Genomic DNA, 140,777 nt, shown 5'->3' on the forward strand with positions numbered 1-140,777 from the left:
CTCCCCCTGGAGCTGAACGACAGCCTTGGGGCACAGCCACTGCTCCCACTTGGCCTGACTGAAGGCAGGAGCATGGGGGGGGGGGGAGGCTGGGCAGTTGAAAGCCCCGTTTCCCACTGGCTGGCTCCACTTCCTCCACCTTTCATCTTCCCACACGCTCCGGCTCAAGCCTCGCCTTGCCCAGACACTTGCTTGTTAGCTCTGTGCGTCTAAGACGCAATGATGTGTTTACCTGTCTATTAGACTGTGAACCCCCCCGAGGGTAAGTACCACTGGTCCTACTCGGCTTTGAACTCCCAGCAAGTTCACGGCCCGTGGCACACAGAGGTGATGGATTAGACGGGCAGACGGGGGGCTAAATAGATACGCCGGCAGCGGGTTCTTGGCACCCCGTAGGTAGACAGACTTGCGCTAGTGGCAGGCGGGAGCCACGCCGGGCTGTTGAAGATTCCGTCTTGCTCCTGGTGCCCAGCATTAGGCATCTGCGAGACAGCTCGTTGGGAAGGGCAGGGGCTGGAGGTAGAGGGGACTGGTCCGATGGTCGGGAGAACAGGCCTGTAGGTCCCTAGCACTGGTCACACGCTCTAACCACCTATCCAATCCACAGAAGACGGTTTGGAAGAACTATCAATCCAGAAGGGAAGGGGCTAATTGATGCGAACTTTGGGATGAAAAAAAACAGAGGGGAAAGGGGTGAAGAAGGAAGGAAGTTCAGCCAGCTGTACTTAAAACCTCCTCTCGAGGAGGAGCTGAAAACGAGAGGGGGCCTTTGGGGGCAGGGCTGCAGCGGCACCGGGGCCCCTAGAGAGCGACGCGAGCGCAAGCGAGGCTGGCTTGAAAGGCTGGGGAGGGGTGGCGAGGCAGCGGCTCAGGAAGGAGGCTGGGCTCCCAGCTGGAGAGCCAAGGGGCTGGGGCTGCTGAACAGATGGAGTGAAAGTTGCAGCTGGTGGAAATGCACTTTCATGTGTAAAGTTCGGTCCGTGGAGGATTGCGATTTCCAGCTCTGAAGGCGGCCGTGGGCAGGTGGCTCTGCTCCATGCTCCGCCTCCTCCCCCCACTGCCACCCAGGAAACTTGACAGAGGCTCTGTGCCAGCACCCAGCCACCGTGCCTTCCGCCAGCATCCCTTTCAACAGGCAGAAGTTGGCATGGGGACACCTTGGCACGGCCACGATGGCACAGGACTGCAATGCTTTAGCAGCCGAAGGGAACAGGGGAATAGGATTAATCCAGCCTCCCCAGGAGGGGACCAGGTGGACCGAGAACAGACTCGGAGACGGAGGGAGGGAATCGACCTTCCCAAGCTGTTCGTGATACACACACTGGGTCTCCACTCTGGGCTTGCTTGAGCTCTGGCTCAAGAGGAGGCCGTGGGGAAGTGTGAAAACACAGCAGACTCTGAGGCTCTAGGCTCATCTCCCCCCCAACCTCAAGGGAGGTTTCCTGAGGGAAGACTAGATCTGGAGTTTTTAAGGAAATATTTGCCCACCAGAGTTTGAAAGATAACGTGACATTGACATTCTCTGGCTCGCACAGCCAGCCACCTGTCCCGGCAGATTCAGACCCTCACCTGTGGGAACAGAGGCCCAGAGCCCGACTGCAAATCCATTCAAGCTCCTCCCTACAGTGCTTGGGCTCTTGGGGGAATGAGCCGCCCAGCCGGGTTGCCTACACCAGACAGGGAGCTTGGGCAAAGGGCACGACGCTTTGCCTCTTCCTCTCCTTCTCTCTGTGCGTGAACTGCGCTCCAGGTCATCCAAAACAGAAACTGCCAACTCTGTCTTGTTAAAATCCAAGGGCTTTTTTTAGAATATGTGATTTTGCTTCCTTTTCTTAAAAAACAAAACAAAACAAAAAACCCCACAAAAACTAAGAACAGACTGGAACCCAGTCTTCTGTCCCTACTGTGTCCATTTGCCCAAGAGATGTCCGTATGTGAGATAATAACTTAAATATTCTCGAAGTGGAGGTAGTCTCTCTCTTCCTAGTGGGATGTCTTCTTGGCTCCTTTCCCAAACTTGGCATCGAGACCGAGACCTATGAAAAGGGAGAAGGTGGCTTTATGAGGAGAAATGAAACCTACCAATGATTTTGAGGGGGGGGGGAGGTCAGCCTTGGTTCTCCAAAATTCGGGCTTTAAATAAAACTAACTCCAAACACTGGTTTTGTAGAATTCCCTCAGAGAACAAGTATGACATCAAATGAGAAAAATCACCAAGCTACAGGTAATTACATATATATAATAAAATACAGTAGAACTGAAAGAAAACAATGTCAAAACCTCTTAGCTAGTTCTCTCAGCTCCTGCGCAGCAGCACAAATCGGCAGGGCAGCAGTATAACAATTCTATCCAGTTCGGTGTCTGAGGAAACCCAAGTCACTGAAGGGAAATCACTAAAATGAAATGCTCACTGGGAAGCGTGGATTAGAGGCAATGCTTCCTTTCCTTTTTTAAATACATCTCCTCTAAAACAACTAAATCACTTCCATAAATACATATTTCAGGGGAAAAAAAATCTAAAGCTCTGTCACGGGGCACCTGGGTGGCTCGGTCGGTTAAGCATCCGACTCTCGATTTCGGCTCAGGTCATGATCTCAGGCTCCTGAGATCGAACCCTGAGTTGGGCTCCATGCTGAGTGGGGAGGCTGCTTGGGATTCTTTCTCCCTCTGCTCCTCCCCACTCCCTCTCTCTCTCTAAAAAAAAAAAATTAGTTGATTAAAAGAAAAAAGCAAGCTCTGTGACTATTGCTCCCCGTGCCCAGAGACGCGTGCTCTGCAGGGAACTTACCCAAGAACACAAGTACAGTGCCCACCCACTGCAGGGGGCTGATAGGGTTGGCGAAGAGGATCACAGAGGCCAAAATGGTGAAGAACTTTCGAGTTGTGGTGATGATGGAGCAGGTCAGGGGGCCAAAATACACAACCGTCATGAAGATAAAGCTCTAGAGAGACCGAGAAAGTGGGGTCAGGCTGGCTCTTGGGGCTGTGCCCCGAGGTCGAAAGTCTGTGACAGGACATCAGGGCTAGTCTTGCTGCCCTCTTCTCCCAGCCAGGTCAGTCCTCTTGGGGGAAGTCAAGCTACCCGGTCTCGAGGCACTCACCTGCCCCAGGGCACTGGTCAGGCCAAAGAGAAGGATGTTATAGATGATGGCGGGGTACCTTTCGGCAAAGCTCAAGAACTCCCAGAGCTCCCCAGTGAACAGGATTCCTGCGGAGAAATGGCAAAGGAGGAACGGCACAGCTTGTGCGCCCGTGTCGGCGCGTGTGTCTGTACGCAGCCCGGCAAAGTACTCCACGGGCTATGGGAAAATGCAGGGACTGAGTTCACGCTGTCCCGTCAGGCACCCTGCTCCTAGTTTTCTGATTAGAGAAACTAACGAAAGACTCTTCCAAGAGAGGCCCGGGAGTCGATTAGCTACTTCTGCCAAAGTCACTGGCAGCAGAGATCCTCAGCTGTTGGGGAGACACTGACCCACACATTCCCCAGCTCAAGGCAGCCCCCAGCCCTGGCCACCTCCAGCCATCAGCAGCCTCCTCTGTTAACCCCACTGTGCTGTACAGAAACATACTTCCCACATGCGCCCAGATCTGAAAAAAGGTTAGGAAGCACGGATTTAAAAGCAAATGTGTTCATATCCGAACTACATTCAGTATACACCAAATACCAAAGCTCATCTCTCAGAAGAAGGCAAGTTCCCAAGGCATCCCTGTGACCTACGACTACGTGTCCTCGCACGGAAACTGGCACAGGTCTACCTATGATCGTGCCAGTCATGAGGAGCAAGCAGAGCCCGCTGGGGAAAGTTTTTCCAGTAAGGCTTGGACAGAAGGGCATCTTAGAGCCGAGACAGGCCTTTGGCCTGGGCAAAGTCAGCAATGGCATCTGTGCTAGGGACCAGTGGGGGAAGGCAGTCTGCCCTCTGGCGATACGTGGGAAGAACGGCAGCAGCCTCCTTACCAGCTCCCAGCAGCGACGTCGACCAAAGGTTGATATTCAACATCATGTGGTTGGAGCCTGTTTGGTAGTGAGCCCGCATGTGGTCCTGGGAAACGCCCGTCAGTCCATCCAGCGTCAGAGACAGTAACTGGAAAAGAGGGTGCACTCTGCAGTGAGAAGGCCACCAGGGCCCCTCCCTAACCCAGGACACAGGACTCTCACTTTTCTGAGACTCCTCACAAAGCCGCCGTCTTAAGATAGAGTCCTCAGAACAAAATGCTACCATTCGGTCCTGGGCGGAGAGTCAGGAGAGATCAAGCTCGCTGCCTCCTGCCCCGCCCAGGCACTAGAACGCTAGGCTATCTGAGCCACAGTAATGTAACCAGAGTGGGATGGGAAGCCGAGCACTTTCCAAGGCAGTGCCATGAAGCCTTGTGTGCAGGGGCCTGGAACACGCTGTCTGAGCCAGAGATTTTCCCATAATCGTAGAGAAAGGATATCCGGTACCGGCCTGTTAGGCTCCTGAACTGGAGTAGTGCTCCTGACTCGAGTCTCTGGTCACACTGCCCGGATCAGAAGCCTGGGCAAACTCAGCCGCTACCTCTGTCACTTAACGGCCGTTACCTCTGTCACTTAACGGCCGTTACCTCTGTCACTTAACAGCCGCGTGACCACGGCAAGTGACTTAACCTCTCTGTGTCTCAGTGTCTTCATATGGAAAATGGAGATAATACTATATACGTTATAAGGTTATTGTTGTAAAAATTAACCAACTTATTGGAAAACCACTGGGAACAACGCCTAATACACAGTAAGCAAGAGCTAGCATAGTATTAATTTTAAATTCTGGCTTCCGGGTTTCTCAGAAAGCCACAGTGAGAGCCATGCTATTCCTTCACTCTTTGCTCTCAGGCCTCTCTGGCCTCACACCAGCATTTAAACGCAGGCCTCAGAGTCACCCCTTCCCCAGGAGAGCTGAGCCATTGTTCAACATTTCAGGCTTCCCACTATGGCCTTAGCAGAGCCAGGGGCCACGCAGCAAGAGACAAAGACCAGAAATGGGGGGCAAGGAGCATCGCAATCTCTCTCTCGACACATAACCGGCCTTTCGCATAGCCGGGTGGGATGCTCCTTGGTTGTGATTACTGGAAAAGGCTGCCTTTCCCACCAGGATCACATACCAGAAGCAGCTCTCCGTAGCCAACTGTGTGTTCTTCCATCCCAACTACTTTCTTGGGTTTGTACATGAAAAGGGCCACTCCAGCCACAATTAGCAACACACACAGGTACTTGGCCATTGGGTACTTCTTCTTCAAGAGGGTAACTCCAAGGAGCATGACTACAGGGAAGAAACAGTGGAAAACTTGGGTACCCACAGGCATTGATGAACCCAACACTGTCCTCTTAGGAGACTCCTGGGAGAAAACAATGTCTGAGAAGGAAGGTCTACAGAAGCTAAGAGGAAGGCGCAAGTTGGCACCTGGGTAGAGGAGATTGAGCAATGGGGGGAACAAAGGGTAGAAGGCAGGGACAAGGCACAGAACAAAGGTGAAAGATCCAAGAAGGAACAGGGAAAGGGTGGGGACAGCGGATGAGTGACAGGTTGAGAAAAAGAAACTGACGATCAAAATGGGACTCAGGGTGTCTAATGACAACGTAAGCACACAGGACACCAGAATGACTGGCACGTGAAGCAGACTAGGTCAGCCTCTAGCTTCCGGCCCATGCACACCCAACACCAGTGGAAGTGATACAGAGGCCAGATGGCAGGGGGAAGAGATGGAGAGCCAGCTCTGGAGATAGCTGTGATGGGATGACAACCTGGGAGGGACACACAGCTCCAGCAGAGGAGAGAGCCTACTACAGGAAGAGTGAGGATGGTAGAGAGAGACCATCTGCTTCCGCTTACCTGGGATTGGCTTGCAGGATTTACCAAGGACCTGAAAGGAAATTCAGCAAACAGTACCTGAGCCTCTGGGATGTGCCAGGCACTGTGCTAGGTGCTGTGTTCAGATGAGTAAACTATGAGGCCTGCACCAGACACCGCAGCCTATCACGGCCAACCCACCACCACTAGCCCGCAGGTCTACGGCTCTTTGCCCTCTGAATTTCTCCAAAACATTCTCTTTTTATTTAAGTCACAGACCTGAGCGACGAATTCTTAGTTCTTTTCAAACAACTTCTGAACCAACCCTCATCACACCCTGAGATTTCACCTGAGTCGGATAGTTGACAAACTGTAGTGCCGAGTTGCTGGAGACCATGGCACCCAGATAGGAGACAGAACAGGCGGCATAGAGCCAGCTCCGAGTACGGTCCACCCTGGCGGTGTCAAAAAACTGGATCACTGGGAAGAGACAAAAAACGTATAAGAGAAACCTGCTGGGATGGGCAGGATGGGCCACTGAGCCACAGTTGAAGCCATATGAAAGGAATGTGTCAAATAAGACGAGAAACACAAGATATTTCTGTCCTCTTAGACTGGGAAATCTCTGCAAATTATTCAACACTCCAATCTCACCTACACCTAACACAAGACCACATGCAGAGCAGGAATGGGGGCTCATTCAGTTCAAGGGACTAGTTAGCTCTGCTGGAGCCCCCAGGGAACAGAGAGAGCAGCTCAAAACGTTTGAAGCGGACACATAAAGGAAAATCAAAGGGAAGACAGAAAAAAAAATTAAGTATTCTCGGTGGGGATCCGGCACACAGAAGACCCATCCTCTGCACAGTTCTGACTCAGAAGTTGGTCTAACTTAAGGAAATAGGGTTTCACCCCATTCCAAAGCCATTAGTTCTGCAGACTGAACAGAGAGGCTTTGAAAGCACTAAAGAGAGTGCGAGCATTGAGAGTTAAACCTTAAAGGTGGATAGGAGGGGGCACACAACAGATTACTAGATAGGTACTCACAGATCTTGGCAAACACAGCATTGATCACACATTGAATGAAGACCAAAGTTAAGGCAAAAGTGAACGTCTCCTGCTTGGCTCCCTCCCCATACTTTCCTCTTGTTCTAAGAATGAAATGATGAGGAGGAAAAAGGAGAAGAATTAGTGTATTTCGCTCAGTGTCACCTAGTATGTCTAGAGTCACTGAAAGCTTCAGAATGATCTTGCTTCTCTGGATGTAAGGGCAGTTTGGTAAGGATTTAATTGGCTCTAGAAGCCAGACATCCCAGCCTGCTGATCCCGTAGCCTGGGGAAAGAATATCCGTAAAGGACGGAGCTAGAGGAAACGTGGAAAATTAAGATGGTGAAACGAGGTACCCCAAGCAGCAGATGAAGGGATTTGGGCTACAGAAGCAAGGCCGAGGGCAGAAGAACCAGCTGCCTGCAAACATCTGGAAGTAACAAAGAGGAGCTGGCACAGGCAAGGAAACCTGTGTGGGGGCTACAATTCTCAGCCTGTAAAACCCAAGCCCTTAGAACCAACAAGGAGGAAAACAAGGGAAGAAAAATAACCAGGTCCCGAGAACCCGGAGACCAACTTTTGCGTTTAGGAAATCTGAGCAGGCTCAGCCGCGGCCGCAAAAGTGTCGGGATGCTGGGAAGGCGGGCAAGAGGGAACACCCGGGCCAGGGGCGGGAGGCCCGCGAACCGGGCCACAGGGGCGAGAGAGAGGGGCAGGTGTGCGCTCCGGCCCCGGGGATCCGCTCACATCTTTTCCTGCAGGATCCCATAGTAGAAATAGCAGACAAACACGCCGAGGAAGCAGAGCGGCAGGCGCAGCCGGTCGGGCACCAGGGAGCTGCTAGCGGCCATGAGACGCCCGGACGACCCAACCGGAGACCCGCTCACAGCCGGCAGCGGCAGCGGCGGCGGCGGCGACAACTCCAGCCGGACATCGCCGGCCGGCGACAGGGGCCTCATAGGAGCTGCATGCGACCGCCGCTTAGTAGGCCCCAGCAGCCACCGCCAGGGCTGCCAGCTCAGGGCCTCCTAGAGGGAAACGCTTCGGGACCCAGAAACCGTTCCAAAGGAAAGAAGACCCGCCTTGGGACCTTGGCTTCGTCCCTGATGGCCGAGGGAGCCACCCGCCCCGACATTAATGCCGTGCCCTCGAGCTCTTCCGATCAGGCAACTCCAAGGACAACTGCGACCCGGCTCTCGACGGGGTGGCCTAGGAGCTCCGCGGGCGGGGAGTGATGACGTATGAGGATGTGGAGGTTACCAATTGGCTGCGCTGTGCGAAGACCGACAGGTGAGCTGGAAGGAGGTGCGGATGGCCGGGCTAATCCCAGTCTCTTCCCCAGTCTGCGGTCAGGCTTCCGCTGGGTCCTAACGCCAGGAAGTCTCAGTGGAACCTCAGCGCCCCCTAGCTGCTGCCCCGCGTCAGCGCCTCAACTTCTGCAAGAAGAGCGTTCAGGGCCCGGGTTTGAGAGCTGTCCTCCTTCTAAGCTTCCAAAGGAGTAACCTGTGCGTGTCGCCTACATTCCGAGCGACAGTTTTCCCAGGTTTGAGGTTTGTGAAAGTGTTTTATAAACTGTAAAGTGTGCTCTGCAAGTTTAAGGTATTATTAGTCATTACACTTTCCCAACTCTGATCTTACTTCCTTACGTCCTGGAGGTGGAAATGGAAGCTTACTGAAGTGGATTTTCTCCGGGGTCTTACACCTCACCGACCATGGAACAAACCCTCCTGCTGCCCTCCAGGTTCTTTCCCATTCATGACCTCCTTTATGGACCCCTTCCTCATCCAAGTGTCGGGCCTCCACCTGCTGGCACCAAGAGCTACAGCGAGACCCCAGGACTTTCCACTACAACCCCCAAGCCCCACTTAGTCAATGGACTCTGGGCCGCTATCTGGGTAGAGGCTCCTTCTCTGCTTCTGACAGCCCACTTCTTTGGCACAGCCTCAGGCAAAGGAAGGAAACTCAGGGCAGCACCACACCCATCACTCCGGGCCTGACTCACTAAGGCTTTGGGGGTAGGCCAAACATCTTTCAGGGGGAGGGGTAAGCAATAGAAGACAGGGTCTGTCCTCAAACCCCTGTCTCCTTTACATCAGTGGGGATGGGGCCCCCACATTTGCTCTCTCGCCCAGTGGCTTATTCCGCTGAATCAGCCTGTGATTCCTGGGCACCGAACAGTAGCTGGGGTGAGAGACCTGGGTTCCTGTCCCAGCTCTGCCGCTTCACCAGCTGGGACTTCAAACAAATCTCTTGACCTCTGAGTCAAGTTTCCTCATCTGAAATTAATGGGAAAATAGTAACACGCGGGAGCGCACTGTGGTTAGAAGCATGGGCCCTAGATTCAAGTGATCTGCTTCCCCGTCTTAGCTCCCCCACTTCCTATCTGTGTCTTGGGGGTAAAGTTAAACAATCTTTCTGTCTTCTCATCAGTACAGTGGGATTTATCACATTTCTCTCACTGGGTTGTTGTGATATTTTGGTAACATTTTATGTCAGGGTATCTGATGCTTACCGAGCCAGTGAATGGTAGTTGGGATGGCCTGCCTTAGGAGTTTGTCTTGAGGTCTTCTAACATAGATAAAATTGTAGTTATTATGACTGCCCTTGGGGTCGTCAACTTCTCACCCACACAGTGGGGATAATAGGTCGTGAAAATGTTTGTAGGTCGTAAAGCACCAGGAGAATGTCGGGATATTATTCCCATTCTCCCCAAAGCCTCTAAGCTCTTACAGGTGCAGCACTATGAAGCTGAGAGGCCGCAAACCCCTCTGTGTTGTGGGTACTCACGAGATGGAAAGAATACTCCAAAAGAGCTAACGCTTCCCTAAAACTGTGCCGAGAGAGTCAACCCGATGACCATTCCCTGGTCCTGTCCCCTTGCCGGTGCAAGGGGCACCCGGAGCGTCAAACTTGGGTCACCCTCACTTCCTCTCTGAAGCCCACTCGCCCTTAGGGAGCTTTTCCAGACTCATCCAAGAATTAATGACTTCCCCCACTGACTCTTTCACCCCACCTCCACCACGCCCTTCATTCTGGACAGCCTTTCTGTGGACCTACTGCTTGGTGTCCATCTAAAGAATCCAAGCCTGGGGACCTGAAGACAGGGACTCTGTGCTCCCATGTACCACCCACATCCACGTCCTCGCGTGTTAAGTAAAGGCCCCTCCTGAAGACAAGGATGATGGGTATAACACACTCAATCTCCTACGCCCTTCCCCCCCAAAAATGTTTAACAGAACCTCAGGCTGCTGGGAATACTTATTTATTTGGTCTATTAACACCAAGATCTGCAAAAAACAACTTCTAAACACAGGATAAGAAAACTTGAACATTACCATTCTTCCATTTTGTGTAAGCTCTGCAGTACGGAAAATATACAAACTTCAAACAGCTGCAAAAATAGTGTCTTTGGGAGAAAATAGAGTTTCTACATCGATACAAGAAAAATAGGCATTTTTCTAATCCAACCCAGTCCTGGGGCAGGTGGAGGGTGTCGAGTCGCCACTTGCCACCTGGAGGAATGCCAGCCGTCCCCCTCTCCCCCACCACCCACCTGGGGCTGGGCAAGCTGGGCTGCTGCTTCAGACAATCTTAGGGTGAAAGCGAGATGAAAATGCCACTTGGGAAAACGCTTGGCTCCCCCCTCTGCCAGCAGCTGGATTGGTCAAGTGTTATGGCCCTTTAGGGCTGCTTTGGTCAACTCCTCCAATGAGAGGGAGGCATGGGGATGGGGGCTGAGAGGGTGGGCTATCTATCTTCAGGTCTCCTCTTCCACGTCTGTGGAGGAGAGGGAAGGAAATCCGTGGTGGACCCTCTCCTTCCATCATGGCCAGCTTGCTCCATGACAAGGTCAAGGGCCCCACAGACAGTCCTTTGGACTCACACCCAGGGGTGGGGGACCCAAGACCTTCGGGTGAGTTTTCCACCAAGTGAGAGAGGTGGCAAGAACACAGGTGTGACTTGTGAGCTGCCCAGCTGCTAGTGGAGAAGGCAGGTCCCCTCACGTTGGGAGGGGCCGGTGTCCCTCAGAGAGAGGACCCCGGGGCTTTGACACAATAAATGAAAGTGCTCGAAGGCCAAGAGGGAAGGGCTCCTTCATCCCCCACCTCAGGGGGGCTAGGGAGGGCCTGCCGCCAAGGCACTGGTCTCCATGGTGAAGTGGTGGGGTTGGGGCCCTCAGACCACCAGGGAACTCTGGAAAAGCACAGGCTCTTCTGATGGCGGGGTGCGCTGCCATGGCTCGAACGGCAGCGAGGCGGCTTTGGAGGCCTCCGGATCCTTCCGAGGTGGTGGCCTGGGGCTGGCGGGGGGAAGGGGGGACCCCGGGCTTGAGGGGCAGTTACGGAAAATGAAGCCCATGCTGGGGAAGAGGGGCTTCATCAAGCTGACGGGGCAGAAGGCCGAGCCAGTCGGGTTGAAATGGACTTTGTTCTTGTCAGGACAGGAAGTCAGGAAGGCCAGGTCAGGGCCTGGGGACCTGGAGAAGGGAGAGAGAAACACACACACACACACACACACACACACACACACACACACGGAGAAAAACAGCCAGTGAGAAGGGATCGGAGATGTCATGGCATCGGGGGAGCAGGGGAGCTGGGTCTCTTCAAATAGGACAGTAACTCAACCGAAACACTACAGGCTGCTGGGTAACAGCCAGTCTCCAGGCCCTCAGCAATCCATTCACTGGGACTATGGCTAACCAACAGAAAATCTACTCCAGCTAGAAACAGGAGGGATTGAAGCTAGACAGGAAGGAGAACTTCCTGACGAGGTGACTTTAGAAGAGGAGACCAACGGATATTTTAATTTAAGAGATTTCAGCAGTAAACAGTGTTCCGAGGACAGACCACTTGCCCAAGACTTCATGTAGCCTAAAGCAGGGTTTCTCAGCATCAGCACTATTGACATTTTTGAGATGGATAATTCTCGGTTGTGGGGAGCTGTCCTGTGCATTGTACGATACTAAAGAGCATCCCTGGCCCCTACCCACTAGATGCCAGGAGCACCTATACCCCCTTAAGTTGTGCCAACCAAAAAATGTTTCCTGACATTGCCAAATGTCCCCTGGGGTGCAGGCGGGGAGGATGTCCCCCACTGAAATCTACTGACCTAAAGAGTCTCATTCTTGAACACGTTTGAAGGGTGTGATTTTTCAAAGCCCTTGCTGAGAGGCAAGGGTAACAACCATGGCGAGAAGGCAAGCCGACCTTAACAGGAGGTCTGGGCTCTAACTCACCATGTGATCTTGACCCATCCGCCTCACCTTTAATGTGGAAAGAACCATCCCCACCCTTCTGATCATATGGAAGAAATGGAAGGATAAAAGGAGTGAGGTCAGGGAGCTCTAGAGTAAGGAATCCTTATGATAAAGGAGAGGAGTGCCTGGCCACGGTCTGAGGGGGAGGCAGCTAAGAAACCGCTGGTTGCCAGGGCTCCTGGGGAGAAGGCAAATGTGTGGTGCGATGGTGAGGCTCTGCTACCAGCAGGTCCCTCGACTGCCTTCCTCTCTACATAGGATATGGAGACAGAAAACTGCACTTGGCGTATAGCGTGGTAAACTGATGACCATTCTAACTGTAGAATTCTAATAATTCCAAACCCAGGAAGAAGAGCGAGACAGGAGGAGGGCAGGGCTGAGCCCAGAGCGAGAGGTGGAAGAAAGAGGGGAAGACCCATGTGCTGGGTGTATCTGGGAAGGTCTGGGGTCCCAGCGGAGTCCACAGCGGCAAGGTCTCTGAACAAGGAGGGTTTTACAAGAATCCCACCTTATGGACGGTGAGGAGGGGGCAGGAGAGGGGAATGCTCTCAGTGTGTGCTCGCCCACGTGGGGAAGGTGACCCAGGAGACCAAGCCCCACTCGAAGGACATGAGGGCAAACGGCATGACCCTAAATGGCTCGATTCCCCTCCTGGGAAATCCAGGCCAGCTTATAGGCTTAGCAGCTAGGAAAGGGGAAAATGTGACAGAAGAATTGCTAAACACAAGAACTTCCCAATGGGCAAGTTGATACAAGGAAGGAGGCCCCAGTGAGCTGAGAATGCTCTCTCAGGGCCTTTCTATGGAAAGCAATCTGTAGGTCACCACCTCTTTTTTTTTGAGATCATGACCTGAGCCGAAATCAAGAGTCGGATGCTTAACTGACTGAGCCACCCAGGGCCCCAAGGGTCACCATCTCTCTTCAAGGATTACCGCCGGGGCTGGAAGCCGGAGGAGATGGCTTGAAGACCCCTGCTGGCTTCATGAGTCTGTGGAAGAATCAGGACGGGGACCAGCCTCATCTCCACGAGCAATCCAGGCTGCGGCTCCTCAAGCATAACGTGGACGGAGGAAAGTCACAAGAGCCCGGTCCGCTTAAGCTGCAAGGTCTGGTCTTTTTCCTCCACACCACCCCTGCGGACCCAGCGTTCCTGGAGAGCTACCAGGCAACAGCGAAGCTGGGGACAAAACCCGCGGGGGCCGTGGCTTTCTCCCTCACCCCACTCTGCCCTCCAGCTGTACCCTCTGTCGCTACCACGGACTGTCCTCTCCCTGACCTGTGACACGAATGCAGCTCTCAAGGCTCAAACCCTGTCCTAGCTACATCTCAGCTCACACACCAGGACCAAATCTTCCTGGCTGAGAATCTGCCCCGCTATGAAGCTGGGGATGGGGGGGTGGGGATGAGCTCTTCGGATGCCTGCTATGGGGGACCGGGTGGGCATTTGGAAAGGTTCGGCCCTCGATCCTCTCTGCTCGGGGGAGGGAACTGTGGTAAAGAGGTCAAACAACATCAGAACGGCTTCTGAACTGTCCCACCTGGTTTGGGAATATTCCATAGTCCTTCCTTGTAAGGACTGGAAATTTCTTTTTTCTTTTTTTTTTAATAATTTTTTATTATGTTATGTTAGTTGGAAATTTCTGTCTGGGAGTTTATGACACTTGAACCACCTACAGCCACAGGGTGAAGACTTGACTCAGAAGCAGTGAGGAAGCTGTTCGGGTCCCCCCGCCACTCCACTGGGGACAAGACACTTCCCATCTCTGCCTGAAGAGAACTACTAATATGTTCTCTCTCTCTCCGATACCGTCTAGCAAACTCACACCTTCCCCAGGGATGGAAAAAAATAGAAAAAACAAAGGGTTCGGGTTTCAGATCTCTTTCCTTTCCAGCTCCTGCAGCACCTGTGGCTGGCATGTGGGCAGAGCACGTTTCCATAGAGATCATGATAAGCAAAGATTGAAGGGCTCCGAGTAGGTAATGTCAACAAGTTTGATCGTGGAAAAAGTTGCGATTCCGATCATCTGAAGTTGACAACGGCCCCCAGGCCGAGAGAGAAGACGGGCCTGTCAGAGAGGACAGCGCAGGGCTCACCCCCATCCCCGGCCCCGCCCCGTCCACGGTCCACGGGAGGTACTCACACGGCCTCTTCGAACACACGCACTCTCTCGCAGCCTTCCGGGGGCTCCCGTTTGAAGACATAGCTGTGATTGGGCCGAGGGGAGGCGGCAAAGGCAAGGACCGGAGATGGGCTGCTGTCTTCAAGGCAGGCTGGGCGGCCCGGAGAGGAGGCTGCAAACAGAGCGAGGCTGAGGCCCGTGGAGCTGAAGGAAAGGAGGCTCCCCGCTTTCCCGAGCTCAGGCTTCAGTATAAAGGGGCGAGACTGGGACACGTGGTGAGTGGGCTGGCGGTGCTGATGCTAATCCAGGTTGTTTGTCCATGCTTTACCTTAAAATAGCTTTGAGGCGGCTTACAAAAATCTATACCTCATTATACAGGATAAAAAAATACAGCTGAGGGGCGCCTGGGTGGCGCAGTGATTTCAGCTCAGGTCATGATCTCAGGGTTGTGAGACTGAGCCCCACGTTGGGCTCCCTGCTGAGCGGGAAGGCTGCTTGGGATTCTCTCTCTCCCTCTTTCTCTGCCCCTGTGCGCTCGCTCTCTCTCTCTCAAATCAATCGATCAATCTTTTTAAAAAAATATGGTTGAATTGATGGAAAAATCAGGTCTAATAGCAATTCTGTATTCCCAGGAGGTAGACTACAACTGGGATTCCAAGTTTGACTCAAAGGAATCCTAACTTCTGTCTCCCTGCTTCCTTCCCAGCCCGCACTGCCCCGTTGCCAACATACCACAGCATCGTGCTCTCCACCGTCTTGCAAGGCTAGCCCTTCTTCCAGGAAGAGCTCTTGTACTGACTCAGAGAAGCAGTCTTTACTCAACCCCACTTGTGGGATAAAATCCCTCTCCCTTTCCACACACAGCGAATGTACTTTGCCTAGGCTGCAAATATTGACTTTATCTGTATTTATCTCACATTTATTCCTTATTACTCTATGCTCTGTTTACCTCTGCGTACTGTGAGATCATGCCCTTGACCAGCCTACCTCACAGGGCGCTGTGAGAAGCCAGTTCGGGGCGGCAGGCCACAAAGCTCTAGAACAGGACGATCGTTATCGTGGGGAGGAAGGGCTCGGGTCTCATCCTCCCATAAAGGAGCCAAGGCACAGGACAAAGGAGAGACTTGGGAGTCGGAAAGCGTGGTTTTCAATCCGGGTCACAAAGCGTGACCCTGGGGCAAGAGCCCACATTTGCTTATTGTCTATCTTTCCCAACCACCGTGAGACCTGGGGCTGGTCATGCGTGCAGTGGGCCAGCTGGACAGACCCCCAGGCTTTCTACTCAGCATGCTGAGCCTTAGCCAAGACAGGAGGATGGGAGGCACTGCTTGCCTGGGTCCCAGTGAGAACAGACGTGCAGGTGCGGAGACTTTATATAAATTATAAATCAGAATCTGTGCGAAGGACCATTACCACAGCTAGTATCGCATATACAGTAAAGACGACCCATGAAGATATTCTAGTTGGTTAGTAAGGAGGACTCCCAGGCTTGAAATTGATTAGAGGGGGAAAGGGCATGGAGGCCTCCCTGTACCTCAGATGGGCCCTGCTGCCCTGGCCCCCCTCAGCTTACCTTTGTCATTGGGGATGGATGCCAGCTCCTCGACTGCACCCCGCTGCTCCTCGCGGCTGGCCCGGCCCGAAGGCTGGGGGGATGCCAGGGGCACGGAGGGAGAGCCGGCAAGGTTGCCAGGCTCCAGGAGGAGAAGGGGGTGGTCACAGCTGCCACTCTGGGGGGGAGCGGGGGCGCGGTGCCCATCAGGGATATCAAGGATCTGCCGGGGAAGAGGGTGGGGAAGGACTCTCAGGCCCCACTCTTCAGGCCAGCAGAGCGGCAGGGACCCTTAAGCTCCTCCCCTCACTGTTGCTCTGGCCTCTATCCCTAACACACGGTGACACCAGGATGTGGCTTTCTCAAGTCACTGATTTAGGGGAGAGCCCCGCCTCTCTCTCCCCTAGCCCTTGCGACCCAATCTAGAATCACATGTTTATTTGTATGGTTTCATCAAGGTGATGCCACCAGCAGGCTGTAAGCCTCGAGGGCAGGGACCTTCTCCGGGAACCCAAAGATGAAGAACATTTGGGAGGCACGACAGGGGGCGAACCACCAGGACACTAACCACGCAAGCCACGGCAGGACAGGCATGCACATCATCACGTATGAAATACCCCCTCCCTGCTTCTTAACCATCAGTGGTACTTGTACCCACAGCTCACCGAATTGTGCGCAGCTGTCTGGGTGGGAATCAAATCCTACACATACATGAATTAAAAATCAACTAGCAAGTAACTCATAAACGGAGGAGTGTGCCCATTCGAATTATATTAATACTGCCCAACTGGCATTCTCCGATCGTACTGTGTCAGCATAAACATGTGCCTGAGACGGCAGAAAAGGTAGCAAATATTTCTGCCTGGGAGTGGGGCGGGGGCGTGGGGAGGGGCAACTGGGCATGAAGGATGAAGGCAGGTGACCAGGTGGACATGGGGGAGAGCTGATGGACACAGGGATGGTGATGGGGATGAGGACGTAGGGAGCAGGGAGCCAGTGCTTTGGCAGAAGATCGGTGCCGAGGCCCTTCCTCCTGGCTGGGGAGTCTCCCCTCCACCGAGCCCGGCTCCCTCTCTTTCCACCCAGCACCACAAGCCTGTCCCGGATCCACCGCCCAGCTCTGCTGTCCTGGTGGCCAAGTCCATTTGAATCAAATGAACTCGATTTGTGTTCCTGGTGCAGGCTGGTGTTTGTACCCCGCTGCCGATGTGGCCACAGCCCAGGGCCCCGAGAGAGCCAGAGTGCCACCAGCCCGCACCCACAACTCAGCAAGCCGCTGGCTGTCACGCATCGAGGGTGCACCCCACTCACCCGCAGCAGCTCCTCTTCACCCTGTTCCTTCACAAACACCTCCTCCAGCTCTTGGTTCAGCCCTTCCAGGCTCCGGTGCAGGCAGGGGCTGAGCCGCAGGACAGGTGACCCTGAGGGGAAGCTGGGAGGGGATGCCTGAGGAGGAGGCAGATGGAGCGATCACGGAACCCCCCTAAGCCCCATAGAGTTACTAGTTCTGACCAGCGGGTAACGGCATGTCTACACAGCAGAACCAAGCGAATAAAGGAGGACCTGGGGACAGGGACTGATTGCAATAGGAACACACAGTGGGCTTTTCTCCAGAAGTTAGTGCTTTGAGAGAGGTCTAGAATGTGCCTTTAGAGTCTGCAGGCTCATCCTGCATCAGTTGTAGGGGGGCGGGGGTTGGGGGAGAGCCATCGGCAAGGGCAAGAAGCCCTTCCAGCCTCACTCAGTGAGCCCAAACCACCTAGGCAGCCGTGTGGCCATGGGACGGGCAGCCATGTGGCCACGGGGCATGGGGCATGGCAGGCTCTGTCGGAGGCGGGAGGACCTGCCCACACGGGGTGCCACAGGCGACGACCAGGGGAGCAGGCCCGGGGAGGGGGCGGGACACATACCCTCAGTGCTCCCCGCACTGCATGGTCCCCTTGCAGGGGGGAGCCCCGCTCCTTCTCTTTCCCGCTGCGGCTTAGCTTTGTCCTCTGCAGTTGTTGCTTCAACTTGGAAATCTGGCAGCCCAGAGATGGGAGGGGGGGAGAGGCAGGTGAAGCAAAGCTAAAGGGCACCGGGGGTCCCTCCTCCCCAGTATGGCTCCTGCCCGAGGCCCATGAAAATGCGTAAAAGGAAGATGGAAAACCTCCCAGGAAACCTCGGTGAGTTCAGAACTGATGATACGCTCACCGGGCAAGCTGGAGACCTTATTTTTTTCTTTTTAAGATTTTATTTATTTATTCGACAGAGATAGAGACAGCCAGCGAGAGAGGGAACACAAGCAGGGGGAGTGGGAGAGGAAGAAGCAGGCTCATAGCAGAAGAGCCTGATGTGGGGCTCGATCACAGGATCACGCCCTGAGCCGAAGGCAAACGCTTAACCGCTATGCCACCCAGGCGCCCCAAGCTGGAGACCTTATTAACTAGGTATTTGGTGTTGCTGACTTATCACGTATTCCGTGGATCAGTTGGAAAAATGAATCAGATGGATCTGTTTCCAAAAAGCTCAAAATATGCAATGCCGAAAACCATTTTTGTCTTTCACAAATTCCAAAGGCGTGGAATACTACTCTATTAATAGAAATGGGAAATGATGTTTTTGAATTCACTCTTCAAAGTACATTCACAGCTATCTCAAAGGCCCCGGGACCAGGAAGGATGGAAGGATTTCCCCTCATTTTAAAGGAGACTGCACCGAGCAAGGAGCAGACGCGCAAGAAGGAATATCAGATTTTGTCCTGACTTCCATATCTTGTAACAATTACGCCTTATTATCAATGGTTTTGACTATTATCCCTGTCACATTTGTAATTCTCCACCTACTCGCCCTCAACTGGCGAAGTTTCAGGAGATGCAGATCTATTTAAATATGGGCCCAAATTAACTAGGATTCATCAAGGAGATCTGCTGCCCGTAGCCACACGAGTTATGACCACTGCCAAGAAGGAAGTGGTTTTAGATCTGCTATCGGGCACCATTCACACCACGACTCCACACTTAGCGTAAATAAATTGCTTACTCCGATCGTTCGGAACTTTACATACTCTGTATTTCCCACTAGCTTTTAACTTGTAGAGCATTCCCTTCACATTTTCTCTCTGTTCTTGCCACAAGAGGGGCTCGAAGGGACTCCAAGGGAGTGGGCCCTCAGGGACTGCCAGCTGGTGGGGCAGGTGGAGCTGGTTTAGGACCCAGGAATCCCCGTCTGTGCTTTTCCCTACTCAACTTCCATGCCTGGAGTCCTGGGCGGGGCGGGGGGGCAGTGAAAAGTGGGAACACAGAACTCTTTTTCTCTTCTTTTAAAAATAAGGCTGGATGGGATGTCTGGGGGGTCTCTCAGTCGGTTAAGCATGTGCCTGCGCCTCGGGTCATGATCCCAGGGTACTGGGATCGAGTCCTGCATCGGGCTCCCGGCTCAGTGGGGAACCTGCTTCTCCCTCTGCCTGCGCTCCCCCTGCTTGGGTGCGCACATGTGTGCTCTTTCTCTCTGACAAATAAATAATATCTTAAAAAAAACAAAATAAGACTGGATGCATAGTTAAGTAGGAGGTGAGGTTGGGGGCTTCCAGTTCCCAGAAACTCAGTCCCTGTCTTTCTCTAGCTTCGGAATGGCTTATCTGGATACGACCTGAAAGCAGAGCGAGAACAGTGGTGGCTCCCACCCTGCGCTTGGCTGCTGGAGGGCGCCAGCGACAAAGCCCCTGAAGGCAGAGGTGTCTGGACTCCTAAGCCGGGCCACCAGGACGCTGAGAGGTGGCTTTGAAGGAGCCACCCCATTAGGAAAAGGCAAGTGAGACCGAAGATGGGAGGCCACTTTGGAGCAGACGCATCCCCGGCGCTGGGCGTGGACAGGAGGCAGCCACCGTGGCCAGGGAGTCAAAGGGGGCAGTTACCTCTTTTCGGTGGTCTGTGCTGCCCCAGGACGCCGAGCGCTTGTGCGTACAGGAGCTGGCCCGCTCTCCTTCCAGCTCTTGCCAGGACAGGGGGGTCTGTAGGGAGAGAAACCCGGTGAGACAGAACAGCTTCTCGGGCAGGCTCCGGGGAAGCAGCCACTTCCTGGACATTGGTGGTGGCTCTTCGAAGCCTTCTCTGTCATCTGGTCATCACCCTCCTCAACACTGACTGCCTCTTTTATTCTTTGAGGCTTCTCCACCTGCACCGCCTATCTCCCAGTCCACGTCCTCCAGGAAGCCTTCCCTGATGAGGCAATAAGGCCAGCCTGCTCTTCACTCTCTTGTGACTTTTACACATGGATTGGCCCCAGCTATTCCAGATGCTCCCCAAGGGACAAGTACTGCCCCTCCCTATCCCAACCAGCTCCAGAAGAACGCGGGCTCGGGGAACCACCAGCATCCTCGATTCTTGGACCCTTTATGGGTCCGGCACAGGTTCGGGCTCCTGGGAGCATAATGAAAACCAAGTGACTAGACGGGACTCCATTAAGCAATCATTACTTGGTAAAACAGGAAAAATGTCAGTAGAGGTCCCTCGTCCTCCATCTTCAACCGAAGCAGGAGACTTCCGTGTAGCGCAGTGTCTCAGGCTGGTTTCATGATTTTTCCCTGCACATGGAGTGAATGTTGGGGGCCCCAAGGTCCTCCTGAACAGGCACGGGAGGGGACATTCTCAGCAAGGAGGAAGCCAGAATTCTGAACTCAGCCCTGACCCTCACCCTTCCTGGCTTTACCACAGCTCCTTCTCCTGGGCCCTGTGCTGCCCTTTGTGAGAACAGACCTCTGAGTCGGCCCACATCCCCCCCTCCTCCCTGCTCCCCAGCGGCATAGAAGGCCAAGGGCCCAAGATTGAGGCAGGGGGAGTTGTAGACCCACTTCTTGGGCCCCAACCAGAGGGAGGACGCTATTGGCTTAAGCATGAGGCAGAGGAGGACTAGATCGCTTCCCACCACCAACACCCCTACTTCCATTCCAAGGGAGGGGCCCAAGGGGGAATGCTCTGGGGGAACCAGCTCTAACTTCTCTGCACGAGCTGCCAAACCATGAGGGCCTGGGAACCGTCTCCTCCAACAGATCTGCTGACCTCCCCCGAGAGGTTGTTGCAAACAGAAAAGGGGGAGGATATGGGGGGGGATAAAAACCCAACCACTCACCACCCAACAGCTGTGAAGAAGAGCCGGGGTGTGGGGGTGGGAGGCAGATTGCCCTGTGCGACAGCTGTATGGAGGGGCCACAGGGGGCTGGGTCTCCCTGGCTCTTCCTTCTCCCAGCTGCTGACCAGGACCTTTCCTGGGCCATGCGACCCAGCCAGGGTGAGACGGCTGCCCCACCCTCCTTCCCTCACAGCGGCACGAGGAAGACGGGCCAGAGCTCTAGTCTCCACAGCTCCCCCTCCTTCAGGAAGAGGGCAGGCAGCGCATCCTTCAGGCCGCAGCCCAAGCCCTCAAGGTACAGCTGGCTGCGACAGCGTCCTGCGAGCAAGCGGATCGCTGGTCGACTTCCAAAGGCCTGCGTCTCCCCAGACTGGGGTGCTGGCAGACAGAGCCTCAGGAAAGCTACTGCACCTACTGCAAAGTGAGGAGGGGGTCCCCCCTCCCAGAGCCCCCTCGGCCCAGCAGACACACAAACGGCGCCTCCCTTCCCGGGGCTCCAAAGCCAACCCCACAGATTGTCAGCTCTGCTCATCCAAGCTGAGCCCCACACAAGCCTGCTGTCCCTGGAAGGCGGCAGAGGCCACAGGGGAGGGATGGCGGAAGGCTAAGGTGGTGATGCCCTTTTCCCTTCCACCGGGAAGGTACCGCACTCACAGGAGCCCCATCCAGGCTGCCAGCAGCTCTATTAACATCTCTTCCAGACCCTTCAACTGCCTCCTCCTTTCTGAGACGCATGAGGGGGTGGAAGGAGAAATGTGGGCTGACAGTGGAGTCTAGAAAGGATGTGAAAATTCATGCCAAACTGGGATCATGCCTCTCAGTCCATCTTTTTTTTTTTTAAGGTTTTATTTATTTATTTGACAGAGAGAGACAATGAGAGAGGAAACACAAGCAGGGGAAGTGGGAGAGGGAGAAGCAGGCTTCCTGCTGAGCGGGGAGCCCGATACGGGGCTCGATCCCAGGACCCTGGGATCATGACCTGAGCCGAACGCAGATGCTTAACGACTGAGCCACCCAGGCACCCCGTCTCTCAATTCATCTTACCTCACCTCTCTCTGCTCAGCCACATCTTCCAGCAACCGCTGCTGCCTCTTTGTAAACTGTGCTACTAGGGCCATTGCTTTGCCTCGACACCCAGCTAACCCCTGGTCACAGATGTTACCAATTTACCTTCCATCCCATGGGCCCTCCATACTGGGCCCTCATTGCACCCAGGCAAACCTAGCTCTGCCTTTCTCCCCTTACCCTGGACCGCTAAGCCTGGCCTCTCCAGCTAAGAGGGCCTGCCCTGCCATCTCTTCCCAGCCTTCCCCTCGGGGAGCCCGTCTAACTGGTCTACCTCGTACTGCCTGCTCCTTTGCTCCACGTGTCCTCTGTACAGATGGGCTCAGAGTATACATCATCCACACTCAACATGTAGTTACTGAATGAGCACTGAGCGTCAGGTACCGTTCCGGAGCCGGCGACAGAGCAATGTACAGAACAACAAAGATCCTTGTCCCCTTTGAGTTTATGTTCTAGTTGGGGACATAGTTTAAACAGTGATAAGTACTAAGAGAAAAACACAGCAACAAAAGGAGATAGGAATGCTGGGTGGGGAACAATTGATTTTAAATGTCAGGGACATTCTCAATGAAAAAGTAACATCTGAAGGAAAACGTGAAGGGGAGGTGGGGAGTGAGCCATGTGGATATGTGAGGTAAGAGTGATCCAGATGGAGGGAACAGCAAGTGCAAAGGCCCTGAGGCAGGAGTGAGCCTGGTTTGTTTGAGAATGAGAAGGAGGCCAGGGTGGCTCAAGCAGAGGGAAGAAGGGGCAAAGCAGTAGAAGATGAGGTCAGTAGGTGTGAGAGCCTGAAAAACAGCCCTACAAAGATATCAGGTCCCGATCCCTGGAACCTATAAATGTTAGCTTATATGGCAGTTTTTGCAGATGTGGTTAAGTTATAGATCTTGAGATGGGAAGATTATCCTGGGTTATCCAAACAAATTGGGCCATTACAAGTATCCTCATAAGAGAGACATCAGAGGGCAATTAGACACACATACGGAGAAAGATAAGGTGATGTGACCACAAAGGCAGACACTGGAGTGATGTGGCCACAAGCCAAGGAATGCTGGCAGCCACAGAAGCTGGAAGACGCAAGGAATGATCTCCCAGCAAGCCTCCAGAGAGCACAAAGCCCCGCCAACACCTTGATCTCGGCCCAGCGAAACAGAATTCGACTTCTGGCCTCCTGATCTGTGAGAGAATAAGGTTTTGGTGTTTTAAGCCACGAAGTTTGAGGTCATTTGTCACAGCAACCCCAGGAACCTAATACATTAGGTCATCCTGTGTTTGAAGCCATGTACATGCTGGCTTTGAGCATCTGTAAGGCAAGCCCACGCACGAGTGTGGGCTTTGGCCCCTCCAACTGAACGGGCATGTCAAGAGTGGGGACCATGCCCTGCTCCTTTAGTTCCAGTGTATCTGGGTAGACAAGCCGCTTCGCCTCTGGGTCTCACCACAGAGGTCTGAGCCAAGGTCTCCCTGGGGCACAGAAAAGTCACAGCTCAGGAAGGCTATCCTTCGAAGAGTGCCCCTTTCTGGCACAACAAGGGTCCAGCCATGTGGCAGGACGGCAATGGAAGGAGTCACTCCAGCTGATCATCTGGAAGCACCGTGGACCTTGAGCTCAGCAGACCGAAACGTGTTTGTCAAGGGGATTCATGCACTGGAACCCATTTATTTTAACACGCTGGCCCAAGGGGAGCAGCTGAGAGAAGCAGGACCACGTACTAGCCATGACCGACATCAGCCAACTATGCAGACGATGCTCGCATTATGCAAAACTGGAGGTGGGTCAAACCAAGGAAGCCTTGCCTGGGCTTCTGAGCTCCCAGAGCCACATGTGGAAGGATAACTGGGCGTGGGGGTGGAAGACTGCTTTCCAAAGAACAGCCCGATAGAACAAGAAGGCAGGGGTGGGATGGGAGTCGGAAACCCTCCTAACTGGAACCTAGTTCTCTGACCCCAACCAGCTCAGTCTTTACACCTGGACTCCCAGGCAAGAGCCCCGGCTGTGCTGTGTCCAGGGACCTTGGCAGAGCCAGTTAGGCCCTGGGAACACTGTCCCGTATACCTATGCGGGGACGAAGAACAGTGTGGCACCTGGCCTGGTACAGATGCTCAGGAACTACGTGTCGAACATGACATTCGGCAGGGAATCAGCCCCTGGGGGACTCTGGCGAAACACAGGCAGGAAAAGACTCTCTGAGGGTGGTCTGCTGGCCGGCGCCAGGAACTCCGGCTGGAGGTGGCCAAGGCCACCGGCCCTGGCCCTCCAGTGACTACATAACCCTCAGATTTTCCATCGTGGACCCATTTTCAAATATTCTGTGCTGCTGTGAAACCATATGCTGACCAACTGGTCCTGCTCGCCAGTTTGGAAACCAGGCGCCATGCCCAGGCCCCCACACCCAGAAAGCAAGCCTGTGATGGGCAGACTGGATTGTGTGTCGTCACTGAACGCCGAGGCGCTGGCTTGGGAAAAAGAGTAACGAAAGGAAACAAAACACAGTAGGGAAAAGTCACAGAAAGGGAAGTCTTCCCAAAAAGAGTACGCCAGCTCTGCCTCTGGCCTCCAAGACACTCCCTGAGATCTGTCAAGGACTTAAGCTATTTTTTCCCTTGTAGGATAAATCAAGCCTCAAGTAAAGAGTCCATCCTCGAAGCTTCCACACCTCACCTGGAGCGCATACAGGAAGCAGGGCTGGGACGAGCAGCACAGAGGGCCGGGCAGAGCGGGAACCCAGAGTCCCGTCTGTCTGCAGGATGAGACCAGCGGGGGAACTGTGCTCAAACAGTCATTCCAGCTGTGGTGAGACCACTTCCTCCCTGCAGAAGAGCTCACGGAGACACAAGTGCTTTGCACAGCAGGAAGGGAGGTGGTGACGGCACCCCGCCCTGGCCCAGCCACTAGCAGGGCCAGCCCAGAGCACTTGGTGGCCAGCTCGGGTTTACCAGCTGACCTGGGGAGAGGGTGGTCCAGAGAGGGGAAAGCATATTCAGATTGGCCTGGAGAATCTTGACGAAGTCCTCCAAGACACAAAGAACCTCCTCCAGATGATGGTGACTCCATCCAGGAACCTTGCTAGTCCTCCCTGGCTGGCTACTCTGTGCCCAGCTCCCGCCGACCCAAGCTCTTCCTTGGGCTCACCAAGCTTGGCTCTGGGAGATCCAGTCAGCTCTCTCGCATTGCTCTTTCTGGCTCAGAACATGCAGAACTTCACAGAACACCCGATTCCCCAAATAAGACTTATCCACCTCTCTTCCTCCCCTGCCCCAAATAACTTGGGTAACCATCTTGCGAGGAAGACTCGAGAATGCAGCATGCTTGGCTATTTAAATGGCAGGTGCTCTGTGTCTGCCGCCCAGGTCAGAAACTTGCTTGGAACGGGCAGGGTTCTTGTTTCCTCTCGGAGGGTCAGCCTAACTAAGGCTGCTGCCCTCACTACAAGGCATGGCCCCGGGAATGCCAGGGCTGACGTGGTGTCCAAACACACACACTCCAGCTGCTGGCTCTAGGGTGGGAGGGCAAATAGGAGAGCAGAAGTGAAGGCCTGCCAGGCACAGCAGAAGTGGTACAATGGTGTACCTGAAGGGAAGGGGCAAAAGGCAGGGATAGGGCTCAGAGAAATGAGGGAAAAGTGCTGGCCTCAATCTATTTTTTTAACAACATAAAAGCCTTCAAGGACTTTGGTAAATCCTACCTCCCCACCTTCCCTCTACCCTTGTCCATGCTCCCTTGTATCTCCCCAATAAAAGCCCTCCCTCATCTCTAGCCCATTCTGGGGATATGCCCGTGCTCTGGAGAGAAGGAACACCAATCACTTAGGGAGAGGTCAGGAGAGCCTCAGGTCTTCCCGGTGGAACATGAGTGTTGAAGGAGGTAGCTTGTGCCAGGCCAGGGGGGTCTCTCGAGCAGGAATTTGACTGGAGCCCAAAATCTAGAAGCAAAACATTCCCAGAAGGCCGGGACGGAAAGATGGGCAGAGTGCATATTTTGGTTTGGATGCCTACGTTGATCAGAATTCTCCCACCTCTTGACTGCAGCCACAATATTGACAGGTTGCTAAGAGTTCCTCGAGGGCTGGAGCCCATCCCGGGAAAAGAGGAAAGCTGCACAGCTTGGCCTTGCCAGACCCACGGAGGCGCATCGCTGACCTCTGTCTTGCGGTGGCAAGAAGCCCAGAGCTGTTATATAAAAGATCTGGCCTGCAGCTGGAGCCCGAGCAAAAACACATAGCCTAGAGCCCAGGCCTCTAAATCCCGCCAGGGAACATCTGAGGCCAACCCTCCCTTGAGTTGACAAAGAGAACACTCTCCAAGGAGTGGAGTAGAGGCTTCCTAGAAGGTCAGTGGCCGGAAGTGACAGCGACAGGGAGAGGTGGGAAGCCCGCACCTGACAAAGGGGGATACACTCCTGAGCTCGCACACCAGAAGCAGCCTCAGGTCCTGTCCTCCTGGAAGCCCTACTTGACTAGATACATTCTTTGGATTAAACACTCCTCTCCAAAGAGAAGGGGGTGTGTACTCCAGGCCTGTGAGGGCAAAGCAGAAGCCATCTTGCTCAGCCTTTCCCAAGGACGCAGGGAACATCAGTGCCTGGGGCTCCAAGGAAGCAGCCCCTGCCGTCCCCCACTGGAGTGAGTCCTCCCCTCGCATTCTGTTTGCAGATCTAAAGAGGGCCACTGATCTCAGCTGCGGCAAATTCTTGTTGGTTCAAGGTGGGGCATTCCCATGAGAATTCCTCTCCTCTAAACTGTGCCAAACATTTGGCCCCATCTCATCCCTTGGCTGTCTGTTCACTGGCCTTCATGGAACTGGCATCCAGACTCACAGAGGCCAAATCTTGTTCTCATTTCCTTATCCTTCATTCCAACATGCCGAGAACAGTACTGCGCATTCAGACGTTCACTAGCAACATTTGAAAATGGATCTCACTAAAAAAAATAAATAAAAGAAAGGGCCCAACGTGACATGCACAAAAGAGGAGGTAGGGGGGATGTGAGCGCACGAAACACTTCTATGCTTGGCTGTCCCCCCACCTGCAAGCAAGCAGGGCGGGCACATGCTCCCAGCTTGCAAAGGAAGAGCCGACTTGCCCAGGACCCCCCGGGATGTGGGCCTGCTTTGGAGCCCCTATTCTTCCCACCCTGTTTCCTCTTTCCTGAGAACAACTCATTTGTTCTGAAGTTGAACAGGATCGGGTTTAAACTGTATCAAAAGGGAAAAGAGTAGACTCTGACCAACTGCTAAGAATGTTGAAGTCCTGAATCAGATTAAGAAGCATCTTTGTATGGGGGCGCCTGGCCGGCTCAGTCGGCTGAGCGTCCAACTCTTGATTTTGGCTCAGGTCGTGATCTCAGGGTCGTGAGATCCAGCCCCAAGTTGGGCTCCATGCTCAGCAGGGAGTCTGCTTGGAATTCTCTCTCTCCCTCTGTCCCTCCCCACCCCTGCGCAAAAGGTCTCTCCCCCCTCTCTAAAATAAGTAAATAAATCTAAAAAAAAAAAAAAAAGAATATCTTCGTATAATTTCACATAGGAGATGACTCCTTGCTCAGGTGAACACGATCTTATTCAAAAACCAACCAATGGGCTGGGTGGTCTGCAGAGATTCTTTCCAACTTTAGGATTCTTATTGAAAAGACTGCAGGGAAGAAAAATACTGACAGAGGGGACCTGGGCTCCAAAGGACTCGAACAGGCCCAGTGGACTCCCATGGGCTGCTGGCTAGGGCTCGAGTCTTCATTATCGGAGAGCTTTCCACTCCTACTGCTCCAGTGGGATCTATCTGGGCTCAATACACTTTTTGGCCCCCTCTCCCAGTTGTCTGGGGAGTGCAAACTCGGTTGAATGTTGGCCTGCTTAATTTTAGAAAGGTAAATCTCATTTTTGAAAACCTAGAAGAGATTCCAAAGTCAACTCTTGCTTACCCACACACGAATACTCAAAGACAGACTGGAAAACCCAGATTGACTTCTCTCTTCCACCAGCCAGGTGGAATGCAAACTTGTTTTCACGAAAGTTTACAGAGAAAACCAAGCTGGTAAATATCAGATGCTAAAAAGCCACATGGCGAAGATGTACAGCCAAAACCCAGGACAGATCATTTCAGTGACTGAGAGTTTGGAGAGTAGACCAAAGGTCTCTCAGCCATCTCCCTCCCCCCATCCTTATCCCCTTAGGAGAGCGCGTCATTACCTGGGTGGCCTTGTCATTGGTACAGCAGGTGAAGGCCCCATCGGCATCTCGTGGCCACTGGCCCAGAAGGTAGGAGCTGAGGATGGTGTCCAGGGAGAATGTACGCCGGACCTGGGGTGGCTGAGGCCTACACACTGACTTTTCTGGGGCCACGGAGCATGGGACGCTGGCTGGAAGAGAGCACAGCCCACACACCTTGACATCAGCATGGAGGAAGGAGACGAGGTAACCAACCTTCTGTCTCCTAGGAAAGCCTCACCTGATGGCCACATCTTCACTTGTATCCACCTCCCTCCTAAAAGATTCTTCGAAGCGGCCCATAAAAGCAAATATAGTCTGACCAGAGCTTTCCTGACTTGACCAGCTGGCCTTTATCACTGGAAACAATTTACATCATTTTACTTTAGACAAGGGGTTATTTTATACATGTCTTCTATCTTTTTCCTGTTCCTAATGGACTATGAGCTCTGAACTCCTAAGTCTCGGACTGAGTTCCCGATAGCAGGGCTGTTTCCCACCATTAACGAGGGAACTCTAAGGGGCCCCAAACCAATCTTTTATCCCCTGCCCTGCCTCTCTCCAGCACCTACTGCAGGGCTCCTACGCACTGCACAAATTCAACCCAATTAACTGAAGGACTCTTCATATTTCCTTCATGACTGGTTAGCTCAGGGAACCTAGGTGACTGAGACAAAGAGAACAATAGAACTCCTTTCAACCATCCAGGAGGGACAAATCCAGCTTAGGAAAATCAGTCTTTTGGTTCCCTCCTCTGTCTCTGACTTCTGGCTAAATGGGACAAAAACAAAGCAATTATATATCCATCCATTTAATTTTTACCTTGGTTAAAGCTTTTTGGGAGAAGGTAAAAATTGAGACTGTTGATACGATGTTAAGGTTCTGGAATCATCTGTAAGTTTCAATCATCTGGGTTGGCCCTGCTTTCCACAGCCACATTCAAAACATTCTACTATCTTAAGATCTGTAAAGGCTCTTTCCTTCAAACAGAGCAAAACGTTTTCACATCCGTAGTAATCCCTAGCTAATTCGTGTGTGCATTAAGCATAGCAAAAGGAACTGGGGATCGTAGGTATAAATAAACTTGAAGAGCTTTATATTAAAAAGACACCAACAGGCTGGCAGTTCCTCAAGAAGTTAAACATAAAATTACCATATGATCCAGCAACTGCGCTTCTAGGTAAATATACAAAAGAACCGAAAGCAGGGTCTCGCGCACTCATGTTCATAGCAGCGCTATTCACAACAGCCGAAAGGTAGAAGCAACCAAATGTCCAACGACAGATGAATGGATAAACCAAATGTGGCGTACACATGCGATGGGTCATTAGCCTCAAAGGGGGATGAAATTCCGATACATTCTACAACACCACAGAACTTCAAAACATTATACGAAGTGAAATAAAACAGACCCAAAAGGACAAATATTGTACGAGCCCACTTCTATGAGGCAAACTCATAGAGGCTACCAGGGACTTAGAAGGGAATGGGGAGTTATTATTTATGGGCACAGAGTTTCTGCCTGGCACGATGATAATGTTCCGGAGATGGATGGTGGGAATGGTCACACAATATCGTGAATGTACTTAATGCCACTGAATTATGAACTTCAAATGGTTAAATGGTAAAATCTATGTTCAGCATTTACCATGATAGAAAAGGAGACACTAACAACACTGTATATTCTCCAAATCCGTTTATGTATTTACACACATTTCGACATAGTTGTAATCAATGTGAAATATACATTACGTTCTGCTTTGTTCTACCCATTTCATATATCCATTTCCAAGTATCACCAATCTACGTATTTGTCACTTCCAATGACTGCATTATATCCCACCAGGTTGGTACACAGTTGTCTGCTTAGCCGTTCCCTATTATTGGGCATTCGAGGGGTTTCCCTGCCCATGATCTGTATATCACAGATGTTACTGCATGGATAACTTTCAGTCTGTTTTTATCTAATTCCTGGCATATTTCTGAGTCCTCTCCCTCAGCTACCATATGCACTCATTTAAAACAAAAGAAAACGACACACTGCAAAAATAGTAAGCGTGAATTGCAGAAAAGTCAGGAAATACATAAACAAAAAGAAAAACCTCGAATCTCAATATCCAGAGCTGATCACTGATAATACTATGAGAGATATACCCTTGTCAGCCTGACTGCTATACGTACGCTTTAAAATAAAAAATGGGATCATACTGTATATAACGTCTCGTAATATGTTTTCACTTTATGCCATAAACACTTTTCTAAATAATATATATTGACCTACAAAATATCCTTTTAAAAGATCTTAACATTTCTGTTAAAACCCATCAAAGGCTCATTTTTGAAGATGGTAGCCAAAGGCCTCATGTTCTGGTCGCACTTACCTTTCCTGTACATTTCACTCCTCTTCAAGGTCTCTATGTCCTGGACAAGCTGTACCGTGAACCATTTCCCACCCATGTCCTGTGCCTTCCCTCCTCTGAGGTTTTGCAAAGGTGTGCAGAGTTGAAATCTGCCCCATGCATCCGGGCCAGCCTGACCGCCTCCACCACCACAAAGCCTTCTGGATTCCCTGGAAGAATTTTCTGATTTCCCCCAGCACTTTGTACTCTTCTAGTACTTAGAATCCTCTCTCTTGGATTATGGGTATTTTAACTCCTAGATAATAAACAACCTGTGGCCAAGGACTGTCTCTAATTTGTCTTTGTACCCCACACAGTGCCGAGAACATAGGGCTGGTGATTGGCAGATGCCTAAGTATTTGCATAAAATAAAAAAATCGTTACTCCAAGGGAACACCTGCTCTAATTAGATCATGGATTCGAAGTTTGTCTGCCTTGCACATTCATGCTCAACCCCCTCCCCATGAGTAAAGCCCCCAGGGCTGCCTGGCTCTTCCTTTCTCTGGCTTAGGAAGGCCTGGCCTCTCTCTTCTCCTCCCTGTGCCTTGTCACCCAGTTAAGTCAGGGATAGGCACGCTGGGTTCAAGCCCCAACTTCGTCTCCCACACTAGCATGTCAACCACTCCTTCTCTTATTCTGGGTGTCAGATCAAAAGGTAGCAATCCAGATATTTTGGAGAGGTTTTGACGCATGCTGGCAGGCAGGTCAGACACAACACTGCTGCCCTGTGGGCCTCCGAAACCGTCTAGGAGAGGCCAGGGATGAGGCAGGCGGCAGCGCCAGAAAGCAAATTTACGGGATTACGTGACGGAGCGGCGGAGAGGCAGGTGGGAAGCAGATGAGCAAGAGGTTGGCATAAAGGCCAGAACACGGTGATCCTGACAGCTGCTTCATCACTGTGCGAAAGAGGGCCTCGACTCCTGGGCGGGGAAAGCAGCGAGGAGGAGGGATCACTGGGAACAACCTCGCCCAGCCCTTCAGCAGAAACTGCTGCAAAAGCGTCCTGGAGATTTCTCTTTTACTGAGACCATAAGGGCTCTCTGGTATTTATATAGAACTTTTCAGGTTCGCCCCATCTGCACAGTCCTTTCATGTGGGTCTTTACTTTCCTGTCAGGCCCAAAAGGGGCTCAGGGGGACTGTAAGGGAACTGAGGCCCATAAAGGGCCAGTCTCAGACTGGACTTGGTAGCCGACAAGGTCCGAGACGGTCCCACGCCTAAACCCAAGCATCTTTCCTCCTCAATCACCCCACGTGGGCTCACAGCCCTTTGGCATCAGGAGTACCTTCTGAGGTTGCAGGGGACACCTGCCTAGACACCTGCAGGAAGGACCATCATTTTAGCTCCTTTTCGGGGAAGGGAGTCTTTTGATGGCAGGCATTGCCCAGGTGTCTGTACTGACTTTCTGTTTTTCGGGTGGGTTGGGTTGGGGTTTATTTGAAGTCTTTGAAACCTTGGGATTCTACTATCTCCCAAGGACCATTTAAACCACACCCACTTGGTATCAGTTTGCATTACCCTTTAAACCCCACCCCACTCATGAACTACAGTAGGAATCCAATCTCAAGGGCAGCAAGCAGAGATGGGACCGACTCCCAGTACTCCTGGGCTGAGGGAGGCCCCAGAATCCTGGGATTTGGTGTGAGACTCCAACCACCCACTTTGGTCAACTCTACATGCTTTCTGGCTACCTTCGACCAAAGTGATTCACAAGGACTCTGGGGGTGTCATGGGTCCTGACTTGCTCTTCCATACACAAAACAAAAATAACACAATTTAAAAAAAAAGGGGGGGGGAACAAGACAGGGGCAGGAGGCAGGAGATAGGAATGGAGAGAAATTGAGCACCCCAATCCAGAACCAGTGGCCCCTGAGGCCCTCCTCTCTGCCACACCTGCAAGGATCTCACTGCATCGACGTCAAACTTGGAGGCCTTGCCTCAGTTTCTTTTCCTGCAAGGAGACAGCTGCGCCTCAGCCTTATTTCTAGAGTGACCACATCCTGCTGCTGGCACAGTTCCTACCAGTCACAAGGTGACAGAATCACCTTCTGTCTCAGAGACCTCAGCAAGTCCCCACTTCCCCTCCCCAACCCCTAATTCTTGGCATGTCCCAATACCTCTGAAGAGAGGTAAAATGCCATGCTTCCACCGTGCCCAGAAAATGAGGGGGGCACTTTCTGAAAAATTAGGTTTCGATAGGAAACAAACACTTACCGCTTATTTCAAAAACATCACCCTAAGTGGTTTGGTGAGCACCTGGTAATGTGGGCGCCGAAACCAATGAGGGGCTAAACCAACATGTCAAGTTCCCCCCAACAGCAACACAAACCAAAGCTAGAATCAGACAGTGATGGGTTTTCTGCCATTCTCCAAGGGGCAACGGGCTGGAGCAGTGTGGCCCCCGAACATCCAGAAGAGGCACAGAGGTGAGCGACCCAGTTCTGACCGAGGCTCTACCTTCCTCCGGACGGGACAGTAGCCAACCCAACCTCCCTGGGCCTGCTCTCCCATCTGGCAAGCGGGAGCTCCATCCAAGCCTACGGTACTTCCTAGGGATGCTCTAAAGACCAGGAGGTGAGATGCAAAACCACTTTCAAGTCTTCACTAGACAGATGAGGTTGAACCAGTTAATGTCACTTAATCCCTCCCGCCTCCACAAGTCTTTGGGTCAGAAGGTGGGGTAAAGGAGCCTAGAAAAAGACTCAGCCCAGAAAAGACACACAGAATGAGTTCCAGCCACACTGCCCCTTGGGAAGGTGCAACTAGCGGCAAAGCCTTGACTGGTAACAGCCCAACCCAGCACGGACCCTGCCTTGAGGAAATGGTGGAGAGGCTGCTTGCCTGTGCCTGGGCCGCCACGGGGGCCCTAGCTCAGTTGGGAACGTCCCCGAAGAAATCTCACAAGCGAGTGTAGTTGAAATAGGAGCTCATGAGCTTCTCCCTCATGGATATACCGGAAAGATCTGGGGATTGGGTTCTGCCCTGCCATTGTGTGATTATGGTCAACGAAGAAGCATTGAGAAGTCACAACGATTGCTTGTGGTTGGAAGCTGAACCGGTGTCATTTCTGGAAAGTACCCCTCTCAGATTTGGGAAACTCGGGGGAGGGCAAGAGGACAATCGGCTCCCCTATCTGAGAAAGGACACCCATAACATGACGGGCCATGACAAAGCAGCAGGTTGCCGGGGCACCGGCTGGGTGCCCGCGGGAGGGTGGAGTGTCCTGTTTACAGCACGGTGGGGTATTATCGGCCCATCGCATGCAGCGGCCTCCACAGCCCAACCACCTGGCGAAGCACCCTGGCACGGGGCCAGGCCATTTCACCACGCAGCTGAGCAGTGGCGGATGCTTGGGTTCTTGGGCAAGAGCAAAGGGAAAGAACAAAACAAAACAGCACACACCGGAGATAAGAAGCCTTAGGTGCTATCTTCCAGAGCCACTTGGTTCTGTTTCCCAACTGCTGCATTTGGATGGCTGCGGGGACAGGGGTTCTGAGTGCAGAGGGCCAGCGGTCGGGGGTCTATCCGTTGGGAGAATAGTCCATAGGGCGGAAAGCAAAGAGCAGACAAGACACGGGACCGAGAGGGGCCAAGAGGGGCCTGGCACACCACCATGGACTGACTGATTCCTCTGTTGGGCAGATTTTGAGCGCCCACGCCGAGCCAAGTCTATGAGCACGGGTGATACGGGAGGAGGAGGCCACAAAGCTGCCGACAAGGGTGAAATGTGCAAGGCCGCTCCAATGCCTAAGGGCCAGGCTACCAGACACAACCCCCGGGAGTCTCCCCAGCCAGTGCCACTTCAGAAGGACCACCAAACCATCTCTGCGGTTCCCTCCCGTCCCTCGCTAGAAATCAGCTCAGGCCTGAGCACGCCAGCAAACCCCCACCCCAGGAACCCAAAGGAGGACGATGACAGCACTCAGAAGAAGGGCAGGAGGGGGTCAGGGGAAGGCAGCAGAGGATACAGGAAGTGAGGCTTCTGTGGCTACCTTTCTCAGCTTGGCCAGAGATAGAGTGTAGGGTGGAGGTTTGGCGGCTTACAAGGAGAAAGCAGCCGCTGGCCAAAGGGTCCCAGCTGGGCATCTGGGGCGGGGGGGGGGGGGGGGCGACGTCACTCACGTTACCACCTTTGAAGCCATGGAGAAGCCTGGGAAATGAAACAAGGCTCCTCTCCCCCACCCTCCACAAGGCCTAGTGATCCTAAAATACCCAAGAAGGACTGCAGAAGGCAGAAAGACAGCCGATGAGATCATATGTGTGGCCCAAACTCAACAACTAGCTAGTCTAACAAATGAGCTACATGTCACTTTCTCATGTCATTGGGCTTTGAAGCATTATTAGCGCTAGCCTTCCACCTCTCCTCTTAAAGAAAGATAGCTCACAGTAACAGAAGCTGTACCTATACTGGAGGAAATAAGAAAATGCAGATGAGCAAAAACTGAAAAATAAAAACTGTGCACATCCCCGGTCTAGAGATCGCCGCCTGTCCACATCCTTCCTGATCTCTCCCCATGCATGCACGTACGTGTGTCTTTTTAATAAAATGAGATCCTATTATTCGTGTTTTTTTACAATCTGCTAATTTCCATCACTGATCTTCCTTCAGAAGGAGGAGTAGGCAGGGGTGGGGCAGACTAGGAAACTGAGGCCCGGCACAAGGCTGGCCATCTAGGGAGCAGGCCCCACCTTGTCCACCCCCCCCACCCCGCCCAGCTGTGACGTAGCACTTCTGCTGGGGGCAGGGAGGGAGGGGGATATGTTAATCTGGAGAGAAGCAAAGTAAACCAGGGAATCAGAATTTCTAAACATTTCCCCAATAACAGATTGGCGGTAAGGAGGGGAAGTTCCTTCTAGAAGCTTGACAGGGATTCTTTTTCCATTTCAGTCCGTGTGTTGGGATTAAACACTGCAGGCGGGCAGTCTTCTGAGCAACCTGGGGTCCGGCACTGTTGAACTGCTTCACTCAGGGACGTCTGGGTTTTGGAGGGAAGTTGTGGTCAAACTGAAATCCCCAATATGACTGCACAAGAGTTAGAAGCCCTCCTTGGAAAGCCCAAGGAGACCCCATCATCCATCCCAGCTGGGAAAATTAAACCTGGGGCTTTAAACACTTTCAACACCAAGCAGATAGCTCATTTCAGTTGCAACAGGGAGAAGCTACAGAAACTGGAGTTAGAAAGAAAGAAGGAAAGAAGAGGAACATCACATTTCCCTGACCAAGGAGGCTTATCTAAAGAGAGAAGAGTGATGATAGTTGTATCTGCATGAAAAACTACTCAGCCAGACCCTCAATTAATTCCTAATTCCATGGGTAAGTGTGCATTTCTGGCTGTGTGTCTGACTTCCCAGCATGCAGACCACATCTATGGGAAGCTGGAGAGAAGGGCCAGAAGAAACCCATCTAGAGAGGTCACTGTGGGGAAAAAATAGAGAATACGTCGACTCTTTGTATCAGTAAGAAGGAAAAGGGTGATCCCAAGTGTGCGCGCACGCGTGTGTGTATAAAGAGTAGGCAGTAGTTACTTAGACGGTTGTCCAATCCTCAAGAAGCTGCAGTTAGAAGAAAAGGAAGTGGTGTGAACTTTTCACCTTTTATCTGAATTCTCTAAAGAGTTCTGTAGGATTTCAACATTCTTCAAACAAAACAAAATACTCGCAGTTAGGGATTGGAGCATGATTTCCTTGGGGAGCCACTTGGCCTCTGCAAGAACTGCATAAAAAGCACAGAGTCTAGCCCTCTCCGTCTTAAAAAAAATCCCCACCCATGTGTATTTGAGAGTGACGAATCTCTGGGTGGCCTATAAACTCAGAGGACAGACATAAACCCTTCAGAATCTCCACTTCTCCCAGCAGTTTGCTTCCTATCAAGTCAAGAAGAAATCACGACCTCCAGCCAGCTCTCAGGTAGTCTTGTGAGATAAGCAAGGGAGAGAAAGAGCCAGCGATCGAGGAGGGTTCGTCTACAATAAACCCTGTAAGGGGACACCTGTGAATGCAACTTGCCGACTTCTGCTCTGAAGGTGTGCACCCTCTACTCTCCTGAACTCGTCTATGGAAGAGGACGCAGAGCTTCCGAGGGGTCACAGGTGGGGGCCTGTGATGTGCCCATGTAAAGAGGTGAACTGATTTCTCCAGTGCCACAGAGCAAACTGAGATGCAGATCTTTTCTCCCCAAAAGACTTGTGAGAACAGAATCCCCACCCTGTGTTCCACTGTCAGACTCAACTGTCACGACCGCCTGGCTGCTTTGGTTCAGGAACGAGTCCAAGGTGGAAGGGTTCTAGTCCCTTCCCTTGCTAGGAACCATACCTGGGTCTCAGGAACACCGTTTTACCCATCTTGGGTGGGTTGAGGGGGAGAAGAAGACACTTAAAAAATGAGAAATTCCTTTTCTAATGAGGAGGGTGGAAACTGTGTGAAAGAAAAGGAAATGAGAACAGAATTACACATAACTCCCAAATAGTCAAAATAATTTCTGCTTTGTGAACCAACTAGGACTTATTTTTAGCTCCCTCCAGCCTGCCTTCCCCGACCTGAAGCAAACTGCCAGATAGCAACAGATGTGTAAGCAACTATTACTCAATTTAATATTAATACCAAGTCATACAGAATACCCAGTCTTTGACATAATTTGATTAACCCCATTTTGTTGCCTTCCCCCCACCTATGATTTCAAAACCCAAAGAAAAAAATTTTGATTCCTCTTTTGAACTTCTCATGTCCATACTCACATCCGTAAGTGCTAATTCAGAACTAGCTTTATGCAACTTCCAAAGTAATCTCTTAGTCAGGAAGAGTCATCAGTGGGTTCCACACCACTGGAAGAAACATTGCAGGGAACAGAATATTTAAATAATGCCAACGTATCACCCCATAAACCACTTATTAAAAGAATAATGTATTTTTACAATGGGAAATCTGGTGGTCACCACCTCAGTGATCACGTTTAACCGTTACTAACAATGGACACTCTGACTAATATACCTCCTAAAATGATAAAAGGTGCACAACTTCAGCCGTGAAACGTTCTTGCTAGAAATGTTTTACCAGAATCAAAATCAGGCCCCAGACCTAACTTTCCATTTGCAGGAAATACAGGGGATAGAGGAACAAGTTAAATGCGGCCATGAAAAAACAGCCAGAAAAATCCAGAATATGGGACAGCTAGAAGGCAGAACTGGTCCACACTTTTCAAAGTCATCAAAAACCAAAAACCAAAAACATGAGTGGAAGGGGAATTCTAGATAAACTTTTTAAAAAGACATAACTGGGGTGCCTGGGTGGCTCAGCCGGTTAAGCGTCTGCCTTCAGCTCAGGTCATGATCTCAGGGTCCTGGGATTGAGCCCCGCATCTGGGTCCATGCTGGGCAGGGAGCCTGCTTCTCCCTCTCCCTCTGCCACTCCCTGTCTTGTGCTCTCTCGCTCTCTCAAATAAATACATAAAATCTTTGAAAAAAATAAATAAAAATAAAAAGATATAACCAAATGAGAGTCTTTATTGGATTCTGGCTCAAAGACAAAAAAAGGGGCACCTGGCTGGCTCAGTCGGTAGAGCATGCAACATCTGATCTCAGGGTTGTAAGCTCCAGCCCCATGCTGGGTGTTGAGATTGCTTAAAAAAAATGAAAACCTGGGGTGCCTGGGTGGCTCAGTTGTTAAGTGTCTGCCTTCGGCTCAGGTCATGATCCCAGGGTGCTGGGATCAAGTCCCATGTCTGGCTCCCTGCTTGGTGAGCCTGCTTCTCCTTCTCCCTCTGCCTGCCGCTCCCCCCGCTTGTGCTCTCTCTGTGTCAAATAAATAAATAAAAATAAAATCTAAAAAACAAAAAAAACACGCTTAAAAAATGAAAATCTTAAAAACAAAACAAACCCCCCAAAAAGAGCAATCAGAGGGGAAATTTGAAAATGGACTGGATACTAGATGATATGGGATTATAGATAATTTCTTTAGGGTAATAATGGTATCATGATTATGTAGAAGAATGGCCTTATTCTCAGGAGATACCACTGTGGTTAAGGGCAAAAAGTGTCATGCTATTTGCAATTTATTTTCAAATAGTTCAAAACAAATAAACCACGCAAATGGATGCACATACAAGTCTAGACACACACATGTGTAATACCCAGAAGGAGAGAAGAGAGATTTGACAATTGCAGCAAAAAGTTATCGGTGAGTCTACGTGAAATATAAAGGGGTGTGCATTGTGCTTATAACTTTTCTGTAGGTTTGAAATTCTTCCAAAATAAAGTTGTGAGAGAGAAAAAAAAAAAGAACTGGCTTAATTTGGAAAGACGGAAATTCAATTCACTCCTCAGCAAGGATCTGAACCCTCTAGCATTTCAATCTTGGCAGGTTGTAGTCAAATTCAACTGGGTCACTGCTCTGGACTTCTAATTTGGGGAAAGGGAAGGTGGGCAGGAAGAAACGAAACAGTGAACAAAGCTTAATCTGAGGCAAGGAATTGAAAGATGTAAATCAGGACGAAGTAGAATAAAGATACCGAATGAAGGAGGCGATGTTAAATTAAGAAAGGTCACATCATCCTGGGAGCAAGACCAAGACTGTGGGTGGAATGAAAGGGCTCCTACAGGTCCAGAAACACAGCTGGAACTGGACAGAACCTCAGCTATGCCCAGTGAAGTTAGCTCTGGGCATCCATTTGCCATTATTGCTCTACCACAGGAATGCAGAAACCAGTGAGATCTCACGAAAGATGGGTAAACATGGCTGACAGGAAGGTAGGTAGGTCGCCGGGAACTGTGAAAGGACTTAGAATTTATCAGTTTTCTTCTGTGTGGATGCAAAAATGAAAGGAAGGAAGCAGACTTTAGTTAGATTAGGAGAGATCAGCTAGATAAAAGGAAGACCTTCTTGCTGATCCCAATCGGATGAGGAAGACTATATAGAGTCTGCCCCTGAACAGCTCTGGGGAGAGAGAATGACATGCCCCCAGATGTCTCAGTGCCCACCTCCGCCCCGCTGAAGGCAAGGAAGTGCAGCAGAAGAGTTTGAGCCTCCTTTAGTTCTAGAATTCCCCAACTCTTACTGGAGGGTCCATTAAGAGATGGCCACTAACCAATTGAGCTAAATGGAAAGCTCGGGGCCCATGCTACTATGAAAGTTCAGGGCCCATGCTATTACCTGGGGCGAGATAAGTTCAGTGGGAAGGTGGGGGAGGCACAAATTCAAAAGCAGATTTGCCTTACCTAGGCTGATCAGACAGCTGTGCTATGGGCTCCCAGACCAAGCAGGAGGGTATAAACAGCGCTCAATTTACCTGTGGCTAGCCACAGGCAGAAGGGCTGATCACATGACTGGGCAAGCAGACATCAGAGCTCAGAGGGCAGGTTTGCTCACTGGCTACACCTCACTAGGTTGGAACCTGTCAGGCTCTCTGCTCTTAACACTGACTCAGGTTCATTTTGCTTGGGGCTGAGGGGCGGGGAAGGGGGCTCATGAAAAGCAATTGCTCAATTATTCAGGACCAGGAAGTTACGGTCACAAGATCTGCTTTGCCTTCAGGGTCTAAAATCCTATTAGGGTCACTCTGCCCAGCCCTGGCCGCCTTGCAAAGCTGCATGGACCATGCTGTCCCACTTGCAGAAAGCCTTCTCCAAGGGTTACTTCCATCTCTTTCTGCAAGTTCTACTGTGTCCCTGGCTGCAAAGGGGAGACACCCAAGAGTCCGCTATATCCCACCCAGTGGTTCCCTACCTGGCCTCCGACAACCTGGACCTGACCCAGCCTGACCTCAAAATCCCAGGCAAATTCCCAGGCCGTCACCCTACTGGTGGAAAAACCCCAAAGCATGCCCGGCAGCATTCCGGGGCAGCCCCTTCGCTGCAGCCCTGATCTTGCCAGTTGTTCGATCTCCTAAGGGAGGCTCAAAGGTTATGCAGTGCCTCCAGGGTAAACCACGTCCAAAAAGCAAGATCAGATGGCCCTTCCAGAAACAGCCTTGAAAGGTATGACATTGGGAAGGTTTTTCCTACCATCAGTGTACTCCCGGGACTCCTGAGCAGAAGGATGCTTGTCGGGTCACCTCTCCCCATGTGCTTCCGGAGGCAGAGGTGGACAGGATCACATGCATCACTGGAGGGTAAGTCACACCCCCCCTCCCACAAAGTACATGAAGAGCTTTGTGTCTGCTCTTAAATCAAGGGCTCAACAGTACTAGTATCTTCTTTTACAAGTCAGGCAAGGAAAAAGCTTAGCCTCCTGAAACAAACGAGAATTTGATCCAGGAAAACAGTTTGGGATGGTCATTACCAAAACATCCTATCTATACGCCTAAGAACCAGAAGGCAAAGGCTCCGTTGCTGCCGTCCCATCTACGAAGACAGCTCCATATTGCACACGACCCACTAGGAATCAAGGAGCAGCCTTTCCTCCTCCTCCTGCATCTTGTTCTGCCCCTGGACATCATCCATCCGGCACTTATGTTGGGGTCGGACAGAGCCAGGAGAACCAGAGAATCATGACGATAGCCTATATAACATGAAAACTGCCTAAAGATAAGCACTTTAAGTATATATAAGCTGGGGTAATAATATAGTAAATGCTCACGGGTCTCTTTCACATAACTGGCTGGAGCCCATGGAAAAAAAAAAGTCCTTTGAAGCCAACTTAACCACAATCTCATGGCTCTAGGGTGGCTGCCGGGAGGCACTGCAGATAAAGGACACATGCTAAAACTAAAGACTTTCAAAATTATTCTGTTCAGAAGCAGAGTCAGACTCATTCACTTAACCCTAATTCTGGCAGCTGGGGGGAAGTATCAGGAAGCAAAACTGTCAGGAACGATTCAAGCGCCTTCCAGGAGCAGAGAGAGATGTAGGACATGTGGTCTGGTGTTAGAGAAGAGCGGCCAGGAAACCAAGAGCAGAGTCTGAAGCTCCCCCTTTGCCAGCATAACAGGATGAGCAGATCCCTCCCTGGGCCCCGTGCTTAGTAGTCTTCCCTGACGGACAGCGAGTCCTCCCTCTGCGTACGAAGTTGTAACTCCCGTCCCCCTGGTAAGGCGTGCCGCACGCAACCACACAAACGTCCTCCCTCGGGGTTCTGTACCTCCGCAAACGGACTGGCGCACAGCCGAGCAAGCTGTCTGGCCTGGGCCCACACGCTGGCCTGGCTCTCTACACCGAACCTGACTGCTTTTTACCCGTTGATCTTGGACATAAAAACTCGAACTGGAACTACCATGGCTCGGACACCAGAGGCTTCTGATCTCATGGTCTTGAAGAAAACGTGGAGAGTGAAGAGCTGAGTAAGAGTGTTTCTTAGAAAAAGGAAGCAGCTGTCCCGAGAAGGTACCTGGACATCCTGAGGGTGCTTGGCGGGCTTCGGCAGACTGCGGCTCGCCTGCCCACCCCCTGCTGGGTCAATGCAGGCACGCCCGGGGCGCGGGCACGCCGCAGCAGGTCCCCGATCGTTCCCGGCATCTGATGCCCCCCTGGTCCAGCTCAGGAAGTCAGGACCAGCCGCAGTCTAGTCTCCTGAGGGGTGGCCTACCACAGTGGTCAGTACCTGGGCCCAAATCCTGCCTTGGCCCCAGTGTGCTAGGTGAACTCGGGTCACTTGACTTCTCTGGGCTTCAGTTTTGCTGTCTGTTAAATGGGGAGAATAAGAGACGTTATAAGAGGAAGAGAAGAGAACTGGCACTCTCAAGAACTCCTGGTACTGTCAAGTCAGCCTAGCATGTACTCATTTTTAAGCTTTTTATTTGGAAGTCATTTCAAACTTCCAGACACAAGCACACAAGCAGTACATAGGACATCCATAGAACCTTTACCCAGATTTGCCTTCAGGCAAACATTAGCCCCACCTGCTTTGTCATTTGCTTTCTTTCACGGGCACTTCTTCACACACACACGCGCACGCTCGGCACCGACATGCTCACTCACACTCAAGACACACACTCACACACACTCACATTCAGATACACACACGTACTGCCCTTTGTTGGGTTTCTGCGTGGTGTTCCATTTGAAAACAAAGATGTACCAGAGGGTGGGAGGTTCGAGATGAAATGCAAACAAAGGGGGGGCCTTGCTACTTGGTGATGGCTCCACTGCTCCTCTCCCTCCTCCCTGCCACCAAGGCAGACAGCTAGTGGTCGGGGGCCCTGGCTTAGGGATGAACCATTCCATGGACAGGGACCAGAAAAAAATACTTGATACGGAAGAAGAGAGTTGGTTACTCTTTTCTTTAAACAACAAAAACCACAAAAAAACAACAACAAAGCATTGATATGAACCATGGAAATAGCTTTATTATACAGAATTGTTTTTTATAATGTTCATTATAACGGGATTTGACCTTATGAAGTTGAGAAGTAACAGGCAAAGGAAGGATGCACATAAGCATATGGTTATCAGGACATTCAAGAATTCTATACAAAATCTGATTTCTTAAGAGAGGTAAGTGGGTAAGAGCTGCCTGGAACCCTCTCAGGAGGGCTAGGTAACCTCCGTGAAGCACACCAATTTCTCCATGATACCAAGTCCCTGGATGGAGCTTTCTCCTGAGTTCAAGTCCCCACCAGTCCCCTTTACTGGGCACACACTTGTCTCATGAAGGCATTATCATGTATCACAGTGACTCTACTCCCCCTTAACCTAAAGCTAGGAGGAGGAGACACACTCAAAACAGAGCATGGCAGGGAGGGTGGGAGTGGTTTGCATCCGGGGGTTCCCTACTGGAAGATAAGCTGTCATTATGATGCCAGGCCACCTGAACCGACCCCCCATCAGAGGAATGCACCACCCACATTTATTCCCAGGTGCTCTCTGGGGTTCCACAGTCACACATAAGAAAGACACGCTTTCCTATAAGCTCCAGCTTAGAGGTATCTTCCTGACATGGCTCTAAGCCCAGTAACCATGACCATGACCCCACGAAAGCAGGAAAACCATGCCTGCCTTCTGGGCCTAGCTGTCCCTGGTGAACTTCTCATTCTACCTGGGAATTGTGTATCTGAAACCAGTGGGAGGTGCTCAAAAGCTGCCACCGTATCACACAATGTCATAACCGTCACCTTCCAATTAGCCACACCAAGTGAACAGTCACTTACGGGGTGCTGAAGAAACAACAGACTTCGTTGCAGCCCATTTTCCTTTCCAATTTTCTTTTGGTCAACTGAACAGATGAATTTTTGCTCCTGGAATACAGGCATACAAGCAGAAGGGAAACACGGGCTGGGCGTGGGCTGGGCAGGCAGCAGAGAGGATGCCAACTTGGGAGGAAATTCACAATGGATTCGCCACACGTATGTGGGAAGAGCCCTGGGATCAGGAGCAAAAGGGCTTGATAGTCACATGGTCTTGGGCAAGTCACTTCCTTTCTAGGCCTCATTTAACTTATCTGCAAAACAAGTCAAGGCCACCTGCACCTTCACAACTGTCAGGAGGATGAAGGAGAAACATTCTAGAGTACTGACCAGGAGCAACAGAGAGCTAAATGAATGGAACACACTGTTAAAACTAAAGCTCTCTATCTGCTCAACTTCCCTGAAAAACACAAAAATTTGTTGGGACCCCCAGGCTCTTTCTTTCCACAGAAGCAGCTGTTTTTGCCTTCTCCTGTGAACACACAACTACCCAGGATCGCAGTTCCAGAGAGAGTCCAGGCGCTAGTCTCGGCAGTAAGAAGTAGAAGAATGGGTGTGACTTGCACTGCCTTCTTCCCAATCTCTGCATCGGACTCCGTAACACTGCGACAACTCTCTGGCTGCATCCCCTCGGTCTCGCCAAATGCCATCCAGCTCCACCCTCAACCCCGGTTTGTCATATCTGATGGGTATGAGTTACAAAGACAATCCCCAAACAGAGGCCGCGCGGCAGGTTTTCAGCCAGCTTGCAGGTGTGGGGCAGGGAGCGCACGTGTTATCAGCGGTGGTTTTCTCAAAGCGGTGTAGGCGATCAAACACGTACCAAGCGGCACAGAAAACTCGTAAAGGGAAGGCAGTGTGTGGGGCAGGGAAGAGGAGAAGGGAGGGCGAGTTAAGAGAAACTGTCTTTCCTTCCTCTCAACTGCAATTTTACTCTGTTCAAAGTTACCCCCAGCTGGGCAGGTTTAGAAAACCATCTAAGGCACCAGGTCCATGGCTGGCAACCTGAACAACAGAGCAACGTAGATTCCATGGATGACAGTGTATGTGTCCAGGGCGTGGGGAATGCTAATGAGCATCTCTTTCCAGTATTTCCCAACTTGCTGGGGGGAGGGGGGCAGGTTTGGGGAGAGGAGAAACAGGATGGTGCCTGGCTTGGGAAAGGGGGCTTCCAATCTGATCACACCTCTAGATAGAGCCTGAAGCCCCCCTCAGGCCCGTAGACAGTTCTGCTCCCTAGCCTAGAAAAGTCACTAATTCAGATTTCGTTTATCTGCTTCCCTTTGTATACATTAGCACTACTAGGAATTTGGTGTAAATGTACCTTTAGTGAAAAGACACCCAGTATTCATCTCGCTTTCCTTGGCCTGTCACCCATATCCACTTCTAAGGCTAAAGCCAGGTAGTCTGGCTTTTTTTTTTTTTTAAACAAAATCCTAAATGTTGGCTGTTTCCATGGATCAACCTGGTAACTAACTGCCCAAGCTCACCCTCTGACTTTAAGTGTGAGGGGAAGGGAACCTACCGGGCTAGCAATGACATCCATGGAAATGCCACGTCTTTGCCACCAGCTGGGCTTCAAGCCCAATGACCAGGATGAATAGGAGACCAGTGATTTAAGGAGAGAGAGAACACTAACACTTCGGGGGGGTGGGGGGAGGTTGCCTTGGAAGTAGCTGCAGAGGTATTATAAAGGGGGCACAGTGTGTGGGGACCAGAAGTGGGAAAAACCATTTCAAGTGAGACTGGGGGAAGTGTGGCTCACTCTCCCCACCCCTGCTGCCTTTCCAGCAACTCAATCCAACAAGTATTTATTGAGCACGACACTCCCCATCTGCCCTGGCCCTCCCTCTGCAAAAACACTCAAATCTGTTCAAGCTGCAGGGTGAGTTCCATTGCACTTGAACTTGAAACATGAGGTGCCTACCTTTTAAAAAGGCAGGCACACAATTTGCAGCAAGGGCTGAAGGGACTAAAGAGATCTGAGAAAGTGAAGAAACACAGCTGACCAGACAGGGCCACACCAATGTCACTTTTGAAACGGAAGGGAAAAAATAAAATAAATAAAACTTAATTTAACCTTAGGGAGAATAATACACCGACCAACTAAAAAAAAAAACAACCAAAAAACAAAAAAACAAAAAAACAAACTTACTGGAAATATCTCGGTTAATTCTCCAATTAACCCTACCTAACACGAAAGGAATAAATATTCCTTTATTCTATGCCTCCTCCAGCTTGAATTCCGTTTTATTCACTTGTGGACGTGTTAGTCATTTGCTTCTAGAGACCCATGTTTATCCTACCTTTCCCTCTTCAGGAGGTGAGACCTCAGTGCTCTCTAGAATGTTTTCATTGAGGATCAGATGACAGGGGATTCAGGTAACAGAGCTGGGGAGGGACCAGACCTAGGCTTATTAGCATAGTTCTCTCCAGGTCGAAAACCCACCCTCCATCCACAGGATAGGGTGCTCAGGGTCTGAGAAGAGGCATCCCGGACTTGCAGCTCTGCCCTGCCGAATACTCTACGAAGCCACATCCAGGCGGCCTCGGAGAAAACTTCACCACTCCTGATCACAGGCCTGCTGCTTCGGATCAACCAAAGCCCTCAGAGGAATCTTCCCAGGCCTCCCCCAACCTCCACCCCTTTTCTTAGGGAGCTGGAAACAGAAACCGCTCCGTGCAGGCAGTGCTGAGCCAAGGCACTCCATCCATCCCCAATACCAGCTGGCTGGGGCTCGGGAGCAGGGCAGGGTAGGTGTCCAGAGCCCCCACTTCAGTTCCAGGTTCCCCAAGGGCTGGAGCTAAAAGAGTCCCTATTACGAAATACTTTGATAGCATTCTTTTCAGTTCATTAAAGCCACCCTTGATTGGCTGTGGTTTTCTGACACAGTAAAAGTCAACTGAGGCTTATTCGGGGCCTGAGGATAAACATTTAGATGACTCCAAGCTGAGCATGCAGCTTTGTAGTGACCCTGAGGAAAAGCGTGGAGGAGGAGAGCGAAGTGCCAGGAAGAGTTTTTCAAAACCAGGAGGTTTGGTGGGGACCCTGAGCTGGAGGCTTGAGTGTGGGCAGCCAGCTGTAGAGAAACTCCCTCCATCCAGCTGTTCCCAAGAACAACGGCCCGTTCACAAGCTCTACACCGCTGGAGAGGAACTGGAGCACGGATAATTTATAACTTCAAATATAATCCAAAACTCTTTTCTCTCAGAGCGCAGGATTTGTTTTTGACCTAACAATGTGAATAGACTCGGCTTGTGTTTGGTTAATTCATAACCCTGCAAACCAAATAATGGAACCCTCTACGAAGACTCAACTCAGCCCTCAGCCGGGGCAGGGGAAGTGGGTGTCCAGGTTTCTCGCTCATCTTTTGTCTGTTTCCATTCTTCCTGGCCCCTCTTCTATCCACCTAAAAGTGGGGTAAAACTTATTAAGCCACAAAGAGATTGTCCACTCCCACTCAACAAACGTGCTGGTGGGCACCCACCTTCACACTGAACTGGAAAGCAAACACAAGGTTTCCCCTTCCAGCCCCTTGAAAAGGCTCCAAACTGCCTGTAGACTAAGGGTAAGCCCCAGGAAAGCATTGGAGCTGGTGTCAAATAGCATTTGATCGCTGTGATAGTGTCAGTAAGACTTCAAAACCAGACCTGTCTCCAGAACATGTCACACCTTAAAGTGTGAATCCTATGGCACAAAGGGTCTATGGGACAGGTATAAAAATCCAGAGGGGAATGCCTGATTTCTTTTCTTTTTTCTTTTCTTTCTTTCTTTCTTTTTTTTAGTAATCTCTACTCCCAACGTGGGGCTCAAACTCACAACCTGGAGATGAGAGTTGTGTGCTCTACCAACTGAGCTAGCTGAGCGCACGAGGATGCTTGATTTCTCACAGTTCCATTAAGATCAAGGAATACACTGAGTAACGTACAGAATTGTTGAATCCTTATGTTGTGCAACTGAAACTAATATAAAACCGTATGTTAATTATGCTTTAATTAAAAAAAGAACAAGATCAAAGAATAGTGTGGCGTGGGTGCCCATCGCACCATTCAGTATAAACTAGCCAAAAATATGGGTAAAGTGTTCTCTGCTACTAAAGCCCACCAACCACTCTGGCAACATTCACATGGCCACCATAACTGGAAGTTTTGCAATCCTGCCCCAAATTTTCTGGAGATCTATCTATATTTGGAACCAGAGAGAATGATGTCCTCTTACCACCACACCCACTTTTGTTCTCACCCCTCCTCCACTGACCTCAAATGGTTTAAAATATCCTAGCTCTATGTTACACGAGTGGAGAACTTCCCATGTATATATAATCCTTTGCTACCCAAAACATGGAAGAACACAGGGACCCATGCTCCTTTAGGTACCGATGGGATAAAGCAGTTAGGCACTGCGGCCCCCAAATTTCAAGGGTGCTGTCTCTGGTGATAACATTTAAGACAGACTTCAGCAGTATATTTTGGGGAGCACATGCCTGGGGCAAGCAAAGCTGTCAAAAGCAAGTTAGCAGCATCAGGCTAAGTGGTGTTTAATGCTTCCCAAACAGAAGCTGCCTCAATCACAGAGAGAGCTCAAGGATGGTTATAGATCTTACGGGATTTTAACTGCACCCCCAGGCTTCATTATAGCAAGATGGCTCCTTGGCACTGAGAAGTCGGACTACTTCTGGCACCAGGGTCCAGGAGCATCATGATTTGATGAGGGCTTTCTCTCAAGGTCCCTAATAAGGGACCTTCTTTATGGGGTTCCAGACCTATCTAAATACCCATCCCCCAAGGACTAAGTTTTCAAAGCATTGCAAGGAAAGGAGTTTAATAATTACCAATAGCATTGCTAATAACAATGCCGCCTTCTATTCACTGCAACGGCCATCCTGGAGAACCCAATGGATGTTTGAAATAAACCCACCCTATGTCCCTGTGGGGAAGGCAGTATTTTAAGGCAGCCACGACTACTGCCAGCTGTCAGTGATCTGTTTGGAAAAATAAAAAGTAGCCAGAAAAATCCCAAACAGGAGATAAACCTTAAGCCATTTCCAACTGTGTTCACTGAGTTGTGGGTGGTTTGGGAGGGGTTATGAGGAGAGGGGGTGCACATTTGCCTAACAGTCAAGCTTTTATGTAAATCCAAATTAGTTTATGTCTACTGAACACATGCCACCTGACAACGCGGGGGGCGGGGGAGGCAGCCTCCATTCACATGTGCTGATCCTCCACAAAGACTGAGAACTGACTGGAAGCTGATGACCCCCCCCTTTTCTTTTCGCCTAAAACATGAGGGGGGATACAGGCTTACTTTTCTTTACTCCCTTAGAATTTTCTGAGGAGATGTACACCACACGCAATGAAACGGATCTTTATATAGGAATAATGGTAAGGAACATTGTTTAAGACACGGGTAGGCCAACTTCTTCTGTAGAGTGCCATGGTAGTAAATATTTTAAGCTTTGTGGGCCTTATGGTCTCTATCACTACTACTCAACTCTGTCCCTGTCGTGCAAGAGCAGTCACAGACAATGCTAAATGAAGGAGCATGGCTGTGTTCCAATAAAACTTTATTTACAAAAGCAGGCAGAGGCCTGGATTTGGCCTGCAGGCCATAATTGCCAACCCTGGGTTTAAGAAGGTTCTGGTGGGCAGAGGAGGTACAGAGGCAACATGTGGTTCCCCCAGCACCCAGCTGACCCCTGTGGGGCTGGTCCACACAGAGGAATTTGCAAAGCTGGATTAAACATTATCTTCATTCTAGAGATATGGAGACAGAGATACTAAACAGGATGTGGACCTGGACCTAAGACTGGAACCCAGAACATTTCACCTCCCAGTCCCATTTTGTCCATCAATAGTCCCGGAAGAACAGAAAAGTTAGCTGCCTCCAACTGACGTAAGACACAAATGAGAATTTAATTAAAGGGGGAACTGCCGTAAGAAATGCATCCTGGGTTGCTATTCCCCACGGATGGAGCTTAGCTTTCTTAGACTTGATCTTCATTTTTCTCACTATTCTCTTTTGCCTTCCACACCCCTAACCCAGGCTCAGAAAAATGAAGCCATTCCTCACTTTATGAAGACATCCCTCATGGATGAATGGCCACAGAAGGTAAATCCTGTTCTTTACACCATCACCCTGTTTTTACAAGGTCTCATATATCTTGTCAGGAACACAACAGGGTGTGTGGTAGAGAGATAACTGCACAGCCCTGAACACTACGTCACTTTGGGATGGGAAAGAAACAGTGACGGCACCTAATTGTCCCTGAATCCCAGTCCCAGTTCACATGCCTTTTTAAACAGTTGGGTTCTGGAGCCCTGTTTAGAAAACCTCATTTAAAAGACGAGGGAATAAAAGTGCAAGAGGAGGCCTTGAAATTCTGAAACCTGCAGTACTGGTTTCAGACCAATATGGGTTTGCTCTTTGAAGCCTGAAAGGCAATGGGTTTTGGCCAACAGTGCTCTCACCTTGGCTGGGTGGAGGGGAAGGCTAACGATAAACGCTGATAGCACCTTCTAGGTGCCTCCGCACGTAGTAACTGTTAACTCAGGATATAGTTATGATGCACCTTCTAACAGATGAGGAAACTGAGGCACAGAAGTTAAGAAACTTCCATGCCACACAGCTACTAATGGCAGAGCCTAGAATCAAAATTCAGGAATCCTGGCACCCAAAGCCTGGAGGATTCTCTTAAGGGTTTATGAACGTAAGGCGTTTCCTCCTATCGCAAGTACACCACGGGCCTAGAGGAAACCACTTCTGCCACTTCTCAAGTCTAAGGAATGAAAACAATCTGAACACACATAGACAGTTAAGTTAACATGTAGAAGACCCGATGTGCTCCCAAACCAAAGGCGAGGTACATTCCCTTAATGTCTGCTCACAAAGGAGTCCACCGGCTCAGACCCCTCTTTCCATCTTTCCTCTCTCCCGCCTCACTGAAAATCTATAGATAATCCCCCTATATACCAGGTAAGTGCCTCATTAATGCCTATGGGATACTAAACGGCGGAGGGACAACACATCAGCCCAATTCGTACACAAGAGACCACTCAACTTGCCCTAAATCATCCAACAAGTTATGCAGAACTCTAGCTTCCTATGGTTTTTACCAGGATCTTCGGGCCTCCGGCCCTATAAAAAGGAAGAGGCCATGTAAAGAACTCAGTTATCCAAACCTACACTCTTCTCCATTCCACAGCACCCACCAGTGTTTGTGCCTTTAATGTTAGTTCTATAGTAGACGCAAAATAACTGCTCTTAAAATATGACTGCTAATAGATTTCCAGCTACCGCATAGGCAGGCTTTCTGTTGATTTCTACTAAAAGTGACAAAGGTTCTGGTGCTTGCCGTTCTATTAACTTCTCTGGACTCCAAGGAAGTCCAAACAAAACCAACAGGTTTGTAATCTTGTAGTCTGCTTAAAGCTCATGATAGGCATGAGTTTGGGCACTGCTCTGCTCTACACCACCAGATTCTAGGCATACTTTGACTAGTTGGTCACCATCTTGCTACCACATTTGACCAAGTTTCTGTGTTCCAAGATGCAATGTTAACATTTACAGTGAGGTCCAGATAGACTTGGGACTTTCTACTTCAGAGACCCTCTTAATCCCATTCCTACCTAGAAAGGCACTGTAGCAACTAAACTTTCAGGAGGGGGGTGTGCAGCAATGAAGCCTAGCAATCACAAAAAGCTCAAGAAACTCTGGTGTAGAGAATGTCATTAACCATTAGACGGCGGGGACCATGACTTTTGTACATTTGGTAGACTCCGAGGCTTTGGAAGTGTACGATGATCTTTTTCACATCTGGTGTGAATCAAATGCAAGCCTCACTTTCAACTTATTGCCAACCTCCTCATGCAAGTAGGTTCTTTTTCCCATTCCTCACTGCTTGCCTTTGTGGGGGATCCATCACAGCTTTGAGTGTGAAAGCAAGGTTAATCTTGCTCCTCCCTAGTTTCCCCACACTCACCACATCAAGCTGCTATTAAGACACCGTTTCAGGGCTGTTCAGAAAGTGGGGGTATTTGCCACAGTGTACTTGATTGTAGCCCTCACCCCACTGCCACGTTGGCTGGCAATGCCCGGGACTAAACAGCCTTGGTGGGGGTAGGAGAGAAAGGCAGGGGGCAAACTGCCCAGGTCCTATACACACACGCACACCGTGGTTGGAATGAGCCAGCCATATTAAGCAGGTCAATGATCTGGGAACATACAACTTCTGGGCTACACCAAGAGGAATGCAGGGAATCGGAGCGGAGCGTTTGTACCGTAGTAAAAGCCGTTAAACTAACTTATTCCAACCTATTCCAACGGCTCGGAAGAAATCAGCTCCGGGAGGTGGCATAAAAGGAAGTGCACGTGAAGTGGGGGGGGGGGGGGGGAAGGAACTCCAGAGCCGTAGAGCGGGATGCTGGGGCCAAACTCAAGTTAGAGAAGTAACACATGGCTCCACGGGGCTCTCCTCCATGCCCCTCCCCCTCCCCGTGCAGATGTCCAGCGCCCACCGGCTCCTCGCTCCAGCGCCAGCCAGCACAGGGCGCCCCCATCACGCGCCACTCACTCCTTCCTCACACCTCGCTGCCACCCCTGCATCTTCCACTCACCCCCACACGACACCTCTGCCCACTTTTCGGTTACGCCCCCAATGCCAGCCTCCGTCTGCCATGTCCCTCCCCTCACCTCCCGGCCCCGACTCCCTGCACACTCTGTTCCAGCCGTGGACCCAGCGTTCACCGCTCCTCGCTCTCGCTCCCTCCGCCCTCACAGACTTTGCGCGACCCTTTTTCTCTTCCCTCGCCCCCATCCACTTTCCCCTCAAGCTTCTCCTCGTACCCCTCCCCCCCGTCACGCGCCCCCCCCCTCCCCCAACGGCTCCTCCCCCCGGTACCCGCTCCAGGCCCCGCTCACCTGCGCGGCCACCCCCGTCCCGGCGCTGGTGCGGCTGCTGCAGCTGGAAGGGGACCGTGGCCCTGAGCGGCTGCAGCCCAGCCCGGGGGGAGCCGGCGGGGGCTGGAGGAGAGCAGCCCCGCCGGAGCCCCCCGGCCCCTCCGCGCCCCGGCCCCCAGGGACCTCCGCCTCTGCCGCCCGCTGCGGCCCCTGCCATCGCCCGCCCGACCGCCTGCCTGCCTCGGCCCCACAGCGAGCCCCACACAGCCCCCCAACCCCCGCTGCGGCTGCTTATCTGCTCTGCGGGGCGGAGACCGGCCCCCTCAGCCCAGAACTCTCATTGGCCTACAGAGCCCCAGACCCCGCCTCTCAACCAATCCGCGGCTTGTTCTTCCCACTCCAGAGGATGATTGGTCGATATGCCTAGCGATCCAACCCAAGACCCCACCCTCGTCCCGCCCCCTCCCGCTTTCCTTCATCCGAGTGGGCGCTGATTGGTCTGTCCGGAAGAGGGCTGGTTCTCCGGTGCCGCCAATGAGAAGACGCAGAAAAGGGGAGCGTCACACCCAGTCCCAGGTAGTATGCAAATACACTGTCACGTGACGTCAGGCTAAGCGGGGGTGGGGCCGGGTGTAAGATGGAATCAAGCACTAGTGAAATCTTTATGGGGGGTAGGGAGGAGTGTCAAACTTTCGGCAGTTAAGCCCGGCAAGCACCGAGAAAGCGATAACTTCAAAAAAGCATTACTTTTGATTTAACCTAAAAATATTAGTTGTGAATCCTCATAGGATCTCAGTGCCGCTCGCAAGCTCCAAAGTAAGATTCTACAAGTTAATGCAAAGTTTGCATATATTTGCATGCGGTTTGCATTATATTCGTGCACTTAATGGCTACCGTGCCTCATGTGACACCCACATTTGTCTTTTCCACGTTTCCAAGTTCCTAGCTGGTGTGGGTCCAACCAAAAAAAACAAAACAAAACAAAAAAAACCCAGCTGCTAGCCTGTAAATTATATTGAGACTGAAAAGGAGCAGGGACTTTCCCTTCAGAGCCGTCCATTCCAAGTCTAGCTCAGCAGAGTGGAAGGAACAAAGTGACTGAGAAACTTGCCCAAATTTGTACAGTGACTCCATTAACAAATCCTGATCTTCCCAGTTCAGTGCTCTCTGACCTACAAGTCAAAATGAGATGAGATAGTCCCCAAAGAGAATGCATGCAGTTGTAAAAATCACATGCTATAATATATATGAGGACATTTGGGAAGCAAAACAGCATTTAAGTTACTATTAAAAACTATTACTCTTCAAAAGAAAAGAGTATTACTCTTGGGATTTATTAACTATTTTGTTCTATATAAGGAAAAAGCAGAAGGCAATCAACCCTGGATCGTCTGTGATAAGGGACCATACAAATAATTGGATAATTCCCTCCAGATTTATATTTAGCTATGAATTCTATTTTTGATCTTGCTACAGATTTATCTTTCTATTTCTGTTTTTGCCCACTTTAATGTTAAAATGAAGGTATTCCCTGAAGCCATCCTAGCTAATCAGAGAAAAAGAGGTAATCTGGGAGCATCCTGCAAGGCAAGGAGAGGTCATTCTGTGATTATGTATTGAAAGCAGATAATACCCAAAGTGGAAATTCAAGAATTGGTTGAATATTAAAATCACCCCCTATACCCAGAACGAATTGAGGCAATGCAACATCCTGAAAAATGGTTTTCTTTGCAAAGAATGTATGTACTCTACCAGATTTGAAGGGTTTATGTCAAGATCTGACATTTGAAATCTATTTTATTGGCTGGGAAATGCTGTCTTCCTTTTCGATGAAGAGGACAACTTTAACACAGGCAGATAGGGATCAACAAAAACTGATGAACTGATAAAAAGTCAGAGTCTTTATAAACTTAATTCAGTTTTTTTAAAAAAATATCTTACAATGTATAATGTTCCTCAAGTCCAATTAATTCAAAGTCTTTGTATACTTTTTTTTTTAAATTCTCATGACAATATGGAAGAAGAAAACCATAGATTTTTATTATAGAGCAAGTAGGAAAACCGAGGCCCAAAAAGGTGAGTCCTTTTGATTTCTAGCTCAGATCTCTGTCAGATCTTATTGAAGCACCCTGCCCTACCTCTCCATTAATAAAATCAGTGATGGTAGCAGCTAACATTCACTGAGTTTCTTTCTCTATGCCAGGTACATATTAAGTAGTGTATGTACGTTCGCTCATTTAATGCTCATGACCACACCTATGAGATGGGTATTATCTCCTCTTCAATGAGGTTTCAGAAAGAAATAACGTGCCCAAGGTTATTCAGGCAGCCTGACACCAAAGCTGAACTCCTATTCTTGTAAAACTTTGTTATGAACACAGATGGATTACTATTTATATTTTACATAAAGAGTCTCCAAAGAGGCAAATTTGCCTGAGACATTAAAATTAACACTTGCCTGGTACTTTATAGCTTTCACATACATCATCTCATTTAATTTTCACAATAGGCATGTAAAGTAAAAACAAAACAAAACAACCCCCCCAAAAAAAACCCACAGACATTATTGTCCCTATTTTATAGAAGGCTAAGTCGCAGATGTTCAGTGACTTGCTCCAAATCATCCACTCAGTAAATGGCAGACCCAGGACTTACATCCAAGATCTTTTGACTCCAAATTCAAGTACTTTCCCAACCAACGCTCACCTTCTAGACCACTGGCCTACCTAAGAGCCAAAGGATGGCTAGTTGATCCCTTGAAATCTGTTCTTGCCTGACAACATATTCCATTTTAGGACCCCTCAACATGTAAATTCTTAAGAGATGATGGGTAATTGTTATTGGTTAAGCCATACAGTGTGTGTTAGCGGTAAAAGCCCTGGAAAGAGGGATCTTGAAATACTTTGGGCAGATGGCTTCCTTTCTCTATGCAAGAATCACCTCCATTAACCTCACAGAGTGGTTCTAAAGATAAAATGGCACAATATTAGACAGGTGCATTCTTCCCTTGGAGAGAAGGATAATGTGGCTAGTCTCAAGGACATGGTGTTTAAATTTTGTTCTAAAGCCAAGGTACCAGGAATTGAGGACCTGGACAGTGGAAGAAGAGCCAGTGGAGGTGGCAGGGCTGAAGAATTGGATCTTCCGAGTCCAGAGAGTCATGGTCCTTCCTGATAAGTTGTTGGCAGGAGACACTCGAGTTGACCTAGTCAGAGGAGTGAGAAGGCAAGCGTGCATAGGAGATCCCTGTCTTCTCCTTACACAGGTATCATGCCCAAGCAGCTGTCTCTTATTCCCTTCTCTATCACCAGTAGCTTCCCCTGGCATGGGCTTGATGGTGGGGATAAAGACCTCATCTGAAGATAAACCCTTGTCTTTTTCCTCCACTGAAAGAAAACCATGGCTTTGAGGAGGCTGTGTGCTGCTAAGGGAGATGCCTTGCCTTACAAAGCATCTTGCAGCTTGCAAAAAACACAAAAACACAAAAAAATAAACAAAAAAACCCCAAACCCTTTGTTACTATTCCCCCTGTTACCTTATCACCATGATTGTCATTAATTAATTCACCCAGCACAAATTTATTCACATGACCACTGTGTACTGGACACAGAGCTAGGCACTAAGGAATGACAATAATGTTCAGAGACATGCTCCCTACCCAGCAGGCTTTGAACCGTGTATGCAGAAATGGAACCGGGCTAGATGTTATTCTGATTGAGACATGACTTGATTCCTGTCTTCAGGGAGTTTGGGTCAGAGGCAGGCGCTCAAAAATAGCAAAAGGGGAGGATTATGTACACGAAGTATGTCCATAAATTGTTTCTCCTCTCTAGGAGAATTAGTTGCCTCAGAGGGTTCAAACAGCAAATGTGAGGTTCCTTGATCCCAGCCTACTTTTGGGAGGTCCACAGTTGTCACAAACAAATGAGGACTCAAAGAACTGGAGTCATTTTTCCTGCAGGAGTGAGTCAGAGGAACAGCCACTCCCCAAGCAGTCCCTCTAAGGCCTGTGGGGTCTTAGAAGTGGCAGGAGTCTGAGGGAGTGCCGCGGACGAAAGGCTGTGGGGAATTCTGGCAGATCAGAGGATCGACAGGGAGGTCTTCTCCTGCTGGCTTACTGCATTAGGAGAAGGCTGGGGTCCTCATGGTGAAGAGAAGCCTTCTAGTTCTGAAGGCTGTCCGGCCCTGTTTCCAGGGCACCTTGCCCCTCACCCTGTGCGTTTATGCCACAATTACCAACAGGCACGGGAATTCCAGATCACCATTTTTACCCTCCAAAACCTGACACTCAATAGCAATTGTTCGGAGAAGAGAGAGCTCTTGATATTCCTTGGTACCTGGGGGACTGTCTCTGCATTTCAGGTAAATGTCCAAGTGCTTACGTCTTTGGCCTTCAGGTTCCAAAATAATAAAACAGAAAATAAGATGACGCAGACACACAGTGTCTCTTTCCGACCTACCTCCTTTCCTCAGCCTCTGTCTGAAATGTCAGGCCTGGCTCCTCAGGGAACGAGATCCTGAGGAAATGGGGTCAGAACTGAAGGAGCAGAGCAGCCGGAGAGGGATTGGGAAGGAGGGTTGAGGGAATGAATGAGGTTATGGGAACAGAATAGGGAGGGGTCCCAGCCCTCAACATCTCTCCCACTCTGGTGGCCTCTCTCTCCCTCTATCCCTTCCCTCTTACTCCCAAGGTAACTAGATGGCCTGGATTTCGACCTTCGGGGTTGTGTCTGACACATTTCATCCCTTGCTGCGGCCCACCGCTTCCTGTCTTCTGGCTTACTTATCTCACGTGCTCCTTTTCCCTCTTTCGGACCGGATGACGTTCTCTCCCTCACTCTACATTTCCTCTCAGGGGGAATCAAACTTTCCTGCTAAACTACAGCCTTTTTAAAATGAAGATTCTTTATCCTTAACAATATACGGTATGGTGGAAGTGCTAATACAGGTAAAGGGTAAATGTGGGATCAGAGACTTCAAAATTTTGGAATACCGGTCCTAGTGGCACTCCATGAAAAATACAAAGTAGATTTTTTTTTTTTTAAAGAATTGAGGGGCGCCTGGGTGGCTCAGTCAGTGAAGCATCTGCCTTCGGCTTGGGTCATAATCTTGGGGTCCTGGGATTGAGCTCCGTGTTGGGATCCCTGCTCAACGGGGAGCCTGCTTTTCCCTTTGCCTGTCCCCTACTTATGTTCTCTCTCGCTCTCAAATAAATGAATAAAATCTCTAAAAAAAAAAAAAAAAAAAGAATTGAGAGAGATGTTAGAGACTCGACCTGATCAGTCCTCTGATTTTACAGATGGGGAAGTGGATGCCCACATAAGAAAAGGGCTGGCCAGAGGCCACTCAGGAAATCAGAGACAGGGTAGGAGACCAGGACTCCTGCGTCCTGTTCAGTGTTGCCTCAAAACAGAATTTAGGTAGAATGCTATTCAGCAATGAAAAGGAACAACTACTGATATGTGTCGTAGCATGCATAGACCTCTAACACATGATGCTAAGTGAAAGAAGTCAGGTGCAAGAGACCACATATTATAGGATTCCATTTATATGAAACGTCCAGAAAAGGCAAATTTATAGAGACAGAAAACAGATCACTGCTTCACTAGAGCTGGGACAGGGAGCACGGATTACCTGAAAACAGGCACAGTGAAACTTTTTAGGGGGGATAGAAAGGACCCACAACTGGAATGTGGTGATGGTTGCACAACTCTAGAAATTGACTAAAAAAAAACAAAACACCACACAGTTATACACGTATAATAAGTAAATTTTGTGCTATGTAATTTATGCCTCAATCAAGCTGTTTCCCAAAGAAAGGCGTTAGATATGCGTATGAATGAGGGATCTCAGATGTGTGGCAAGCCCTGCTAATCTTCTAAGGGAATGTCTCAGGAAACAAGTAGAGCTACTCCTGTGATCTCCCTTTTAAAAGGTCACTGTGAGAGACAGAAGATTTGGCTCTTTGGCCTATGGAACGCCCAGGCTGGCATTTTTCATTTGTTACAAATGTCCTCCTCTCTAAAACAGAAAGTTTCCTAAGGAGAACAGGTGTGTCTTGGTCATCACTCTCATTACTCAGCAAGCGCTGTGCCCGGCCTCACAAAAAAGGAACTCGACTTCCGCCAGGTCACATGATCACAGGTGCCTTGGAGAACCATTTGAGCAGCACCTTGGGGGGGAACAGTCTGCGTCCCCCCACACCCAGGGGGAGCACCCTGGGGGGAACAGTCTGCGTCCCCCCACACCCAGGCCTTCTCAGAGATCAGAGTCTTTGAAGACGACAAGTTGGCTTATGCACACTCCCAGAAGACTCTCAGCTCCCTTTATTTTTTTTTTAAAGATTTGTATTTTGGGGGACGTCCGGGTGGCTCAGTCAGTTCCGAGTCCGACTCTTGGTTTTTGGCTCAGGTCATGATCTCAGGGTCATGAGATCGAGCCCCGTGTCAGGCTCCGTGCTCAGTGTGGAGTCTGCTGAAGATTCTCCCTCTCCCTCTGCTGCTCCCCCTGTGCGAGCTCTCTCTCCCTCTCTCTAAAATAAATAAATCTTTAAAGATTTGTATTTTTTAAAGTCATCTCTATACCCATCGTGAGGCTCCGAGATCACAACTCCGAGATCAAGAGTGACATACTTTGCCTGCTGAGCCAGCCAGGTGCCCCTCAGCCCCCTTGACTTCCCTCTTCCCTTCCCATTTACCTTAAGTTGACCTTAAAAACACAATTACCTGGGAGCAAATAAGCTACAACACCCTAAACGTTCCCCATCTGATTCCACATCCGGTCCCTCTTCCTTCCCCTCACACCACGCACCAAATCAGGCATCAAGTATCATGAGATCCAACGGAAAAAGATTCTAAATGTAACAGAAGGAAGGCGTGATTGGAAAGTTGGTCTGCAGTCTGATTTCCTTTAGACCCAGGGCATAGGCTCCAGAGCTTATCTTCAGAGCTCAAAATATTCTCCCTAAAGGGCTTTGGTAATAGATAACTGCAGAATATCACCACAGCTTCTTCCTCACTTTTCTTCTCAGGGCCTTGGTATATGAGATTGCCCGCTCCCCTCTCTGCCCGCCTCCTGGTGACTCCGTCCCCTCCACCATCTGCTTCAACTTCCAGTTAGACCTCACTTCCTCTAAACATTCCTCAACTGACCTCGTCAGGCACTAATGATTCCCTCAGGACTTAGGTGTTCGGCTTAGATGTTCAGCTTGCAGCCCATTATTTTGTACTAGCTTATGGGTAGCTTTCTCGCTTCTCCTAAGTCATTTTATATATGTCCGTCCCTTCTCCGCAGTTGGGAGCAAAGGGAGCCATTTGCTCTGGTATTTTTTTTTAAGTTTATTCATTTGAGAGGGAGAGAGAGAGAGGGAGGGAGAGGGAGGGAGGGAGAGGGAGAGCGAAAGAGAACCTGAAGCAGACCCCGCACTGAGCACAGAGCCTGATGCCGGGCTTGATCCACAACCCACCAGGAGATCATGACCTGAGCCGAAACCAAGAGTCGGACGCTTAACCGACTGAGCCAGCCAGGGGCCCCTTGCTCTCGTATTTCCTGTCAGCACCTAACGTGAGCCACTGCCCCGGGCAGTGGTGAGTCGGTGTTGGTTATCTAAGTAATTGAATGTTTCTCCAACTGATCGTTCTTGAATGTTCCTAATTACTCTTGGAAGTTGGGGCTAAAAGTCCTGCCTACTGAAAGGAGGGAAGGAAGGCTCCAGGTTTTGTGAGGACCAATGCTGATCATCTGGGGGATCCTCTTTAAGGTAAAGAGTAAAGAAATTATAGAATTAGGTTACAAGGCCCTAGAAGGGTTCTGTGCAAGTGAGGGGCTCAGATTCTTAATGCTTCTTTAGCTTCATGGTAAGCCTGTTTCTGATTGAAAGAATGAAGTCCAGTTATATCCCGTCCAACTCTTCAGCCCTGACTGAATGAGGTGTCTATTCCTGGTTTTTCCTGTGGATATCCTGTCCCAACACATCTATTCCACAAGATGGCTCTGGCTTAACAAAATGGCTTTGGCAGCTGAGTCTGTCTATCTCATGAGAAAGTCCCAAAGGGCTGGACTGACACTCCTCCATTGGTAACTTCAAGGCACTTAGAACTGTTCTCCTTCCACAGCAGGTGGTTTCTCCTGCTGTGTATCACGGAGGGGAGGGGGGAGTTTATGCTCAATCCTGGAAGCCCCCCATGGCTCAAAGACTCGAGGAGTTGTGTTGTTGTACAATGGAAGGGCCTGGAATGTTCCAGTACATTCCACCAGTGGCCTTTGTGACCCCTGCTTCCAAACAACTTGGGCAAAGTAGCCTGTATTTTGCTGGGGTAGGAAGCAGTTTGGCCTTGCTTCTTCCATGCCACTCTGAAAATATCACACAAGTTGGCACCTTCCTTGGAAGTCCCACCCAGAAGCTCTATCCAATTCTTTGACCTCCTGGGTGTTTGCCCAGATTGTCAAGCCAGGGTTTAGAGACCAGCCCTGTCAACTTCTTGGCCCTATACATTCAACTCTAAATTCTTCCCAAGACAGATTGGGAATTCTGGGATCCCTGAACCAGTGGTGGGCCTGCATTCCTCAAAATGCCCAAGAAGTCTGCACCACCTGCGCAGACAGTAACATCAGACCCCCGGGAAGGAAGTAATATAATCAGGATGCCAAACGCCATGTGGCCCTGCTACACAGCATTAGAAGAAAACATCCACTTACTGGATGCTTACTATAGGCTATGCAGTTTGCACACATAGTCTCATTGAATCTTCAGTCATAGTTATTATACCCTATACAGTAGGTGTAATTATCCCCATTTCACAGGTGAGAAAACTGAGGCTCAGAGAGGTTAGGAAATGGGTTGAAGTGACAGGTCCACATGTTTTCAAAGACTGTGTGTATAACCACTACGTGGGAAGGGGGGGTTAGGAATACAGGCCAGACCAGTCATGCCACCCATCAGACCACCCACTCCCCTGCCTCCCTGCCGCTTCCCCAGCCCTAAACTCTCTAGAGTTCTGACTTGTTTATATTGCAGGAAGTGGTGCTCAGAAATTATGGAGGTGAGTCTGGCAGGTTCCAGCTGTTCCTGGTGTGGGAGTTGAACATTTTTTGGAACTTCTCCTTAGTAAAAGCATGGCTTTCCTTCAGTGGACTAGCCTAGGATCAAATCCATTTGCTTCCTCCAAGCTTCCCAGCTTGGGGGAGGAGAGAGAGATGGGGAAGCTGGGGGATTTCCATTTGAAGAAATGAGAGAAAAAGAAAGGAGGTGGAAGGGTTAGTGCTGCTCTCTAAGCAAGGCCGCCAGAGCTCTGGAGCCAAGACGCAAGACATTTCCGTAGTGTGGCAGGTAAAGTGAGAAAGCTCTTCGTGGGGTCGAAAGGGAGGCAACAAGAGGAGGCCCTAGGGAAAACTTGACAGAGGAGGCTGGCAAGGAGGGAAGAATTGATCCAGGACCGAAAAGTGTGTTTTAATTCTGAAACCACCATAATCAAAAAAAGGAAGGGACTCACCCCTTGACTCTATCTCCCCACTTCTGGGGCGGGGCAGCCAAATAAGGTGCACTCTTGCTGGACTGTGCTCTCCGAGGCCAGAAAACACTGGCTGTGCTACACTGGCCCAGCATGTCCGAGCACGGTGGGGAAGGGTGCCTGACCGCCGTGTTTGGCTGATGAATGATGAGCACCCCTGCCTGTTGCCCATTCTCTTTTCTCTCTGCTTAGTTTGCTGCAAACTTCTGCCTGGCAGGGAGCCCCAGAGAGGGGTGGGGTAAAAAGGGTCCTCCAGACAGTATTTAATACTCCGTGATTTATAGGCTGCTGGAAGGGGAGGGGGGAAGCCGGAGAGGGGAAGCCCCTGGGACTAGTTTCCATGACGCACCAGTATACCACTGACAAGAGTCAAAGTATTTTCTTGATGCCTGTGCCTTCAGTTTCAAGAGACAGCCCTCACCCCTCCTGGGGCCCAAGGCTCGGGTACCATCTAGGTTGAGACCCCTGGAACTGGCTGGAATGAGACTAATGGACAGACATCCACATCCGCAGCCTCTTCTGTAAGCCTTATGCTGCTGGGCGAGGGGAGAAATCAGTGAGGTCGAGCAGCTCAATAGCTGTTTTTAGAGGATTTATTTTTTTCATACACAAGAATTCTTTTGAACCCTCCATGGCTCCAAGAAAAACTATCTGAAACGTCCCTGCTTAAGGGGCCAGGGGGTTAAGTGCCAGGGATGGAGGGCTAAAAGCCAGGGATGCTGCTTGCAGGGATTCTTGGGATCAGGGCTAATGGCCTCCCTGCTGTGGGCTTGGGAATACCAGGCCCGGGCTTTGGTTGCCCTGAGAGATGCAGCCATTTTTACTTCTGACTGAAGGGCCCCACCTTCTGGGATTTTCCCTACTCTGGTGAAAAACCAGAGTAGACTATGTCCCGGTGACCAACAGGGCATGTGCCCAACAGTCTGGAGGGCACTGAAGGAGAGAACAAGGTGAGGTAGGGTGAGAACGGTGTTTTTTATAGTTTACAGTTTGGTCCCTGCTGGTGGAAGGAAGATGCCTTCCGTGAGAGCCCTTCATAAGTGTGATCTCGAAAAGGTCAAGGGATGGGCCCTGAATAGCCCTAATGTCCCTGAAACAGTGTATTGTATGGCTATTGTCTCTACATGTAAAGGAACCCTTCTTGACCCTATTGGTACTTTTCTCTTTTTCTTGCCTCTGGGGTTTCCCAAGCGAATAATGAATAACGGCACCTAATCCCCCAGACCGAGTTTAGGGCCTTTAAGCTTTAACAACAAAAGTGTTCCACATGCGTTTCTCGAACTCCTACTATGTGCCGGGCATCACCCTCAGTGCCAGAGATATAGAGGTGAACAACACACACGGTTCACTTCTCGGCCAAGTCCACGGTCTAGTTTTCAAAAGATTTTCCTTTGTGCTTTGGGATTTGGTAATCCAGCGGGCAGGTAACCCCTTTACATTTTCATATGCGGGGCCCTGATCCTCGGCCTCCATCTTTCCACAGTCTTTCAAAGTTTGCCTCGTAAGGTGACCCCCACTTCTCCCTTGGCTGATAATTTACCTGACCTTTCTCTGGCCTCTGATAGGTCTTCCTTGGGAAGACTGGAATTAGACACCCTATTTTGTGTACGAATGCTAGATGCACGTGTGTACATGGGTAATACGACGTTTTCTAACTTCCTTCATTTAACTGTTGGCCATGCTTTCAAACATCCAATAGTTAACTGAGCGCCTACCAAGCACCATGCTCGGTACTGAGGGTGCTGTGGTCTGGGGTACGCGTTAGGAGATGGAAGATAAAGAATCCAGAAGTCACACAAGTAAATATATAACTACAACCGAGATGAGAGCTATGAACAAACGTACAGGGTGCCTAAGGGTATAGAAATGGAGGCCGGGCTGTAGTCTGGAAGCTTTAGGAAGGAGTTCCCTAAGGAAGTGACATTTGGCCTGAGAGCCGAAGGATTAGTGGAAATCGGTGAAGAAGAGTATGAGGAAGAACATTCCAGGCAGAGTGAAGTGCAAAGGTCCTGAGGTAGAAGGAACCAGTGCATTCCAGAAGAATTGTACGAAGGCCAATGAGGCTATAGCACAGAGAAAGGTTGTGTGGGATGGGCTGGAATGTTAAACAGAAGACACACCATGCAGGACCCTAGAGGCTAGGTAGGATTCCAGTCTTTATTCTCCAGAAGCACACAAAACCAAATCTACAGAAGAATTAATAATGGCTCTTTTCCCAAAATTACCAAGTTGCTTATACTTGTCTTGAAGGAGAATGGTAACAATGGCCTGAAGTGCCGGGAGCTTTCCCAGTGTCCTGGCATGCTGTGGCTAGGTTTGCCTGGCACTGGGGAGGCCCAGGACTCAAGAGCCAGCCCCAGCCTGGCAGCCCTCAGGCAAGGGATGGCCCCTGCTAACGTGGACAGAGGAGCAGGGGTGGAGGGTGGGTGGAGTGCTTTGCCTGAGGTATCAGCTCCACAGTGACATTTGGAATAGCCCCAAGACTATGGCTCTTGCTCCTAGATAACTCTATCATGTTTGCCCCCATTTAAATGGCCTGCTTGCCCTGCCGCCCTTCCTGTACAGTTTTCTCCCCACCCAATCTGGGGAAGGCCCCTGGATAAGAACTCTCGATTGCCCAGAACCTGGGGTTTTGACCTGCTGAGTTCAGGCCTCAGTACTATCTGGAACCATGTGTATTTACATATCCTTGATAGCTTTGCACTGGTATTACTGGAAGTCATGGGAGAAGAGGGTCATAATGGTTGGACTTAGCCTTTCTGAAGGCCTCTCCTTCTTTCTTGTCCTATTTTTGGAGAATGTGGTTTGGTGTAGTGACATCTACTGGCAAAGCAAGGCAGGTAGGCAATGACCAGATGCCCACTTATCCTCAAGTAATTTCTAGCCTAGTGAAAAAAAATCATCCAAAACCCCTGATATTGGTTAGAGCAAGACTAAGAAGCCCACGGTTGTGGGTTTGGACCATATATGTGCTGGTTTGCCTTAAATAGAGAAATGTTTTTCCTAGTTGCAACTTGCATCCCTAACTTTGGCCAGTTGATTCACGTTTGGCGACAGTTAGTCACAAGGGAGACTGGGGAAGCATGTGTAAATGACTCAGAGGGACCCATTCCTAGCCCCCATTCCTGGGAAAGCATCTCCCAACGAAATAAAAAGACCCACAGTTTACAAATGGCAAAATTCAGGGTCATTTTTCATCCTCCTGGAGCTTAACTGGTTTGGGAAATTTTTTTTTTCCTGGGACTCAGTTTCTCCTAGGTCACTGGGAAAATACTGTCTACAGAACCATCTTCGAAGTTCCTATAGTGGGCAAGAGTGACTACAGCTTTTAAAGTGGCCCCTCAACTCTTGCTGAGGTACAACAGAGCTTGCCTCCTCACTGTCTGTCACCTCTCCGTTCTGTTCACGGTGTCATTCTCTCTCAGTAGCATGCAAACTTGACGAAGAGTTTACTCCTAGAGGTCCCTGGGAAGCCAGAGTGAAACAGTGAGGAGAAAATACTAGGGCAAGAATTACAAAGCGAATGTTCTGGCTTCTTAATAACACTGATTCCATAACCAAATGTGGCTCACATGAAACACCTCTGTGTGTGTGTGTGTGTCTGTCTGTCTATCTATCTGATCCTTGTTCAGACTTAAAAAGGAAATCATCAAGATCCCAGTAGAGAAACGGATAATGAGTAGGATTTCATGGAAGAGGAGACAGAACTAGTAAAGAAACACATGGCAGACTGAAGTAAATCCTAACCAGAAATTAAATCCAAAGCACATGTGAGGCAGTTTTCATTTTGACTAAAATTGCAAGCTCTTTTTTAAATTTTTTTAATTTTTATTTTTTTAAAGATTTTATTTATTTATTTGGCAGAGAGGGAGAGAGAGCAAGCCAGCGAGAGAGGGAACACAAGCAGGGGGAGTGGGAGAGGAAGAGGCAGGCTCCCAGTGGAGCAGGGAGCCGGATGCGGGGCTCGATCCCAGGACCCTGGGATCAGGCTCTGAGGTGAAGGCAGATTCTTAATAACTGAGCCACCCAGGTGCCCCAAAAGATCTTTTTTTTTTTTTAAAAAAAGGTTTTTAAGAAATCTCTACACCTAAGGTGGGGCTCGAACTCACAACTGTGAGATCAAGAGTCGCATGCTCTGGGCACCTGCTCGGAGGGAAGCCTGCTTCTCCCTCTCACACTCCCCTTGCTTGTGTTCCCTCTCTAGCTGTCTCACTCTGTCAAATAAATAAATAAAATCTTAAAAAAAAAAGAGAGTCACATGCTCTATGGACGGAGCCAGCCAGTCCCCCACATTGCAAGATCTTATTAAGTGGTAACACTCACTTCTGGGAATAATGTCTTAAAATTGGCACCCTCACATGATGATGTAAAGCGGTGACACTTTACATTTGGGCAAATCTTTGGGAAAAGAAAAAAGTGATATATAAGGGGTAGACATAAACACAGAAGAGACCGACATAGGCATGCAGATCTGCGCTGCGGCGTTTACTGACGTAAAAGACCCTCAATAACCCACATAGGGAATGAGCACATTATGTCACAGTACCACAGTGCAACGTCACACAATGATTATAATTACAGTGACGAAGACCATAGGGGAAACGTGGTGCATGTTGAGAATATGTAAAAAATATGAAATTTCATGTAAACAATGGGTGCATCTATACAAAAATACGCACAATAATAAAATGTGTTCATGTGGTGAAAAATTGAAAGGCACTCTGCAAAAAGGAAAAGTAGCTTTGTGGCAGCAGTGAGATTAAGGGTGTGTTATTTTCTCAAAACTTATTTAGTGTTGGGATGCCTGGATGGCTCAGTCGGTTGGGCCTCTGCCTTCAGCTTAGGTCATGATCCCAGGGCCCTGGGATCCCAGGGCCCAGAGCCCTGTGTCGGGTTCCCCGCGCAGCAGCGAGTCTGCTTCTCCCTCTGCCCCTCCTCCCTGCGTGTGCTCTCTCTCCCTCCTTCTCTCTCAAAAATAAATAAATACAATCTTTACAAAAAACCCAAACACCTTATTTGTTGTTATTCTTCTGTGTTAATGTTTGAAAAGGTGGAGGGGTTGGGACAGGTGAAAGTCATACTGTCCCAGCCCCGTCTATACACACTTGTCCTCTACCCTCTGCTCCAGGAGGAGAAGGACCCCATCTGCTTATCCACGGTTGCACTCAGGCTCCCAGGCCAATCCTAGCACTTAGCAGATGCCCAGTAAATATTTGTTGAATGAATAAATGAAAATACCTGCAGTCCAAAAAGTCTCAACCCAGGATCACTGGGATCGTTCCATGCTGGGGAATGAAGAAGAATTTGGTTTTGCTCAAATAAAAAAAGGAAGGCGGGGTGGCTGGCTGGCTCAGTCAGTAGAGCAAGTAGCTCTTGATCTCGGGGTCATGAGTTCAAGCCCCACATTGGGCTTAGAGCTTACTTAAAATAAAAAAAAAAAAAAAAAGAAGAAGGCCCATCCATAATGACAATTCCCTGGTCTTCTTGATAAGTGAATTTGGGCTTAGAAAACCCAGGGAGAGACAGTCTGTTAAAGCAAACCCAATTACCACCCATGAACATATGTTGCCCTGAGGCCTCTGCTGCCATAACAACACTGTGTAACTATAACTACAGCCCTGGAGGGCTTTGGCCCTGTCAAATATGGAAAAGGATGTCTTCATCACACGCAGCCTTTGTGCGCAGATTGACTTCCCTGGGGAGCTTAGATCAGGGAAGGGAGGTAAATAAGTGGAGAAAGGGGGGAGATGAAGGGCACGAGTGGGAGAACTGCTATTGAATCAGGATTAGGGTGATTTTTTTTTTTAAGTGATTTTCGAAATGTGGTTATTTGACTGTTTAGTTTTGGTGGTTATTTATAACCCCAGCTGCAGAGGCGGGGAGCTGTGCCTGAGCCTGCTGGGATCTGTCCAATACCTTCCCCCAGGGTGGGGTTGGGGGTGGGTGGTAGATAAGGGTGATACAGGAACCAAATTCACAAGTGGCCAAGAAGGTAAGAGAAGTTCCAGGCCACCTCCAAGAAGAGTGAGAAAGAAGTGACCATTAGTGACTGTGCTGACTCTAAGTTTAAGACAGCTGTGAATGAAAAGATCTTAACATGAATTATGGACCCATCAGAAACCTCTGAGGTTCTCCAGAAGGGAGAAAGACTAGGCCAACACTTCTACTCAGAAGTCATGAGATTGGCCTGGCTACACTAGCCACTCAGAAGGTCAAGGCAAGCTTCTCCACCTTACAGGACAGTTGTCTGCACGCAGAGGAAACTGCTGTCTCTAACCCCTCCGGGGCACATCCCTGGTCAAAAACAGTCTTCGAGGAGAGAGGGTGGCTGGTTCTGTGCAATCCTTTCCTAACCGAGCCAACACTTGGCAGTAGCCACTGCATTTACTGAGCCCTTGGATGTCAGGCAGCCAGGGAGAAGCTGGAGACCGGGTAGCCGGCCAGGCCAGGCTCCCAACCTCCACGAGCTCCCAGACCTTTGAAGCAAATGATGAATGGGCAAGGGGAACATTTTAAAGGAACATGAGGGATCTTTTAGGGAGTTTACAAATGTGACTGAAGAGACAAGCTACAGATACAAGAAAGAAAAGGCACAACAATATACACAAAAGATCAGCCCCATGCCCCCTGCCCTGTTCAGTTCCTCTTCGACTCTGGGTAAGGTTAGTATTTGTTACAGCAGGATTCGCACTGGTCTCCCTGCCACTCTGATTAGTCCCCGCCACGGTTTCCAGAAGGAGATCTCTAAAGTGCAAGTGTGATCGTGGGACTACTCTGCTGAAAGTCCTTCAGAGATGTCCCATCACCTCCAGTCCAGGCTCCTCAGCAGGATGTCGCCAAAACCATCCCTGCCTCTTCTTTTGGCAACCACCCAAACTCCACCCTGCTGTTAGTCACCTCCATGCACGACGCTGCTCCGTCCCTCGGTGCTTTTGCGCACGCTGCTCCCTTTGCACGGAAAGCCCCTCTTCTCTTTGCCCGCTGGCAAACTTGTCTGTCCTATGAAACTCCACTCTTCTTTCACCTATTCTAGAAATCCTTTCCTTTACCCTCCAGACAAAACACTCTACTTCCTCCTCTGTACCACTTCTGACCCTTGCTCATCCTTCTATTTTCCTATTAATACTTTACAGTATTTGGGGGCCATGAGATTACGGGCTTGGGGAGACATGGTGTCTTGCCCATGTTGGGTATGACTCAAAACCTGGGATAGAATTCGTGGGTAATCACTCTGTGCTTCTTGAGCTGAAGTGAGGTTGAACAGAAAAAGGAAACAATCACAAGACCATGTAAAGATATATTCACTAACGGTAGGATATTAGCCATGACTAGGGTGACTGGAACTATAAATATCACTAACAACAGCCATTTACAGAGTATTTACTCCGGGAGGAGCTGTGCTAAGTGCTTTACAACAGTTGCCTCCTTGAATCCTTACAACAACCTTGTGGGGCGGCTATTAGTGTCTCCATTTCACGGATAGGGAAACTGAGGCACAAATTAAAAAACCTGTCCACGAGCAATGCAGACAGAAAGTGGCAGAGCTGAAAGTCAGTTCCAGATCTGACAACGGAGCCCTGGACTGGGTACTAGTGGAGCTATGAATAAAATAAATAGGAGTTCCTATTATCTGTTTGGAAAGGAGAAAGGGGAACAGAACATCAACCAAATTGTATAAGAAAAAGTATAAATATAGCAGTAAATGTAAAATAATATATCACTATGCCTACTACCTCAGAATGAATAAATCAGGAAAGACTTTTTGTTTTAAAAGATTTACCTATCCATTTTAGAGAGACAATGAGAGAGAGCTCAAGAGTGCGTAAGTGGGGGAGGGGCAGAGGGAGAGAATCTTCAAGCAGACTCCCTGCTGAGCTCAGAGTTTGAGGTGACAGGTTCCATCCCATGATCCACGAGATCATGACCTGAGCCGAAACTAAGAGTCAAACACTTAACCGTCTGAGCCACCCAGGCGCCCCAATCAGGAAAGACTTTCTGAAGAAAGTAAATGTTCAAGAAAGTTGGGAGATGCAGGAGTAAAGGCGGGAGAATCAGTGTGTGAAAGTGTAAACGCGGGAGAAACAGTGGAGCTGAGCTGCCTGTGTGAAGTCTTGCAGATGAGGATGGGCGGGGGGCAACTAGGCAAGAAACTTTAAACCAACATCAGTTCCTGCCTCAAGAAGCTAATTGTGCCATGATGAAATGACCCTCCAAGTAAAGATTATATTTGATTCAGAAAAAGAAAGGAAGAAAAAAAAAGCTTTTAGCGTTCCCTCTTCCCCATTCTAAATATACCTAGCTGTTCACTTTCATCTTAAGTACACGTCTTCCTTTTGATCATCTTTCTATCCTATTGATGTTAGTTTTTTTCATCTTTCTTCCAGAGTGCACACTTTCTACGGACAAGAACCATGTCTAAATGACACTGTAAATTCTTCAGTGTCAGCTGCAGTGTGTGATAATCCAGTGTAAGCGATTAATGTTGAACATTTGTAATGCTGGTGTTTGTATGATGAATGGTTAAGTCAGGATAAGATCTTATTCTAAAATACTAATTTCTGGGGAGGGATATTTCACCATCTTAGTGTGCTATCCATTCAGAGACTGTGGAACGGTAAATATGCTCTGATTGACTAGGAAGCATGTAGTGTGGGCAGAGCACGGTCTAGGCACGCTATTAAGGATGATACACAAAACTGAGATATGCTCTTAACACAAGAGCTCCTTACCCTAGTCTGGGAGCCAGAGCATCCACGCTGACCTCAGGAACACACCAGGAAGTGCAAAATAACAGTAATAGTGGGAAAGTAAATGCTGAAGGGATACAAGAGGAAAAAACGTGAGCCCTTTTCCAACAAGTTCTTATGTGCAGTTCAGTTCAGCATCAGGTAGGTTATTCATAGGTATTTATACTAAACACTAAAAGCTAAATACTAAATACCGAAAGCTGCCTCTGTTACTATCAGCCCAGAATATCCCCGACGACAGTGCTGGCTAAGGGTTTGGAACTTTAACTCTTCAGAGTCCTCTGTTTTTCTCCTCAATCAGATGTTTAACTTCTGCTGCTTTGTTCTTTAGCTCTGCTCGTCGGGGAAAACTCCGGTGAAACTGGGGTCCAGGCTTCTAACTTAACTACTGAGCATGCCTGCATTCCACGCCGTTGCTTTCCACCAAGCTTTGGTCCTCTCAAAGCATTTCCTCCAGCGAGGTTAAATCCTCAACGCCTGCTCTCCACCTCCCAGCTTGTTTAAATGGCTCTTCTAGCCTGATATCCTTGACCAACTTTTCCTTCCTCTCCCAACTAACCCAGTTGTTATTATTATTATTATTATTATTTAAATATCCATGCCTTTTTAAAGCTCCAGCTTCACTAAACATATTCCTTCCTCTTCTTCCCTCCCCCAATTCCTGGCTGAAGCATTTAGATTTCTAGAGGTCACTTGGGCTAAATGAGGTTCACTGCTTCTCCGACTCTGGTACCGCACCGGCACCCGCCCCCACCCCTGCGGGCCACCCAGAGCTCTCAAACCCATACAGAACGGGGGAAGGAAGTGGGCGCTCACCACTGAGTGAAACTGGGAATTCTTTGGAGCTACAGCTTCTGGAGAATGGTTTTACCTCTTTCCGCGACGTGAACGACTAACTTACTTGCTATTCGCTAAGGGCAAGGACAATGTCTCCTCTACCAGACAACAAACTTCCTGATGATGGACGCTACCCTTTAGTTCCTTTTATAAGCCGCAATTCCCACCACTTTGAGATACAGAATGGCTTTTAAGATGCAATTTCTTGTGCAAAATATCCCTTCCCAACTTCGAGTTTATAGGATAAACAGAAACGTCCTTTAGCCAATTAGGCAACGAAGGGGTTAAACCTCAGCCACCTGATGGATTCTGGGGGTTTCCTTCCTCGACTTCAGAAATTAAAACGACCGGGAAGGGAAATTTTGCCCAAGGTAAAGATGAGAACCGCTAACTTCAATCGTCAGGCTTCAGCCCCAAACAAGAATGGCTGCCCACTTCCACAAAAGGTGCCAATCCCCTAACTAAAAATGGCCGGTCCGGATTTCTACTACTGTGCTACTCCCTGCCCAATTCCAAGATGGCGCTACTAGCCTCACCAGGAGGAGCGAACCTCCCAGCACCCTCTCTGGCGCTCAACGTCAGGTGACGCGAGCTCCAGCCGGAAGTGAAGGAAAAAGCGCCTCAGCCCGCGGCGCCTGCGCAGAAGGGTCTAGACGCTGTGAAGCAGGAGGCACTTGGGATCGTCGGCAGGATTGGGACTGCTACAGAGGCCGCCACGGAGCCCGCCGGAGCCACCGTTCCTACTGCTGCTGCCGCCGCTGCCCGAATCGGAACTGTCGGGCCGCAGCCGCCGGCAATGCCGCGAAGGAAGGTGAGAGGAACGGGACTGAAGGGATGGCGGGTGTCTAAGGGCAGTCGATTGAACAACGTGACGCAGTTGGCCACGCCTCACAGTGGTTGGGTTCCAACTTCCCGCTCCCCCGAACCTAGCTCAGCAACCCTCTCTTCTGTCCATACCCAACAGAAAAATGTGGGCCTGATCCTGGCCTCGGCCTATGCTTGCAACTATTCCCGCCCTCTGCTTGCCTGGCTCGGAGGCGTTCTTCTCGTTAATTGGTCGCTGAAACGCCTAGAAGCATATTGATTGGCTGGTGGCACCGCCCATTTGGGTCCAACGGTCACCTCCCCGCGTGCGGGGGCGGTGTCGGGGCCCGGCCCTACCGCTCTCCGACTGGCTGTGGAGAACGATCCCTCCTCTCTTGATTGGCTAGGCTTGGCAGTCTGTCCCGTGGGGGCGCGGTGTAAGAGTAGCACCATTGGGTGGCACGAATCCCCGCCCTTCCGGCCGGTGATGCTGATAGGTGCATAGGCGGGGTTTTGGAGCATCCTTCCTTTGCAGGCGGGGGGCACAACAAAGCAGAGGACTGGGCGGTAGGGAACCAGCGCCCACTCCCTTGGGATCTTACTCAGGCCTGTTGCATCTAAGCCGTAATTTTTCCTTATTTGCCGGTTGGACAGCGGCCAGAAAATGCAGTTCTTAAAGGCAAAAACTTTCCAGAGTTAGATGGGATTTATAAGGTCACCTAGGGACACCCCCATCCCTTTTCTTTGCAGCTGAACAAACAGAGGCCTAATGGAGTGCCCCAAGCCACTCCCATTAGGCAGTAGCGGAGCCAGGACTACAGAACAAATCTAATTCAGTTCAACACTATTGACTACTTGCTACTGTGCTAGTTGCTGGGGATTCACGAATTAATTAGACATGATCCTTGGCTTAAGGAGATCACAGTCTGATGGGAAAAACAGACATATAAATAACTGTAGAAGGAGCTAGTAAATTCTCTACTTGTGGGGTATATACTAAGTATTGTGGGAGGGAAGTGAGGAGCAATTAAGTATGCTCCAGAGTATGATGGGAAGTAATGGTGAAAGCCAGAGAGAAGAGCTGAATTCCAGGGTCAAACCAGGAGGGGATGGCCTGGGATTCAAGTATCTGGGTAATTGGACTAGACGACCTTTAGGACTCCCCCTTCATCCTGTGAATTTTCTGTGACTTTGGAGCCTCTGCTCATTTCTGGGCAGATTACCCTAGAAATACTTAGAAAGCTGTGTGGTATTCTTGCTCATTTCTGCAGAAATCTTTCTTTTCGTGGAGGTTTTCAAATATTGTACCTTTTATTCTCCTAAAATGGCCTACACTGGTAGGTGGTATAGAATAGATCCACAGCCCCCTTTCTGCAGTTCCTAAATACAAAATAAGTGTTTTTAGTAACTTACTTGGTTGGCAAAACCTGTCCTAAACTATCTTGAGGCTACTTACAGTTTTTGTGTGTCTCGTTGGGTGTGATTGTTTACATACTCTGCTGTAGAAATATTAGTGTGTTTGATAATGGGGTATTACTTGCGGGATATATGCAGAGTATTCCCTTTCCAAAAAGCCAGAAAAATTATGAATTTCAAACGTAACTGGCCCTAAGGGTTTTGAATAAAAAATGGGGCTTGTAGCTTGAAGTTTTGAATGGTTTTCTAAGCAAATACTCTTCCCCTTTCTGGCTTAGTAAAAGGTATAGTGTTAATGTTCAACTCTTAAAAGTTATCTGTATGACTCACCATGCTTCAGGAAGCTAATAATTGCCAAATAATTTTTAATTGAAGAGATGATAAAATCTCTGTTCTTGAACGTCTACAAGTCTTCATGTACAAGTCACTTTTTTTTTTTGAGCACTTCTGTTATTCATGTGGAGAAACTTCATACGTAGATAACAAGAAAGAATTTTAGTCTTTTTCTTTAAATTCTCTTGGGATCAGAGTTGTGGACCCTGATATTTTGAATTAGTATATGGTTTGAAAAAAATGTTATGGCTGTTCATGAAGACTTTAAACCAAAGCTACTCTAAAGTTAAAAGGAGTCTAGCACTGATACTTTTCGCACCACCATGGACTTTAAGTGCATAGTATTGTCGGCCAGACCATTTTGAATTGGGTACTTTTATTTCCAGTTTGTAGTACTGACCAATAAATGGACTTGTTTCAGAATTAGTGTTAATGAAAAAGAATTAATTCTCGTTCATTCATTTAATAAAGGTGCATTATTTGTAGGTGGTTCATTTAAATGCCTTAAGTAAAGGAAATTTGGCAGTGGAATCCTTTCTTAGTGTTTCCGGTATCATGGTTCATTTTATTTCCAGTGTTAACACAAACCCACAGAGTAAATGCTTCTGTGCTAATGTCTGGATCTATGGTGTTACAGAGGAATGCAGGCAGTAGTTCAGATGGAACCGAAGATTCCGATTTTTCTACAGATCTCGAGCACACAGACAGTTCAGAGAGCGATGGCACATCCCGGCGATCTGCCCGAGTTACTCGCTCTTCAGCCCGGCTGAGCCAGAGTTCCCAAGGTATAAGAATTCATTCTTCCTGACCATGCCTCACAGCCTAGTCCCTGGTCCTCATATTATTGTGTTACTACGGAAACTGGTCCCTTGTCTTGGTGTAGGTGACAGAATCTGGTAAAATGCAGGGTGAATGACTGCAGAAGTATCAGGTCTTTCACAATGGTTCTGTTGGGGGTATGTCCAATTTGTAGACCCAAAGGAACTACGTCTGATTTAATGGCTGTGTGACACATGGATGTCTTAAGTCATTTAGGTTTTTTTTTAGACTCAGGTTTGTCCATCAGTAAAATGGGAATGCCATCTCTTCACTTTCTGTTAGAATGGTTTAGACTTAGGGACTTTGAATAGTCTCTCGAACTTGTTTTTGGAGGAGGTTCAGTACTTCTCAGTACTTCCAAAACTTACATTTAATCCTGTAATGTAGTCAGACACGATTAGTAGATATAAATAGTTGCACCCAACTGTCAGTTTTAAATACCGAGAATTTTGCTTTGGTAGTAAAGAATGGAGAATCTCTGTGTTGGAAGGTAGTTTGAAGGTTCTCTAGTGCAATTAGCCATCTCGGCTTAGATTTGGAGGGTACTCCTGGTCCCTCTTGGTTCTGCTCTGGGATTCCCTGGGGAGGAAAGAAGGTTGCAGTTAATGCACAAAGCTGATAGTCAATAGATGATAACAGATTAAGGGGGGAACTTTTGTAATATGGTTCGAGCGCTCAGATAGTGCCGATTTGGTTACTGCTGTATGAACACATTGCAAAATGAGGGGAAAACAGTTTTTCAAGCAAGAAAATGGGAACATTCTCAACAGCTGTTATTTTATTTTTGATTTTAACATTTCAGCTGAAGTGTAGCTGTTGTCTCAGTTTGTGTTTATTTTTTTAGCACAGTGGAATATCGATAAATGACTGCTGTAATTCAGATGCTATGCTGTGTACTGGAATGCTGTGATAGAAAAATCATAGTTCTTGCCCTTAAGATGCTCACAGTTCAGTGTAAGATATAGATGTATTGGTCGATCATGGTCATGCATTTTGGTAAGGGCTCTGAGAGGTTTGCATAGTGTATTCTGGAAGCTCAAAGATGGGGCAGGCAACTTGGGGTATGTCTCCAAGGTGGAGTTCCTAAAGGATCTAGTAGGAATTTATAAGTTGAAAGGTGGGAAAATGTTATTCTAGGCAGAGGGAACAGTATATGCAAAGGAAGGGGCATAATAATCTTACAAAGTGTAATTGGTCATGCCCCAGACACCTGAAAGTTGTAAATACTCAAAACAGCTAGGAAATACTTGGGCCCTGGGTCTCTTCCTAGTTGTTATACTTCATAATTGGTGAGTTGCACAACTCCTAGGGGCATTGTTCACAATGTAGTTTATGTAAGGTGGCCTTCTCAGAAGCAAAATAGATGCTGTTATGAATTGAGCCTTCTGGAGGTATGCAAGCCGATAACCTAGCTGTATGCTAACTTTTTTACCCAAAAGTTTGAGAATTTCGGTTTTCTTCTTTGGAGAACCTGTGAGATTTGTATCACCATAAGATCTTTTGTCGTTTAAAATATGCTTTACTTTCAGCTTTAAATCTCTTTCTAGTTCTTTTTTAAGTGTCATCAAATTAGAGATGTAACAAGGCTGCCAGGGGCTTCAGAATACGTTTTGTTATCTAAAAAAATTCCAAAAGCTGTGTTCTTGCCTCACTCTTCATAAATCTATTATGATTTTGCTTCAGAGTATCAGCGTAATCAGGAAGAACACAAGAGATACCGAAAGAAAGGAAATGTTTGTATATTGTTATACTTTCAGTGGTAGAATATCTGTTTTATAGTGGGTTGGACTAAGGGAAGAAAGAGAGGATGCAGCTAATATTTAGAAAGTACTAGATCTAGGTACCAGGGATCACGTTAAATGCTTTATATGAAGTATCTCACTTCTCACAGCAAACGTGTGATGAATGTGCAACTAGTATTGTACCTTTTTTTATAGATCGAGGAGAAGGCGTGAAGAGATGAACTTGCCCAAGATGCTGTAGGCTAGTTAGTATGGGGAAGTGGAATGGCATGGGAGACAGTCTTGATTCCAGAAGCTGAACTATTAATTCTTTTTTTTTTTTAATTTTTTAAAGATTTTATTTATTTATTTGACAGAGAGAGAGAACACAAGCAGGGGGAACGGGAGAAGGAGAAGCAGGCCCCCCGCTGAGCAGGGAGCCAGATGTGGGGCTCGATCTCAGGACGCTGGGATCATGACCTGAGCTGAAGGCAGACACTTAACCAAGCCACCCAGGCACCCCTAAACTATTAATTCTATACTATATTGCACCTCTATACCTGATCTAGGCTCTTTAGCTTATATTTTACTTAATAAAATAGATGTTTTAACTATTTGTCGGATTTTGTGAAGTGTGAAGAGGAGGGCATGCATGCTAATAAATCATATGGATAAGAAAAGAAATTTCTTTTCTCTTTAATTATTTTATTATCTTTTAATATTGGGGATCAGATTCCAGTCCTGTTCGAAATTTGCAATCTTTTGGCACCGAGGAGCCTGCTTATTCTACCAGAAGAGTGACCCGTAGTCAGCAGCAGCCTACCCCGGTGACTCCGAAAAAATACCCCCTTCGGCAGACTCGTTCGTCTGGCTCAGAAACTGAGCAAGTGGTTGACTTTTCAGATAGAGGTGAGTGGGTATGGGATCATTTGGTCAATTACAGAGAGGATCTGGCCAATTTCCTCTTCAGGAAGGCTTGGGGCCACTGCAGATAGATGCCCGATATTGATAAAATTCAGCTACGTAAATGCTGTTTGCCTGATTCCTTTCTTGAATGTCTTGCGGAGGACAGTTTTGTACTAGAGTACTCTTAAAGTTTAGAGTAACAGGTATATTAGATTGAACCCATAATAGGCAAAAGGGGCTGGAGCCCTTTTACCCGTAGATGAAGAAGGCTTGAACCAGATTTTCCGATAGTCATGGTTGTCAGTCCACTTGTCTCTGAATTTCTGAGGAGGAGTAACCTTCGGTAGTGGGGGATGGTGAGCTGTTGAGATTGTGATTGACAAGCCCAAATCAGATGCCTTAGAGCACCAGTTACAGACCAGGGAGCGTCTAGCCTGCCAACATGCTCTGTTGGTTTGCTTGCACAGCGTTTACCTTTTTTTTGGTAAGATTTATTTATCTATTTTAGAGAGAGAGAGTAGGGAGGAGCAGAGGGGGAGGGAGAGGGACAAGCAGACTGGCAGGGCTCGATCTCAGGACCCCTGAGATGACAACCTGAACCGAAACCAAGAGTAGGGTACTTAACCAACTGTGCCACTCACGTGCGCCAGTGTTTACATTTTTAAAAGTTTGCTGCCAGCATTTGAAAATACAGAATTTCATTAAAAAAAAAAAAAACAAAAAACCCACTTGGGTTACCAGTTTCTTTTAAAAACTGGAAAGCCCTGGGAACATGAGGTGGCCATTCACTCGCAGAATTGACTGGAGTGGAATAGTCGTTGTCTTCTTGAGATGGACAGTCGGCTCTCGATTTGCCCTTGCTCAGCTCTTGTAGGCATTTCATTTACAACCCAGGATTTATAATCTGATTTGTTAGATTACTAACAAGCTAGCTCGAGAGTCAAGTTCATTCACACTCTCACACCAAGTCTGTCATCCAGAAGGACACCCATTTTCATTTCTCTTCCATCCTTTGTGTCTCCTGGAAGGGGAGTTGGATGGTCGGTCAGTCTGTCTGTCTGTCTATCTATCTATCTGTTTTTCTCCCAAATATTTTATTTATTTATTTGAGAGGGGGAGAGAGAGAGACCACACAAGTGGGGGGAGGGACAGAGGGAGAAGCAGACTCAATGCTGAGCAGGGAGCCCTATGCGGGGTTTGATCCCAGGACCCTGGGATCATGACCTGAGCCGAAGGCAGACACTTAACCAACTGAGCCACCCAGGCGCCCCATGGATGGTCATTTTAAAGAAAAATTTACTTCCATCCAGTTTTGATTACCCATGATGGGGGGTTATGAGAAACACAGATAAGTGAAATGTATTAGGGTAAACCCCAAACTGAATTTTACTCAGAATGTAAAGTTGCACAAAGGAATGATGTTAGTTTCTCTTCATTTTCCTTGTAGCTTTATAGCAGATAAGTGGTTAAAAGTCACTGGTGAAATGATAGAGGATCTGGGAAGTCCGTAAACTCTTCTGAATAGGTGGCACCCCACTCATGAACTCTACCAATTGCTTTTGCTTTAGAAACTAAAAATACAGCTGATCATGATGAGTCCCCACCTCGAACTCCAACTGGAAATGCCCCATCTTCTGAGTCTGACATAGACATCTCCAGCCCCAACGTGTCTCATGATGAGAGCATTGCCAAGGACATGTCCCTGAAGGACTCGGGCAGCGATCTCTCTCATCGCCCCAAGCGGCGTCGCTTCCATGAAAGCTACAATTTCAATATGAAGTGTCCTACTCCAGGCTGTAACTCTCTAGGTGAGTGTGACCGGCTTCATGACATTTGTGTTCTGTGGTTCTCACCCTCTGGAATTAGGATCATGAAGAAATGTTTTGTGTTCTCTTGTGATGTAGCTTCTTAAGGTCTTCAGTGGTGCTCAGAGTATCACTGAATTGCCCGCTCAAGTAGAGAGTATTTCTGCTTCTTGGCCTATTGTCCATAATAATAGATCTAGTTGCAAGGACATTAAGTGTGATGCACCGATCAGTTTATTGAGAGCTTCTTTCTCCCTGCGAAAAAGTTCCTCTTTTTTTCCTGCAGAACCAAACAGAAGACCAGTTATCTCTAAATGGCTCATTGTGTGGTGCATAGTTTGAGCTTAATGAGGAGTGGAAGCTAATGCAGAATGCTGGTTATATGGTCAGAGCTGTTCCGGAAATGAGAAAAACAGATTTCTTATCGGGCGGCTGTGAGACTAAAAGGGCACAGACGAGACCCTGGCTTTCTGTGACTTCAGTGGTTTTAGGTTTTGTGTACTTAATAAATACAAACCAGACAAGTATCTCTTCTTAAAGATAAATGAATCTCAGTGTTTTCTTATGACCTTTACCCCTTACTGGCAGATTCTTATGGTTTAAACCTTATGAATGCTCCTTAAGGTGAGCTTCAGTGCAAATGCTGGGCTTAAGCTTTTGTTTAGTTGGAAGGCACTGATTGTGGTTACAGGCTTTTCTCCACTGGGTCTCCTTAGTTTGAAATTTGTGAACTTTTCAGTGTGGCCATCAGGTTCAGAGAAAAGGTAGAACAGAGTAAGCTGTTGCTTTATAGGTCCACAGTATGTTTTCCTTAGCATTTAATTTATTTGGATCTTTTCCTGGGCTTAGCACCAATTTCTCCAATCATTTCAACTCCTTAGAATGCATAGAGCCTAAGTTCCCCTGAACATCGCACCAGTCATCACTCAAAGAAGATAATTGTTTCAGGCCTAAATCCGTTTCCTTGGGTAAATGATGAAAAACTAAGAATAGGCATCATCATATAAACACTAGTATTTAAGAGCTAGCTGATGTGCTTTAAGAGGGTAAAGGGATCTACTTGCCAGATGGCAAAGAAAGAGACTCAAGCTCTGCTAGTCATGACCCACGCTTCCCTAAATTGTTACTTTTATGTACTCTTGTTTGCCACATGCCAGACACTGCTTTAGGTTCTGGGGGTGTAGCTGTGAACCTGTCAAAAGTTTCTACCCTCGTGGAGTTTATAGTCTGAACTGGGGAGGGCAAAAACAGGTGATACATACTATGTCAACCAGGGGTATTTCCTTGAAGGAAAGTTAGGGAACGCTGAGAGGGTAAGGTATTGTGCATATATTACAACCATACACGCGCGCGCACACACACACTCACACATGGACAAGCGCTAAGGGTATGGGGCAAGAGAATGCTCAAGCAGTTTGAGGCATACTTAGGGGCCAATATGCCTAGGGCAGAGCAACCAGAAGAGGTCAGAGTCGGGCCTGACTGTACGTCTTTTATGCTCAGTACTTAACCCCCTTAATGGAGTAGATGAGAGGATAAATGTAAATCTCTTGCATCAGAGGAAAGTTTACCTTGACTTTTGGTATTCATGTACTGGCAAAGGTTGAAAAGTATGAACCTGAGCTTCCAAAATTATTTTTGATAAGGGGGTGCCTGGCTAACTCAGTGAAGCATGCGACTCTTGATCTCGGGGTTGCGAGTTTGAGCCCCATGTTGGGCATAGAGATTAATTTTTTTAAAAATTGTGGAAATTATCTTTGATCCTGTTCCACTCTTTATGTTCAGCAAAATAACATCATTAATTTTTTAAAATAATTTTGGTGTAAAAGTATTCTGTGCTCGTGAAAACTTAAAACCCTATAGGAGCCTTGAAATGCATAAGTAAAAGTTTTCCTTCACTCATATCCCTGGATATAAAACTATTCTTCGTAGTTTTTTATGAATGTGTCTAGTAAGTTTGTGTGTGTGTGTGTGTGCACACACGTATATATACCTATATTTCTATTTTGTTATTCACAAAAGTGAAAATGTAATGGTTTGACATCTTGGATATTTTACATTACTTAGGGTTCCATCTATTTAAAGAATACAGAGAATTCCATTTTATTGATAGTTTATATATTTTTAAATTGTCCAGTATGGATTGACCTTTAGATTATTTCTCATTTTATTTATTTCAGATAATACTATAGTGGATAGCCTTGTATGTATGTGTTTTGGTGTTTTCCTAGAAAACCTGTAGGAATAAATTTATAGCAGTAGAATTGCTAGATTAATAGATTAGCTATCCTTTTTAACACTTTTGATATAGACACAGTAGGTTGGTTTAGTTTATGTATTCTACAATAAGACATGACTTGAATAATTTACCCAGAAGTTATAGCTGTATAATATCTTAGAAAGAAATATCTATAGAAGTATTTGTAAGAAATATCTATAGAAAGAAGGCTTTTTATAGTATTGATGCTTTACATTTTATACATGGTGTTTGATCATTGAGGGCATACCATTTTTTCTGTGCAGGATAAATTGAATGGATCTCTAAAGTCATATTTTTAATAATACAGTCCTGGAGAAATGGCAGCCTGCATATCCTGTAGTAATTCCTCTCTCCCCCAGTACTTGGATTAATTTCATCCTAAGCTTACTCTATAATCATGTATGATTTTTTAAATGCCAATGTTTCCATTACGCAAAGGTTTTATAAACCTTTTGGTTAAAGAGATGTATAAAAAGGAAGTAACATTCAGTTTCCTGTGTGTTTTCCAAAACCACATGAAAAATAGAAAAGTGAAGAAATACCCCTTTAAATAAAATGAGCTTTCTGTACTGTTATTAGTAACGTTGGCCCCTCCTAAGAGTGCCTTGTGCTGACTTCTATTTATTTATTACAGTGCTGGATTAGTTTCAGGTGTACAATATAATGATATAGCAGTTCTGTATGTTACCGAATGCTCATCAAGATAAGTGTACTCTTGATCCCCTTTCTCTATTTCACCCCTTTCTCCCCACCCTTTGGCAGTTTGTCCTCTGTATTTAAGAGTCTGTTTTTTTTTTCTTTCCTTGTTCCTTTGTTTTGTTTCTTACATTCCACACAGAGTGAAATCATATGGTATTTGTCTTTCTCTGACTGACTTCTTTCACTTAGCATAATACCCTCTAGGTCCATCCATGTCATAAATGGCAAGATCTCATTCTTTTTTATGGCTGAGTAATATTCCATCGCGCACACACGTGTGTGTATAAACACATCTTCCTTATCCACTTGTCTATGGATGGACACTTGAGTTGCTTTTATACCTTGGCTATTGTAAATACTAACTGCCTGTTTAAAAGTCTGATTACAGAAGAAGCCTAACTCTTTAAACAAAATCAGCCCCCCTCCAAAAAAAAAAAGAATATATTTAATCTGGTTCAAAATTATCAAAATATGCTTATTTGCAGAGTAGAAGAGTCCATTTTCTTCTTTATTTTCCATAAGTTTCTTTTGATTATTGAAAACTCAATTCAGATTGGATAGCATTGCATAATAGAAAGGAAGGGGCACGTTATACATATAACTTGAAATTTTAGCATAGGAAAGTTAAATTTCACTGAAAGAAAATGTTCATTTGTTTTTGTTCCTTTATTATAAATGCTTTATGATATTTTTTGGAATTTGAGAACTACATTGTCAGAAGAACAGAAGGAACTACAGTCGATATTGAACATACACAAGTATGTTCAAAGATTGCCAGATCCATCCTGTGGAAGAAAAGAACTTATTGTGGGTGCTAGTTATGGCCCTGACATCACTTACCTTCGGTGGAGTCAATCTGTGATTAGATACATATTGGGTAAAAGCAGTACAACAAAATAACATGGTTGATGTACAGAAAACTATCACTTTATGAGCATGAATCTTTTATCTTGAGATGAAGTTTTTCTCTCTTTAACAGGACATCTTACAGGAAAACATGAGAGACATTTTTCCATCTCAGGATGCCCGCTCTATCATAACCTGTCAGCTGATGAGTGCAAGGTAATCGTATTCTTTACTTGACGTATACTTACCAAGTGAGCGCTTACCTAAGGGTTGCCAGACACTTTGCTAAACATAGGATCCAGTGTGAACAAAATCGGCAAGGTCCTTTTTCTTACATTCTAGTGGAGGAAACAGAATAAAAATACAGTTGTTTTTTTAAAAACAGAGTTAACCAGATAAAAGAATTCTAGTAGATAATGAATGCTTTGAAGGAAATGGATAGGGAGATTATGTATGGAATATTTGGAATATCATCTTCTAGTGCCTTGATACTTTCCGTTGAAAATTGATTTCAACAACTTCCAGGGACCTTTTCTATTAGGAAATAATTTGCATAAATATGTGATCTCAGTATTTATGAATTAGGTTCTCTTCTCATGAATCTGTGAAGACATTTTACTCTTTAAATTTTTTATAATTATTTTTCTTTTTCTCTGTTTCTGTGGAATATTTTTCCTTTTTGTTACTCTCAATCACACCTACTCTTGGCTAATTCTTGTTTTAAATTCTTGAGAAGTACAGTCCTAAATAACCTTTGGGACTTGGAGCTAATGGATTTGGGAGAGCCTAAGATCCTATTTTATATATTCCTGTGTGGGTTGCTGCGACCAAGGATGGAACTAATAATGGGGAAGCAAGAGTTGAAACGTTCTTAATTAAATGGATTGCGTGGGTAGCATTTGGACAGGTTATCCAAGCTCATTAGATCAAAGTATTAACTGTTGTTCTTGTGGCTGTTACTTTCTGACAATGCCAAGGTGACAGATTTATTCCTGTCTGAGCCAGTTTCATCCTATGAAAAATTAGAATCCCTAGCCAACATTAGTTCTTTCTGATTCAGGAATTTGGTCTCTTATTCACAACTAGACCACACGATGGGAAATTTCTTATGTCTTTCAGCAAAGTAGTATACTTTGAATGCTTATATGGATTTTAAGGTTGAAGACACTCTTTATTTTTCTTCATTCCAAATCTCTTGTATAAGGAAGGCCATTTCTTCTGCTCTGTGTAAGAGCGAGTGGTAAGTCTTCCCATTATCTTGCCATTAGCCTAAAACCAGATCAAAACAGCAACAGCTTGGCCATCGTCTGCATCAGAAGCCAACAAGGCACTAGATCTTTCTCTGAAAAGAACCGTGATTTCGTTTTTGAGAGTTGTCCTCTGCCTCTTGTCTTTAAATATCATGATCTGATACTGTGGATGATTTCACATAGAAGTCTTCCCAAGGTACAACGTGTTAAATTGTTGGCTTGTGGCAATGTGAATAAGTCAAGCGATTTATTTTTGAAAAAGAAAAAGAAAAAATTCAGTGTGGGGGGAAAATTCTGAAAAAAAGGAAAGCATTTCCTGAATCTTTCCTCTGTTGTGCTTTCTTCTCAAGAGAAATGAGGCTCCACATAATCCATCTCTGCTACTGGAACTTGGAGGGTCCGGGGAATTTCTGAAAGATATGTATTTTTATTACATTTAGAATCCCAAATGGAAAAATGAGGCTAATGCCTCACATTTATTGAAAGCTCTGTAATTTTTAACGTACTTGCATATACGTGATTACCCTTGAGTTTCCTGGTAAACATTTGCAATCAAGGATATTGCCATTTTTATTTAGTTACAGATGGCCGTGACTGCATACTGTACGCGTATCTGAGGATTCTCTGAGTGAGATAAAAAGACTGCGTTCAATGAGCTAACTTTCTCATGGGGAGGGAGGCAGAACACATACAAATGAATAAGTAGAGAAGAATTTCATGCAGTGATAAATGCTGTGAGGAACAAAAAGCCCGAAAGATACGAGTGGCTGTTTTGGGGGTGACGGCTATTTTGGGGGTGACGGGGGCACGGCACTGCTTTTGCTCGGGTCGTTAAGGAAGACCTTCCAGAGGAGTTGGCATTTGACCGGAGTCATGGCTGAGGGCAAAGAGACCGTTGCGTCCAGGTCTGGGAGAAGAGATGTAGGTGGAAGGGTGAGCAAGCGCAAAGGCTGTGAGGCGGGGCTCACCTGCTGGGTTGGAGGGGCCAAAAGTAGGCCAGTGTGGCTGGAGCATGATGGGAAATGAAGAAGAGGATCCAGATCCTGAAAGACCTGTAGGCCTTGGCACAAGGAGTGTGTCTTTATTGTGACGACGTTGGGAAGCACTGGGAGGGCTTTAACAGAGGTGTGATAAAATTTCATAAATGCTTTCTAAAAAATCACGGGTTGTTCATGTGTGGAGAATGGACTGGACGGGACAAGAGTTGATGCGGGTCGACTAGTTAGAATGCTGCTCTGGAGCTCAGGCAGTGGCTGGCGGCCCGGAGCAGCGCTGTATCCGGGGAGATAGTAAGAACTGATCGGATTCAGGATCTATTTTGGAGGGGAGCACCTGGTGGACTTGCTGATGGATGTGATGTGAGAAAGAGAGAAAGAGAAGCAGCAAGGACGGCCTTCAAGTTTTTGACCTGATGAGTTGTTTAGAAAGCGTTGCTATCTGTCGATACGGGAATGTTTGGGAAGAGCAGATTTGTCGGAGAATATCAGTCATGTTTTGACTGTGCTGAGTTTTGGTGTGAAGTGGACCAGGCAGTTGGATGTGAGCCCTCACTTCCAGAAGGTGAAGCGGACACTGTTGGAGAGCTGATGTGATTTGTCTTAGGATGACGTAACTGCAGAGTTCGGTTTCCCTGTAGCCTTGACCCCCAGCTGCCCCCACTTTTCTTCGCACCTCTTCGCCCTGTTCTTGCGCTTCCTCACGGTTTCTTGTTTCTCACCCCTTGTGCGGCGGGAAGGGTCCAGGCTCAGAGTCGTCAGCCTTCATTAAAATCTTCACCTTACCACCATATAGCTGTGATGATTTCGCTCCTCTGATTCGCGGTTAATGGCTGAGAAAGCAGACCGCGAAGCCCGCCTTACCTGTTCTTGTAGAGGTTATGATGATAAATGTGAAGACCCTTTGAACGTAAAAGCGCAACATAAATTCAAGGGATTACCATTGTATTCTTTTGCTTTTAAGTAAACTTAGTCTTAGAAGCAGGTGGATTTATTGACGTTGTTGATGGTTGCAGGTGAGAGCACAGAGCCGGGATAAGCAGATAGAAGAGAGGATGCTGTCCCACAGGCAAGATGACAACAACAGGCATGCAACCAGGCACCAGGTACGGGCCTTGTTCAAGCTCCGGCCGCTCACAGTCTGAGAGCCAAGTCTTGGATCTGCCCTGCCCGGGAGCGGGCGTTAGGTCTCTCCATGTCTCTTGTTCCCCGTGGTATTTCTAAGTGACTCATCTTAACTCGTCGTCAGGTGTACCCTCAGAAGCAGATAGTCAAATTTCATGAAACAAGCACTTCGGCCTCATAAATGAAGGAATCATGTTGTTTATGGAAAATAATAGGAATCACGCATAATCTGGATTATTTCAGAGATTACACTTGCTGCTCCACGTCTTCATGTCGCATCTCCTTTTTAACCCTTTGTTTACTTTCAGACCCCCCCTCACTGTGCTGGCATGTTTCCAGGGTCACCAGTGACTTGTGCTTATTAGCATTTGACACTTGGGGATGGTGTCATTTTTCTTCTACTTCTTTCTTGCCTTGGATTCCAAGATGCTGCGTTGCCCTAATATTTCCGCTTCTCTGAACATTCCTGCTTATTGATGACGCTTAATTCCTTGTTCCTCCATGAATGCCTTTGGTCTTTGCTCTTGCTGTGTTTCTGCCTAACTCTGTGCCAAGAAGAGATTGTGTTTATCCTTCAAGGCCTTGAACACTTCTCAGCTGGTGTAGGAATTCTTCCCAGACCTCCTACCATCGAGGAATTTCTTCCTTAGGTATTCTGTTGTAATGTTCGCAGAATGCTGGTTTAGCTCTTGTCATATATTATATATACATAGCTCATCATACGGATGTCTGTTTTTGTGGTTAGATTATAGGTGGATAGTAGAGGAAGCCTAATGAGGAGGGAAGAGTTTGGGTTTGGAGCCAAACAGATCTGGATTTGAATACTGTGATTCTGTGATGCTGGCTGTGGTCTCGGGCAGGTCAGCTAACCTCCCTAAACTTTATTTCCTTGTTAATAACAAGGAATGAATAATGCCTACCTGGTAGGGTAGTAGGCTAACAAAATACCCATCCCTGGTGCTTGGCAGGTAATAAGCATGCCATAAGTGGGAGCCGCTCTTATTTTCATTGTCTGGGGTTCTCCTCTTACTCATTTTAAAAGTTTTATTCATTCTTGTATCAGTGCTTGGAAAACGGTAAACGTTCAAGAAATGCTTATTGAATTGAAATATCTTTATTTTATTCCTGTTGCTTTGGTGGAGACATCCCTCCTTCCTTTATGTTCTGTTTGGTTTAATACTAAAATAAGTGCTCTCCTGAACCCGGATTAACTGGCAGTAACCATGGTGGTCTGGGAACCCGGTTTGGAATTTTAAAATCGCCATAGTACTCACAGGGTGTCTGTCACACATCCGGCATGTTTTCTTCCCTGCCCAGGTTGTGTTTAGTTTTGTGTTGTAACTTTCATGTTGAGCCTGCACGACATAATATGTGTCTAGCGAGTTTCTCAGTGTCGTCCTCTTGCCTCGTAGGCGCCAACAGAGAGGCAGCTGCGGTACAAGGAAAAGGTGGCTGAACTCAGGAAGAAAAGGAATTCTGGGCTGAGCAAAGAGCAGAAAGAGAAATACATGGTGAGAAAAAGCTAAAGAATTAACATGAATTCTTGCAGTCGTCTTTGACTGCTTTTGGTTTCTACGCCCTGCTTTTCAGATTTGCCGGTTCGTATTCTCAAGTAGAAGGGCCCTCCTCTGGCCTTCAGAGTTTGCCATAATCCCCCCCAAACTGGGTTGTTGAGAGTGGAAACAGGAGGCTTTAAAAAACAAAATGCCATTAGAATTTAGATGAAAAAATATTCAGTCCCGCAGTTGTTTGTAAACGTTACTTCAGTTGTAAAGGGCTAAATTTAGCCACTCGAACAAATATCAGGATGTTGGAGATGTCTGTATAAGGGAAAGTATTCAAACTAAGTGGTGGTCTGTGTATTTTAATGGGAAAACAAAATTCCTGCATGATAAAAAGTATTAATTGGGTGATATATTCTGCAAGATGATGTTATGGGTAGTATTTAAACTTTTTTTCTAGTTTTAAAAATAATGCACATTCTGTTTTGTTTTTTTCAAGATTTTATTTATTTGAGAGAGAGAGCATGAGCTAGGGGAGAGGGAGAGGGAGAAGCGGACCCCCACCCCCACCGCTGAGCAGGGAGCCCAACGATGCTGGGCTCCATCCCAGGACCTGAGCCAAAGTCTGATGCTTAACTGACTGAGCCACCCAGGTGCCCCAAAAGTAATGCACATTTGTAGTAGGAAGTACAGAACACATAAGAAAAGTATACAGAAATAAACCTCAATTCTACTACCTAAAAAGTAGCCACATTAGCATTTGGGGATATATCTTCTTAGCCTTTTACATAATGCCTTATTTATGTAATTTGGATTTTACTGAAAGTACAGCTTTGGATTCTGTGTTTTCATTTAAATAGCTTGAACTATAATTTCGTCCTTTCATAAAAAATTCTTCAGAAATTTTTTGCATTAAATTTAACTGTTAAGATTTATTGTAAACATGATTTATAAATACATGTGACTGATATTTATAAATGTGTTAAATGCTTCCTATTGAAAATACCAAAAATATTAGAGAAGAAAAATTCCAATAAAAATCACCCTCTGAGATAGGAACCCCCTCCCCTGCTGCGTGTTTTGCCCTGCAATCTCTTAGTCTTTTTCTGATGTGTATTTTCATTTTTTCATGGAGTTGGAATATTGGCTTATTCAGGCATTAGGTTATTTAATGTATGGCTTGTGAATACTTAGCACAACTCCACTAAGGCAAAAATATGCCACACCATGTATTTATTTTTTGGTCATCCTCACTGCCTTAAAAATGATAATCTTATGAATGGGATGGATATGGGCCAGCAGGAAGGAGGTGTTGGGCGAATTTGTAGCTAAATGCTTGCACCAGACTGTTGGGTTTGTAGAGGGGAGGGTTCTAGTAGTGGGCTGTCAGGTGCAAAGTTGTATGCTTCCCTCCACGTTGTTCAGTGTTTTTACCTACAAATTGGGTAGACGGGGAATGAGTAACAGGATAATAGCATTTATTGAGTGCTTATATGCTTAGGCACTAGACGTGGTTATGTTGTTCCCATCATCTTTATGAAAACTCTTTGTGATGGAGGTATCTTACCTATTTTATAGGTAAGAAAACGAGGTTTTGAGAAGTAATTTGCCCAGAAATCATATGGGGGTGAAAGGAATGTCTGAAGTAAAAGCTCCTGAAATTTAGTTTACAAACAGCTGCTTTCGAATAATTTGAGCTAGATTATTTGGACCCAACCTTCCTGTTAAAAATGCTGGCTAGGATATTTTTTTTAAGCTTAAAAAAATGTTTATGAAACTAGAAGAAATAACTTAATATTTAGAACCTGAATTTTGGATGACAAGAGTCCAAAGGCAAAAGATGCAGGTCCGGTGGGCCCAGTGGAACCGGAAGAAATTGTAATAGGGGTCAAAGTACTGGTGAATAGTTTTTTTTTCATATGCTAATATCTATGTGAATTCTATAATGTTCTCCCTGGGATGAGCCATCCACTCCATTTAACAGCCTTTATCTTCTATTATCTGGATGGGAGGTGGAGTCTAGGACGGAGTGGGAAGGGCTAGAATCAGAGGTTTAAAAGGGATGTTGCCCTTGTGGCCTTTCTTTTCGGTACCAGGATACTTGTCATGGCTGCAATGGTGAGAATTGATACTTACTGAGAACTGGCTTATTTTTATGCTTCTGCTTTCTTCTTGCTTAATATTTAATACAGTGTTTTTTAAAGGGGCCAGCTTGTGTTTCCCACGCACAGGGGCTGGAGATCCCAGGTGGGAGCTTCAGGCCTCGCGTGGACAGTATCATGGGCTCAGCGACTCCAGGGGTGGGATATAGCAAGGACCACTTAGTGCAGATACCCCTTCCTCGTTGCAGCCTTTCCTTTCAGTCTCTAATCTCACTCTTAAGTCTCAGAGATTTTGTGTTTTTTGTTTTGTTTTGCTTTGCTTTTAAAAAATGGGAGTATCCTCCAATCTTCCTTCCAGATCTCAAGATTCTAGGAATTTAATTTGTAGTGCCTTCAGGTTTGTTATATTTTATTTATTTGTATTGTCATGCACATTTTCAGATGAAGAAATGGAGGCATAGAATACTGACCCTCGAGGCGCTCATTTAGAGAGAGAAGAATGAAACTCCCTTTTGAAGGTGTAGGAGCATTTTCTTTCCAGATTCACTAGGGTGGATAATGGTGGTTTTTGGCATTAACCTGATAATAGTGTGTCTTACGCTCAGTCCCCAGTGCCTCGTATAATGCCTGGCATATAGTAGACACTAAATAAATAGCTTATAGTTGTGCTTGGCCCTCTGGTTGGCATTGACTGAAATGAAATAGATGAAGTTCTTAGAAGCAGAGAGAATCACGCTCAGGTTATTTTCCTAGGAACACAGACAGACCTATGGGAACACTCGGGAACCGCTCTTGGAAAACCTGACTAGCGAGTATGACTTGGATCTTTTCCGAAGAGCACAAGCCCGGGCTTCAGAGGATTTGGTGAGTATTAAAACCTCGAAGCTTGTGGACCATTTGTGAAAGGCTTGTAGAACTGCCAAGAAAAGTGATCAGCGATCAGTTGATGGGAAATAAATGTCGTTTGTTGCACGAACCTCTTTCCCCTCCCCCAGCTATCCTTTATCAAGATGAGCCTCCTTCCCATTCATATTTAAAATTAATTCCCCCTTCTCCCTTCCCTTTTCCTGACGGTTTTTCCCTCTCCACCTCACCTCCCAGAAGGACCTGTTTGGTGGGAGTGTTGAGGCCGGGTTAGACAATAGGTGCCTCTTGGTCTCAATCGGGCAATTTGCAATTCCGAGAACTTCTAGATTGGTTGCTAAGCCTCTCTGGTTCTCTTATAACCCGCCCCCACCGCCGGGAACTAGCCTTTGCAGGCTTCCTGTAGCTCTCCAGTCTCAAAAGAACAGTGAAGAGGAATAATGGAAAAGGCTGTGGTGTTTTATAAAGGAAATTAATCTTTGACCTAGCCACGTTTTATCTATGAAGCTGGTTTACTGTTCTGATTTTTGTTTAACAGTTGCACTTAGTTTTCATACCCTAGGCAGAATTTTCAACAAGGTTGCTTGAAAAAAATTGTGGTACCTCTGATTTAAGAGATGAAATGTGTCGAGGGAAACTTAGCTTGTAGAGTGAATATCCTCTTTTCCTTTTTTTTAAAAAATTATTTCAGATACTTAATTCACAAATCCTCAAGTAGACTAGTTGGCAACTTGGGGGAGGCAGGGTTTGGTAGCTGCTTTCTCTGTCCTACTCTGGAGCAGAGTATTTCCTGTCACAGCTCTTCACCTGGTTAGGCTTGCCCATAGCCAGCTCCTAGCCACTGAGTGGAGATTGAGATGTAAAATATTTTCTACTTTATCTGGAGTTTAGATTCTGGTATTAAAGCACTGTCTGTGTTTCAAAAATATTTTTTCAGGGACCTCCATTGAGAGGATGGCCCCGTATACCTGTGGTTGTATGTCACGCAGATCCATACAGCTAATTTAGAAGCAGATAGTAAAGCACGTTCTAGATAATCTTTTCTGTTTGGTTTTAGAATGCTTTCTAAGGGTGGGGTGTTTGTGTTTGTAGTAGATTGCCTTTATAAAATGGTTTGGTGCAGGCTGATGAGAAACAAAATTTTACCAAGGACTTGTTCTGAGGTTCTAGAGACAAGGCCCACCCGCAGCATGGTAGGGAGCAGAGAAAAGCCCCAGTCTGCTGAGACCTGTCTTCTAGGCAGTGTAGATCGTGAGTTTTCTAGAAGCCATCCTGGTATCTGTCCAGTTAGGTAGCCCTCTTTAGTGCAAGTTTCTCATGAGTTGGAAGTCAATTCCGTCTGTTTTGTCTCCTGGCCTAGCATGGTGGCATGCAAACAAGCATACTAGACGCTTTTTAAAAACAAAGATTGATGAGTTGTCATCCTCTGACTTTCTGATTTCTTCCACAATAGGAGAAGTTAAGGCTGCAAGGCCAAATCACAGAGGGGAGCAACATGATCAAAACAATTGCTTTTGGTCGTTATGAGCTTGATACTTGGTACCATTCTCCCTATCCCGAAGAGTACGCACGCCTGGGACGTCTCTACATGTGCGAATTCTGCTTAAAATACATGAAGAGCCAAACGATACTCCGCCGACACATGGTAAGCTGTCTGGGGTCCGGTGATCGTGATGATGATGAGCCCGAAGAGCTCTAGGTGTTGACCTCTACCTGGATGACCTCCATCTCTAAGCATCTCTCAGTGGTCCATAGTAATGGCACAGAGGCGTAGGAAATGGAAAGCCATATTTCAGGCTGGGGAGGATTCAGCCTGTGGCCTGGCCGGTGCCCTGTGGCACCCGAAGCAGCTGATGTCCCATAACCACATCCTGTCATACACATTTCCTCGCCTTTTTTCTTGCTGCCTCCTCTTTACCGCTTCTCCTTGGGATATGAATTACCTCTGCCCACAGTTTTTATGTGTCCCAAACTAGATAAAAACAAGTAGACTTCATTAGGTTGACTTCATTAGACAGGGCAAGGACGACGTGACTCACTTTGTATCCCTAGCAACCAGCGTGGGCAGTAAGTGCCCAGTAAATGTGTGTTGAATGAATGTGTATCATTTAAAGGAGACAAATTATGAAATTAACAAAATGGGTCCTTTGGTGCCTTCTCCCAAGCTTAGTGCTTTCTGGTTTCTGAACATTGTCCGTCCTTATTCACATAGGAAGAAAGACATGACATTCATTTTACTGTTCATAAATATGCTGACTAGGTATTTTGTAGCTTTAAGCCATTTTTCGTTGCCTAGTTGTAGAGTGGAAAATCTTGTCTTAAATAAGGGAATTTCTGGGGCGGGGAATTTCTGGGGCGCCTGGGTGGCTCAGTCGTTGGCATCTGCCTTCAGCTCGGATCATGATCCCGGGGTCCTGGGATCGAGCTTCACATCAGGCTCCCTGCTTCTCCCTCTCCCTTTGCTGCTCCCCCTGCTTGTGTTCCCTCTCTCGCTGTGTCTCTCTCTGTCAAATAAAATCTTAAAAAAAAAAAAATTAAAAATAAAAAACTTTAAAAAATAAATAAAGGAATTTCTGGGAGCAGGGGTAGGGAAGAGAGGAAGGAACTGTTCGGGTGGGGCACCTTCCTTTTCCTGTTTCTGTCATCCCAGCATAATTTGGCTCTAAGACCTTTTAGGGTGTCCCTCCTTCCATCCCCTTCCACCTTTATTTCCCAGGTGGTCTGTATGCACAGCATCTACGGCCCAGGCTTTCCCAGAGTTCCTGTCCTTCTACTCTTGTCCCCAGTTGAGTAGGGGGATAACTTAACTGCATTTTGTGTTCTTGTCTCTGGAACACACACTTCGTAGTGTTGTGGCCTAGAACTGCCCCTGTGAGTTCAGTCCTCCGGACTCCTGCACCCTTGACTCGGGGAGAGGGGGAGAGGGACGGAGGGAGGGACGGAGGGAGGGGTGAGGACTGGTGGGGACACCAGGGCACAGGGGTGAGTGTAGCAGAGGACTGGTCTCTGTGGTTGTAGACCATGGAGATAAACTAAAATCGAGTTTTCCTGTGTGAAAGTAAGGCTGGTATTTTTACTGATACAAACTGCTTACCATCCAGGTTTTAACTTGTTCCTTTTTGTTTCTGGTTATTTAGTGGTGTTAACCAATGAAATAGCCCAGAAGGGCAAGACATAGTAGTAGGTGGGGGAAACACAGGGTTTGGATAAATCTGAGGGTCAAGTAAACATTTTGAATGTTTGAGGATCTGCATTACAGGAGGTACAAAAATCGATTTTCAGGAAATGAAAACCTGTTTTTTCATCTACACCTCTTCTGATTGCCTTTGCTTCATGAGTAATTGCTGGAATGGTCCACCTTTGGCCATTTGGCCAACAGTTTGGCTTCTGTTTCTAAACAGTTCCATTAGTTGGGTTATTGTTGGAAAGAGCCAGCATGAATAAACGGGTGATATAGGAACAAGCAAGCCAGGGGTGTGGAGCTTTTTTGAAGCAATTCTGGTTAGTATTTGGATTGACATGTGACAGTTGTGGCATGATTCTCGGGTTGACCAAAAGTCACAATAAAACTTAGTAGAAAATGTTCCATATACATATGCTTCCTAAATGATATTTTTTAATGTATTTACATAAAACCTTGTAAGAATTCACGTGTATACAGCAATGGCTGACTGGCTACATTAAATCCTTCAGCACCTCAGGGTGAGGAAAGGGGTACCTTGTGCCCCCTTGTGGCCAAGTGCCCACCCACCCCCGCAGTTCTTGCTGCTCAACCAGGATGCCTTGCTTTTTTCTTTAAGCTGCTGAAGGAAGGACTTGCCCATATTCCTTAGGTAACAAAAGGAACACTTTGCTGGGGGTTAGTCTTTATGGTCATGGGCCTCTTTTCTAATCTGAAGAGAAGACTAATGGTTAGGTGGTAACACAGTTTACTGGTAAAGGTGAACAAGTATTCCTGCCTTTCCTTAGCAACTCTACACTGCTGGAAATAAGCTGCTTAAGAATTTCCTGTTGGCGCAGGGTGTTTTAGAATTGAGGGTATTTATTTATCTGGCTTTTACGTAGTAGATGCTTTTAATCTCCTGGGTTGAAACAGGGCCAGAATATGATCTAGAAAACTTGTTCTAAACTGCTATAAAAATACCATAAACACAAAATTATGATTTTTAGAAGCCATTAATTGTTTTACTAAAAAAGAAAAAAGAAACAATTTTTGCTGTACATTTTCAAGTGTGTCCAGCTATCTGTCATCTCTGCTAACTAAATTTGACCTGTGATTCATTTTTCCTCTTGAGCAGCAGTCTTGTTGGGGATGGTTTGTTTCCCTGATACGAATTCCATTCTCTTGCAGGCTAAATGCGTGTGGAAACACCCACCTGGTGATGAGATCTATCGTAAAGGCTCCATCTCTGTGTTTGAAGTGGACGGCAAGAAAAACAAGGTAAGGAGGTGCGGTGGTGGAAGGTGTATATTCACGGGTTTGAGAAGCAGTTTGTTCTGTCTCCGTCTCCCCTTGTAAAGAAGGTAGGACTCTGCTGTTGACCAAAGCACACTTTTTCTGCCTCATCAACAATGTTGAAGGATCTTTAATATTAGGCCTTTATCTGATAAGTTTAGGAGTCAGTGGCCCACGCATGAATTCTATTTCTCTGCTTCCAGATCTACTGCCAAAACCTGTGTCTGTTGGCCAAGCTTTTTCTGGACCATAAGACGTTGTATTATGATGTGGAGCCCTTCCTGTTTTATGTTATGACAGAAGCGGACAACACCGGCTGTCACCTGATTGGATATTTTTCCAAGGTCAGCAGAATCTGGAGATTAAGAAGCTGTTGGCCCCAGCAGGGTGATTGATGTTGGCATTTGGGGACCCAGATCACTGACAGGAAGAGGCAGTACCCTGGGCAATGATGACAGCCCTTCCCTTAAGGGTTGGGGGGGCAGGGAGGGTCACAGAATCCATATATCAAAGATTATGTAATGAAAGTATGTAATTCTTTATTAAAAGGTTCTGGTTTATTCATTTCTGGACTTGCGGGTTGGAGTGGCCTATTAATTACTGGCCAAGGCCCTGCCTGCTAACCCCAAAGCCACATTCTGTAGTCAAGCCAATGCTCCTGGCTTTGCCCTCTGTTATTAGCCTAAAACCAGGAATATGTTCCTTTCGGCTGGTTTTCTAGATGGACTTATTCTGTGATAACACCACTGTGCCTTTGAAGGCTGAGGGCCAGATTTTGCTTCTGACTTTTTTAATAGAAACTTTATTGAAATCTAGTTCCCTCGTTTAAAGTGCGTACCTCAGCGGGTTCTGTATCGGCAGAGTAGTGCAGCAACCCCGAAGGCCCTCCGTTCCCTTTTCATTAGCCCAGCAAGCAGCCCCTGAGCAACACTGCCCGTTTCCCCTCAAGCACTGCCAGCCCCGTCTCTGTAAGTTTGCCTGTCATGAACATTTTACATAATGGAACTGTACAGTGTGTGATTTGTTGCCTCCCTTCCAACCTGGGGTCTTACTGTTGGGGAGCCCTCTCTTTTCCAGTAGACAGCCCCTTTTGAAGAATGACCTTCACAGAAGGTTGCCCTGACCGACTCAGCAGTCCACACCTCCTTGCCCTGCTCTGTGACTAGAAAGAAGTCTTAAAATGAGACTGGTCCCCGAGCTAGGGAGAGCCTGGCATGGCTGGCTTTGGCCATGGTAGTAAACAGTGTGGACAGAACAGCTGTGAGCCTGACAGCCACTCCCCAGTAGTCTGATTTTGTGTTTGTGGGACTGCTGACACTTTGGGTTCCAAACCGTCCTGACGTGCTTTCATCTGCTTTGCTCTTGACTTCAGGAAAAGAATTCATTCCTCAACTACAACGTATCGTGTATCCTCACCATGCCTCAGTACATGAGACAGGGCTATGGCAAGATGCTCATCGATTTCAGTAAGTGGGACTGCTACGGCCAGAGCTCTGCAAGCTGCAGGGGCAACGGGAACGGCTGGGTCTCTAGTTCCCAGCACACAGCAAGCGAACAGATATGTGGGCAGAATTGGAACGTCCTCCAGCAGCTGGGTATACCTGGAACCTTCAGTGAATACAGGACTCAGTCCCCACCTGATAGTAGGGGAAATAGAGGATAGGAAACTAAGCTCTTGAGGATTATCCCCATTTGAGACTTAGGAACAGCACATACATGCATAAGGCTTCAAATCTGTTCCTGGATTAGGGATTTCAGCTTTGCAAGGACTTGTCTGGCGGCAGTCCGTATACCTGATGGAGGCTTTGGGCCTCTTTAGTAGTGTATTCTGTATCTGGGGATTTGCCTGCTCAATTTTATTTTTAATCCCCAAATCAGTACTCTTGGCACTTTTGCAGTCAATTGTGGACATGCACACAGCAGCAAAAAGGAAGTCACCACGTTTTCTCCACTCTGGTCAAACAAGCAGGTGCCTTGTTTGGGCTCTCGGTGTAAACACATGCTTTTTTCAGTCTATTAGTGCCGCACTTTTGATATTTTTGTGCGTTTTGTTGCTGATTTCATTTTATTTTATTTTTTTAGGATTTTATTTATTAGACAGCATGAGCCCGGGGGGTGGGAGGCAGAGGGAGAGGGGGAAGCAGGTTCCCCGCTGAGCAGGGAGCCCAATGCAGGGCTTGATCCCAGGACCCTAGGACCATGTCCTGAGCTGAAGGTAAACACTTAACTAAGGCACCCTGGCGCCCTTGTCGCTGATTCTGAATGGCCCCTAGGTGTAGTGCCGAAACGCCGTCTACAAAGGCTGTGGGCTGTGCCTTACGCAGAAAATCCCCGGATCAGACAGGCTTCATTCAGGCAGAGGTGGTTGTGCTATTGGCCGGGAGTTGGATGCTAATGAGTCAACAGTGTATATTTAAAAAGGTATTATTAAACAGAAACACATAAAACAAGGTGACCGTAATGACGGGTTGATGAAAATATGACCAGAGGCTTACAGAAACCTAACCGTTTTGCCTTGGAGCAGTGGTTCAGTGTTAGCTAATTCAGTGCTTGCCGTGACTTTGTAGAACAGAACTCCTGTAAATGAGGAGAATCCACTGTTTTATTCAGTGTACACTGTCCTACGACGTTATTAGTCAGAATTACAATTCTTAGAGTGAGCCTTCCAGCCCATCACTTCCCAGCTGTGGGAAGTGGCCCAATCACGGAGAAGGAGGGGTGGGGAGGTGACAAAAATCTTGTATATCTTGGACCAGGTGACACCTATTTTATAAACTTGATTTAATGGAGATTTTCAAACATACATAAAAGTGTAGAATAGTTGGATAATAAAACCCCTTGTAATGTATGATTAGCGTTTCATGGCCAGTTTTGTTTTACCTCAATTCTCCACCTCAGTTACTTTCACATAAGCTCTATTTCATTTTTTTAAAAAAAAATCCAAACCTCCCCACATTCCTTAATACCCTAAGTTACAGTATTCAAATGTCCCTGATTTTGTGATTTTTGTTCCTTTTAAAGAAAACACACATGTAATTATTTTTCCTTAGCTCCAAATAGAATTGTTCTATTGGGATTATTAGATGAGGTTTGTAAATCACTTTTAATCTGAAAGTTCCCACCCCGTCTCTTTCTTGTATTTCTTTCCTATTTGTTGAAGGCAGGTTAGTTTTCCACTAGCGTTTCACAGGTGTGGATTTTGCGGACTGCATCCCTATAATGTTTAACGTTAGACGTTCAGATGTTAGAACCAGAGACCTCAGGAGATCCAGTACTGAGATAATAAGCTCTTAAAATTTAAATATCTCAAAAAATACAAAAGCGACATAATGAAATGGTTTCCCATCTCTGTTCCCAGCACACATCTACAGATTACCATTGTTATTTCAAGTTTCTATCTTGTGAAACCTTCCAGAATTTTCTTAATGTCTAGGACAACTACATGCAAACACACCATTCTTCTCCTTTGGCTTATCCCAAGGCAGCAGGGTGTACAGCAGCTGCCCCGTATTTCACTGTTCACTGGATGTCTGACTCCTGGTTGGTACCGTGAAGCAGCCTGTCCTCAAGCTTCCATGTTGGCACAGTGATGTTTGTGATCAGGATGAAATACGGTGTCTGCATTTTGTTCCTCCGTAGGTTACTTGCTTTCCAAAGTGGAAGAAAAAGTCGGCTCCCCGGAACGTCCCCTCTCCGACCTGGGGCTCATAAGCTATCGCAGTTACTGGAAAGAAGTGCTGCTCCGTTACCTGCATAATTTCCAAGGCAAAGAGATTTCTATCAAAGGTTGGTTTTTGGCTCTATAGGATAGTTGATACCCAAGATGTTAAAATGCTACTGAACATTCCAGCTTTTCTACTTGGGCATGCTATGCTGGGTAACCTGCAAAGAGAAGGCCCACTGGATGTGGGCCACTGCAGAAACCTCTGAAAGGTGCCTAAGGATTCCAGAGTATTTGGCCCTTTCGAAATGACTATATGATTTTGGTTTCACAAACCTGGGGTGGTTAGCACTTTAATTCTTAACGAAAGTCAAGAAGGAAGAAAAATGCCCCCCCCCAAGTCTTTTGGCAAACATAGGAACTGGTAAGACATGCCTGTATATTTATTTGGGTGGAAAAAATTAGGTCTGTCTTTGACCTTGATTTCTATAGGGTCCAGAGTGATTTCTAGCTGTAGTATTTCTCTTGTAGTTTTTAGGACCGGTCAAATAAATGCTTCATAAGCTTTTTCTGAAGGGATTGGGTTGAGTATCAGAGATTCCAACCCTCTGGGTTTCCTCTAAGCGGGGTGGTGGGCTTGGCTTGGTGGGGGTCAGTGAAGGTGGGGGTCTGCACCTTGGCCCGCTTCTCAGTAGCACTTCTATTTCAGAAATTAGCCAGGAGACGGCTGTGAATCCTGTGGACATCGTCAGCACTCTGCAAGCCCTTCAGATGCTCAAGTACTGGAAAGGGAAACACCTAGTTTTAAAGAGACAGGTAAATTTTCGGCAGCTGCTGGCTCAGTGCTGCATGTCTCTTGAGGCTTAGCAGAGCAAAATGGGGCCTTAATGCCTGAAAAGCAGCCTTCTCTCCTTAAGGGTGTTGGCGTACATATACTTCATACTGAGTCTCTCTCCTCTCTCTCTCCTTTTTTTTTGTTTTTGTTTTTAGTGTGCAAGGAAGCCTGTTAGGCTTATCTCTTATCCTTATCTGAAGCTTTTAGTAAGCTCCTGTCTCAGATTGGGATGACACAGGAAAGGAGCTCAGTTATGAGGCTTTGTGTCACACAGGACTTGTGTTGTGATGGTTTTCTTGGATTGGAGCACATTGCCCATCTGTGTGAGGGGAGTCCTCATAAACCCCTATCAGGAGCCTGATGGGGGGGCTTGATCTCACAACCCTGAGATCACGACCTGAGCCGAAACCAAGAGTTGGGTGCCCAAACTACCGAGCCACTCAGGTGCCCCTTGTGGAAGTGCTTTTAAATTGCTTACAGAAATGCCATCTCAGCTCTTGCCCACTTCTAATTTGTTTCAGTTGACTCACGTATTAGGAAATGTGAATAATTATAGTTCTTCCTGAGGACGCAGTTGGAAGAAATGGATTCTGTACGAAAGCATTTTCTAAATCAAAAGATAATTTTTTATACCTGTTTCACATCTTAGTATATTATTTAACCTTTGATGGTTCCTTCTTCACTAACAAGCATTTTGGAATCCGTAAAGACATTATCGTTGAACATGTATAGTCATTTTTCCCATTGTTCTCCCGCAGGACCTGATTGACGAGTGGATAGCCAAAGAGGCCAAAAGATCCAACTCCAATAAAACCATGGATCCAAGCTGTTTAAAATGGACCCCTCCCAAGGGCACTTAAAGTGACCTGTTACTCTGAGCCAGCGAACCCCAGCAGTAGGAATCCGTACCCTAGGGATCTGTCTGTCATTTCTGTTGCTCTTGTGATTGGCAAGTACAGTATCCTTTGGGAAGGCCATCCCCCTCAGGACTGTCCTGGCTCCGACCCTCGTGTTCACTGCAGACGCTGGTTCTGAGGAACTGTTGTTTCGGCCTCAGTGAGGTTGCCCGGATGGGATCTCTGTTAGACTTGCGAGCAGATCCCTCGTAGCACTGACCCAAGGTGTTCTGTTTGGTACTGTACCTGTCCAGTCACTGGTTCTCCTCATGTCCTCTAGCCCCATGAGGTTGTGTTGTGTCTTCTAAACTTCGTACTAGTGCTTCTTGCTGCCCGGTCTCCAGACATCCAAACCATGGTCTGCCACCACCAGGACCTTCCAGTTACTCCTTACATGTGGGGTTTTTTGTTTTTTGTGTGTTTTTGTTTTTGTGTTTTTGGTTTTTTTTGAAGAGCAGGGAAGAGGTACCATTTCTGACTGTGTGTACTGGGAGGGGTCCAGGTCCATTCCCTTTGGATTTTATCTCACTTTAAATGTTTCGCGCCATTTTTATTGAAAGGCTGGTTTTTTGATCAGTGTCAAGCTGACAAGAGACCAGTATTTTTTAACACTCCCCCAGGGACTCGTCTTGATAACTGCACATAATTTATCTGAATGAAATGGAGAGGAGGATTGACAGGTGGTGATTCTGTACTTTGATTTGAGTCACCTGTGGGCAGTGTGTTGGTGGAAGGAAACGAGTCCTTTTTGCCTCACCAGAAAGTGCCCATCCCTAAATGTGTTCCCCTCTCGTGACCCCCTGCCCCTTTTTTACATTTGGGGGGGCCAAACAATGTCCACTCGTCTCTTTCATGCTGCATGCTAACCGGTTCATTAGACTGCAGAGACCTTTCCCCATACCTGTCGCTCTGATCTGACGCACCTGTACTTCTGTCTCAGTTGCATTGATTTTTGCCTGAACCTCCTCAGAGAAGTAGGAAATGATTGCACATGACTTCTGGATCTCTTCTCAGCCCGTGACTCAGCGAGGCAGAGTGCCGCCCCCGGCCCCACCCCTCCCAGCCTTCGCTTCTCCGACAGTGCCTCACCCTCCCTCCTTGAACTGAAGTGCTCCTGCCCTTCCAAGAACAACTGCATTTCCTTTTTGGGATTTGCCACCGTGCCCCCCCTCCGCCCCCCAGTTCTCTGCTCTCCTATTTTTGGTTTCGAGCAAAGGAAGAGCCGCTCCCTCTAATTTCTCTCCAGCCCGTTATAACCCGCTGTCTTGGGGCAGCTTTGGATGTAGGACACGTGCTACCCTTCCCAACTTGGTTTCCTCCAACACGGCTGTCTTCGCGTGGAGCCCTCCCCACGGTCCCGACTCTGGTCCTGTGTGCCTTTCTCTTGTCCTCTCCGTACACTACTTATACTCACTGTGGGTTGGGGGGAGCTCATGTTAAGCATGTTCAGTGGTGGCTCCCCACCAGTTTCAGTGTCACTGTTAACGTTCATCCAAAAGCAACTTCACTGGGGGTTTTCTTAAGGGGTAAAGGTCTTTTACCGAAGCTAACCCTTCCCCACTATGTGGTAGAATGTGCTGTTCTATATCTACTCAATAAAGCATGTTCTCTGCTCAAGCCTGTTTCACTCAGGAGCTCTTCTGTAAGGTTGAAAAGGATGCAGCCGTAGTGAGTACGCTGGGCATTTATTTGCCCCAGCAGTGAGCCAACTGTTGAGGGATGTGGTTTGTGGCTGTGGAACTTGTTTTTCTCTGACGCAGGCTATCTATAGAGGGAGTGATTACTCTGAGCTTGTCTGGTTGGTGGGATGAATTCTCTCTGCCTCGCTTGGTTGCCGCTAAGAGGGATACATAGCAACGACAAGTCAGTGTCTTTTTTTTTTTTTTTTTTTAAGCTGTATGCCCAACGTGGGACTTGAACTCACACAACCCCAAGATCAAGAGGTGTATGCTCCTCCGACAGAGCCAGCCTCGAGCCTCAGTGTTCCTCATTCTGAAGCTCATTGTCCTATGATTTCAAGGGCAAAGGCACCTGCAGGAAGTTAGGATAGATGGTACAGCGGATACTTGGGATGGGGTGGGGACGGGTTTATCCCTCCTGTCCCCAAGTTCATTTGCCAGTAGTGAGCATCGTCCTCTCCAGTCGTGGGTTCTCCCAGCTGGAGAGGATTTCTGAAAGTAGCTGCATTGTCCTGTAGCACTTAACCCAAGGCAGGAAAACAGGCCGGCACCTGCCTGTGTGCCGGAAGCTGTGTTTCTCTCCATAGTAAGGTTGAGAACCTGTCCTGGTGGATAAACTAGGGACGCTCTTCCGTAAGGTTGGAGTCCTGTGTGCCACTCACTGGGGGTGGAGACGGTTGAGGTTCCAGAAAGACCCTTTTTACACCGAATGATGTAGGCCCAAATCTCCTCATTCTAGATATTTGTATCAAAGGGAAATTCTGCTCCCTCAACATTTCCAAAACAACGGGGTAGGTATTGTGAACCATGAGACTGGATGCGAAGAGGTCAGGGCACTTGAAGTTTTGTGCACCATCGGGCCCCCAAGACTCCTGATTGCCACCCAGCTTTCCTTACCAAAAAATAAAAGGAAGATTTCTCTGGTTTAAATCCCTCACAGGTATGGGAACAGAGTGTTTACTTCCTCAGCAACTTTGGGTAAGACTGTCCCTGCTGACTACCTGCACGAGAGCGACTCTGATGTTAGCCTCCTTAGCATTTGCTTTCTCCACTTTTTTAGTTCCATAATTATTAATCATCCTTTCCTTTTTAGTTAGATTTCCTGGCTGCCATTACAAGAAAAATAAACTGGTGGAAACTTTCAGATGAAAGAAGTGATTTTAGTTGATCCTCTGAGTAGCATTTGGGGGCCAGAGACCCAGAAAGCAGCAGCTGTTCCCCATTCTGATGCTGCTGGTTTAGGAGTAAGCTGTCGAACAAGCCCTGTCCCTTGGCTGGTTTCCCTCCTCACCACACCTCTGTAAGGTGGGTATTCTCTGCCTCTGGATTAGGAGACCCAGCCCCGATTCTCAGATTCCAAACCCATTCACAGTGCTGTCATGAGGTCTCTGCTGCTGCTGGTCTGGTCCCGTTTCTCATAAGGGGGATAGTGAGTCAAGTAATGGTTAACAGTATGGTTTACCCTTCATGGAGCAGGATAACGCTTTCGACTTAGTTTTATTTTGTCCCTGCAGTACTGGGCAGATTGCCTGCCTCGGGTTAGGAAGGACCTCGAATGGAGTTGATGTGAAGGCAGTTGGCTCAGGTCGGTGTTGGGGCTACATGTGAATGGCCAGTAGAAAAGACCACAGCTTGCTTCCAGTCCACGTCCCTCCTGGACTACGGAATTGAATGGAACGCATCTTAGAGGTATATTAGTAACTTGGAGGGTAGTTCTAAACCTGCCTGCCTTTGTCTGAAGAGCGATGGGTCAGCCAAATGGCATTCTAGAAGCAGGATGTTTGAGCGGTGTGGGGATCAAGTAGTGCAGCTCTCAGCAGTGATCCTTTATACCTTTTTTCTCTCCTGGCCTTTTGAGAAGAATCCTAGCATTGGGTCTTGAACTCACACGATGCAAATACGCACACATTTGTCTACAGACGGGGAAATTGGACCTTTGAAGTCCATTCCTAGACTGGGGTCAAATAAAAAACCTTGGTTTGGGGCACCTGCGTGGGTCAGTTGGTTAGCGTCTGTCTTTGGCTCAGGTCATGATCCCAGGGTCCTGAGATTGAGTCCTGCATCGGGCTCCCTGATCAGCGGGGATTCTGCTTCTCCCTCTTGCCCTCCTTGCTTGTGCCCCCCCCACCCCCCGTCAAATGAATACATAAAATCTTTAAAAACAACAACAAAAAAAACCCTTGGTTTGAAACAAAGCTGTGAGCAGCTGTGAAACCTGCCTTCACTCACCCTGAGGCCCTAAACTGGCTTGTGCGCAGGCTAAAACAACTGGTCCCATTGAGTGAAGCAGAGTGACCACCAGGGGAGCAGGCCTGGCTCCCTATGGCTCTCCACTTCCTTCCATGGCCTCCCAAGTGCTCGTATATATAAAATGTGGCCCAGGGTTCTGCATGTTATTAGAATAAAGTGAAAACTCCTTTGCTGAATGTGTGGTGTATGCTAGGAGTTGTAGAAACTATCTTTTGCTCTTCACTGGGATCCTGGAATGCTAGTACTAGACCCACGGCTTTTGCCCTAGGACTTTCTGCTACAGACTTTGATGACCTCCCCTTCCAGACTGTTTCCTGCTGATGGGGGCAGTATAATTGCCCACTTCCTTTGTGGCGTCTTCCAACAAAATGCCAATGAATGTCACCGAGAAGGAAACAAAGGACTGCCCAGTGGTGACAAATGTACCAGGTGCTGGTTCATCTCTTGTCTTGTGCAATCCCTGTCCGTGTAGGTCAGGCTGCCACCATTTGGGGGCCAGGGGGGAGGTGTTTATTTGTGCCCAGGAGTGGAGAAAATAACCTGCCTGTTGTGCAACGTCAGCTCTGTGGCTCCTCCCAGATGTTCTTTGTGAGATACAAATACCTTCATCCTTGGCAAGTCTGGTTCATCCCAAGAAGCTACTCTTCTTAACCGGGTGTTCGTTTCTGGGAACAGCTCACTGTATGTATTCCTAAATTATTAGAAATCTACACTCTTGTCAAACACACACACACACACACACACCTGATGTGGTAGGTCGTCTCCAGGCCTAGCCCCCAACAATTTCTGCCATGTCTGGGTGTGTGTGCTCCTTCCAATGAGAAGAGTTTTCCTTGAGTGTGGGCTGGGCTTTTCACTTGTTTTGACTAATCGAATGTGGCAGACGTGATACTCTGGCAGCTTCCACTTGGGCTGTTGGAAACCAGCGGAAATAGTTCCAAACCAGAAGCTTGAGCCATCGTGAACGGTGAGGGCTGTGTAAGAGAGACCACGCGGGGGAGGACAGAGAAGCATAGCCCCCGAATCCCAGCCCTCCCCCAGCTGAGTGCGGCCTCAGCGGTGAGCCCTGGTAAAACCACGTGAAGCTGAAGAAATGCAGCTCAGGCCAGCCAACCTCAGGAATTGTGAGAAACACTGTTGGAAGCCATTCATTGTTTGGGGATGATTCCATACACAACAATGGCTAAACGCAGAGAACCTTTGAAAGGAAAGGACTGGAATTCAGTTTGGCCTCAGAGGTTCAGTCAGCTGATTGCCTGTGATTGGGAACCACGTGTGCCGGGCCAGGGCAGCCACCCCATGTAGCTGCAGGGGGCGCTATTCCTATTCCATACGCGGCACCTTGGGAGCCAGCTCGATCCCTGTTTGGCCATTTAGCTCGGTTCTCTGTCTGACAAATTGCGTCTGAGGTCACTACCTGGCCTGGGAATCTTCGCCACCTCCTTACAGAAGTGGGTCAGGAAAAGGGACGAATATTCTGCTCTCAAGACCTGGCTCGTCACTTCTTGCTCATCTGTGGGGCTTCCCACGGCTCCTTGGATTCAGGTCACAGATCCTGGCTTTCAAGTCTTTCCATAAGCCAGCTCAGTCTCCATGGCTCTCATTGTTCCCCGACACCTAGTCTCAAAGTGCAACTGGATTAGTCTCTAGCCCCTTTCCTGTTTTTACTGGGAAATCCTCCACTTCAACACCCCCCCCCCCAGATGTGTGGCACGGAACACAGTAGTATGGGCAAAAAGGATACTGTAATACAAACCCGGAAGACACTCAGTTAAGAAGTATCGGTATGTTTCTTGACATTAGAACTTCTCAAGACCTCCTTCCTCAGGGTTTTCCTAGAGGAAGACACAGTAACATTTCCTAAAATGATCTCTGGAAGGAGCCTCCTGAGACACTGGTACACTGGAGGCAGATATTTGGAAGTTTCTTTCTTACCAGTTGACGTGCCCCAGCTAAAAAGGAATTCCTTGTGAGGTCTTAATTCTGCCCGAGAGTTGTCTGTATGATTATGGCATAGACTAAGTGAGGTAGGGAGGGGTTGGGTGTTTGGAGTGAAGGCACCTTGGCTCAAGTCCTGGCATTTCCTGTGTAGCTTTGAGCACGTGGCTTATCCTCATCTACGGGGTGAGGACAGTAATTGTGAAGGGAAATTTGTCTTGCAGAATGCCTGATTTGTACACAAATACTCATTTGTACAAAGATGTGGGCCCTGCATTCTCTTGTAGGAGACAGATACTAATAGATACGATTTCTAATTGTGATCAGTGCCACGAAGGGAAAGGGGCAAGGTGTGTGAGCAAACTGGAGGGAGCCCTGTCTGAGGAAGGGCCTTTATCCTGTGTCCTGAACAATGAGGAATTAGTGAAAGGAGGAGTGGAGGGATGGGGGCAGCATGCAGACTGTGGGGGGTGCCAAGGTAACAGACCCCAGTGTAAGCGGGCCCTTGGTGTGTGTGAGGGCCTGAGAAAAAGCCTGGCTGGTGGGGGAAGGACCTGAGAACACAGGGCCTTGGAGGCTGTCAGGTTTATCCCAAGAAGCTGAACGGTGGCCAGCAGGGGATGGCATGACCCCATTTCTCATTTTAATAGGTCGTGCTCCTGGTAAAGAATGGGTGGGTCAGGTCTGGCGGTAAGATGGGAAGCAAGGAGGTCTCTTGGGGCTGCCTCCCTCCGGGCAACAGCAGACCATGGCTTGTGTTAACAGTGGTAGTGGAGGGGGAAGGAATTTGAGATGGATTTTGGAGAAACCAAAAACTAGGGGATATATATTCAATGTGGGGAGTGAAGAGCGGAGGGTAATTCCCAGGCTTCTAGTTGGAACAGCAGGGTACCCGGAGGAGGTGCCGTTTGTGGGGATGCCCAGCACAGGGAGGAGTGGGTGACAAGTTCAGCACTGGGACACGCTGAGTTTGAGAACTGCAGGATACATGTTCGATATTTATTTCAGGTACTTCATGAAGTTTGGCTCCCTCATGGCTCTCTAGAGACAGGCTCCCCGAGGACAGGAAGTGTGAGTCCTTTGTCACACACTCTCCAATGACCTCTTAGGGGCCGAGCACTAGCGCTGGTACTGGAATAAAGATAAATGGGATGTGGTCCGTGTACTTGAATCAGAACATCGTATGTTAAGTGTTGTCACGGAGGAATGTGCAAGGGGCTTGGGGAACTTAGGAGGGAGTGAATGAGTATTTCCTGGCTTGGGAAGGCTTTACAGAGACATTGACCTCGGAGTAAGAATTGCCTGGAATAGCATGTGCATTGAGGGAACGTGGTGGGTTTGAAAAGGATCAACGGAGAGCAAGGCGTGGGCTTTGCACATCGCAACTCCCCTGTAAGCTCGTTAGGTCTCCAGGGACACATGTATCTCCTACTTTTTCCATCCTCCCAGAGCCATCTGAGTTCCTGGCAAAGTGCAGGCACAGAGAGGAAACTCACCAAATACTTGGTGACTCCAGTTTCTCTTCAATGTCCCCATCTTCAAACACAAGAAGAAAATCTTCAGTCTGCTCCGCGGACCCTTCAAGTTTGGCTATGACAGTGAATCGCCTCTTGGGCCCACAGCAGCAGGTGGGGTGAAGCGGGGAAGAAACCAGGGGTGCCCCAGGAGTGAGGAGTTTGGGAGTGGATGGGATAAGAAGTGTGTTCACGGGGGTTTCTGCCGTGGCGTCCGGGGAGGGCGCGCACCGCCCCCACCCCAGACGGCTCACTGGGCCTGGGTAAGGAGGGAGAAGGTAGCCCGGGAGGCCCGAGGTTTATTCAGGGCTCATGATGAACTGTCTATCTTAACATAGAGTGTGTGAGTGTGTGTGTGTGTGTGTGTGTGTGTGTGTGTGTGAGTAAAGCAATAGAAATTGATTAAGTGAAGATACAGAAAAAGCTCTCAAGAGTGAGAGGGTTTCCGGGGCGCCTGGGTGGCTCAGTCGTTAAGTGTCTGCCTTCGGCTCAGGGTGTGATCCTGGAGTCCTGGGATCGAGCCCCGCATGGGGCTCCTCCGCTGAGAGCCTGCTTCTTCCTCTCCCACTCCCCCCGCTTGTGTTCCCTCTCTCTCTGGTGTCTCTCTCTCCCTCTCTCTCTCTCTCTCTCTGTCAAATAAATAAAATCTTGGGGAAAAAAAAGAGTGAGAGGGCTTCCGACGCGACACATAGGAGCTATTTCATTATAGGGCAAATAGGGATCTTGCTGGTTGTGCTGACACCCGGCCTCTCCTTAGTGGTCTCTGCTGTCGCTAAAACCTACCCTGGCGCCCAGGTGAAGGGCCTGCCTTCTCCTCCAGTGCCGCTTTCCCCTCCTAGAACAGCCTAGCCACCCCACTCCCAAAGGATCAAACACCCCCCCCCAAAAAAAACCTCTAACCCATTTCCTTCTTTGTGGAGAGAGGGGCACAGAGGGTAAATGTCCTGTAGCCTAGTGAATTCACGAATCGTCCCCTACTGCTGAGCCCACACCACTCCCAGCTGGTTCCCTTACACAGCCCTCCGTGCTGATGACCAGCGTTGCCCTCCACGATTTCATTCTGGCTGAGGTGCCGCTCTCTAAGCATCCTGGGGTCCTCTGCGTCCTGCCTCATTGACCACTGGGGCAGTGACAGTCGTCTCCTCATCAGACTGGGGGGTTCCCTGAGGGCACCCTTTCGTGCCCCTGGAGCTCTTTCCAGTGCTCGGAGCGTGACTAACTGCCTGTGTCCCAAAAGCAAAGCAGTTAGTTAAAGAGCCACTTTATGCGTGAGAATCTTTGAAGGACCTGGGACCCAATTATCCAGGTCAGAAGACACAGGGATTTGCGGTGTTGAGATGATGACTCTGAGTAGGGAAGGGTGTCTGCTTTCAGATGGGGGCTGTCCTTACCTGTGTCCCAAGGGTGGGAACCAGGGCTGTTTACTGGTCCCTTTGCGGTTCTGGAAAAGCCCCCCCCCCCCCCCCGGCCAGCTTGCTAGGGCCACTAGGCAGCATATAGGCCCAGGCCATTCCTGCCCTCTGCTCTGTACCAGAAAAGAAACTATTCCTGGGTGGGGTGGGGGACTGGGATAGGCTGGTGATGGGTATTAAGGAGGGCACATATTGCATGGTGCACTGGGTGTTATACGCAAATAATGAATCATGGAGCTTTACATCAAAAACTAAGGATATACTGTATGGTGACTAACATAAAAAATTATTATTAAAAAAAAGAAACTGTTCACTGTTTGTCCATTTATTGAGCCCTTACTCTGGTCCCGGCACAGGAGACATAGAAGTGGGTGACACTGGGCCCCGCTTAGCAGTGACATGGGGGCTGAGCGCTGAGGGAGGGCAGGATCACTGCCGCTCACAACTGTAACAGCATGCATTTTTGTGTCACCATGGCTTAGGATCGAGGGTCCTGGAAGGAACCGCAGGGAGGCTGGGTGGGACACAGCAGTGTCGGGCGCAGGAGACACACAGAGAAGAGAGTTGGCCTGGCTGGCTGTCGCTCCATCGTCCAGGGAAGGAGACGGGCGTTTCGTCCTCTGGGAAGGGTGCAGTGGGGGCGCTCACTCTGACCCGTGGTCCTTGTCCTCTCTGCCTGGGAAGAGTTCTGTACATGACAGTGGTTTCAGGAGTCTTGTCTGTCTCCTCCACCCTTGGGGGGGCTTCCCTAGTCACTCCTCTCTGGGCCCTCCATTTCCCTAACTCGGGCTGTCAATATTTGGGGCAATCAGATTACAAGTTCATTTGCCTTATCTTCCAGTTCTCAGTCGGAAGCGCCTCCAGAGCATGGACAAGCCAGCCTTCAACTACTCCCTCTAGAAGGAGGGGAGTGGTGATCCAGTATTAGCAAGCCCAGAGGCCCTCCTAGAGACGCGGAAGGGGCCGTGGACTAGGTAATGGGAGACCCCGCTTTAGTCCCGGCTGTTCTCGGCTCACTGTATGGCTTCGGGCAAGCTGCTTTCCATCTCTGAAAAAAGGGATTCTTGCCCACACTCTGCGAGGAGGGACATTCATTTCTATTTGGGTACTGAGGTGACTTCCATGGCCCTTAGAATGGAATGGCTCAGACGTTTAGAAAAGAATCTTGAGGGGAAATAGAGGACTTGCCATCTCGAGTCCCAAGAGCCTATGTTGGAAGGAGCAGGTGTTCGATCAGGGAGGCTAGAAAGGCCTCCTGCTAGAGCATGTGCTTGGGGGGAAGATCAGGCATTAGAGAAGGCGGCCTGGAGCTCAGCATCTCTGATCCCCTCCAGCGCCGGCTCGCTTGAGCTTCTGATCGTTCCCTCTGCCTGAGTCGCTTATCTACCTTCAAGCCTGTTCATTCATTTATTGAGTGTACCCTTGGGCCCGTTGGGGTTGTGGCCCCTGCCAGAAGGTGTTAGCTGATGACCGCTTAGGGTGCGACCCCTTCCAGAGTGATTCACACAGTTGCTGAGGACAGGAAATACCGCAAGACTAAAGGCCTGACTTTCTAATAATCGCTGATCGCTGCAGGAATAAGGGGGATGTTCCAGGGTCTGAAAAAACACACATGAGCTGAGGGCAGAGTGTGCCTGGGTGTGCTGGGGATGGGGAGGGTGCAGCTTTAGGGCTCTAGCTGTCTCAAGCCTGGATCATCAAAGGGACCACCTGCCTGCCCCTCAGCTGCTCTCTTCTGTGGGACATCTGCCCAGTGGCTCGTGGGGAGCCTGCTCTGTCTGTCCAGATGCCTGGCCCCCACCGTGGAGACTGGCAGCGAGGCATCGGGCTGCTTTCTCATGATGCCCTTGCCATCCACCAGAGGTGCTCACCTACCTTCCGCAGATGGTCCCTCCCTGCCCGGAAGGCCCTGCGCCCTTTGTCCTTGCCAGTGCTCTGGTGGTGGAGCTAGAAGACAGAAGAAAGAGGCCTTACTCTGCTGAGTAAGGCCGTCGTGGGATCCAAGAAGGGCAGGGCAGGGCCAGGACAAGAGCTGGGGCCTCGTAAATGCAGTCATTCTTCAAGCTTCCTGGGAGCGGAGGAAAAACCGTGGATTGGTTCATTCACTCCCTGATTCATTCACTGATTCCCACCTCTTTCTCCTGCATTCCCCCACCCCTTTGCCCTCCCTTCTGCAGACACCTAGTGGGCACCTCTCAGAGACAGAAACTGCCTGTGTTGCGGGTACGGAGGTGGCCCACCTGCTACTGCCCATGGTGGGACGTGTTCTGCTCTGGGGACACCAGCCACGTGACCCAGCCGTGCAGGGCAGGGCAGGGCGCCAAGGACAGCATGGCGCGCAGGCCACAGAGAGCAGCTCTGTCTGGGCAGGGCAGGCGGTCGGGGAAGGAGAGGTGGGGCCCGGAGTCAAGTCAGTGAGAGTGGCCCTGGAAGATGTGGTGAGTTGTCAGAGCATTGGACTTGATCCTGAGAGAGTTCTGAGGGTGTGGCGGGTAAGGGTTGGTTGGTTTTCTTTTGATTTTTTTTTCTTTCCCTTTTCACCAAGGATTTGGGCAGGGTACTGGCAGCTCAGAGTTGCACTTTTCAGATCCTTCTAGGTGCAGGGTGGGGAATGGATTGGTTAGTTTTTTCCAGTTCCAGGCTTTTGACCCAAAGTAATTTTGAACCTCTGACAGAACTAGATTCATCCTGTCTCCTTGTCCCTGCAACTACTCCCCCCACGTGCCCAGACCACCTCTCTCAGGGGCTGACCAGGAAGCCTAGCATGTGGCCAAACCGTGCAGGCCCCGCCCCCTCCAACGCCAGCCTGGCATGGCCCCGGCCAGAGCATCTCCCCCACCTCCCTGACTGGTTAGGGGCCAGGCCAACGCAGCCCTCCGCAGGGGGCCTGCTGAGGGGAAGGTCTGGACAACACTTACCTGCTCTTCTGTCTGGCTGGATAGGAGGTATTCCTGGGGGAAAGAGAAAGAAGGAATGAGGGCCACACTGCTTCCCGGGGGTGTGGTGAGACGGGAAGGGCTCATGGCTCTTTGGGGTTCAGTGCCTTTAGTGGGTAACCACTGTTGACAGTTTGGCATTTATCCTTCTAGAAATTTCCTTACGTGTTTGCATATATATGTGCATAAGTATGTAGTTTTTTAAAAAAAATTTAAAGATTTATTTGTTTTAGAGAGGGAGAGAGAGAGAACACAGGGGAGGGGCAGAGGGAGAAGGAGAGAGAGAATCTCAAGCAGACTCATCACTGAGCATGGAGCTCGACTTGGGGCTCGATCTCATGACCCTGAGATCATGACCTGAGCTGAAATCAAGAGTCAGACGCTCAATCAACTGAACCACCCAGGCACCCCCAAGCATGAAGTTTAAAAAAAAGAAAATCAAGTAGGCTCCTATCATACATATTATTATATAACTTGCTTCTTCCACTTAACCGATATCTTGGAGACCTTTCCATATCTTCCCACAGGTCTGTCTCATCCTTTTTAATGGCCACAAAAGCTATGGGTGTGCCTAATATATTTTGACTATTCACCTATTGATTTTTTTTAAAGATGTATTTATTTGTTTTAGAGCGAGAGGGCAGGGTGGGGAGGGACAGAGGGAGAGAGAGAGAATCTCACACAGACTCCGTGCTGAGCCTGGAACCTGATGTGGGGCTCAGCCTCAGGACCCTGAGATCATGGGCTGAGCTGAAACCAAGAGTCAGATGCTTAGCAACTGTGCCACCCAGGCGCCCTACCTGTTGGTGGTTTTTATGTTCTTTACAAATTCTTGCTATTACAAACAAGTTGGCAGTAAACTCTCTGATACAAATACCTCAAGGCTTATGCATCAATGGCATTTCTATTCAGTACATGTTCTGAAGTGAGGCTATTGCTAAAAGGTATGTGTACTTCCAACTTTGATGGAGATTGCCACCGTGTCCTCAACAGGGTATAAAAGTGCCGGTTTCTTCAAACCCTCACCGACACCACTTAAATGTGTGGATAGATATACGGATATAGATATATATAATGTTGACAATGAATAAGAGAAGACTGCCCTCTGTCCAGACTATTTGCTCCTTGTTCCCCTTGGACATGACTCCTTCATTTAGAGTATCCTCAGGGAACGCGAGTTCATTTTAATAATTCTATCTGAGCCAAACAGAATCGACTAGAAAGCCTGGCCAGTGGCTTGGCTCACATCTAGATCCTGATGCCCAGCTTCACCACCGGTCTCCAGAGTCATCCCTAGTATGGATGGCAAGGGCACCAGCAGGGCGGGAGGCATTGCCCTCGCCCTTAGGGTGACTGCACCCCCACATGCCCAAGCCAGCCCCGGGTTTAACACCTGTAGCCTGGCATAATGAGCTCTCTAAAGTGTCGGGGTTTGACGATCATTCCTATGGACACTCTATGGCACAGGCGACCCCTACCCACCCCTGGCGGCCTGGGCTTGAAGCTGGGCCTCTGCTTGGTGTCAGCAAACCCGCTCGGGACCACTCCTCGCTGGACAGCACCCACCTTTATCACTCACCTCTCACCCGCTTCCCCATCAGCCCAAAGAACTGGCTCGCTTTGCCCCTCTTCACCTCCTGGAGCTGGAGGTGAATGCCACCATCCTGGAGAAGCAGAGAGTTCATTGTTAGAGCTGCGGGGGAGGGTGAGGCTGCAAACAGGACAGGGCGGGCAGCCTGAGCGACAGCAGTGTCATGCCGCTTGGCTCTGTGCCGGCACGCGGCTCTGGAGCATTCGTGCATTCCCTACACAGCACGGCGCCTGGACACAGTCCTTCATAGCTGATGTCCCTCCTCCTGTGTTCCTGCCTCTGCTCTCAACACTTTCGTGTGTTCGCTCACTTAATCCTCACTGAAACCACACCAAGTAAGAACCTGTATGGTCACCATTTTACAGATGCAGACACCGAGGCCCAGAGACATTAGTGTGCCAAGCCCACCAGCTAGGATGTGGGAGACAGAGCCGGAACTTGAACCCAGGTCCTGGCTCAAGGGCTCCAACACTGGAGCCAAAGTCTTACTTACTCTTTGCAACCGCCATATGAAGTGACTGTGATTTATCCCCACTCTACAGATGGGGAAACTGAGACTTATGGAGGGTAAGTGAATTGTCCACTTAGTGGTGGAGGCAGGATTCAAACCCAAGGAGTCTGACTCCAGAGCATGGGTTCTGCTCCATCTTATAAAATGTCTCCAACATAGACTGGAGGGGGCAGCTGATGAACTCACAGTGGGCACCCTGTGGGCAAGGCAGGAGTGCTTCCCTGGCTCCCCCACTCTTGCTGCTGCTGTCCTCTCTTCCCCCTAAACTCCCCGCATTGCCCTGGATATACCTTACCCCACAGCCTGGGCCTCCCACGTGGAACACGGCATGTGGCCTGGGGTGGAGGCCACTCCTCTGGGCAAAGATATGTTCATCCTTGAGCTGATGGAGTGAAAGTCTGGGCCAAGGGCTCTGGGTTGAAGTTCTCATTTTTCCATCAGGTTTTGTGATGTTGGCCAAAAAGTCGCCTCACTTTCTGGCCTTAACCTGAGCCTCCAAAGGGCTTGCTCAACTCTGCCAAGAGGGGGAGATGCTTGCTAGTGGAGAGGGTGACAGTGGGTGACGGTCATTAGACCATCTTCACATCTCTGTGTGCCCAGCACGTGGCACACAACCTGGAAGACAGCATGTGAGGGAAACAGAAAGCTGAAGAAGGGCCCTTTCTCTGGCAGTCTGGGAAGAGGGAGGGGAACGGGGTTTTCTTTTCCAGGAAGGCTGGAGACAAGCAGCTAGAGCCCTGGAGTAACTCAGGCCACCTGCCAAGAGGATGAGAGCTGGGCTTGGATCAGGGGCCCGCTCTTTGGACCCCAATTTCCCCAGGCGCGGCACTGGAGCTCCTGGGACAAGCCACTGGCTGGGGTACAGTGAAGACCCCTTTGCCTCTCACCGCTCATCTGGTCCTGACTTTCAGGACCAGGAGTGGATTGTTTTCTAAGCCCTGGACCAATTCAGTCACTTCCAGTCTGTCTCCTCCCCAGGATGTCAAGGGCTGGGGCAGTCGTCTGGGGCTGGAATTACCTAGCCCTGCCAGCAACCGGAAAAGTGTCTTTGAAGATTTGGACCCATTGCTGAAAAGCTCATAAAAACCACTTTGCCTGGGTAAAAGGCAGCCTTCAAATGCAAGCTGAAGAGAATGGCGACTTATGAATTAAGTAAGACTACCTCTCTCCCACGCTCCCTGGGGGTTTCTGGACCCTGGCTCCCTTCGACCCAGGAAAGACTCCTCCCCCACCTGAAGCCTTCCTGATGCACTTGCCGCATATCCCTAGCTCTAGGGATGACCGCAGGTGAGGGAGCCTCAGGGCTGGCAAGATGATCAGGTCATCCTGGCGCTGCCTCGTTCCCTCCTTCTGTCCCCTCACTCGTCTCGGAGAGGCAGAATAGGCATGAGACCCTGCTGCAGGGGGAGGTGCTCGAGGGTGGAAAGGCCAGCTGCACCCGCGGAAGTGGATGATGATGTTTCTCTCGTGGCTGTGTAGAGCGCTCCCCGTCACACAGCTCGGCTTCCCTGGACCTGGGCCACATCCCAGGGTGTTTGGCACAGATGCTGCAAAGCATGTCAAAACTTGAGAAGACCCTTGGGGGTCATCTTCGCTCTCCTGCCATTTTACAGGTGGCCAGAGAGCAGCAGTGACCTTCCCAAGGTCGCACGGAGTCCGTGGAGCACCTGGGACCTGAACCCAGGTCAGTCCACCCTGCGGTCTTCTCCACCGCACCCACTCCCACGTTCAGACAAAGCAGGAAGGAAACCCGCCACCAGTGGCAGTTCCTTCGATGGCTCTTCCAGTGGCCCCAGGGTCCTGACCAGATACTGTGCGCCTAATTTTTGGATTTCTCCCCAGTGATAGCATTCAGGTCAGTTTAGTAGAAGACAGTGGCCGTCAAACCAAGTACTTAGCAGGAAATAAGAGTTTCTACATGGGAGACAGAACAGTGATCCTGCCCCAAGTTGACCCCCTTGAAAGGAAATTCTGGAAGAAGTTCTCTGATGCGTAGATACACCGAGTCTGACCTCGGACAAATGTGCAGCTGTGCTTTTGAAGCTGCATAACTTTGGACAAACTGACCTTTCTGTGCCTCGGTTTCCTTACCTGTGAAAGGGGGATAGTAATGGTACCTTCCCCACAAGGCTGATATGAGGATTAAACTGGTTAATATTTATGAAACACTTAGGACAGTGCCAGGAACATAGTATATGTGAAATAAAACACAAACACACACTCACACACACATACACACTCACATACCGTGGCTCCCACGTACGCGTGCCCCTTTGGACGTCTGCCAGGCCAGGGGCTGTGGCTTTGAACCTCCCCTCAGAGGGGAGTCAGACAGCATGGCTAACAGTGTACGAACTGCTCTCCGGGCAGCCGTGGAAGGGATCTCCCACCCCTTGCACCGCAGATCAGCCTGTGCCTCACCCCACGGTACCTCCAGGGTCAAGGTTATCCAGGACCCTGCTTCCGCTCCGAGTGCCAGTCCCTCGTCAGCTGTCACCATGCCTGCAGACAGCCCCATCAGGAGAAGCAGGGGGAGGCAGGGCAGCATATTGAGCACTGCTATGTCCTGGGACCCTCCGGGAGCCCCTCGCAGCCTGAAGATGCTGTCTCCAACACGCCTGGGGCCTCTCTCTGGCTCCTTTCGTGTGTGTTTTGGGGGTGTGGGGGGGTGAAGCTCCACCTATTCTCTGTCCTTCCAGCTACCCTGCTTTCCCTTCTTCTGCTTATCTGGCCCCTGGGGCCGCTTCCTGTGACTCCCTTCCCTCCCTCCCTGGCTGGCTGGAAAGGCCAATGATACCCTAGGAGGGACCAGACCTCTTCCCCTGCCACCCCTGCACTTGATCCCAGGGCTTAACGCTCTGATGCAACACCGGCCTCACCTTTTGGTTGCATTCCCTTGGTGGCAGGTGCACAATGGGGCACTGTGTGGGGGCCTGGCGGGAAGCCGAAGGGGGCCTTGTCATCCTGGATATGGGGAAGGAGAGCGTGTGGCTCCTCCCTTCCCAGTGCTCTGCTCCCCTGTAAGAGAGGCCTCTCCTCCAGAGCTCAGTGTTTGACCACTTGTCTCCCCACCCCTGTGCCCCTCCTTCCTGAGGCTCCCCTCCATCTAGGATCCCCATGTGTGTACAGAGATGCGCATCTTGCCCCAAGAGAAAAAACATAGCGCTTAAAGGAGTAAAGCTCCTCAGAGGGAAGAATTGGGAAATGCCAGAAAACTGGCTTCCTGAGTGTCATCAACTCTAAACTACTTCCCACTGCTGTCAAAGTGATCTTTCTGGAGCCCTAACCTGACATGTCTGTCTCTGCTTACAGCCTTCCAATGTCTCCCCATGGCCCTTGGCATAATGTTTGGGCTCCCTAGCATGGCATTCAAGGCCTTCTCCACTTAGCTTCTCCCTGTCTCCTATCCATCCACCCATCCAACCATCCATCCCTCCATCCATCCATCCCTCCATCCATCCAACCATCCATTCCCCCATCCCTCCATCCATCATCTATCCATCCGTCATCCATCCATCCATCCATCCATTGAACCATCCATCCGTCAGTGTAGAACAAGGGCCCTGTGGTCAGAGACCTGAATTCCAATCCTAGCTCCACCACCAAATAGCTGTGTGACCTTGACACATTCTTTAACCCCTCTAAATCTTAGAATCCTCATCTGTAAAATGAAATTAACAATAGCACTTATTTCCAAAGTTGTCAAAGGAGGAAATGAGATCATGCGTGTGTCACACAGCACAGAGCGAGGCGGTAAATATTTCACACCGTGAACTGTTATTACTGTTACTATTATTGCCTGGGTGAGGCACTGGGCCACAGAGGATGAATAAGATCCCGAGCCTGTCCTCTAGTATCTCACAGTCCAGGAGAGACCTCTGGCTGGCAGGAAAGCTCTGTTCAGTTTGGTACATGCCGGCATAAAGATGGGAGCAAGCAAAGACATGCCTCTTCCCCATCTGCCCCAAAGCCGTTCCCGGGTCCCAGACCCACTGTACCACCTGTTCCCAGGACAGGCTCAGACTCCCTGCCCCATGCCTTGACCTCAGCTTGTTGCCTCTGCCTGGACCTCCTTTTCCCCCTGGTGTGTTCCCACCCATCCTTCAAGGGCCTGCATCATGGTCACCTATACAGTAGAGTTTTTCTGCGCCTCTTCCTGAATCCAGCAAGAATTGATGGGCCCTCTTCCTGGGCTTTCCCAGTATCTCCCACTTACATCCCTTGTAGCTGAGCACAGGGAGTGGCAGCCGAGAGGGAGAGTGGATGGGAAACCCAGCCCTCACTCTGTTTGCTGAGCCTCACAGCCTGGTGTGATGCTTTGCCCCCCTGGAGGAAGGTGCTTTGCTCTGTTTGTACCAGAGGGGACGGCTGGGCTGAGGGCAGCCCTCCTGGTCTGCTGTGTTAGGCTGAGCTCTCTGAGAGTGGGGCTGTGATTAAGTGTGCTTGGCACACAGTGGGTCCTTAAGAAACGTGTGGTCACTCTGAGTCCAGGCAGTGAAGGCAAAGAGGGATGAGAGCAAGCATGCAGGTTTGGGGGACACCCCCAACACACCCCCTCCACCCCATACCCAGCAATCTCTTTGGTGGATCCGGAACCTGGCGGCTCTAGAACCCCCGTGTGTGCTAACATGCAGATCCCCCAGCTCAGCTCTAGTCTAGTCCCGCCAGCGCTGGTCTCTGGGTCTGTCTCAACGCTCCAGGGGACAGTTACTCGGCCTCCCACCAAATTTCCCCAAGGGCGGGGCATTCCATTTTGGGTTTTTCATTGTTGTTGACAAGTTCTTCCTTCCAGGGAACACTTTCGCTTTTCATCTTCATTATACAGATGTGGACACTGAGGTGGGTTGCGCTTGCTCTAGGTGACAGAATTGGTAGCAGACTAGCATCCCAGACCCCAGTCAGCTGCTTCCCACCTCCCATCAGGGCCTCAGCTTCTAAGGGCAAGAAACACAGGGCTGGAGGCAGAGTGACAGCATGGACCTCTGGGGGGGGGGGGTATGGCTTCCCATTTTGCAGGTCCAAATGGAGTGATCATAGGACTTAAGAAGTCTCCCTGGGCCTCAGTTTCTCCATCTGCAAATTGGAGCTGCTGCTCATTGGATGGTGGTAAAGATTTCATGATTTTCCCAGTTTTAAAGAGCTCAGCACAGTGCCTGGCGAATAGTACGCGCTCAATTAATCCTCACTTCTTTTCTGTGATTATTCGACCTCTGGAACCCTGGTCCTCGGGGTGGACTCCCGGCCCCGCCCGCGCAGAAGCCGCCCCTCGTGGGACAGGATGTGGCGGGTGCACAGCGGGGAGGAGGCAGGGGCCACCGGGCGAAGGAGAGGGCGGCGGGAAGAAGGGAGAGAAAATCCCAAAGGTCCGGAAGATCAGGAGGAAGGCAGGGCACGGGCTGGAAACCGCGGCTATTTGCAGCGCTGCCTTTGGGCTGCGGTCTCGGGGCTGGCGCTCGTTCTCCTGGCCGCCCAGCTCGCCGCCCCGCCCGGTGCCCTCGGCCACCCGGGCACGGCCCCGTCCTCGCGGCCCCGGCGGCAGGAGGGCTGGGGCGCGGCGGCCAGAGCCGGGAGGAGGCCGAGGGTGCGGAGCCGGGCGCGACCCTGGAGGGCTGCGTGGAGGCGGGTGCGACCCGGGCGCGCGGGGCCGGGGCGGGCGCGGGGGGCCGTGTGGCCGGCGGGGCGGGTCGCGGCCGCGGCGAGGCTCCTGGGGCGCCGGGTGGGCGCGCAGGATTGCTAAAGGCTGCGGTTTGGCGAAGACCGCGGAGCCGAGAAGAGAAAGGGCGCAGGAGGGAGGGAGTTTTTTAAAGCTGAGGGCGAACGGCTAGGAGGGAAACACGAGAGGAGGGCGGGCAGCGGGCAGGAAGCTGACGTTTCCCGAGCGCCCACTCGGTCCCCAGCAGGAGGGAGGATGGGCGCGCCGTGCGGCCGGCTCCGGGGGGCCAGGCGCCGAGTGGCAGGGCCGGGATTCGAACCCAGCGGGCCCATCGCCGCGCGCTCTCTCACCGGGACCGAGACCGCGGACGCCGGCGGGACGGGGGGCGGCGGGGCCGGACCGCGGAAGAAGCGAGGCTGGGAGGGGAGACATAGGGGAAGGGGCCCCGGGGAGGGGTGGTGGCAGCCCCGTGGGGACACTTGTGGGGAGGGGGCGGCGGTCGGTCTGAAGATCTGGTTCCACCGCCCGGGATGACCCCCGCAGGTCTTTCTCGCGCCCCTTCAGCGCCCCCATGTGGAGGCTTTTCCCGAAGCCTGGTCTCCCTTCCTAGGACTCGGAGTTGGCGGATCCAGAGCTGGGTCCTGGTCCCCACGGCCTGTCCTTCCGATAGAAAGCCAGGAGGTAAAGGAGGGGCTGGGCCGCCAGACGCTGCGAGCCTCTTCCGGCCGGCAGCCTCGTCCTTCTAGGGGAGGGCAGTGGGGAAAAGTCGCCCGGAGTGCGTGATCTGCACAACCTCTGAAAAAGGCAACTCCCCCGTGTCTTCGAGGTTAGGCTCCTGCGTTCAGTCGTGGGGACTCACTGAGCACCTGCAACATGGGAGTTGCCCCAGAGCAGAGATGAAAGACCCAGACAGGCATTATAACAATTTTAACCCAGTGTGGAAAGTGCCATGGAAGGGGCATTTGGGGAGAAACCAGGATTCCTGGAGCCCCCTTAACTCACATTGGTGGTGCAGACAGGAAGTTTGGGAAAGTGGGTCTCTACACTCGCCAGGCACGTGTAGCAAACAGAGCAGTTGCCCTCTGTGCCCAGTGGTTGTGTGGGCAGATACCCCTGCCCAGAGTCTCGGCAGACATTTGGGCCCAAGCCTGCCTTGTTTTTGACATCTAGACTCTCAGGCCCGAAATAGCTCTGGAAGGGCCTGAAGTTATTGCTCAGTTTCAGAAAGAAATTCTCAGAGTCTGGAGAATGATTCAGAGCAATCCCTGACCTCACCCTTATGGTCAGACACCTCCCCCACCATGGAAGGCATATCCTGGCCCTGGGGCCCCTTTCTCCGGAGGTCCCTGGCACCCACCCACACCTTTTTTTTTTTTCCAGTTAGGATCTGTAAGGAAAAAGAAATACACGGTGTGTGTGGGGGGGGGGGGGGTATTTGTCCCCAAGAAGGATTCAAGTCAAGAGTCGAAGCAAAGCGTAGCATAGAACTAAAAATGAGACTCTGGGGGGGCTCATTTGGGTTACGTCTGCCTTCAGCTCAGCTCCTGGAGTCCTGGGAAGGAGCCTCATCTCAGGCTCCCTGCTCAGTGGGGAGTCTGCTTCTCCCTCTGCCCCTCCCCCTACCCCTCTCACCCGGCTCATGCGCATGGGCTCTCTCTCTCCCTCTCAAATAAATACATAATTAAATCTTTAAAGAAAAAATAAAGAATGAGATTCTGGGTTCAAATTCTGACCCTGCCACTTACCATCTGCGTGACATCAGGCGTTAGGCACGTTATTTAACCTTTCTGGACTTCACTTCCCTTGTCCCTAAGGTGGGGATCACAATATATTCACTTCGAAGGGTTGCTGAGATATTTAAATGAGATAATGTGTAAAAGAACCTCATGCAGCATCTGGCACATTGTAAGCCTTAATAAACAGTGGCAATTATTATTGCCATTAATAATGTAATTAAGCAATAGCACTCATCCCCGTTTTATGGGAAAGCCCCGGTTAAGGAAAGTGATTTCAGGTGTTCCCTGATATTTTGCCATCAGGTTGAGAATTTTGTAAGGACAAGGACTGGGCTTCTCCTGTCGGACTAGGAGTTAGTTCCCTGTGGCCAGGTCTCTTTGAGACAAAGTTGAGTGTGCCGGATCTTAAAGGTAGGGTTCAGAAGCTTCAGGCCTGAGAACCGAGGGTGGCTTGTGAAGCCCCCCCTTGTTGGGGGGTGTGGGTCCAGGTCCTGCCCCTGCCTCAACGTTGGAGGTGGAGGGGGTGGAGAAGTTTCTCTCCTGAGTGCCTGCTTCTCCCAGAGCTGTTTATGGGCATAAAGGCACCCAGAAGCCTGACCCCATTAGTGGGAGAGGAGAAGTTCATGATGTAAATCGGCCTTTTCTTCCTGGATCTTGGTTAGCGAGTGTGGGAGAAAAGTGAACAGCTAATTGAAAATATAATTATAATGCACTGTCCTTTGTCTACCCAGTGGAGCCTCCAGACCCCACTGTCTGCGGAACACTTTGTTTCTCGAGCTGGGGAGGACTCTGGAGCCAGGCACCGGGAGACAGCACCCACGGGTTGGGTAACTCGGCTGGCTGGGGCTCGGCAAGAGGCTCAGGACTGAACCTCAGTCCCGCTCTCCCTGACCACCGTCTGGAACACCTGAGCTGACGGCGCTCTCAGAAGAATGCTGAGTGCAGTGAGATCCCGAGCAGGCTGCTAGCAATCAGGGAGGGAAGAGATGAGGCCAGGTTACCAGCAGACACTGGGGAGTCACTGTAAGCCTTAGAACAAAGGATTTACTTGGGCTTTTGGTTTTTTCCCTTTATGGGCTCCCAAAGCCTCCTCCCCTCAAATGAGGTGATGAGAAGGAGGGGCTGGAAGTGGGGAGAAGCTGGGGACGGGGGAAGCCTGTTAGGAGGTAATGGTGATAGTCTCAGGAGGCAGGGGATGGGGCTGGAGGGAAAGCGGGTGTCCTCAGGTCTGGAGGGGAGGCACCGGGATGATGAAGAGGAAGGAGAGCAGGCTCTGGGAGGGTGGGGAGGAGCTGGTGGGTGTTAGTTTGGACGATCTGACAGTTTGAAGTATCTGTGACTATCCACAGGGTAGACCAGGAGGGGCTCGGAGCTCAGGGGACAAGGTTGTAGAGCTTTCAGGAGGTCAGGGTGCAGGCGGGTGAAACGAGGGGAGAGCAAGGTAACCCAGGGAAATCACAAATAAAAAGGCCGAAGCTGGACATCGGAGCAGCCTCAATATTTAAGAGGCAGGTGCTGGACAGGGTGGAGTGGTGGCGAGAGAGACTACAAAGGAGAAGGTAGAAGGATGGTTGCAGGGGAGAGAGGAGAGGTACAGACATACAGGCGAGAGATGCTTATGAAAGATACATATGGATATGAATGAACACGTATGTTAATGCCTAGAACAAGTACTGCAGAATCCATGCGGGGTCTTGGCGGTGGTCCTTCTAGAATGGGCAGTAGGTAAAGGGGAATTTCCATAATCTATTCGATATCCCAACATTACTTGAATATTTTACAGTGAGATATGTGCATGCATTACTTTCACAATTTATTTTTTTGGTTTTGGGTTTTTTTTTAATTTTTCTTACTTTTACATATTAAAACAAGACAGGAAGTACTCGAACTGTCCACTGACAGGAGAATGGATAAGTCAGTTGTGGCGAGGAATACTCCACAGCAGTGAAAACGAATGAACTGGGATGAATCGGATCAAGCTCATCAGGTGTTAAGCAAAAAAAGCGAGTTGCAGGAGGATCCGTGTGGGGTGATTCCGTCTATGTGGAATGTAAAAACACGAAAAACACAGACTCAGGTTATCAACGGACACATATACATGCACTGTATTTATACAATGTATACACATACAAAATACTCCTGGGAATAACTGACGCGTGCAGGAGAGCGCGTCCCTCTGGGCGGGGGAGGGGATGGGCGAGGGGACCCAGGGGCTTCAGTAAGGACTGAATTGTCTGTGACGACTCAGTTAGTAAGCTGCGTAGTGGGCATTCAGGTTCGCTGTACTATGATCTATACATTTCTGTGGGCCTGATAGAACTAGTACATTTTGAAAAACCAGAAGAGAAATAGGAAAAGCCCAGGCGTGGCGGGAGAGAAGGGTTTTAGGAAAGAAGGGAAGGGTTGGGGCGCCTGGGTGGCTCAGTCAGTGAAAGCATCCGACTCTTGGTTTCGGCTCAGGTCATGATCTCAAGGTCGTGAGACCCAGTCCGGCATCAGTCTCTGCGCTCAGCGCGGTCAGCTTGTCCCTCTCCCTCTGGTCCTCCCCCTGCTGGCGAGCTCTCTCTCTCTCTCTCTCTCAAATCAATAAATAAAATCTTAAAAAAAAAAAAAAAAAGGAAGAAGGAAAGGGCCAACAGTGTGAAATGTGGCAGCAAGCCCGGCAGTGAAAGAGGGGCTGCGGGTGGACCCCGGGTCACCCTGGGGTCAGAGGGTGCCCACCAGCCTTGCCGGCCCAGAGGCGGAGGGTCTGCTTCAATGTTCCTGCTAAGAGCCCCAACGTGAGGGTTCTGAAACCCCGCTATCAGCCAGTGGTCCCCGTGGGGGCCCCCCACTGCCTCTGGGACGCGTGAGGGAGCACTGAGGGTCTTTGATGTTGCTGGCGATGCTACAGGAAAGCCGTCCTCATCTCTCACCAAAGACTAAATGCAGGGAAGACTCTGGGAGACACTCCTTGAGGACCCAGGCGGGTGACAGCAGCTCTGCCAGCCGGGGCTGCTGGAGGTGTACATGGGCCCTGAGGCAGGGGGATGACCAGGCTGACTTCGGCAGGAGTCAGCGAGTCTCTGGCGCCCAGGGGGCGGGTGGGCGAGGACAGTGTTGAGGCTTGAAGGTTTGAGGAGGCAAAAGCCAAATCCTGGTGCCCAGGCATGGAGAGTGGGCGATGCCCAGGCTTGGCAGACAGCGGGCTGAAAGATGCAGTGCCAAGGTGGGGAGAGGGGCTGCCAGGGCTGGAGATCAGAGGAGTGGATGGGGGAGGGCCCAGGCACTGTCAGGGCTTGAAGCAGGAGGCCGCCGGGGGCAGGGTGGGAGGGCGGAGAGTGAGGGATCAGTGAAGCCAGGGGGTGGCCAGGAGGAAGTGGGTAGTGCCAAGGGAGCAATGGTAAAGAGCTGGTGCCAGCTTGGGGCTGGGGGCGGGCAGTGGGGGTGGGCTGGAGGAGCCCTAGAGCTTCTCTTGCCCTCGGTCTCATTCAGTTTTGCAACAAAAACAGATGCCTTTGTTGGTGAGTTCTAAAACCTCTGTTGGTGAGTTTCAGGGTTCACAGGGCCCTCTGGGGTCATCTTTTCCAATCCCTTCTTTGTACAGATGGGGATAGTGATGCCCACAATGTGTGTGTGTCAGGGGTAGGGGGGGCTTTCCAGGGCCACCCAGTGCGTCTAGTGAGGGACCTGCTTGTCCAGGTCCATATCATACCTGTGGGGTACTGGGTGGGGGCCTGGGAGCCGGGGTGGGGGGATGCCTGGAGTAAAGGGCTCCAGTCTTGGCCAAGGGAGCCAGTGGTCTTGTTGGGGCAGCAGGCCAAACACATCTAAACCCAGTCTGCCGTGGAAGGCCACATGCGCCGCGGGGGCAATGTTCTGGGACAACCGTGGAGTGCACCTCCTGTGAGCTGGGACCTTTGGGAGAGGGGATCCTAGGGAAGCTGTGGCTTTGGCAGGGCTCAAAAAAATGGTGTGGCACTAAACCATTAAGAATTCATTTTCAGGGGCGCCTGGGTGGTGCAGTCGTTATGTGTCTGCCTTCGGCTGAGGGTGTGATCCCAGCATTCTGGGGCTCATCAGCTAGGAGCCTGCTTCTTCCTCTCCCACTCCCCCTGCTTGTGTTCCCTCTCTTGCTGGCTGTCTCTCTCTGTCAAAGAAATAAATAAAATCTTAAAAAAAAAAAAAAAAGGAATTCATTTTCAGGGGTGCCTGCGTGGCTCAGTCGTCTAAGCATCTGCCTTCGGCTCAGGTCATGATCCCAGGGTTCTAGGATCGAGCCCCGCATTGGGCTCCCTGCTCAGCGGGGAGCCTGCTTCTGCCTCTGCCTGCTGCTTCCCTGGTCCTGCTTGCTCTCTCTGTCAAATAAATAAATAAACCCTTAAAAAAAAAAGAATTCATTTTCAGTGGAAATCAAATGGCCTACAATACTAGAAAGGTGGGATTATCATTGGGTGTCTGGAGCCGACATTGGTCGCTTAGCTGTCCTAGGGGGTCAGGGCATGGGGCTTCTGGTCTGCACATAATACCGAGGCCTGTAAGTCTGTCGAGGCCCAGCGCTAAGGGCTTTCTCTTAATTTTCATTAGCTGCGGGCCCAGGAACACGTGCTGCCCGCCAAGGACAAAGGTCAATTGGGAAGGGCCCCTGGAGACCATTGATTCCCCCTCCTCATTTTACCCTGGAGCAGACCGAGGCCCAGGGAGAAGTCACGTAATCTCCAATACAACCATTTTTTTCAACATTTCATTTCTTTCCAAAATGCGTCGGAAGCTTTGCATGTGAGCGAAGGCACGCTTGGCATTCTGGGAGGGCGTTGGCCTGAGCCGGGATGCCCCAGAGGGCAGGGGATGCGCCTAGGTGGGTGCTCAGTGGAGTGGGCCTGGCTGGGCAGAGGCGGAGGGGTGGGGATCTGCCCTGTTGTCCTCTGGTCAGGAAAGGGCCCAGTGGCGGCCTCCACCTCAGGACCCTCCCCCATGGCCCGTTTGCCTGGAAAGGCCTGAGTGCTTTGGAAGGGCAGCCCACCACTGGGGAAGGGTGGGGTGTCCGGCAGCTCCCAGGGGCTGCAGGATGGGACCCATTTAGCCTCCGTAGTCATCTGACCCCCATGACTCAGGCCTGGCCCTGCCCATGGAGGGCAATGGGCCAGCCTGAGCTCATCACCACTGCCCGGAGCAGAAGTGGTAAACAAGTTCACCCTCTGCCTCCCGCCCGTGAGAGGAAGCAGGAAAGAGGGTGAGGTGGGGGCCCCCAAACATTCCACCTGGCCCAAGCCATCTGCATAACACACATCACAGGTGTCCATGGGACCTGTGCTGGGCTCTGGCAGGGGGGTGACGTGTGGGGAAGTGTGTTCGCCTTCACGCATGTCCTCGGGGGAGCTTCGGCCAACCTTTTCTAGGGGCCAAGTTGGGGACCATTTCACCCCATCCCAGGTATCTGGGGGCCATGCATCGTAGGCTCGTGAGGCTGGGCCTGAGGGCTAGGGGTCCCATGCGGTAACACCTGGTTTGACCCGCTGGATCTCCACCTCCCTGCCTTCAGGCCTCATGGCTCAGACCCATGTACTGGGGGGTCCCTGTGGCCTCTGGGAGTCTCTCGGAGGCTGCAGACAAATGTTCTTGGGCTATTGCTTTGGCCTGCCTGGGCTCGCGGCAGCGTGTGCGAGGGCCCCGGCCTCAGCACCTCCCGTCTCGCTGCGGGCCTCCGGCTCCTTCTGTCCTTCCACTTCACTCTCTCTCCTTCTGTCCTCCTCCCCTCCCTTCCTCCCTCCCTCAGGCCTTTCTCTGTCTTCCTCCTTTTTTTTTATACCCACTTTCCCCATCTTTCCTCCACCTCCCCTCTCAACCCAGTAACTGGCACTGCTCTTGGAAGCCACCAGATGGCAGCAGCGCACCACACGTCCCATCCTTGCTGGGGGCTCCTATCCCCCCCTCCCCACCCGCCCCTGCCGCCACACCGGGATGATTAACCACCCCTCACCCTTCACAACACCCACACCCTGCCCAGCGCTTTCCTGGGACTTTAAACATGGAAGAAAACAGGGCAGCAAAATACGGGTAGGGCAGGGGTGGGGGCCGGGAGCTCCCTGGAGCCGCTCTGGTATCGCAGGCAGGGTAACACCTGGCCTTTACTCCTGGAAACCAGGAGGACCTGGTGAGCATCCCCGCTTTACACACGAAGATGAGACCCAAAGAAACGAAGTCACTTGTCCACCTTGGGACCCGTTTCCGCCTTCCCCTTTGTTCTATGTATCTTCGTGTTGTCTCTTGTAATGAGAAGGAAGCCCCTGTCCGCTCTCTGGGAGCCCCTAGGCTGATGGGGAAACACAGCCCTGTCCCAGGAACCACAGAATGGGGGAGACAGAGGTGCAGCCTTCTGGGGGCCCCTACTAGTGTGGAGCCAGGGCTAGGTGAAGGTAGTCGGGGCAGGCTTCCTGGAGGAGGCAGGGGCCAAGAGCAGGGGAAGGTAGGCTGAGTAAGGGCAATGCCTTCCATGGCAGCTCTCAGGCCAGGAGCTGCTCAGTGAACCTCATGTATGGGGAGCAGCTGGGGTGGGCTGCTGCAGTCCTGGAGGCAGGGGAGGGGACCATGTGGGCCCTAATTTGGGCCGAGCTCCTTTACTGGCCCATTGCCCTGCTCCACCCCCTCACTCCCTGTCCCACTGGGAGGCCAGCAGTGGGCTGGGGACAGGAGGCCCAGGGTGGGGTCCCTTCCCCAGGGCCCGAGCAGGATCCTGAGCCGGCTGTGGCAGTGCCCAGGAGCCAGAGAGGAGCCACCGCCCCCCACCCCCTTGGGCCCCTCTGTAATTAGGGCTATTTTTAGGCCCCTCTTCCTTCCTATTTCAGGCCTCTGGACTGGGCCGGAGAGTGGGCTGTCCTGGGGCCGAGGGCTGGAGCCGCTAAACTGGGCCGTGGCGTGGGAGCTCCAGCCACAGTGCAGACCACAGTGGGGGCGGAGTCCTGGCGGGGGAGGGGAACCAGGACGTGGCCGGCCTGGGGCAGGGCTGGGTGGGGGCGTAGCTTGGCTCCTCTGACCCCTCCCCAGGCCCCTCACTGCTCTGCCCCACGCTGGCCCATCCCTCTGTCCTGTTGCCCCCAGCCCCTCTGGTTCGAGGCGGTAAGCCCTAGGCCTGCATCTCTGTGTCTGTGTCAGAGACTGTGCAAGCCCAGCGCCCGTGGGACTGTCACCCTAGGAGAGGTGCCCAAGTTGTCCATAATGATGGCCAGTGTTTCTCAAATGCTTACTGAGCGCCAGGTACTGTCCCAGCACGTTACCTATATATATTAACTCATTTACTGTGGACAGCAACACTAGGAGAACGGTGCTATTTTATTCCTATTTTACAGACAGGAACACTGAGGTGCGGAAGTAGCCCGTTTTTCATGTACCAGGCTTGGTCTCACGTGGCCTGCTTTCAGCGAGCATCCTGGTCTCTCTGATGGGGTTTAAAGAGACGGGCCCTGAGAGACTCGGCTTTCTTCTTCATCTACTTGCGGGCTCCACACGGGGGGTCCCAGGGCTCCGTCAGCCATGGCTCCTGCTGACCATAGGCCTGTCCATCGTCCGACAGTCCGTGGCCTGTCCTGCAGGCGGAAGGGTGGGTCTTGCCCAGCTGGTTCCAGTTAGGCACAAGAAAGCTGGCGAGGGGTATATTTAGCCCTGGTTTCTGGAGGAGCCAGAGGCCTTTCATCCTCGGAGGGGCTAGCCACAGGGGGACTCAGCCTGCCAACGCTGGGCTCACGGGCTCACGGGCTACGGGGCAGGCAGGCTTCGGGGCAGGGAGTGGGGTCAGGGAGGAGAAGGGGCACATCTCCGAGGCTGGGGGAAGAGGGACAATGCCAGCCAGGGCAGCCGAGGCCTGGCTGCCGTGCTCAGGATGTTTCTGGAGGCTTGAGGGCTTCTACGGGAGGTGTGGGAGGTATGGGAGGGAGGGCCGGCCAGGATAGACGGGCCGCCTGCCCCCTCCAGCCCAGGCCCAGCTGAGGCCTAACATGTCCATGGCATGGGGCTTATTATCAGGGCTTTGCCCTCGTCGGGGGGTGTGGGGGCCTCCTCTTAGTCAGGAGGGGTGGGCAGGGGACAGAGTTCAAGGACTAGGAAGGGGAGGTGGCCTTTCTGTTCCCTCTAAGGAGACTGACGTGTGTGGGCACAGGTGTCTGGGGAAAGTGGGAGGGCTGGGGATCAGGTACACGTGTGCAAGAGAAAAAGAGGCTCACGGAGGGCCGCCCCGTGGTGTGTTCAAGGGCGCAGGAGGCGCAGCCTGCTTGACTCAGTGCCATGTGCTTCTGGGCAGCCGGCAGTCACCGAGCGCTGTGTGACGGGGCCGCTGGGCTGGGAGTCCGTGCCGTGGCGGTGCCTGTGGCCGGGTTGGGGTTGTGTGCAGGGCTGAGATGACCCACGGGTGACCGTGGCATTGCTCCGCTGGGGGGGACCGGGATGGCCTGTCCCGATGTGGCTGGGGGGCAGCCGATGGGTACGGTGGTAGATGAGGGGCTGTGCGGTTTTGTGGGGCTGTGTCATGATCCCCCCAGATGTTGGTCTCTGTGTGTGTGACGGCAGAAACACGCGTGTGGAGGCAGTTTGGGCCCTGGTTTTGTGTGCGTGCCTGTGCCTGTGCGTGTGTGTGTGTGTGTGTGTGCAGATTGTTATCCTGGTTGTGACTGGGCGTGTGGGTGTGCAACCCAGGCTAGCAGCCCCCAGCCAGCTTTCCCCTGCAAACAAAAGGCCTGCTCCCTCTGAGGGTCATGCCCTGCTGTCCTTCCGGGGACCCCCACCCCAAAGCCACAGGCCCTCTGGGCCTGAGGGAGGGAACCCCACGAGCTGTAAGCATCTGTCTCTTCCCTAATCCTCTCACTCCACTCCCTCCGACCGTCCCCACAGACGGCAGGCTTCTACCTGCCCCAGGGCGGGAGGCAGGGGAGAGAAAGAGGAGCCTGCCCGCCTGCCCGCCGCCCCTCTGTGTCTCTGCGCTCAGACAAAGAGCTCACCCTGGTCTCTGTGGGCGTCTGGGAGACGCTGGGGGGATTAGCTGCCCGCGCCGCCCTCTCCCCACCTCGTGCCAGCCCACCCGGCTGGCACCAACACCTCGGAGCCCAGGGGCGGTGCCCTCACCACAACCTCTCCAGCTCAGAGTGCGTGTGTGTGTGTGTGTGTGTGTGTGTGTGTGTCTGTGTGTGTGTCTCCTTCCCCAGAGCCCCAGCGGAAGCAGAGGCGCAGCCCATGGAGAAGCAGGTCCTCCCACTGTGGGTCGGGACTGGGTCTCCCCTTGGTTTCTACTTCCCCATCCACCACCCAGGGGCCTACCAGACCTATGTCCTTGTTGGCACCTCTGTGTCTTTGGTATCATTCCCGGCCCTTGCGCCCCTCCCCCACTGCTGACTGCTGCTCACACCTTCCCGTCCTTTCCCTTCGCATTCCTGGGGAGGGTCTGATCAGGCCCGTTGAGCCTTGTGGCAGAGGGAGAAGGGAGTGGGCAGCCCTGCTGTGTCAACTTTGGGTCAGGTGGCAGGGGCTCAATGGAGGAGACTTTGGGAATGACTCCGTTGCTCGTTGTGACTCTGGGGAGCTCCTGCGGCCTCTCCTCCATCGGGGAGAATGAGAGTACAGTTAGAGTCACTGCCTCAAGTCTAGCCTTTGCTCTGCACGGTACAAAACCAGGCCCGATTCTCAAAGTTCGGGCGCGTTAACTCTGCTTGGATTTTTCTCAACAGATAAGGCCGGGATTGCTTCTTCTCCCGTTTCAGAGAAGTTCAGACCGAGGTTCTGAGAAGTGAAAGGAGTTCCCCCAACTCACACATCTGGTGAGCAGCAGGGCGCGGATGGACCCCAGGGTCTTGGTCTGTGTCAGGAGAGCCCCTTCGGCCTTCGCGTGGCCGGGCCTCTGCCTCCTTGGTACCTCGTCCCTGCCGCCCCTGAAGAAGAGTCTGCTGTCTTGAGAAACCTGGGAGTGGAAGCAGGCCAGCGGGAGCCGCGGCAGACGAGCGGGCCCCTCCCTGACTCACACCCCGTCCTTAAGCAATAGGGCTCCATTCCACGGACAGCTCTTGCCGTCCTTCCCGTGCTTCGGGGGCTCCTTGTGGAAACTCCCTTCCTCTCCCTGCCAAGTGGGTCAGAATCTACTTTGTCCTAAAGACCTCTCCATATTAATGTCTTCCACGAAAATGTGATTCTGTAGGTTTAGTCCCCTCCTGCTGCAGGGTGTCTCCTTGCATTCAGCCTTTGGTGGAGGCAGCGAGGCACGGGCCACCCCATCCATGGGAGCAGGCTGCCAGAAGGAAGCTCGATTTCCCAACAGCTGGAAGAGGCCATGGAGGCTGGGAGCTGGCTCCGTGCCTTGAAAATAAATCATAATCAATACATGTAGATGGACATACAGTGCTGAGCGGGTGGGTAAATACATAGAAGAGGGTGAATGACTGCGCAGGTGGGGGGGTGGCGGCTGCTTGGGTGGGCTGTGGGGGAGCGGATAGATGGGTAAGTGAGAGGCTGGGACGTGTAGATGGGTAAGTGGGTGGTGTTTGGATGGGTGGGTGGGGGAGTATTTAGGTAAATGGGTGCATGGGTGAATGGTTGAATGACAGATTGTAAGGTGGGTGGAGGATGGACGGATGGAAGCGTGGATGGATGGATGCGGCGATGTATGGAAGGATGGACGGATGGCGGGAAGGATGGAGATGGGTGGGACAGGCGGATGGGTGTGTGAGTCGATTTGAGGTGGAGATCTTGGAGCCTGCAGGTGCCTTTAGAAGACCAGCGATACACAGGGAATGAATTTTCCACAACTACTTCGGTTTTGGTCAGCTCTCCATCATCTGGACTGATGGAGAGAAATCATGTCATGGAAAAATCTAGAAGACGCTGATTGGTCGCAACCTGGTTTACGTCATATTAATGGGTGGGGGTGGGCAACTGGCTCTCACCTGTGAAGTCTGAGGGTCTGAGCATGTGTCACCCGTCAGTCACACGGTCAGATGTGGCATCTTGGGAGTCCTGCTCTGACTTTTCTCTTGCTCTGCCAACACCTTCCTTCCTCCCATGCTGGGAAGGACGGCCTCTCCTCCCAGACGGATCCAGAGTGCCGACAGCACTGGCGTGATTCTCCTGCGTCTCTTGGGCAGGCTCCCTCCTCCCCTAGAGTCAGGGAAAGGTGACCGGACTCTCTGAGGGTCCAGTGTTTCTTTCAAGTTTCCCCGAGATTAGTCCATATGGAGAGGCTCAGAATCATGGAGGTTAGCCTGGCATCTGACAAGCGGTGTAATGATTTTGGGAAATCGAGAGCAGCAAGGCTGCCCTGACAACAGAAGGCGGACACTGGCCAAAGCTCCCCGAGCTGCTCCCCGGAATGAGAGGAGGGAACCGGAAGCTGTAGCAAGACACAGAGCTCAGGGCACCTGGGTGGCTCCGTCGGTGAAGCGTCTGTGCCTTCAGCCAGGTCATGAGCTCAGGGTCCTGGGATGGAGCCTGTCGTCCTCGTCAGGGAACCTGCCTCTCCCTCTCCCTCTGCTTGTGCTCTCTCTCTCTTTCAAATAAATGAATAAAATCTTAAATTAAAAAAAAAGAAAAAAGAAGATATAGAGCTCAGATGCCAGGGATGGGGTGTGCTTGGCAGGGGGATGGGTGGGTGGGCTGTGGAATCGTTTCTCTGTCCCATCGCAGGTACCAGGCTTCTTCTGGGGCTGGGGAGGACTCTCTTTTGCCCTTCTCTTAGGGGAATATCTCCCCTGGATGGAGGGGGAGCTCTGGAAGGTCCTGATTCCCATGACAATTAAAGGAGCCTCACGCAGAGAACCTGCTGGAAGCCAGGCACCTTACGTACATTCTCACAATTTCCTTCCAAGGAAGGGAGCATTTCCCTCCCTTTTACAGATGAGGAAACAGGCTCAGAAAGGTGGAAGAATGTGCCCAGGATTACCTGTCTAGGAGGTCGTAAAATCAAGATTCCTTTCCAAGTCGGCCTGGCTTCTCTGCCTCATGCAGCCTGATTTCAGACACCCCCTCCCCATCCTGGAGTCTCAGGTCCAGCTGTGGGGAACGGGTCCAAGGAGCGACAGCTTGAAGGACACGTCAGAGAGACATAGGGGAAGCTTCCAGAAGGACTTTCTCGCCCACTGGAGGCAGAACTCCAGAGTGGGCAGACGAGGAAAGGCGGAAAGACACGTTCTTTCGAGAAGTCCCCCTGTGGTGGTTCCAGCACGGCTAACTTGCTGGCCTGAGACAGGGGGTGGCCAGAGGCGATCTGGAGACCCCCCTTGCAGCCTGAACAGGGTGGAATCCCCTGCCTGGGTGGGACTCCGGAGTCTTGAGAGTGAGGTTTTCTGGATCAGAGGAAAGACAGACCATGCGGACTGGTGCTGGACGGAAGCTGGGTGGTTTGGAGCCCATCTCCGGACCTCAAAAGTGGGTCTGGGGGATGCCAGGACCTATTTTCTGGGAGATGGACAGGGAGATGGTAGCTGCAGGAACTGTGAGGGAAGGCTGCCCCCTTCCCAGGCTGGGCAGTCCCTGGGGCCACAAGCCTGCCATGCCCCGGGGAATGCTGGGACGGCAGAGTAGGAGCCTGAGCTAGAGCTGAGGCCCGGCTGGGCCAGGGACCAGGGGTCTCAGACCCCTGGCCAGTTGAGCAACTGGGTGGAGGGCTGGGGGCTGGAGCAGGGGAGGGTGGAGACAGGAGGTCCAGGTGGGCCTGAGCAGAGGGCGGCCCCTCCTGTGTCTCCCCTTGTCCCGTTGGCCTTCCTCCTCTCTCTTTGATGCTTCTCACCACAGACTTCAAACAGGCTGTCCTGCGCTTCCACCGACATCCATAATTAGAGCCTCTCGCTCACTCCCTTCCCTGCTCTGATCTGGCTCTGGCTCTCCTGCAGCCTTTCTCTCTCCACCCTCTCCCCTTTTCCCTCTTTCTCTTTCCCTCTTCTCCTGGTTCTCTGGCTCTCCGGCTCTAGACTGGTCCCCTGGCTTCTCCGGCTGCAGTTCTGCCCTCCCTCGCCTTCTGTCGGTCGCAGTTTTTTCTGTCTTTCTGACTGTCCGCTTGGGTTTTCTGTCTTCCTTGCTGTATCTTTTCTCCATAACTAGAAGCCTCTCTCTATGTTTCTCCTTTCCCTCCTTCCTTCCTTTTGAAGTGATCTGCACCCCCTTCCCACGCGGAAGGCTGCCCTCGGCTGTGCCTCCCAGGGTTGAGACTGGCCCTGGGACAGGCCCATGGGCTGCTGGCCTCCTCCCTGTGGGAGCGCTCTGGGCTCTCAGCACAGCCCTCCGGGGCCTCCCGCTCCTCCCTGGACCTCCTTCAGGCCCTTCCCAGCTCTGATTTTTCTGGCCAGGTTGACCTCCCTCTCAGTGGTCGCCTTCGTGACCCTACAACAGGTGATGCCTTGTTCATTCTCTTTCCTGGGAGAAGATTCAGACTCTCACCAGGAGCCTCTCTGAGGCCTGGGAAATAGGGGATGAAGAACCCTACAAACCCCCCCCCCCCAGCACTGGGGCTTGGACTGGACCTGGAGCCCTGCTGGGGCCCAGGCATCCCTAGCACTCTCTGCCAGTCAAGCATAGGGGATCCCCCCTCCCTGACCAGAGAAGAGGCTCACACCCTTCTGTGTCCCATCCCCAGGGCACCTTGTGTCCCAGATTCAGGCCCCCTTGGAGAGACTGGCCTTGAGGAGCAAGCCTTGCCCAGTGAGTGGTCTGGATGTGAACAGACCCCCTAGTGCAGAGAGAGCCGGGTGTGAGCCTTCCCTTGACGCTGCAGCTCTGGACTGGCCCTGACCTCCCTGGGCCTCTGTCCCAAGGGCGCTGTGAGGGGGTGGTTGTAAGAAGGATGTGACTAACCTCTAGGTTGGACACGATGTTTTCCAGCTAACAGTGCCCTTCCCTGGTCACGTGGGAGCCTCCTGACCCCCACCATGGGTGGGGAATGAGGTGAGCACGTCCTTTTCACAGATGAGGACTCCGAGGCCCAGCTATCCCCAGGTACTCCCTCCGGGGACCCTCCTAGAAGGCGAGGGCAAGCTGGCAGGGCTGGGGACTCAGAGCCCCTTGGGAATCCAGGCTCCAGACCATGGGGGACAGGCGGGGCACATGGGCAGTTCTGGTCCATTCTAGATTCTAGGTAAAGATGGGTGCCTACTGGGTAGATGGGAGCTCAGGAGTTGTGGAGCTATACAGGAACCCCAATATTGGGCCTTTCTGGACAGGCCTGAGGAAAGACCATGCCTGGAGTGTGCTGGGGGGGGGGGCGGCGATCAGGGACTTGATGGGCTGGGGGAGCACCCCCTCAGAGCTGGCCAGACCTTGGGCAGAGGGGGCTTGGTCTGGCAGCCCGAGGACGTGTGAGTGTGCGTGTGTGTGTGCACAATAGTGAGGGAGTGTGTGATTATGTGTGCCTGTGTGAGTGACAGGGTGCGCGCGCGGGCTTGGGGTACATGTGACTCTGTAGGCAGGTGCGCGAGCGGGGTGCTGGTGTGAGTGAGGGTGCGCAGTGGCGGGAGCCTGTCTCTGAGTGGGAATGAGGGAGAGGGACCGCGTCAGCCGCCGAGTCCCTCGCGTGTATGACTGTGAGTGCACGCACTGGCCGGGCTCTCAGATGGTGAGAGCCCACGCATAGACACTAACATCGGCAGATGTGAGCAAACAGGTGTGAGCGTCTGTGCACGTGTGCGCATGTGCCAGGTTCTCTCCCATCTCGGGGATTAGCAGCACCGGGCCACCTGCCGCCTCTCTCCCCTTCCTCCTTTCTCCCCTCTCTGCTCAGACACCCTTGGAGGACCAAGTGCCAGGCCTACTCCCCACTTCCAGAGGCACCCTGGGGACACTCTTTGCTCCCATTGCTGGCAGGAAGGGGGTCCTCCCAGCCCAGGTCGGGGTGGCTGGTTCAGGAAGGAGGGGTCCGATGGCCCCTATCTCTGAGGCCCCTATCTCTGAGGAAAGCGGTCTCCTGGCCTCCTTCTTCCCCACCATCCCCAGGCCCAGTGCGGGAATGGGAACGAGAGAGATTGTTCCTCACAGCGTCTGAGTCCTGAGTGTGTGTGACCGCGTGACCACGTGAGGTCAGGGAGGTGGCTCCAGCCGCACGGGCCCTTGCCTCTCTGGGTCTCTGTTCCTCACTTGTGAAGACCTCTCCTCCGGGTTCCAGCATCTGCCTCCCCGGTTCTCACCCTCTCCCCTACCCCAGGAACCCTGGCCTGTTTTCCCAGCTCTGCCAACTTGGCAGGACCTCTGGTCTGAGGTTCTTGGCTGGGGAGAAGCCTGGAAGGGTGAGGGAGGGTTTCTTTTTTTCTTCTTCTTCTTTTTGCCTTTAGAAATTGGGGATTTGGGCTGAGGATGGCATGCTCACCCCAGACAGACTTGTCCGAGCACACCTCTGCTGCAGGGAAGGACAGGTCTTTCTGTCACCATGCCCCGGGGTGGGGGCCTTGGGCACGGGGGCAGAAAAACACCATGGCCGCCAAGGGCACGCAGCCCATGCTCTGGGGAGCCCCAGGATGGGGGGGAGGGGCAGCCCTGGCCTGGGGACCCCTCAGTTTGATGAGAGAGACGAGACACACTGGACACCCAGAGAGCTGGCTCCACATGATGAAATAAGGACACGAGGAGGAGCCAGCCGGAGCCTGGAGGGCCACAGCGCTCCCGGGGCCGGGGCTCCAATAGCCACTGGGTTCTTTGGATGAATGAAAGAGAAAAAGGAAGAAAGGAAAGTAGGAAGGAAGGGAGGACACCAAAGCTGGAGGGGCCAGGGGGACAGATGGAATTGAGCTGTGAGGCTCTGGGCAGCTTCCTAAAGGCCACCGGGATGCAGAGACCCCTGTCTCCACCCTGAAACTCTGCATGATGCAGTCGCTGGCATGTTCTGACCATTGGGGTCTCACCAGGACCCTGGCTCCGAGCCCTCCGGACTGTCCCTGCTTCATCCTCTCTTCTCCTTCCGCCTCAATCTCCCACTCATATTTTGGGGAGACTGTCTCTTCAGCATCCCAGAGGGCTGTGGAGGGGCTCCCTGCCTGCCCCTCCTTGGAGAGATCACTCAGCTTTTGAGGAGGAAGCAGGGTCCTCAGCACCGGAGGGCGGTGTGGGGGGCCCCTCAGCCTGGGACCCCCACCTTCTCAACTTCTGGCTCGTTTCCCCCTCACCCCCACTCCCTCCTGCCCTCCCCAGATCCAGGAGATCTGAGCCTGTCTGAGGACACCTTCCCCATCCTCAGCCGGGGGAGGAGAGCAAGGGGGTGGTGATGGTGGAAAGAACCTCCAGGTCATCTCTGTGGGGGGAGGTGGGGTGGCGAGACTGCTGTGGGGAGCTCTGGAGAATGGAGCCCCTAAGTTATCGGGGACCCACCAATTCCCAGGTAGCCTGCTTGGCTGCAACCTCAAAAACGAGGTTCAGAGAACCCCAGAGTTGAGTGGGTGAGTGGGTGGAAGTAGGCTCCAGGCCACTCCCTCCTGGATGGTTCCAGCACTGTGAACCTGCTCTGCCTTCCTGTGCCCTGCTCTCTGCCCTGGGGGAATCCGATGGGGGGGCAGCGGGTGGGTTCCGAGACCTGAGACTGGTTTTCTGCCATCACCTGGGGGAACAGGGGGTAGGGAACACATATCCCCATCTGACTGTTTCCAGCTTCAGGGAAGAGGGAAGTGGTGGGTGTGACCAAGGATAGAAGGATCTAGAATTAAATCCTGATGGTAGATGGGCCCATTCCTTCCTTTCTAGAAGGTCAAGATTTTGGAGGGCTGAGAGTGGGCTGGCCCTTCGCCAAACACTTGAGTTTGTGAGCACTTTACAGTTTACACATTCACGCATCTGATTTCATTGGGGGGGAGGGGAGTCCTGAGACAGGCAGAGCGGAGCGGGCTTGTTTCCCCTACTTTGCAAGTGAGGAAGCTGAGAGTAGGGCGCTGGAAGTTCAGGAAGAGTGCCAGGTGCCGGGGTCAGGGGCCCCTCTTTCCTACTCTGCCTTATTATTTACCACAGTCAGGAAATCATTCGGTTTGGTCCTTAGAGCCAGGAAAGCCTTGGGTCCCTTGTGGGCGTGCTGTGTCTGCCTCCGACCAGGGGGAGAGGTTGGGCTCACCACAGGCTGAGTCCAGACCCCCCCCACCCCGACACGGCCATAGTCTCCCAAGTGCTGGGAGTCCGTCCCCCCCTCCTGCCCCCCGCCACATCCTGGGCACTCAGGCTCCCTTCTGGGGAAGCGGGGCCTTCTCTCCAGGGGCTGTGCCTAAGCCCCAGCCGGCATCTGGCGGCCCTGGGGTTGCTGGGGGCTGGCAGGAGACAGGGCCACCCCTCCATGCGCGGGTGGGAGATGCGAGTGGGAGCTGTTTGATCTGGTGCCATCTTCCCCAGAGCCCATGCCAGTGCGGCCCCCTGCTGACGGCTGGCCAGGCCACTCCGGAGCACGTTTCTCTCTGGGGAACAGCCCCCTCTCCACCTGCCCCCCCCAACAACCTAGACACCTCAACTGACCATCTCAGGACCCCCAGTCTTCCCCCGTCCTGCTCTGCAGCGAGCAGCTCCCACTAGCGCCAGGCAACAGTGCGTACATCACCCAGTGACCGCCTGAGTCTGCCGGAGACTAGATGTCCTTATGCCCCATTTTAGGGGATGAGGAGCTGAGGCCCAGGAAGATAGAGTGACTCACCCAAGGTCACACGCTCGGCAGCTGGCAGAGCCAGGGTCCGGTCTATCAGGCTCCAAGGCAGCGGGAATGCTACGGAAGGAGCTCAGAACTTGGGAAGGGCTTTGAATGCCTCGCTGAGGCACCTCAACTTGATTTTGTAGGTGTAGATTTTCCTGTTTTTATTTATTTATTTTTATTTTTTAAAGATTTTATTTATTTATTTGACAGAGAGACAGCCAGCGAGAGAGGGAACACAGCAGGGGAGTGGGAGAAGAAGAAGCAGGCTCCCAGCAGAGAAGCCTGATGCGGGGCTCGATCCCAGAACGCCGGGATCACGCCCTGAGCCAGAGGCAGACGCTTAACGACTGAGCCACCCAGGCGCCCCTAGATTTTCCTGTTTTTAAACAGGAAATTACACAGCAAGAGCAGAGAGCCAGACTGCCTGGGTCCAAATCTTGCCCTGAACACCTAGCTGTATGACCTTGGGCAAGTTACTTAACCTCTCTGTGCCTCATTTTTTCATCCGCACGATGTGAATGGCAAGAGTGCCTAGGCTTGCTAGGAGGATTAGGCGAGTTAATGCGCCTAAGGCGCTCGGGGCAGAGGGCAGAGCAAGGCACACACGGAGCCCTTTATATCTGCATTGGTACTGGTGGCTTCTGAGTGGACCCTCCCTTTCTTACTGCCTTCCCCCACAGCCCTCACCATCCCCTTTGTGGAATGGAGATGCTGCCTGGAGTGAGGAACTGAGCCTGTGACCTGCCGCGGGCAGAGACCCCATGTGCCCTTCAGGCTGCCCAAAGTGCTCGCTCTTTTCTTGCTGTGGCTGGCGGGTGCCTGGTGGGCACGAAGTATGTGCATTTGAATCAGGTGGGGGGAGGGAGGGCAAAATGGAAAAGTCTGAAGTGACCCGAAATAGCCTTCCTAATGACTAGATGTGGCTCAGGTCGCAGAAGGGGCACGAAGGGGATGCCTCCTTGTCTGGGCTGTAGGGGTAGAAAGGGTCTTCGGGTGCTGGGTGAGGCGGAGATGGGGAGG

General features: G+C 50.0%; 4 protein-coding genes across 5 annotated transcripts; 1 reads left to right on the plus strand and 3 right to left on the minus strand.

Moving 5' to 3' along the window:
* Window positions 1-1,779: 1,779 nt before the first annotated feature.
* SLC35B1 (solute carrier family 35 member B1) lies at window positions 1,780-8,027 on the minus strand. Its single transcript, XM_026513117.4, has 9 exons — window positions 7,597-8,027; window positions 6,849-6,952; window positions 6,154-6,284; window positions 5,847-5,877; window positions 5,119-5,276; window positions 3,959-4,085; window positions 3,102-3,208; window positions 2,789-2,942; window positions 1,780-2,036 (listed from the first exon to the last, which is right to left on the minus strand). Exons 1-9 carry the CDS (start codon window positions 7,806-7,808, stop codon window positions 1,984-1,986), a joined length of 1,077 nt encoding a protein of 358 aa, XP_026368902.2. The 5' UTR covers window positions 7,809-8,027; the 3' UTR covers window positions 1,780-1,983.
* A 2,068-nt stretch (window positions 8,028-10,095) lies between these two features.
* FAM117A (family with sequence similarity 117 member A) lies at window positions 10,096-52,795 on the minus strand. Its single transcript, XM_026513115.4, has 8 exons — window positions 52,581-52,795; window positions 28,136-28,305; window positions 19,677-19,772; window positions 17,692-17,802; window positions 17,093-17,227; window positions 15,803-16,004; window positions 14,251-14,401; window positions 10,096-11,326 (listed from the first exon to the last, which is right to left on the minus strand). Exons 1-8 carry the CDS (start codon window positions 52,774-52,776, stop codon window positions 11,026-11,028), a joined length of 1,362 nt encoding a protein of 453 aa, XP_026368900.3. The 5' UTR covers window positions 52,777-52,795; the 3' UTR covers window positions 10,096-11,025.
* Window positions 52,796-71,486: 18,691 nt separating this feature from the next.
* Window positions 71,487-102,564, plus strand: KAT7 (lysine acetyltransferase 7). Of its 2 annotated transcripts, XM_026513112.4 has the most exons (15): window positions 71,487-72,463; window positions 74,843-74,990; window positions 77,478-77,654; window positions 79,220-79,459; window positions 83,395-83,477; window positions 86,523-86,612; window positions 88,044-88,142; window positions 90,989-91,099; window positions 92,553-92,744; window positions 95,451-95,540; window positions 95,759-95,899; window positions 96,928-97,021; window positions 99,195-99,341; window positions 99,926-100,032; window positions 100,810-102,564. In XM_026513112.4, exons 1-15 carry the CDS (start codon window positions 72,449-72,451, stop codon window positions 100,909-100,911), a joined length of 1,836 nt encoding a protein of 611 aa, XP_026368897.1. In that variant the 5' UTR covers window positions 71,487-72,448; the 3' UTR covers window positions 100,912-102,564. The 2 variants fall into 2 exon arrangements, with proteins under 2 accessions (XP_026368897.1, XP_026368898.1); XM_026513113.4 differs by lacking the exon at window positions 86,523-86,612 and having other exon boundaries at window positions 72,245-72,463.
* Window positions 102,565-110,070: 7,506 nt separating this feature from the next.
* On the minus strand, window positions 110,071-114,392 carry TAC4 (tachykinin precursor 4). The gene is made up of 4 exons (XM_048224283.2): window positions 114,256-114,392; window positions 112,659-112,691; window positions 111,616-111,687; window positions 110,071-110,428 (listed from the first exon to the last, which is right to left on the minus strand). The coding sequence occupies exons 1-4, from the start codon at window positions 114,359-114,361 to the stop codon at window positions 110,385-110,387; spliced, it is 255 nt and encodes an 84-aa protein (XP_048080240.1). The 5' UTR covers window positions 114,362-114,392; the 3' UTR covers window positions 110,071-110,384.
* Between the last annotated feature and the right edge of the window lie 26,385 nt (window positions 114,393-140,777).

Source organism: Ursus arctos, unplaced genomic scaffold (assembly GCF_023065955.2).
Source record: "Ursus arctos isolate Adak ecotype North America unplaced genomic scaffold, UrsArc2.0 scaffold_24, whole genome shotgun sequence".
NCBI lineage: Eukaryota > Metazoa > Chordata > Mammalia > Carnivora > Ursidae > Ursus > Ursus arctos.

What these genes read in the sequence shown, in the direction of transcription:
- SLC35B1 (XM_026513117.4), bottom strand. Translation starts at nt 7,808, where the DNA reads ATGAGGCCCCTGTCGCCGGCCGGCGATGTCCGGCTGGAGTTGTCGCCG. An exon ending in TGCTGTGTTTGCCAAGATCT is followed by an intron (nt 6,285 to 6,848) that starts GTGAGTACCTAT and finishes GTCTCTTCCCAG; the next exon opens with TGATCCAGTTTTTTGACACC. An exon ending in GCTACGGAGAGCTGCTTCTG is followed by an intron (nt 4,086 to 5,118) that starts GTATGTGATCCT and finishes CCTCTTTTCCAG; the next exon opens with TTACTGTCTCTGACGCTGGA.
- FAM117A (XM_026513115.4), bottom strand. Translation starts at nt 52,776, where the DNA reads ATGGCAGGGGCCGCAGCGGGCGGCAGAGGCGGAGGTCCCTGGGGGCCG. An exon ending in CAGTGCGGGGAGCACTGAGG is followed by an intron (nt 17,228 to 17,691) that starts GTATGTGTCCCG and finishes CCTCCTCCTCAG; the next exon opens with GCATCCCCTCCCAGCTTCCC. An exon ending in GTGAAGAGGAGCTGCTGCGG is followed by an intron (nt 16,005 to 17,092) that starts GTGAGTGGGGTG and finishes CTTCCCCGGCAG; the next exon opens with ATCCTTGATATCCCTGATGG.
- KAT7 (XM_026513112.4), top strand. An exon ending in CAAGATGCTCATCGATTTCA is followed by an intron (nt 97,022 to 99,194) that starts GTAAGTGGGACT and finishes GTTCCTCCGTAG; the next exon opens with GTTACTTGCTTTCCAAAGTG. An exon ending in CAAAGAGATTTCTATCAAAG is followed by an intron (nt 99,342 to 99,925) that starts GTTGGTTTTTGG and finishes CTTCTATTTCAG; the next exon opens with AAATTAGCCAGGAGACGGCT.
- TAC4 (XM_048224283.2), bottom strand. Translation starts at nt 114,361, where the DNA reads ATGAACTCTCTGCTTCTCCAGGATGGTGGCATTCACCTCCAGCTCCAG. An exon ending in GATGGGGAAGCGGGTGAGAG is followed by an intron (nt 112,692 to 114,255) that starts GTGAGTGATAAA and finishes TCTTTCCCCCAG; the next exon opens with GAATACCTCCTATCCAGCCA. An exon ending in GGAGGGACCATCTGCGGAAG is followed by an intron (nt 110,429 to 111,615) that starts GTAGGTGAGCAC and finishes TGTCATGTACAG; the next exon opens with AACTCTTCCCAGGCAGAGAG.